This window comes from Heloderma suspectum, chromosome 2 (genome assembly GCF_057233095.1).
Source record: "Heloderma suspectum isolate Gila_16-S chromosome 2, 16-S_ref, whole genome shotgun sequence".
Classification (NCBI taxonomy): domain Eukaryota; kingdom Metazoa; phylum Chordata; class Lepidosauria; order Squamata; family Helodermatidae; genus Heloderma; species Heloderma suspectum.
The window spans coordinates 102,711,596-102,830,310 of NC_139459.1; the positions used below are offsets into that span (position 1 = coordinate 102,711,596).

The window sequence follows — 118,715 nt, forward strand, 5'->3', positions numbered from 1 at the left end:
AAGCATGGGGGACTGATGAAGTCTCTGAGGGGAAAGGGGGGACTATGATATAAAATGTGCACTCTCTAGGCCTCAGATGTTATTGCTGCTGCCGCTGTGGTTGTTCAAACACTCTACACCTTTCACCATGACAAATGAAGTGTGAATCAGTTATAAATCTGTTGACTTCCATTATGAACAAGTATATTAGTTTTAAGAAACTAGAAGAACAGTATTTAAACATTAACCTTCTCTGAGCTAATGTAAATACTAGTATATCAATATTAAACTTTAAGCAACAGTTTTGTGACTTTGGTAATTATATTGTGGGCAGATGGACCATACTTTGGTATTCTAGATATATTTCATAAAAAGTTTTGCTGATGGGTAGTAACTTTTCTTAACTTTAATATTCCTGTTCATTACCTTATATAATGCTTTACAAACAATCACTGTGATAACTAAAAAATATATGGGGCAGGTGTGTGTGTGGGGAGAGAATTTGCCACATGATCTGTTCACACAAAAATAAACTGCGGTTTTCAATGGGATTGTAGTCTTAATATTGGGAATTAAATAAAGGCTACAATTATTTATTAGGAGGTAATCCCATTTCTAGGATGTTATACTTACTTCTGAGTAGACATATGTTAGACTGGTTTGTATTATTTATTTGTGTGTGTGTGTAATATGGTGTTTGTATATGTGTGCACCTTTCCACAGAAAGGGCTTAAAAGGATAAAAGTCACAAACCAAGAGCTGAAAATAAAACTTGCTCAGTAGAAATCAATGCAAATTGTGCAAAAAGGGTACATTTGGGTAAAATAGTATTATCTAATGGTTAACACAAACAGCTCAATATTTATAAGGATGGTGGAATTTTCAGGGATCCTGTAGCTACAAAAGCATTATAATTGTATTAAGCAATATTAATAGCTAAAAACTATTTGACTATTCATGAACCCACTAGATGACAGTTCAGAGTGAATACGATTTTCTCCATTATGGATTATACCACTTTCTTATTTCGGGTTTTTAATTCCTCTTTCAGTCATCCTATGCATTTAAGATCAGGGTGTTTTAAGAATTCTTCATTGGAACCTATTTTAAAATGGGTCTATCCATCACTTTCTTGGTGGGTTTATTTTTACTGTATTTTACAGGTGGTTTATTTTTACTGTATTTTCCCAATAAAACAAATGCGCATCATTGTGATAATCATACAGATAGCTTTGGTCTAATTTATCTTAACCCATACACAGCATGACTACTCAGAAGTAAGCTCCACGGAGTTCAATGGGGCTTACTTCCAAGTAAGCAGGATATAGGATTACAGCTCCAGTATTTCATCTGTAGTTCAGAAGTGGCAAAAGATGAAAACTGTACTACTTGCTGTTTACATGTCTTATTTCACCATCAGAGTTGTTGTGCAAGGTAAGAACTCAGTGGATGGAAGCAAAACTTCACTACATCAAAGTCCTATCATAATCAGGGCAAAATGAAAGGTGCAGTGGAGCATAGGAGAATCAGCGTCAAGACAAAAGGATCAAGTGCAGACAGACAGCCCCAGCTGCTCATGCTGTTTTCAGTGAAATATTTTGCAGTGAAGCAAAAAAAATATACTAGTGTAGACATCATTCTGGGTCTGATTTTTCTCCATTCTTTCCTTCATGTTGTGTAAAGTGCAACATAATCACATTTCGTGGCTGTTCTTCGTAGTTCCTTCAATTAGCATGCTAGAGTGAGTGCATAATTTGCTCATAACATGCCCAGATTTGTTTTCATAAGCTGTGATTAATTTGTTTTAATTTGTCTGTTAAATCCCTCACCTCTGTTGCTGCTCCTTCTCCCCTGAGGCACAGATGCCAAAGCCTTTACAAGCCACGTGTGAGGTGTTGATCTGTGGTTTAAAGCATGGTGCAGCTGCCTCAAAATGTCCGACAATCCTTCTCAGACTGTATCCCGACCGGTCTCCACTCCAGTCAAGAGGTCAAATGATTTTTCTTGCCTTGAAACGGAGAGAGAATCTGGACACCCTTCTTGATCCGCCGTTGCCTCGCCGGTCTTCCCGCCCCAGGCACCAAGACTTGCCGGCGCTTGATCTAAGTGAAGCAAAAGTGACACCTACCGAATGCGCTTCACTCCTTAACTGAAGGGGCTTTGCAAAACAGCCGCTGCTTGTGCAAGAAGTTGGGCGGTTATCACGAATTTCCACACGGCTTGGAAACCGATGCCCGGGCATACAGCTTAGATTGCAAGAGCAGCTCTCTACCTTCATTATCGGTCTCTGCAAATTATGATGAGGAAGAGTCCAAAATTGAGATAATAAAATGTACTTAGGGTTTGTTTTTAAAGAGCTAAACAGTATGTGCACGAAGGCCTAGATCTCAGCGAAGCGTGTTTGGAACAGCGGGACCCTTGTGTGGGATTTGGCTGATAGCCGGGATCACAGGCGGCCGAGCAGAATGTGGACTACACGCCGCCCAAGGAGGTGGCACTCTACCACTTCAGACTCTAGGTGGGGCTACCATTTTTAAATGCGCCAATATTTTTTTAAAAGGGTCCTTGAAATATAGAAAGCTTGCCCTTCAGGGAAATCTGCTCTAGCCCACAATTTTCCTTGCTGTGCTATTTTTTTTTTAAAACGCGCATAGATTTGGGGGGGGGGTTGTTTTTACATAGTGGGCATTCAAAAAATAGGCTTGCCCCGCTTGCAGTCTGAGCGGTACAGCCCGTCCTACCACCTCAGGACTGTACCAGCTCATTCTGCTGCAGGTCTCGTCACAGAAGCCCTCGATCTTTTAGCCTCGTTCATGCAGTTATGAAGGAAAGAGCCTAGAGCATTCGTGATCTGTCTTCAGCTGGGAAGGCGGCCGCCAGTAATTTACCGTAGCTGCTGGTCCCTCCCCTTGACTGGTTTATTTCAACAAGGAAGGTTGAAATGCGGAAGTTTCTTCCCCGGAGTGACAGATCGCGCTCACTTAGCAGGATTTCATGCCACCCTTTGTGGAGATCCACCAGCTTTCCCCTCAGGATTTTGACGCGCGGGGGTCGTTGTCACACACACACCTGCATGGCCACTTTGCCCAGCTCCGACAGGAGGGCATTTGCTCTGAAAATTAACAGGTAAGGAGATTTTATTGAACTGCCAAGAACTTGTCTTCTTCCAAGTGCTTATTGGCAGCGGTGGTTGGGGCAGTTTCTGCGGTCGTGCCTGTGGGCGGCTAGTTGAGTGTCTGAGGATCTAAGTGGAGTTAGATCGACAGCTTACACACTGGGCCGGACAGACCGTTGATAACTAATAAACAGATCCACAGCCCCCTTTGAGGAGATGTTAACCACGATGGTGTGTGTGTGTGTGTGTGTGTATATGTATACCAGCCTCCCCCAACCTGGTGTCCTCCAGTTGTATTGGACTAGAACTCCCAGCATCCAGGTAGGGATGATGGGAGCTGTAGGACTTTTTTCTGTCTAAACATGTATAGGATTGCACCCGTAAGGAACTTATGGGAGGGGGTGGGAGGATAAATCTCCCCTATCTTAGCCTTACTTTTGTTACATTTATATCCCACCTTTTTTCCTCTTGCAAGGATCCCAAGGCAGCTTATATATGCCTCCTCCTCTCCATTTTATCCTCACAACAACCCAGTGGGGTAGGTTAGGATGAGAGTCAGTGACTGGCCCAAAGTCACCCAATGAACTTCATAGCTGAGTGGGGACTTGGAGCCCACTCTCTGATGTCCCAGTTCATGTTATCCCTCTGGCAGTGTGCTAGATTCTTGATACAACTTGTTCTTTTGTCTGCTTTGGAAACCTTGCGTCCTGGGGGAAAAAAGAATATATAGATGCCTTATTGCTGTGGGAAGGTATTCACTTTGCGGAAGGTTTTTATGGTTCTGACAAGTAGGAAATACCAAGTGCTTGGTCAGAACGTGTTCTGAGCGTGTTTATAGACTGTGGTGAACATTATGCTTTTATGATTAACAAGATTTTCCCTTTCCCTTCCAAGGGTTTGAGGGTGCAAATAACTTACTCTGGAGAAGTCCAAAAGATTTCATTGGGATTGTCCTGTGACTAGTCTATAGTATATTCTCAGTTGCAGCCAGACTGTGTAATCCACAAAACTGGTGTACTTCCACTTTGTCAAATCCTTGTGAAAATAATGAGATTAAGCCTATTAAGATGCAGGCAAGACAATGTAAATGACGTATGGTTTGAATGTGTCACCTTTTCCCCATGCCTTAAAAACTGCAGGATAGCCAGAGATCGCCAGGCATAGCTTTTCTAGGGATGCAGTTGCAGTGGTGGGTAGACTCCCCTGCTGAATATCTGGCTGGCTGGCATATAGTTAAGGCTCAGGAAATGGCTTGCAGCAAGAAAAGGTCCACAAAGTTCTGATCAGTTTAGCTCTTATTTGGTATCTACCATCACAATCCTAAGAAAGTTCAATTTTAAAAATTATTATTATTAATAATATTTTTATCCGGCCTTTTCCCCTCTTGTAAGGAACCCAAAGCAGTTTCCATGGTCCTCCTCCTCTCCATTTTTATTTCAGTTGATTTCAACAGAGCATACCCTCAAGGAAGATCATTTTTCTAAAGAGGGAAACAGTTTGGAGTTATTTATATTTTCCACTGTCCATATCAATCAACAATTTGTGGATGAACTAATTTAATATTTGAATACACCCCTTTTGTTGCTTTAACTATGTGCTTTATGTTCTTATGAGAGAAATGTTCTTATGACATTTTGCTTTACAATTATCGCTCAGAAATAGGTTGCATAAAACATGGGGAAATATTTGTTTAATACTATTGTTAGAAATCATGGCTCCAATTCACAAACCAGAGATTATGGAGTGAAGTCTCCTTCATATCTGTAGAATACCTCTCAACTATTCTTGTGTAACTGAGTTGAAACCTGAAGCTGATGTTTCCTTGTGGAATGATTAGTTCTACTTGAATTGGGCTTACATAAAGCTAGAGATGGAAGAAAATGCACTGAGAAGATTATACACCCAATCATGTTGATTGAAAATATGACTGTTCTCTCCATCCCTTTCAGTTAATGCAGGGGTGGGGAACTTGAAGACCTCCAGATGTTTTGGCCTACAACTTCCATCAGCCCTAGCTAGCATAGCCAATGGTGAAGGATGATGGGTACTGTAGGATAAAACATTTGGAGAGCCACAAGTTGCCCACCCCTGGCTTCATGTATGGTCATTCTGCTCCATGTAATAACACACTATAGAACCAGAGGATGTTAGTTATTATTGCAACTCAACAAAAGTTCTGTTGACGTAGTATATGCACCGTGAGGGCATGGACCTATTCATTGTTATGGGTTGAAAGGTTGGGTATACATTAATACAAACACCACACACACACACACACACACACACACTCACTCTAAGGAAAACATCCTACTGAATTCTAATCAGGCATGCTTAGGATTACACTGCAAGGAGGACAATACTGGGTAGTCAAAATAGTCTAAAGTTTAGAAATTCAAAGTGATCTTGATAGACTGGAGCGCTGGGCAGAAAACAACAGAAAGACATTTAATAGGGATAAATGCCAAGTCCTGCACCTAGGAAAAAGAAACCAAATGCACAGTTACAAGATGGGGGATATTTGGCTGCACAACACTACAAGAGAGAAGGATCTTGGAATTGTTGTCGATCACAAGCTGAATATGAGCCAACAATGTGATGTGGCTGCAAAAAAGGCAAATGCTCTTTTGGGCTGCATTAATAGAAGCATAGCCTCCAAATCCCAGGAAGTACTAGTTCCCCTCTACTCAGCACTGGTTAGTCCTCATCTGGAGTACTGTGTCCAGTTCTGGGCACCACACTTTAAGAAGGATGCAGACAAACTGGAGAGGATTCAGAGGAGGGCAACAAAGATGATCAGGGGACTGGAAACAAAGCCCTATGAAGAGAGACTGAAAGAACTGGGCATGTTTAGCTTTGAGAAGAGAAGACTGAGGGGAGATAGGATAGCGCTCTTCAAGTACTTGAAAGGTTGTCACAGAGAGGAAGGCCAGGATCTCTTCTTGATCATCCCAGAGTGCAGGACACGGAATAATGGGCTCAAGTTACAGGAAGCCAGATTCTGGATGAACATCAGGAGAGACTTCCTGACTGTTAGAGCAATACGACAATGGAACCAGTGACCTAGGGAGGTAGAGCGCTCTCCCACACTGGAGGCGTTCAAGATGAGGCTGGACAGCCGTCTGTCAGGGATGCTCTGACTTGGATTCCTGCATTGAGCAGGGGGTTGGACTCGATGGTCTTATAGGCCCCTTCCAACCCTACTATTCTATGAAATCTTGGAAAGGGTTTGACAGTGAGACGAAAGGCCAAGGGATGGGGAGATCGGGGTTCCAGTCCCACTCAGCCATGGAGACACTGCGTGACTTTGGGACAGTCACTGACTCTCAGCCTAACCTACTCACAGGGTTGTTGTGAGGATGAAATGGAAAGGAAGAGGAAGGTCATGTACACCTCCTTGGAGGAAAGGCAGGTTATAAATGTACTGTCCAGAGAGCTTCGGTTATTGAAATGTAATAAATAAACAAACAAATAAATAATAAGATGGAAGGTTTATATTTTTCAAAATGGAAGCACATAGAAAACTTTAAAAGTGTATTTCCCAATCTGAACATTTCTAACAGTTCCACATCTTTTGATGCCTTTCTTTAAAAAATCTGTAAGCAGAACCTTATTACAACACGTTTAGTTGAAGGATACAATGTCCAGGAGATTATGCAATTGCAAAAATGTCTTTAGAGTCTGGCATGTGGGTAAAGCCAGAGTTCCTGCCGAAAACGTGATTGCAGAAACTCAAAGTTCAGGACCTATCTGATGTTGCTGTGCTCCCTCCCAGCACTTTATTGTGGTGGATAGGTATATAATAGCTTAAAAATGGAAGCTCTAATTACCAGGTGCTGAGGACCAATGAAAGAGAAATGACTATCCAAGGGGCATCTAGCTGGTCACTGCTGGAGACTGAATGCTTCTAGAAGTACTTTTGGTCTAATACAGCAAGGCATTTCTTACGTTCGTATCCCAACCCTAATACTTCCTTTCTTCTGCTAAAGTATTTTTCTCTGATAATCACTGTCCCTCAGACCCCCGAAGAAACCCCTGATTGCATTACATGTACTGTCCAGAATCACACATATACTGTGCATGTTGTGTACAAGCAATATTATGCATGTTTATGGAGTGAGGGAATGGTGGGGTGTAGTACAGATAAATGTCTAAGAATGAGTGACATGTGCAGGTATAACCCATGAGTGACAAGATCACATCTCATAAATGGGAGTTCTTCAGTTTGATATGAAAATTCCCTGTCAAGATGAAGGAAAATGAATTTTGTTCAAGACACTGTTGATATACAAAAGGACCCCGTTTATTACATATCTAAATTCTCCATTTTGCAGTTGATATTTCTACCCACATCTTCTCATTAACCTTCCCTTACTTCCAAGGGCATCTTTTATGGATGGAAGGTTGTCCCTCCTCATTTCAGACTGCATGAGAATATAGAGTAAGGGTTCTGTTTGGGAATATCCAGATCTAGTATATACTCTAGAACAGGTATTTGAAACTTGTGTACATTGTGCCTACTGAAATCCTGAATTATATTTACCCTCCAAACTTCTTATTTTTTCCTTTTCCTTTTTTTAAAGAAACTCTATTTATTACACCTAGGATCTGAGTCTAAAGAGAAGAGAGAGATAACTCTCCAAGATCAGCTTGAGGATTGTGACAAGGATAAATAATACAACATATTCCACTGAATTTAGCATATCCACCTACAAACATACAATGCCCATTGTATTTCTATGTGTCTGTAGTTTGGGGACAAAATGAAAAAAGGGCGGCACCCCACGACAATACAAAAAAGAGGGGAAAGTATTTCAAAGGTGCATGACTATTATTATTTACTTATCATACATACTAAAAGCAAACTCATGTGGTCAAGTGTCTGTCAGTTTGGAAGCAAAACAGATCCACCCAAAAAATAAGTTAGTGGTTTCTACATACTTGGGGGATTCCCTGGGTATGCAGGGGAATATAGGCTGGTAAATGACAAGAAAAAAATGGGGAAAATCCACCAAGTCCCAGCATGTCTAGACAAAGACCTGTGAGCTTGCAGGACCTACAGAAAGTTAAGGTGTCAAGAAACTAGAGGTGGGTGGGGGAATAAGAGGAAATAAACTTGTTCAAGCCCCTAACAGCATCCTGGATGGGGGGGGGGGAGAGATGAGATTAAAAAACTCCCCTCCCTGCACTATACAGCGGTGACAATTTTTCCATTTCTCACTCTCCAAAATCACTGGATAGTGATTGTTATAAAATGCTCAGGCTTACGGCTGTTAGCCAGACCCAAACCTGAGACCTCTAAGAACTATGTAACACAGAGGAGGAAAACCTTATGGGTGGGAAAGAAAAAAGGTGCCCTTTTTCACTCCCCCCCCCCCCGCCCCTGAGGCCTGAACAAGACTACAAAGCTTCTGTTCCAGAGTACTTCTCCGGGGAGGATATGTGACATTTAGAATTTGTTTTGTATAGCATTTGTTGAGTCTACTGATAAATTTAGGGCCACCCTGCTTTTAAATTATACCATCACAGCTAAGTGACTTCTGGCTGCTCAATTTCATGACAATTAAACTACAATTTCTGGATAGGAAATCTTGAATAGTAAGGTTATGTGAGCAACTCTGTGGTCGCTAATAGTCTTTGCTGTTTCCTCACTTCCCTTTGTGTCTTGAGGGACACAGGGTGCACACATGACTTGTGTGCACCCTGATGGATTATGACACAATCACTTCCTATTACTTAGTGTCCAGTTTTGAGCAAAAGTTACATGGGTGGCAAAACATTTTACAAAATATCCATCCAGCCCTGAGAATTTAGTGAAGTTCCCTAATTAGTTTAGCCTGGTGTGTATTTTATATGCAGGGCAGAGTCTGACCCATGGCTTGTTCTAGGGTTGTGGGATGGTTTATAAATCACTCTTGTCACTCACCCTCCCTGGGTTCGGTTGTCACGACAAGCTGTGCCTGGTGCGAGTAATTATGGTAATTAGGCGGTGCGTGACCAGCACTTGCAGGGCTGGGAAAATAAGCACCCCAATCCTGTGCACCTGCCTGATCACTTAGCTGCCAGAGAGAGAGAGAGAGGGATGAAGAATATTTGCCAGAACTCCATTATGGAGTGGGCTGAGGCACTGATGGCAGCTTTCCCAGACTATATCATGAAGAGAGTAGTGTGATTAAGGTCTTACTCCAAATTTGTATGGGTTCCAGACAATTGCCAAAATCCTACATCCCACAGGACTTTACTATATTCTCAAGAGCATTTGTGTCAATAGGAATCCTGTGCCTTCTCAGCTGCTGTTTATGTGGCTTAATTGCTGCGCAAAGCTGTTACCTCATTCTGAGCCAGAAGTGCTGAGGAATCCCTTCCTCATAAGAGATCGGAGATAGGAGGCGGGATTCCCTTGCTAGGACTCGCACTAGCTATGGAAAGCCTGGGGTTTCTCTTGATGGTTCTAGCATTCCATCTCATCAGGGAGCAATGACAAGGGAAGGGATCGCCCGGCTAGTGCTAGCTATGGAAAGCCTATGGCTATGGAGTTTCTCTTGCTCTCACTAGGAAGGGAATCCCTTCAGTCTCTCATCAGGGATAAGGAAGGGATTGCCTTGCTGGCACTAGTGCAGGAACCCCCAGGCGGTGCCACTGTAATTTTTTGCAGCAGCAGCATTCACCATTGCTGTCTGTGTGAGTGTCTGGCAGTGGCAGGTTGCCAGAAATTGCTTGGCAGGCTACATCTGGCCTACAGGCCACACTTTATGCACCCTTGATGTAGGGGGTAATATTTTAGTCTGAATTTAATTTTAATTTTTCCAATGTTCTCTATGGGGAATAACTACAGCTGTTCAGGTTGGCTCTCCAGTGCTTTGTCAGCCCCACATGGTAGCTGCTAACTTTTCAGGGACTCTCACTCATTAGAGAAAGGACCGGCAGCAGGCAGACATAGCAAAAAATGACCTTCTCAGTAGCAGCCAGAAGAAGTTAGGAGGCAGTCATCCCATGCCCTAAAAAGAATTGGTGGGCAGCGTCGCCTGCTTGTCTACTTGAGAGATGAAACTTGCATTTGAGAGGGTGGGAATGTAAGGGGGAGAAAGGTTAAGAAACCTGTCTGATTGGGGATGAAAATGGCACCTTTCTCATGAAGGTGGTTGGCGACGTGGGACAAGGGGCTAGTGCTTCTCTCCGGTGGACAGCAGCGGTGGGAGGGCATGTTAACCAACCTTTCTTCTTGAGGGAGGAAGCAGCAGCATGTGGGTACAATGTCCTTCTCTCCCACACTGGAGCAGCGAGCAGGCAGAAGCAGAAGCATGGTGTCGCGGTCCCTTTCTCATTGAGGTGAGCAGCAACGGTGCATGGTCACAGTAGCCACCAATGTCTCTCTTGTGGAAATGGGCAGCAGTGTGCAGGCAGAGCAATGGCAGGCAGGCAGGCACCACAGCTATTTCAGGGCTTGTGTTTACAGTGCATGTCCGAGGATGGCCTCATACCCAAAGAGGTAGAGAGCATGGAGGTGGGCACAGGGATGTCGACAGATATAAGAGCGTGACAGCTTTCAGAGACTGCCAAAGCAGTCAGTGGGGGAAGGCATGGTGTATTGCCTCATCTGGAGTTTCGTTACCCTGCATCGGGTGGGGTGGGGTGTCACTGGGGCCCCCAACCATCCAGAAGACGTTCCCCACCCCATGTTATAGGACGCTTCCAGATAGAGGACTCCTTGCGTTACCAACCAAAAGGCATTGTGCAGCTATTCCATTTTTCTTCTTTAACAGATTTGTTCTGTAAGAAACAGGCTGAAGAATCAGTGGGAAAACATGCTACAAATTGAAGATGGCATTCCCCCCGCCTCAGTTCTGTGAATGAGGCAGTGTGATTGCATAATAAAAGCCAGAGGGCATCCAAACATGTCATTCCGCTAGCGCTAATAATGTTGCACTAGTGGACACGGTGAGATGGGACTTCCCTGTCCTCCCCTTTGCAGACCCTTGCACATGCTTCCAATCTGCTGTTGAGGGTCCTCCAACTCCCACAGCAGATTTGGGAGGAGTGGTCTGGTCCCTGTGTGAGCACAGCTTGCAGCCGCCTGGCTTTCACCAGCAGTTCTCTCCTGCTGATGGAATAACCCCTGATATGGAAGCACCTATAAGGCCAGGAAATCATGCTCCATGTAGTAGGTTACAATTAACAACCTGAGTACTGAATTCTAGACCATTTGAAATTTCTGAGTTCTCTTCAAAGTCAGCCCCATGTAAGTGTATTACAGTGATCCAACTGACATTGCAAAAATAAAATATTCTACAAATCAGTCTTTTTCACCTTGGATTTTTGTGGCAGTTCTAGAAACATTAATGTCAGGATCTTATGCATATTGAATTTGCAACTCTTTGCATATGCAAAATCTTCCAACAGGAGAACAAGGGATGAAAGTACAAATAATTATTTCCAGCTCCTTCGGGAGGTAGTGTAATAGCTCATTTGTTCTTGTGGGTCCTTCAGCATTTTTTAAAGAGATTCTGATGTAATTGCAGCCATTATGAACTATCCAGTTCACTGACATCAGTGGGAATATGTACTCCTCCAAAGTTGCCAGCTGTAAAAGAAATGTAATATAGGAGGGGAGGAAAGGCTCCTTTGCTCAGAGAACGAGTGACTGATCTACTTATAAATGAAAGAGAACTGGAGACAATTACTTATTTTCAGTTCAAGTCTCTCTGATTGAGTTCATTCCTTGGCAACGTCCTTTTTGTATAATGGAGTTGGGTAGGAAATTAGGTGATGGGAAGGGGAGGATCATTGTAACCCATTAAATTAAATGCTGATCATGCAAAGTGAGAAGTTGCTGGTAGTGCAATAATGTTTCCTTGGCTTGCATCACATTTGCTTCCAAGCTATGTCATCTTTTATGGCTGTTACCCAAAGGATGTGGGGGGGGGGGAACACATATGCCTCAATACAGCAAAGTTAGTTATAACTAAGTTCTGTTGAAGCTGATGGAATGTGGTAGTCATGCTTTCAATTGTATTTAGCTGGATCAGGGCCAAAAAGGATAACAACAAAATATAAAAAGTATGCATATGAGATACAGATATAAAATCTGTCAAAGGATCACAAAGTCAGTCTGGCAAACCAAAAAGATGATTATTGGATTTTAATACAATGTAAGAGTACACTTCATAAACTCAATAAGCCCTACTGGAAAATACAAATACAGGTTTTGCCATCAGATTTCAGTGAATAGAGCTATCACTGTGGGTTGCCTTAAGGCAATGCCTGACTAAAGTCTTGGATGCAACAGAGAAATATTAATAGCCCAGGATGTTCAGGTGATGTATCCCCATGGAAAATAATTGTTAGATTATTTCTTCTTGATGTAGGGCTACTCTGGGATGTTCCAAATAACAAAAAACTGATCAGAGAAAGGGGTAGGGGGCATACCTTCCCCCTCTTCCAGCTAAGGATGATGTGGGGTACTTCCAGACAAAGCAGTCCTTGCGTGACCACTCAGAAGGCATTGCGCAGCTATTCTGTCTTTTCTTACTTAATGGATTTTCTGTGGTAAGAAAAAAATGTAATGATGTAAACAATTTATTTCCACCATCATCTTAGCCTGCCTGCCTCTCCTAGCTCTGTGCCTTGGCTAGGGGTGATGGGAGTTGTAGTCCAACACATCTGAAGGATACCAGGCTGAGGAAGGCTTGTCTTAGGAATCTCATTAGGTTTAATTTGTCCTGTTTCTACCTTTGTTTGTTTGTTTATTTGATATGTACCCTGCCTTTCTACCAAGAAAATGGCACTCATGGTGGCTTACAATCAAGGATAAATAAAAACTTTATTAGAACAGTAGTAAAACAAATACATTAAAAGCCCAATTAAAAACACAACAATAATAGAGTAAAAAGGGCACCAGCCCAACAGGCCCGCTTACATGCCAAAGGCATGCTTGAATAAAAATGCCTTTGCCTGCTGATGGAAGGACAGCAGAGAAGAAGCCGACCTGGGCTCCCTCAACATGGAGTTCCACAGCCTGGGAGCAGCCATCAAGAAGGCCCTCTCTTGCATCAACACCAAATGTGCCCCTGAAGGTGGCATTACTGAAAGAAGGGTCCCTCCCAAAGATCTTAAAATCCAGGCAGGCTTGTATGGGAGAAAGTGGTCTTTCAAGTAGCCTGGTCCCAAGGCGTATAGGGCTTTATAGGTTATAACCAGCACTTTGAGTTGTGCCCACAAACAGACTGGTAGCCAGTGAAGCTGTTGTGCTGGTTACAAGGGAGCCATGTGCTTCCTGTAACCAGTCCTGGTCAACAGTCTGGCTACAGCATTCTGGATTAGCTGAAGTTTCCAGACAGTTTTCAAAGGCAGCCCCACACTAAGTGCATTACAGTAGTCCAAATGAGATGTAGCTACGGCATGAGTGAGCATGGCCAGATCAGACATCTCTAGCAACGGGCACAGTTGGCACACTAGCCTCAGCTGTGCAAACGCACTCCTGGCCACTGCAGTGACCACTTCCAGCAGAGGTTGAATCCTTGTTCCCTGATCTGCCTTCCAACTAAGCAAGAGCACCTCTGTCTAGTCTGGATTAAGATTCAATTTGTTCACCCTAATCTAGTCTATTACCAACATCAGACACCAAATTAGAACTAGAACAGCTTCACTGGATTTAAATGGAAAGGAGAGATAGAGTGGGCTGTTATCAGTGTACTGGTGGCACCAAACCCCAAAATTCTGGACAACCTCCCCCAGCAGTTTGATGTGTATGTTGAACAGCATGGGGGATAAGATAGAACCCTGAAGGTCACTGCAGGCCAGCACTGCAGGCCAGCAGCCTATGGCGTCTAGCAGGACGCTCCCAGCACCATGTTCTGAAATTGCCCCTCCAAGAAGGACCGGAGCCAGTGCCTCCCAGTCCCATGATTGATGGTATTGAAAGCTGCTGAGAGGTCCAGCAGAACCAAGAGGGACACACTCCCCCTCTCCAGTTCCCAGTGTAGATCATCCACTAAGGTGACCAAAGCAGTCTCTGTCCTATAATCAGGCCTGAGGCCAGGTTAAAATGGATCTAGATAATCTGCTTCATCCAGAAATCCCTAGAATTGAGAAGCTACCACATGCTCCACCATCTTGCCCAAGATGGAACATTGGAGACTGGCTGGAAATTATCCAATACAGTGGAGTTCAGGGAGATCTTTTTTAAAAACTTTTTTTTAACCACTGCCTCGTTTAGGCAAGACAGAATCATACCTTGCTGTGAAGAGGCATTCACCAGTGCTTTTACCCACTCAGCCAGTCCCCTCCTGCTTTCATAAGCCAGCAAGGGGAAGAGTGTGGCACACAGGTGGAAGGATCCTCTCCAAGGATCTTGTCCACATCCTCAGACTGTACAAATTGAAAAGTGCCCATTATAACTGGACACGCAGGGGCCAAAGTTACATCCACCGGTCCTGTATCAACTATGGCATCCAAGTCAGTACGGATATGATTGATTTTATCTGCGAAGTGTCACACAAATTGGCCACAACGGGCTGTTTGTTGTTGCTAACTAGTGCTTATAAATCCAAGGGACTGTTTTGCTTTGCAGTTACAAGTGCATTTCTTTTAGACTGCTACTTTTCTGCTAAATTTATTTATTTATTGTACTTTTAATGTGCCTTTTAATGTTTCTAATGTACTTTTTAGTGTACAATACAGTAAAAACAGTAAAACATTAAAATAAAAAATAAAAACAGTGCAGAATAAAACCAAGGGGGAATCTTCATGACAACGGAATGAGAAGTGTGTTGGAGTATTATCCAGAATTTTCATGGAATTGGCTTTGGTCCGTCAGAGGCACATGAAGCAAGAAAAGCTGAATGTACCATACCTTACAAATCTGCTTTTCACAGGTCACACAGCACTCGAAAGCAACATGCTTCTGGATTGGATGGGGGGAGTAGAACTGAATGTCATTAACCCAGCAGGTGCTGCTCAACCAATGAGAGAGGCTTGTTTCCAACCCCTGTCCAGGCTACTGCCCCGCCCCCAGCTACCATGTTATTATCCCCAACAGCATCTGAAAGCTCCCCATGAGAGCACCCCATCAGTGCAATTTTGCCCCATTCCAGCCAACAGTCAGAGCTCCCATCCTCTTTCTCCTTTTCTAGGGAGTAAATACAGGGATCTTGCCTCATTTGGCAGGGGCACTTGGAGGGTCCCTGCCAAATGTCTGGGTAGGTAAATGTGGTAGGAGACGTTTCTTCAGGTAAGTTGGCCCAAAGCTGTTTAAGACTTTAAAGGAGAAAACCAGCACTTTGAATTGGGCCCAGAAATACACTGGCAGCCAGTGCAGGTGGAGGCGTAAGATCACATTGGCCAGTCCCAGTTAGCAGTCTAGCTGCCCTATTTAGACCAACTGAAGTTTCCAGACCATTTTCAAAAGCAGCCCCACATATAATGTATTGCAGTAATCCAAACAAGAGTTTACTAGAGTGTGAATAACTGTCACAAAGCTATCTTTGTCTAGGTAGGGTTGTAGTTGGTATATCAGCCTAAGGTTTCAGTCCTATATATGTTTAGGCTGGAAACAGTCCTATAACTCCCAGTATTCCCTGGCCAGCCATGCTGGCTGGGGAATGCTGGAAGTTGGGGGACCCTTTTCTGTCTAAACCTGCATAGAATTGCGCCCTAAGCTGAAAAAAGGCCCTCTGACCCACCAAGGCCTCCTATGCCTCTAGTGACAGTAATGGATGTAAGAGCAACCCCAAAACATGCTCATTTAGGGGGAGTGCAACCCCCTCAGAACAGGTTGAATGCCACGTAACTTGACAGATGGACCACTCACAACAAGCATCTCCGTCTAAGAATATTTATGAGATTCTTTCCCAAGACTTAGAACATTAAACATATTGCTAATATGTGTCAAAATACTTAGGAAAATGTTATTTAAAACTAATTTGGGAATGACTAGTACTTTCCCTCTTTTTTATGTTTAAAGGCATTCTTCAGCAGATATAAGAAGGCAATTTGTGCAGCAACCAAACCTTGGACAGTTCCCTCAGCGAAGTATCAGTACCCCTGGTTTCTCATCTGTGCATCTCGTAAGTGCAGAGATTTGCTATGCATTCTGTGCATATCTGGGTTTCATGCAATATATGTTAACCTCAATGGGTTTATAGTAAACATATGTTACTGGGCAGAAGAATGTAGATTCATTCTGCAGCCTGCATTGAACAGAACTCTGAGAGTGCAATCCTTACCTGGGGGAAAGTCCCATTGAACTCAGTAGGGCTAACTTCTAAGTAGACATACATAGGATTGCAGTGTAAGGGTCAAATTATTCTTTGTACCCTACCACAAGTTCAGAAAAGTATTATTACCTAAAGATTACAATAATGACTCAAGGCTGAGAGCTGTTGGATAAATCTTATTGACCACTGCAGAACAAAGTCGTAGGAGAACTAGCACTGCAGTGATATTTATGCATCATAGGTGGATCCACCCTCCAATTATATAAGATCAGATGAAGAACATTTAGGATTTTAAAGTTGGATAGTGATTAAATTCACAATCCTGCTGGTGTATCCCTTTATTTTAAAACAATTGAGAAAGAATGAATACAGAAATTAACAAAAGGAAATACCCAGAGTAACCTTAGCTAGATCATATTTTCATTTGTTCTGTGGAGTCCTACAGAGCTATACTATTCTAAAATAACTTTACAGAGCTTCCCTTTCTCCAGACTGATTTGATAATGTTTTGGAATAAAGTATAATCTTTCAGAATAACTGTTCTATAAAAAAATAATAATCTCAGGACAACACAACAATTCTTATTTGTTCAGGGATCATTACCTCTTCTTGTTTTTAGTGCCTGGTAAAGGTAAGGCAAATTCTGTGGTTGAAAATTTTTGTCGAATATAACGAGATCTTCAGACCTTTAACAACATTTTTGTAAGAATCAGCAGGTACTTGGAGAGCTGCAGTTTTTGAAACTTAAGCACTGTAATAAATATATGCTTCCTGTCTGTCAAAGCTAACCACCATCTCTTTACTCACTTCCTTAATCTGAGAAGCTGTGGTGTTTAACTTGTTCTATCTGGGTTATTCATTGGAGGGTTGGGGGAGGGGTTTTTTTGCCCTCAAAACGCTTCTGCCAAGAATCTTGCATTTTGTTTCCTGTACCCGCCATTTTGATCGCCACCAAAATGTACCTTGCTGCTGATTGTACCGTGTCATAAAAAAGGTATGTTTGCTGTAAATGATTTGTAACTGTTTCTGTATGATGCTTAGCTTGCCTTTTACTGGATAAACCATACTGTCTAAATACGTACAGCAATTCTTCACCAGTTTCACTGATCTTCTTGTTAACAGTTTATCCCAAACACTCTCATAAATTTGTTCATTCTTGCCTAGGTGGTCTGTAAAACTGTAGAAGTGACAAACAACATTTTAGAGTGCTATATGCACAGTTCACTTGGATGGTCAAAATGCTTGATTCTCTATTATAGTGTTATTTTGGTAATGTTATTTTGTTTGCAAAGTATCTTACCATATTATATATTTAGAAAATAAACATGGCGTTTATCGAAATGCATGTTTAAATTACATTTATTCATTTTAAAACTTTGCGAACTCTTATGATAGGCCACACAATGTGGATATACATTCCAGAGGGGCTGAAAATAGTTGCAGTCCACAAAGGCTGATGCCACTGTTTATTTGTTAGTCTTTAGGGTGCCACAAGACTGTTCTTAATGCATGTCATATTAGAACATGGTGCTTCACTAATGAAAATGGGTGTATTCCTGTTTTCAGTTATGCATAGATAAGCCCCATTAACCAACTTAAATGGGACTTAAATCTGAGGAACCAAGTATAGGATTACAGCCAAACTTTTCAAGCAAAAGACTTCTTATAGTGTAATCCTATACATGATTAATCAGAAATAAGCCCCTCTGTGTTCAGTGGGACTTACTTCCAGGTAAGTGTGTATAGCAGCCCTAGATAGCTTCCTGTGATTATACTGAAAACAGTTAAAAGGGGTACATGTAATGGAAAATGTATGTCCTTGAGAGAATATCTGAAAAAAGTTATATAGCAGAATCACAATCTCTTAGGCTGCGGTCTGTCAAGTCGATGGGAATTAAGCAGCTTAACTCTTTGTAAGATTGCAACAATTAGTTTATCTGAAGCTGCTTAAAAACCTCAAGTGGCCTTACAGTTCGCAATGAAAAAGGGGGTTTGCGTTCACACCATTTTTGGCAAGAAGTGACAGAGAATTGAAATACTTTTTCCGCACACCCTTCCTCTTGTCACATCTCATGAAGCATGGTAAAGAAAATTAACTCGGTGAAATGTAAATATGCTCTACTTTCAGTTTTATATATGATTATTTGCAGTTAAGCAAAACTCCGGTGTGATGTTTGTGAAGCAACTTGAAAAGCAAGCCTTTCATCGTATGGACCACAGTATTCAGCCAACCCCCCCCCCCCCTTTAACTGACTGGTTTAAAAAATACAATCCACGAGATAGGAAGATGCCATATACTGAGTCAGACCATTGGTCTATCTAACCAAGTGTCAGGGATTGAATCTGGGGCCCTCTGCATGCAAAGCAGGTGCTCTTCCACTGAGCTACAGCCCCTCCGCAGGTGATCAGGGATGCTTGGAATAGGACTAGCATTTTAATTCAAAGATATCAAGGGACAAGGGATAGGAGATTCCAGCAGCAGAAGACTGATGCTGATTCCCAGGATTTCATTTGAGTCAGGAATCACCAGGATTTAGCCCTTAAACCTGTTTCAGCACCAGGGCATATTTAAAAAACATACAAAATAAGAGAGTTCCCTTGAACATGGGCAGAATGCTTTTCTGTCACTGCTAATTGTGACCAACCCCCACACATCAAGGGACCTTTCTAGTCCTTCCCTTTTTCCTGGAAATATTGTCCAGCCATCTCTAACATGTGTTAATCAGGGCACCCATGCAAGGATGTCTGTGGTATAATCCAACAACTGTTTTGTGAATGGCCACTGGAAACAAAGCAGTTATCACTATCTGTGCTTCCTTCATTTCAGCTCCCTTTGACCTCACTGATTACAATTTCATTGCCATCTGGAAAATAAGAACCTAACAATAAAATCCTATATATGGCTACATAGAAGTAAATCCCATTGAGTTCAATGGGATTTACCCCCAGATGTGTGTATATAGGTTTACAGGCTAAACACATGTTAAGAGCACAATCCTGTGCATGTTTAGATAGAAAAAAGTTCTATAGTTCCCAGCATGTCCCAGCCAGCCATCTGGCTGGGGGATGCTGGGAGTTGTAGGACCTTTTTCTGTCTAAATATGCATAGGATTGCGCCTTACGTGTATTTCAGATATCTGAACAAATATATTGTCCTCACCATTGTGGTTGAGTATTCAGATTAGCTTCTTGTCCTGTTATAGACAAACCTCTTATGGAGTTTTGATTTTTGTTTAGATAGCCCACTATTCGCAGTTTGTTTCCCTGTCATTCTCCTTAATTTCTCCCTTCTCCATCGCCTTCATCTGTTCCATCAAGTCTACATAACAGCACAGTTGACAGAAGCCACATACAGAACTGGGAGCTGACTCTATGGTTTATGAGATTGCCTGCATCTGAATGCAGGTTTGATTTATACCTGTGGTTCCTGACCTGTTAAGTGATTTCCTTAGCTCCGTTTGGGGTATTTGAGTTTAACACTGACTCACTGGGGACATGGTCATTGGATGCTCTGACAATATTCCTGTGAGGGAAAAATAGTTAAAAACTATTTGTTTTCTTTTTGTAACATTCAGCCTCAGTTCTATGATGCAGTAGAGCCGGTGGATTTTGAAGGTTTCCTAATGATGCAGCTGAATAACTTAGATTCAGAACTCCTGCAAGAATTGGGTGATTTTCCTGAAGATGATTTGGAGGTGGTCTTTACTCCAAAGGAGCACAGGACCTTGCAGCCATCATTACCAGAAGAAGGGTAAGGAAGCGGCAAACAGGTTGAAACCCACCAGACTGTACACTTTCTGAGCCTGAAGTATTTCCCCTTAACACCCAGATGTGTAGAGGTGGGCCATAACTATTCAGGGGGAGGGGAGAGTTGCCTAAAACTGGGCAGAGGAATCTTTTGCTGCTTGCACAAGTTTCTCAATTTCATTGATTTTATAAGAACATAAGAAGAGCCATGCTGGATAAGACCAAGGGTCCATCTTGTCTAGCATTTTGTTCACACAGTGGCCAACCAGGTACCCACAGGGAAACCGACAAATAGAACATGAGTACAATAGCACCCTCCCACCCATGTTCCCCAGCAACTGGTGTGTAGGCATACTGCCTCTGATACTGGAGGTAGCACATAGCCATCAGGACTAGTAGCCACTGACAGCCTTCTCCTCCAGGAATTTGTCTCCTTTTAAAAGCCATCCAGATTGGTAGCCATCACTACATCTTGTGGTAGTGAATGCCATAGTTTACTTATGCGCTGTGTGAAGAAGACCTTCCTTTTACCTGTCCTGAATCTCCCATCAATTAGCTTCATGTAATGATCCAGGGTTCTAGTATTGAGAGAGATTATTTCCCCTCCTCCAGTTGCAGACCTGTAAGACACAGTCCACAATGGTCTGTAGGTCCTCTTACTGGCACCTGGCAGATTTGGGGAAGGTACATGGGGTAGCAGCAGGGAGGAGGGGAAGGGAAAGATCCATTGCACAAGTTTGCCTGCCCCTCACACTATGTTGGATAACCCCCACTGGGGTTCAAAAAGGCAGACTTGATAATGCAGTAACAATACTGGAGATGCAGCTGGGCACGTTAAGGGTGGATTTTGCAGCCTTGGTGCCTTTTCTCTGATTAAGGCTGTCATCCTGTGCATACTTACTGAGGAGGAGAAAATCTTATTAAATTTAGTGGGATTTATTTTTGAATAAACACACACAGGATTGGGCTGCAAGTCATGTCCCTATAAATCCTTCAGTATGTAGTTTACTAGCGTTATAAATTGGGCTAGCAACTAAATGCAAGGATAAAAGTATGAGCCACCTTTATTGCAAGTGCACTTGCAATAGAGGAGCTGCTTTGCATGCAGAAGGTCCCCGATTCAGTCCCAGCATCTCCAGGTGGGGCTAGGAAAGGATCCTGCCTAAAACCTGAAGAGCCTCTACCAAGTCAGTGTTGACAGTACTAGGCTAGATGGAGCAATGGTCTGACTCTGTATAAGGCAGTTTTCTATCTTGCTATGTCATTCAGTTATTCAGAAGCAGGTGTGGCTGAGCTGAGTCATGCAAAAAATATTTCCTGTTTTATTTACATTAACTTTACTGACTAGCAGCATTTAGTGTCTATCCTGTTCTCTTTTCCCTCCCTCTCTCTCTTTTGAGATTCAGAGTGGAACTGCATGTGTGATGTGTAGTTACATGGATTCCACCCCCACCCCACCCTACCCCAAATACTTTCTTTTATCAGGCAAAACAGCTGCCACCTTAATGAAGGGGTTTGTTTAACCTTGTAGGGTGGAAACTGAGCCCATAGAACCCCGGAGCAGTTCTGATTCTGAGGAGGAACAGCAATCCGTGGGAGAGGAGCCCGCTCATCCCTCACAGGCACAGCAGCTGGCAGAGATTCCTCCTGCCAGCATTCCTGAGATAGATAGTGACCCTGGCAGTGAGAGAGTGTGGGAGGGGGGCTTGCTAGATGCTCAACGTAGACGCAGGGAGTGACGAGCGATGGAGGGCGCGGAAAGGAGACATAGCGCCTGTTTGGCACGCAAGCACCAGTCGCGTACCATGGACCCAAGGGAAAGAGGGAGGATCTCTCTCTAGCCCATAAGTTCAGGGTCTGCAAGTGATTCTCCTTCAAACGGGGACCAACTGCCTAACCTGGAGCATAGGCTACTCTGCTGTTCATTGCTTAGTCGCTGGTGATTAGCATATGAAAGAGTCATTAAGTTGTAAAAGGATTAAAGCCTTGAAAAGAATCCTTTTGTCTGTGTCTTGAGTTGGCTATTGGAGTAGACTGAAAGAGCCCGCTAGGGTGCTCCTGACAAACCTTTTCTTCTCTAGCCATTTGATAATGCAAAATTGTGCCCCCCCCCCAGCTCCATTTTTCTCCTGAGAGGTAAAAGATACAGGCCCCTGAATCATGGAACCATCTGTAATATGTAGATCTGCCCTCAGTTTTTATTGTTTGGGCTTTATTTTCTTTTGTTTTTCAGTTGTAGAAAGGGGTTATAGTGCTACAGCACATACAGCTTTACATGGAAGAGTACATTAAAAATGTTTTCTTGGGGGGGGGGAAGCAGTGACATCACCATCTAAGATGGGAATGTAGGGCTTGGGCTCCTCACCCCACCCCACCCACATCCAGCTATTACAGTGGCCACCCAGTAGCATGAATGCCAAGTTCAGGTTCCTGAAAGGTGAAAGCACAGATGAGGATGTTGGCCCCCTTGGGCCTAAAAGACAAGGAGCAGCAATCATATCGGCTGCCTCTTTCAACTCCAAGGCACCCTCATCAATGACAGAGGTTGTTGCCTTTTTTCCTTAAGGAAATGCACCATAACCACAACTTACACCCAAAGCACAGTTTTTCCAGTAAGTATTCCCCAAACTAGAAATATCTGAAGAGCAAGACATAATTATTTATGGAAATTAATGCAGTGTTGGAAAACACCAAATGCAGGTTGTCATAAGGTACTCAAATAGCACGTGTGGCTTTGATGGACCCTTAGCAATATTTATAATTGAACATAAGGGACTAGAAGTTTTATTCTAGTGGGCAGTATCCAAGCCTGCCTGTGTGCCAGTGGGATCCACCACTAGTGCAATGGGGAGCTAGCAGTTAAAAAAGCAACCAGAAATGAGCGGAAACGCTCGTTTCCAGAATGGGGCAGATCAACAGAGTTTGTAGAAGGAAGTTCCACTGACCTGTACCATTCCAGAAACAAGCATTCCCGCTTGTTTCCAGGGTTGCTTTCTGAACCGCTAGCTTTCTGTTGCATGAACAGTGGGTCACGCTTGCGCAACAGATTCGGAGGACGTGCAGTGGAAGTATCGGATACTGCCCAGTGTCTAGATATCTTGTCACTGAATCAATATGATAATCCTGTCTCACTAGTTAGCCTGACACATATCTCATGCTCAAGTATAATCACCTGGTCCAGTTGTGCCTAGATCTCAACATCTTTACCTGCCAAGGAACCATTAAACAAACTCATGACTGAAAACTGAACAAGCTGTTTCGTCAGAACTAACTTGTGCTGGAGCAGATGAACACAGGCATACCACGATAATTTAGTGAGAAGATTCAGCCCGACAAGTTCCTTCTGGTGGTGTGGGATGCTTTCAGAGCAGTAGCCAGAGGGTGGCTTCTTTCTGCTGTATCCAGGTTGGCGGAAAAAAGAGTGTTACTGCATTTTGAGCTCTCCTGTGGGTGGCAGAGGTTAGAATTGTAAAAAGACTGGCTCAAATAGGGTATATATACTAAGCAGAGGGTGACTGAAGCTGAAACTTTTATTGTGTAGTGGCTTAGCTTTGGTTCCTTGTGGGATGGTTACAGCCTTCTTTGGAACATCATTGGCTACAAATGGAATAACAGTTTAGCTCTTCTGGGGGCCAGTAGCTAGTTTCTGCAAGGGGACGACTTCATTCTAGGCCTAATGTCACTCCTAAAGCTATGCTGCTTAATCTCCTTGAACAAAATTATCTTGACTTTCACCACAAAGAGCTACTTGAACAATTGTATGCTGTGACAAAGCGAGAAAGCTAGATATTGGAAATCCCCTCTCTGCCTCCAGCCAGCCTACTGAATGATGATAACTAAACAAAGTGTGGGAGGACATTATAATGTATCCATTTATCCCAAGAGTGATTAGAGAGCAAACATTCCCAGAACAAGACTGAAATCCTAAGCAACACTGATGAGGCAGTGACACAGTGAACCGACTTCAACATAAGTGCTCATAGGATTGCACAATAAAGATGTGGCAAGATGTGGTAAAAGATGTGGTAAAAGAGTTTTCAAGGCCTTCTTAAAAGCCTGTAATGATGGAACATGGCAGATCCCTGATGGTAACTTTTTCCAGAGGCGTGGGGCCACTGCATATAGAAGGCCCTCCCACGGGTGGTTATCTACCTAACTGCTTTCACAGGGGGGCAAATGAGAAGGGGCTCTCTTGCTGCTTTTAAAGTACAGGTAGGCTGATATGGGTGAAGGTGGACCTTCAAGTAATTTGGTCCCAAACAGTTTTAAGGTTGTAAATGTTAAAACCAGCACTTTAAGTTGCACTTGGAAACACACTGGTTGTCAGGGATGAGTTCAATCGCCTTGAGATTTCTGACGGCTCTGACTCTGAATCAGAGTTGGAACAGCTAGATCAGAGGCTGGGCAAGGGAACCTCCCTAGTGAGCCAAGGCACTGGGAAAGTTTCCTCTGAAGACCTTGACAAACAGATGGGCCAGGTTGAGTTGCTGCCCCCTCCTTCCACTGTGAGAACTCAAGATTCCAAGGAGGAAGAGGGGCATGACTTGAGAGATGCTAGGGCACGTCACAAAGCCAGGTGGGAAAAGTTAGGGGCAGGGCTCAGACAGCCAGGATAGCCAGTCTTGGAAGCCATCATAGGAGGGAGCCACCTAAGGGAGGGGCGTCACTGTGAAGCAAGTCCGGCTGTGAGAGCTTCATGCCCAAACTGTTGGCAACTCTATTAGAGATCACAGATTAGTGATTTAGGGGCTTGAGACAGGCTGAGAGTGTTCCTAGAATCTGCCTTTGTGAAGAGACCAGTTCCTAGCAAAATAAATTAGTGACAGCCTGAAGCTTGTCTCCTTGTGGTGTTGATTGTGAAGGGGGAAGGACGATACACATCTGACACTGGTAACCAGTGCAGCTGGTGCAATATAGGCATATAATCAAATCGCCTCGCCCCCATCAACACTCAGGTTGCCACATTCTGCACCAGCTGAAGTTTCTGAACTGTCTTCAGAGGCAGCTCCACATACAGTGTATTACAGTAGTCCAGCCTGGACGACACTAGTGCATGGATAATGTGCATTCTTCCTCTACTCCCTGTCCTGATTCTTCCCTAGGCCAGTTCTTTGTTTCTTCTTACTCCTTCCTTTGCTTCTTACGTCATTGACTAGATATTGTATGAATTACTTTTGGGAATTTAATCGGTATACTTGATAGTATGATACTTTTTAAAATGTATTTTTTTATTTTCAGTTATTCTTATTGGCTTTGTATGATATTTTCTTGTTATAAATGGAACACATTTAAAAAAAAATATTGGAAAATAGATTTAGATAGAGAATACAAAAGAGACGTACAAACTGCAACCAAATATACAAGGGTGTTTTGAGAGGTAAACAGCAATTTTTGATATTCAGTGAGCTGCCTTGTTCCTGTTACTTTCCAGAATAGACTTGTATGCTGTAAACAATGATGCATATTCATATTTTTGTTCCCTCCCCAGAGCTGAGTTGGATCCGCATGTCCGGGATTGTGTTCAGACTTATATTCGTGACTGGCTGATCGTGAATCGAAAGTAAGTTCCATATTTGTTGTTGAAGAATTAACACATAGATGTCATATTTTTAGAGTGCAGCCCTACTTGTTTGCTGCCCACTAGATGGAAGCCTCCAATCTTGGAGGTTTCTGAGATTCCAGTGCTCTGCCAGGCTGCCGCCGGCAGGGTGGGAGGAGTGGTGGAGGCAATTTTCACTTCTCCATTCTCCTTTGAAAAATGTTTTCTCTGGACAGGCCTAGAGAGGTTGCGCTACCGGGGGCAGGACTGGGACTGAAGAGGTGAGAGGATATTGGGTATCCTGGCCTTGCCCCACCCAACCCACTGGAACACCCCCTTTTTTGCACTAAAGTTGCATTTGTGACCTCAGGAAGCAGCCGCCTTCCTTTCTTTCTGCAGTGGCTGCAAGGGGGAGGGATCGGAACACAGAGTCCCCCTCCCGAGTTTGTAACAGTGTCTATGGCCTCAGGAGGGGATTCCCAAAGATCCTGTGGGCCCTAGAATGCTTGCATAGGACCATAGGATTACACCCTTAATTATGTTTTAAATGTTTTTAACTATGATTTTATCTTGTTTTTATATTGTTATGTTGTATTTTAATGTGACCTGCTTAGGGATTTTAATATAGTAAGTGGTATAAAAGTATTATCAATAAATAACAATAATAAATATTTAGTTTTATTGATAGAAGAATATTAAAGTCTATTCTTTTGACTAACTGTGTAACTAGTCAAGAGGCAGGGTACTTATTCTCATGTTATTATTTCTTTATTTGTTACATTTATATCCCACCTTTTTTCCTCTAAGGAGCCCAATCCTCACAGTAACCCTGAGGTAGGTTAGGCTCAGAGTCAATAATTTGCCCAAAGTTACCCAGCTCCCTCACTGTCCATTTCATGCAAGTCAATAGGGAACCCTTATGGCAGGGATGGAGAACATGCCATTGGCTACTAGGCTTCTAGGGCTGATGGGAGTTGCAGTACAACAACATCTGGAGGGACACATGTTCTCCACCCTTGCCTTATAGCGTAGGAGTACCCCATGTGCCCTCTGTGACTGTAAGGAATAACCAAGTGTGTGTGTGTGTTACGTTTCTTTGGAAAAGCACAATAGCATTATAATTCTTGCATTGTTTTTAGGTTGTTTGAGAACTTTTTAGAGGAAAGGCCCTGAACTACTGGAAAGCGGAATTGTAGTATTGATCATTTTTTTCCAGATGCATCATAAGAGCCAGATTTTTGTATATTTTCCTCATATTTTTGAATAAAATGCAAATGTATAATTGCTGACCATGCATTTACTTATTTATTATTTCTAAAATTTATAAACTGCCCTACATCCACAAGGGATCCCAGGGCAGAGTACACAACATTAAAAATAAATAAGTCCAATATAAAAAACATACAATTCCACATTAAAAAAACAAATTAAAACAGCAGCTCTTCAACCAGCAAGCCAGACAAAAATACAGCAATTAGTTTGGCCCATTGTGGATGAGACTGCTCTTTGGCTAGCTGGTTGATCTCTTCTGAGTATGCCCTATATGCTTTTTTTAAATACACAAGGGTGCTTGTTTTCTCTTGCCTGTGGCCACAGCAGAAATGTCCTGGGCTTGCACAGGGCTGGCAGATTCATGTCAAAGGAGTGTTCATATGGAGGCCTGATTTGTGTTAAATGGTGTCTCCAAGTGGATGCGGTCAGTGGGTGGCTCCCATGATTTCTGTGGTGGCAAGAGTTCTCTTTCAAGCTGCTGCACAAAATTTATACTCCATGCAGACAACCCTGATGTGGAGCCGCCAGTTCACAGAAATGAACTCCAGGTGAATGCTCCCCACTAGTCATGGCCTTGCATGTTCTCGGTGGCCTCCTGTGAGGGCCACTGGCAAGTGTAAACTGGCTTTCAGTCAGTCAGCCTATCCTGGTATGTTTTGCAACCTGCAAGTAGCAAATCATTCACAGCTTGCAATGGCATTTCCTTTTTTACTCCAGCAACAGGCAAACAACTCTTGGACATTAGAGCTTCCTCATAAAACAGTCCAGAGCTCTTGTCATTCATCCAGTGTAATTAAGAGAGTTTCCAGGGCAAGATCATGCTCAAGGAGAGCAAGAATGTAAAGGAAGGTGATTTCTGCTTTATGGCTTCGTTTTTCATTCTCAGTGAACTGACAAACAATTAAAATTTAAACAATTAAAATACAAACACTGGTGCATATCATTCATCATTAGGACTTTATACCAACACCTCTTGAATAGGGGTGAGTCAGACACACTTACCTCATGCCACACGGAGGCCCCCCTGAGCTCTGCCTCCCCCACAACAGATTCACCCGTGCTGTGGATCAAATTTTGAGACCATTTCAAGGGCGGTTGTTGTGTCTCATCAGTTCACAGTGCTTACAGTGCATGCACCTGACCATTCTGAGATGCTTCCCAAAACGGAAACTCAAATTACCTGCGCTATCAGTTACATCGTTTATTTGAGTGAAGGTTTTTTTGGTGGGAGTAGATGTTCCTTTGTTAAAGAACATACATGAGGAATCCCTCAATATCAAGCTATAGTATATAATATAATATATAATATATCATAATTCAGTATATTACCGTAAATTTGTACTCCATTTAAGCACACGGTATGTTAATTTGTTAAGTTGGTGCCATTGTATGTATGCCATAAATTTCAGCCAAACTTTTTATTTAGCGGTGGTTGGTCTTTCATTTTCTCCTCACTAATTGTTACTGAAATCTAACTGGCTCTTTTTATTGAAGAAACCAAGGAAATAATGAGACATACACCTTAATGAAAAGGGGATCCAGAAGAGATTTTCACAAGACTCTTAAAAAGCAAACATTTGAATCTGAAATTTTGGATTACAGTGATTATCAGGTATTCTTTGGAGTAGCACTGATGTCTGTCTGTCTGTCTGTCTGTTGACGATGGCTGAGCTGAACAGGGGAGAGGGCTGGAACCAATTGTCTACCAATTGTCTATTCTTGCCTGCTGGCATGCGCGCTGCATACCAGATATTTAATGTATCATTTGCTCTTTCCTGAATAAGCCAGGACCGATGCGCATTCTCCTCTAAGGCACAATTAATTTGTCATCTTTAATATGAACCTGGAGGCCCAATTTATATATATGGTGGTCACCATGTATATAACTGTATAACGCAAGTGTATGGAGGCAATTCCACATGGCAAGGCCTTCATGGGAGTAGACCCTCAACAAGCCCCCGTGGTTTTTCAACACGCCAGTGTACTCTTCCTTTTTCCAGAATTTTGCATTGTGGTTGGTAAATACCATAGTACTGGGCCCTGCTTTCACTGGCACTTTCCGCGGGTGGGGGAAGCCAACTCCCCCCCGAAGTTTGGCCAGTGGGAGCAGCCCTCTTCCCCCACCCCACCCATCCTACCCAAGAATGCCCTGGAAACAATGCTGTATCATGACATAGTGCCATTCCCACCGGGGCTTCCTGTCCCAAATGAGAAGGAAGTGCTAGCCAGGCTGCTGAGGGCAGTCTAACTGCCCCTTGAAACAGTGGGGAAGCATTTGAATTTGGAGGGGGCTAGAGGAGAAACTCTTGATCACCTCATCTTTTATTGTAACCCTCCCACCCCCCACTCCTGAAAGTACTAGAATTTGCCCTCGAACATTGCCAATATTCTCCCCCATCACCACCTTTGCATGGGACAAATGGTCCCACAGAAGGGTGGGGATATTCAACACAGCCTTAATCTAGCATTTAACATCTATTGCTTAGTGTTGGAATTTTTTTCATAGACATTGTTGCTGTAGTGGGTTAAAAAAGAAATAAGGCAGAGAAGTACCAAGTACCTTTAACATCTGTAATCTGAAATGATTTGTTCAGTTTCCTACGTCATGACCTCTCCACCAGGCAGGTCCCAGGCATTTAAAGGTCCTCTGTGACGAATCTAGTAGAGCCACGCTGACCTCTGGGGACTTTGACCTGCGCAGCTTGCAACCTGACCGTCGTCTGACAAATCTGCTACAGCATGTGAGCGCAGAAGACTTTCGGAGGCAAAACGAGGAGGCACGACGGACCAACAGGCCTACAGAATTGTTTGCTCTGTATCCCAGTATAGATGAGGTGAGGCATACATCTCATGGCGCACAGAATCATAGAATAGTAGGGTTGGAAGGGGCCTACAAGGCCATCGAGTCCAACCCCCTGCTCAATGCAGGAATCCAAGTCAAAGCATCCCTGACAGATGGCTGTCCAGCCTCATCTTGAATGCCTCATGTGGGAGAGCCCACCACCTCCCTAGGTAATTGGTTCCATTGTCATATTGCTCTAACAGTCAGGAAGTTTCTGTGTCCTGCACTGTGGCATGATTGAGACAGATCCTGGCCTTTCTCTCTGTGACAACCTTTCAAGTTCTTGAAGAGCACTGTCATATCTCCCCTCAGTCTTCTCTTCTCAAGGCTAAACATGCCCAGTTCATTTGTGCTGCAATCTTGCATGCTTTAAAAAGAAAAATGTCACAAAGAATTCAGATACTAACAAGAGTTAGGTCTGGAAGAAAACTGCCTTTGTGAGCTTGCCTCTGAAGTATAGATCTGTCTCCTTGAAACTTCTTACCACTGTGCTCTGCTTGGCCTTTTTCTGTCTGTGTTAACCTCATTGTTCTAGGGCAAAGTGCTCTTTGAGTGGAAAACCCTCTGGGCCCATTATTGGGGTTCTTCATGGTGACATTCCTTTCATTTTGGAATGACCAGCAAGGCCTCCTGTGATGATCTTAAATGTCACTTGGGTATATAAAATGCATTATAGTTATTAGGATGTGGCCTGTAAGTTCATTAAATAATAATTAATAAAGATGCTCCCACTAGTTCAGGGCAGGCCCATTCAGGGAATTGCCTGAAGGACAGGCTTTGGGGGAGCTTTATGTGAATATCTTGCTATAATATTTTTTGTGTGCAACCTAGGTTTTGTTTCCTTGTGTTGTGCCTGATAGCACAGAGGCATCCTTAATGCTTCAACCAAAATAAATGACTGCTCCATACTGTGTTTAATAATAGGAGGATGCTGTGGAAATACGACCTGTGCCTGAGTGCCCCAAGGAATATCTGGGCAATAGGATACTGGTGAAAGTACAGATGCTAAAGTAAGTCTCTCTGCAACTTCTGGTTCCACCAGACACATTTACAGGGTTAGACATAGTTCCATCATGTGACCATTGGAGGCTGAGGCTAGATCTACACATGCAGCACAATTAGGTGGGAGATACTTGAGGAAGTAGACTGGACTGTACCACTTCATACTGCTGGTGCGGGATCAAATTTATGAAATCTTCCTTATTTTTTTTTTTAAATCCATACAAGAGAGGACAGATCTAGGGGGGATCTTCATGACAATGGAATGAGAAGTGCATTGGAGGATTACCTGGATTTTCATGGAATTGGCCTTCGTCCATCGGGGACACATAAAGCAAGAAAAGCCGAGTGTACAGTACTTTGAAAATCTAGTTTTCAGGGGTCACACAGCACTCGAAAGGAACGTAATTCCGGTGGGGTGGGGGGAGTAGAACTGAATGTCATCAGACTAACAGGGGATGCTCAACCAATGAGAGAGGTTTGTTGGGGCCCCCTCCAGGCTCCCCCCTGCTATTAAATTGTTATGAATGAAGAGCAACTAATTCACAATTCTGAAGGCTCCCTCCTGCTACTACATTATTGCCCCTCCTTTTCCCCACTGTACGCACTTTTGGCTTGAATAGCCCAAATCCCTGATCCTGGAGTGCAGAATCTGAATGCTTCCCATGGGAGAAGCCCAGCCCCCCAATTTCACCCCATTCCACCACTTTGATACAGAATTATTGCCTCCAACCCCCACTTTCTACCTCCCTATCTCCTTCTGCCTGCCTCCACGGAGATGAGAAGCTCCTGTGATCTCGAAGGATCAAGGATCGCTACTGTGACTTTACATAACAGAGGAACTATAGAACATCAAAGAAGCAAAGCATTGAGATAGCAATCTCACAGAGAAGCAAAAGAGTGCTTTAAGGCGAGTTACTAAAATTAGCCTTTAACCCTTTCAATGCTTTAATGCTTTAGTGATTTACCGTGGCTCCGTATACATTGAGATCTGTTAAAAATTCATTGCAGGGAGTGAAATTTCTTTCTTACTTATGAGTAAACATGCACAGAAGGGGGGATATGGGGAAAACTACTTTGATTGGGGAAACAAGAGGGAATGGGGCGTCCCACCCCCTTGACTATGTCACTGCCAGGTCACAGAGGCATGCCCAGGATTTAATGCGGGAAGGTCATTGCCCACTGTAGCAAAACCGCCAGGGAGTCACTTTCAGTTAAAAAAAAGTCAGAGTAAAAGGAATTTCAGACAATGTGGCTTTTCAAGAGCGAAGCGGCTGGCTGGCAGCAGATTGGTGACGACGTCATCTGTCGCAAGGTCCTTAGACTGCTGTAACTTCACACCACATCGCTCATGTAGACAGCTCCTAGGATTTTGCTCTCCAGTATGCTAGTTTTCTACTTGTAGGAAATATTTTACTTGGGGGGGAACATTAAAAATGCATTCTCATGTGCAGTCTGAATTGGTACAAACCACTTGACCACCTTTTGACCCTTCCACCTCATTTCCACCTCCTTCTAGTGCATGATCCAGCCTGATTCTCTTGCAGTCAGCAAACCCATGTAACATATTAACTTGCTGAAATTTGCTTCTTCCTTGCATTTTGCAAGGCTTGTCTGTGCATCAAGGTATTTTTAAAATTGTCTTCCAAGCATGATTTTGGGTACAGCCCATCCTCTGTCTGAGCTTGACTGAAGTTTTTGGGTCTGTGAAAGCCATGAAAAGAAGAGGGGGTGGCTCATCAATTACATTCATTTGTTCTTTGTTAGCATTGCTGGATGTTTTTAAAATGAGGAAACATTGCCAGATGTACTGATATTAATAACCCATTCTTTTCTAAAGAGGATAAATTAGTTAATTTTCCCTATTTTTGCCTTGACATTATCGACCATTATATTCATTTTTGACTATGTGCTCTTTCAAAAACAGACATATTCAAAACAAACATCAAAGGTGATCTCAAATGCTATTTTACCATGATAAAAGTAAAAAAAAAATATATAGGAGTAATCTTTCAAAGATCCATATATTGGGTTAAATCCTGAGTTGTGCTCAGTGGTGTTCCACTTGCCTTGGAGAAAGAGATTGGGAAGGCAATTTTCACTGAAAGAGCCTTTCTCTTCACAGAGGGACAAGTCTGGATCCAAACTGTCATTGTCATTATTATAGTATTCAGTACCATCGGTGTGGTCGTGAGGTCTTACAGAGTTAAATAGGCAAAAACAGTAAGGTCTTTGCCCCCAAAGAGCATGCGATCTAAAAGAGACACTGGGGAAAACAACGGAGGGAGGGAGGACAAAAGAAGGGTAGGAAGGGAAGAATGGGCAATACAGTTACATGTGTCTAAAGCTTGGGATGCTTCCAGATGAGGCTTTTATTGCACCATCACCTTGCCTCATTCACCCTTCTGTGTTTTCCCACTACTTCTTCTCTCTCTTTCTTTACCATGGAAAATCCATTAAGGAAAAAAAGATGGAATTGCTGCACAGTGCCTTCTCAATAATTAGGACGGAGGGAGCCCTCTGTCTGGAAGCACTGACTGTAAGCTTTTCTAGACAAGGCTTTTATTGTTCATTTGCCATTCCTCAATCATGGTTGTTTATGAGTGCTTTAGATGATGATGCCATCATCCAGTTTCACTTCTGTTTTTTAAAAGCAATTTCACCAGTTTTTTTTGGAGTGGGGAAAATTCAGTATTTTTTTGCCAAAGTGAAACAAAACCCAAGTCCCTGCCAGTTTAGTTGTGTTATTCCACCATACCACAGCGCCAACTAGAGGTTATGTAGCCGAAAGTACGGAAAAGCAGGAAAGGAAAATAACTTAATGTAGAGCTTCGAGTTTAATGCTGCAATGAAACCGGAAGTAGAAACAGCAGGTTCAACAGCCTTGCAGGTTTTTTTCCTCACAGCAGAAAATCCATTAAGGATAAAGATAGAATTGCAGCACAATGCCTTTTTATTGGTAGTGTCAGGAGCCCTCCATCTGGAAGCATTCTTGGTTACAGGTGGGAATGAGAATTAAGGCAATAGGCCAAAACTTACTTTTGAGTTAAACTAATTTTGCAAGTGCAAATATTTTGTAACTAACCATCCATTTCATTTTGTATATGTATGTCAAACAGTATTAAGTATTAATCAGTGTAAGTCAAACAGTGCTTAAGTATTAATCAGTGCCCTATCTTCCCCTTAACAGATTTGAGATAGAAATCGAGCCATTATTTGCAACCTTAGCCCTCTACGATATAAAAGAAAGGAAAAAGGTAAGAGTGCAGCTGAACAAAGCCAAGGGCCATAATAATAACACTATGTAAATAATGCGTTGGTTAACAACAGTGTTTTTCATTTCAAATTAATGTCATTCAAATTTTTACTGTTAGCGCTGTACCATGGGTGGCTACAGATAACTCTGGGAGATAGAAAGCCATGGTGAGAACTGGTCATCTTAGCACCTGGCCACATGATGAGGCAGACTTTACCAGAGCTTTGCAATCGGTTGAAAAAGTAAGGTAGCAGGGGCATGTCCCAATGCGTCTGACTACATGGCCAAATGCTACAGGTAACTATAGATTCCCATGGAGTTGAATGCCCTCTGCACTACATTTACAAATGGCCACCACAGGGTAAATCAGGGGCATCAAACCTCACACCTGTGGGCCAAATCTGGCCTGCCTGGCATCCCGGTCCAGCCCTCCAGAGTTCCCCAGATGGTCATGCCACTTGCCTGGCAGTTTCCCCCCTTTTCCGGGATTTTTGCCCCATTCTGAAAGGTTGAAATGCCTCTCTTAAAGCTTTATTACTGCCAGTAAGAGCTTTACGCTAAAATATCCTGGTATTTTTTGGTATTTTTGGCATCACCCTTTTTGCCCTCTGCCCCATCCACCACTGGTATGCGGCCGCCAAGAGCTTCTTCCAAATTAAATTCGGCCCTCAGGCTGAACGAGGTTCCCCACCCTTAAGGTAAATGATCATCTGTAACTATATTATCTTCAGTTCATGTGACTTGATATTTTCAAAACTATCTACAGTTTGTTAACTAAAATACAAATAAGCCAGCATGCAATTAGTAGAGCAACTTCTAAAATTTACCTTTTTATCATTAGCTGCTTATTTATCCGATGCCATAAATTAGACAAGAGGAGAGAGGGAGATACTTTTGGCTGACTTTTGAGATTCTATCAATGGATTTATATGGGGTTGACTCTTACAATAATTCTGTGAAGTTAGTTAGTGAAGTTAAAGCCCACTGAAATTTGAGCCTATGCTGTCTCAGCTACAAAGCATCTGGCTCAATATCTATGCTTGAATGGATGTATAAACTCAGCAAAATTAACACTTGTATAATTATCACAAATGTGACTATCAAGACATCATATAAATTGCATGCCAATTTCTACATGGAATGTGATTTTTTTTTTTTTTAAGATCTCAGAAAATTTTCATTGTGATTTGAACTCTGAACAGTTCAAAGGGTTCTTGCGACCGCATACACCGAATATTGACTCTTCTAGCCAGGCAAGGTCTGCAGTATTTTCTGTAACGTCCCCTTCTCCAGATATCTACCTAGTATTGAAGGTAAGTCATATTTGTATCCTATTGATGATTTCTTTCTTAGAGCAGCATCCTGCACTGCTGCTGTGCCCCCCACTAGTTCCATTGCTCCAGCGGAACGGAATGCACCCACAACAGGAGTAATGATTCCTGAAGCAACCCTGGGAATGAGCGGAGCCGCTAATTCCTGTTATGCCAGCAGGCCGTTTCGCTAGCTTGGGGGCAGCATAGGATGCTGCTCTCATTCATATTTTCTGTTTTTAACTGTGCTTACTGTAATGGAAGGTTAGTAAGGAAGTGCATATCAACTTTAGGGAACAACTGGAGTCCACAGCATTCTCTTGATTCCAGTGAGTATATTTAGAGCAGGTTAGGCAGTTTAGGGCCCATGGTTCATATCTGGCCTATCGAGGCTTTTGCCCCCCAAATATACTTTCCTCCCTAGAATGACAGGCTCCCAGAGAAGGTCCACTGGGTGACAATAGGATAATACGTTGAAAAGATTATGCAGTCCATGGGCATTGTGATGCCTGCCCCTGATCTAGAATACTGCTGAATTTGGGTTAGGGTGTATAAACTTTAGAAAAAGAGAACAAACTTTATTCAGGGGCAAATAAAAAACCTATACCTTATTTTACAACTCTATCAGTATATGATTATGATGATGATGATGATTAACATTTAATATATCATCTTCAGCAATGGTATATTGGTAAATTTCAAAGTGCAGCCACTCAGCGTAACAGCCTCCATAGCCACACTCCCAAGGAAAGTCCAAAAATGCAGGCAGCTGTGTTGATCCATGTCAAGAAACCATTTCTAGCAGTGTTGATCTCCACCAGGAGCAGGTCTTTGGTAAAGCTAATGCTCTTAGTTGTCCATTCAAGGCAAGCCTCCCCAAAATACTTTGCATTACAACAGGGATAGCTCCTCACAACAATAAACTGTTGCTTGGAAAATCCCCCCTCCGCCTTGTTATAGTGAGGATTGCAGCTAACCTCAGAGGCACAGGGAAGCCTGATGGGAGTGGCAGATCAACTCTGTGAGCCCTGGCTCCAGTGCACATTTCTTGGCACAGTATCTCAGTTTTCTTAAACAGTTCTTCCATTAAAACAGTTTCCAGATTTAAAGTATGCAGATTCTTACTCCCTTGCATTTTTGTTTGAACTTATCAGAGTGAATAAATTTTGACATAAAGTTGTATCTGCTTCAGAAGGCTGTCCAAACTGACTTTCATTAAATCAGGGCTGGGGAAACTGTTATTTGGCCCTCCAATTGTTGAACTCCAACTCCCATCAGCTCTAGCCAGCATGGCCAATGGCCAGGGATGATGGGAGTTGTAATTCAACACATCTGGAAGGTGGCAGGTTGTATGTGCTTGCATGCCCATGGAGCTCCTGTTTGTGCTGCCTGTCACTTCATCGGAACTGGTCAGCTTGGTATGTACAAAAGGATACCAATGGGAAAGCTTTGTGGGCTTAGCAGTGCCTTTATGTCTGCCACAGGTTGCTGGATCAGGCACATGTGTTTAAAATCACAGAACTGCACTGGGTATTTTATTGTTGAGATTTATTCCATCTGCTGTTTTAGTTTTCTTTTTAAACTCCCAATTTTTAGCATAAGCTTCTTTTCCCTGTTTAAACTAAGATTTTTACCAATTTGCAAATGTACAGTATTTTCTATCAAAGAAATACTATGGCTTTTATCCAACTGTGTCATTCCACCAGTGGGGGCCCTTTGGAGCAAATTTGGGGCCTGCATGCAGAACTGCAGTGGGGAGGAGAGGAGGGGGAAATCCTGAGATTTGAAGCTCTTAGATTTAAAGTTTTGACATATCACTTCTTTCTTCCATCTTCTGCCAATTTAAACTGCAAAGGTAACCTAAACAGTCATTTAGAGACCATCACAGCTGTTGTCTGGTTTTTCTCTGTACTGTATGTTAAATGTGAAAAGCACTTTGTAATTAGGTGACTATAGATTACATTCCAGATTTTACTATGTTGACATATAGTAGTCCTAGCAAAATAATGTATTAAATTCCATATTATTTTCTCTTCCTTGGATTTATTTATTCATTTTGGTAGATTGAAAAAGTCCTTCAGCAAGGAGAAATTGGGGATTGTGCAGAACCCTACATGGTTCTAAAAGAAAGTGAAAGTGGGAAGGTAGGTATGATATGATAAAGAATTTCAAATAAAAGACCATACACATCTGTCTAATATATCTGACAAAGATGGCTTACAAAAGCTTAGACCAAAGGAAGTCTTATTTAGGGCACAATTCTATGCATGCTTAGACAGAAGAGAGTCCTACATGCTAGCTGGGGAATGCTGGGAGCTGTAGGACTTTTTTCTGTCTAAACATGCATAGGATTGCACCGTTCAGTGTTCTTATTTCAGTCTAAATTCAGTGCCACAGGCATCTCTGGTTTTTATGAATAAAACACACTCTTCTGAGTAAACATGCTTAGGATATCGCTTTGTTTGTGTGTATGTTTCTGCCAAAAGGGTTTGCAGTAAGAATTGCTCAGGACCCCTCATATGGGCCATAATCTAAGGCAGAATTAAACATGTTTGAACTCCTGGCTTCAGTGGGCTTTATTACCCTTAACTCTGGGATTGTGGTAATACCCCATGGACTTGACAGATTTTGGGCCCTCCTTTCCTACAGGAGCGCAGTAGGTATTGAGTGCACCTGTCACACAACTATTAGCTGTGAGAGCAAGTCCTTCCAGGTTTCCAGCATAAATAGGCTCCTTATTTTTGCTTGCCTTTGCCCACTTGTCTTGTATGCTGTGGCATCACTTTGTGGTTCCAGCTGTACTGATTTGGTGTCCTTGTATGGGCTTGTACCTAGTAAGTTGTATCCGGTGTTAGTCTAACTTAAGTCCCATTCGTTTTGATGGGTCTGTTATGGGGTAGAGAACTTTTTTAGGCCCGAGGGCTAAATCAGTTCCAGACAAGTATGTCGGGATTACTGTCTCTCTCTCTCTCTCTCTCTCTCTCTCTCACACACACACACACGCATGCACGCGCGCGCACGCGCGCACACACACACACACTTCGCCCTCCCCCACTGCATCCAGGCTTTTTAAAAACCTCTATTGGTACCTGTGGGGACTTTAAAAAAACCTGATTGCAGTGCAGGAGGGATTATTTTTTGACTGGGGAGGGGGTGTCACAGTGTTGGGGAGGAGAGGGTTAGGCTTTCTCTCCAGCAACCACCATACCCTGAAAACGCCCCCCCCCCCCCCCGGAATTAGGCTCCCATTGGAACTAATGGAGGCTTAAAAGGCCTTAACGCAGCTGGGGAGGAGTAATGGGGGGTGGGGTCACAGTGTTGGGAAGGAGAGGGTTAGCCTTCCTCTCCCCAGCAGCCCCCTCCACACCACCCAGTCTTAATGTTGTGTGGGCAGCAGTGATCACAGAAAAGGCCAGAAAGCTGGTGGATTGGATGGGGGCTTCGCACAGGCTGTGCTAGGCCTACGGTCTGGTGGTTCCCCATCCCTGGTCTATTCCAAATAGGATTAATATCGGATACAACTCACGGTGCATGTTCATGTCATTTGTTGCTCACTACACTTTAACAAGGAGATCTAGAAACTGGACCAGTTTCAGAAGAGAACAGCAAAGCTGCAAAGAATCTGGCGCATAGGATGCTTGGAGTGGACAATGTTATAGCATGAGAATATAGACACTTAAAGGACTGCCATAAATAAGGAGTACTTCTCTTTACCAGGCATATTGAAGCACTAATTTCAAGGTCTATAATAGATAGGGGGAAATGCATAATTAAAACAATAGAATAAATGTGGAGTTTGTGGATTCTCCTTCCTAAAAGTGTACAAGAGAAGGGATTGGGCGATTATGTATTGAAGATGGTTTAATTTAGGAAAACCTGCTGATGCAGATGGCTAGACTAGATAAGCTAGAAAGTAACTTTCAGCTCTTTGATTAAGAAATTCATGATAAAATTCACTCTGTGCAGAAGGATAATGGGAAATGTGTGTTGTTGTTGTTGTTGTTGTTCAGTCATTAAGTCATGTCCGACTCTTCGTGACCCCACGGACCATAGCACGCCAGGCCTTCCTGTCCTCCGCTCTCTCCCAGAGCGTGCTCAAGTTCATATTCATTGCATCGGTGATGCTATCTAGCCATCTCATCCTGTGCTGTCCCCTTCTCCTTTTGCCTTCAATCTTTCCCAGCATCAGGGTCTTTTCCAGTGAGTTTTCTCTTCGCATTAGGTGGCCAGAATATTTGAGCTTCAGCTTCAGTATCTGTCCTTCCAATGAGCAGTCAGGGTTGACTTCCTTTAGGATGGACTGATTTGACTTCCTTGCAGTCCAAGGGACTCGTAAGAATCTTCTCCAGCACCACAGTTCAAAGGCATCAATTCTTCGGCGCTCAGCCTTCCTTATAGTCCAGCTCTCACAGCCATACATTACTACTGGGAGAACCATAGCTTTGATTATACGAACCTTTGTCGGCAAGGTGATGTCTCTGCTTCTTACTATGTTGTCTAGGCTTGCCATAGCTTTCCTCCCAAGGAGCAAGTGTCTTTTAATTTCATGGCTACAGTCACCGTCTGCGGTGATCTTGGAGCCCAAGAAAGTAAAATCTGTCACTGCTTCCATTTCTTCCCCTTCTATATGGCAGGAAGTGATGGGGCCAGATGCCATGATCTTAGTTTTTTTAATGTTGAGTTTCAAACCAGCTTTTGCACTCTCCTCTTTCACCCTCAACAAGAGGCTCTTTAGATCCTCTTCGCTTTCTGCCGTTAGGGTGGTATCGTCTGCGTATCTGAGGTTGTTGATAGTTCTCCCAGCAATCTTAATTCCGGCCTGTGATTCATCCAACCCAGCGTTTCTCATGATGTACTCTGCATATAAGTTAAATAAGCAGGGCGACAATATGCAGCCTTGTCGTACTCCTTTCCCAATTTTGAACCAATCGGTTGTTCCATGTCTGGTTCTTACTGTTGCTTCTTGACCCTCGTACAGGTTTCTCAGGAGACAGGTAAGGTGGTCTGGTACTCCCATCTCTTTAAGAATTTGCCACAGTTTGTTGTGATCCACACAATCAAAGGCTTTAGCGTAGTCAATGAAGCAGAAATAGACGTTTTTCTGGAATTCTCTTGCTTTCTCCATGATCCAGCGAATGTTGGCGATTTGATCTCTAGTTCCTCTTCCTCTTCGGAACCCAGCTTGTACTTCGGGTAGTTCTCGGTTCACATACTGCTGAAGCCTAGCTTGTAGGATTTTGAACATGTGACATTCTTGCTGGCATGTGAAATGAGCGCAATTGTACGGTAGTTTGAACACTCTTTGGCATTGCCCTTCTTTGGAACTGGAATGTAAACTGACCTTTTCCAGTCTTGTGGCCGCTGTTGAGTGTTCCAAATTTGTTGGCATATTGAGTGCAGCACTTTAACAGCATCATCTTTTAGGATTTTAAATAGCTCAGCTGGAAGACTTGTCATCTCCGCTAGCTTAGTTGTTACTAATGCTTCCTAAGGCCCACTTGACTTCACTCTCGAAGATGTCCGGCTGAAGTTCAGTGACCGCAATATCATGACTATCAGGGATATTAAGATCTTTCCTGTATAGTTCTTCTGTGTGTTCTTTCCACCTCTTCTTAATCTCATCTGCTTCTGTTAGGTCCCTGCCTTCTTTGTCCTTTATTATGCCCGTCTTTGTACAAAACGTTCCCTTGAGATCTCCGATTTTCTTGAAAAGTTCTGACATTCCAGGTTCCTAAACAATGTTGTTCTTTACAGCATCGGACTTTCTTTTCACCACCAGACACATCCACAGCTGACTGTCCTTTCAGCTTTGGCTCAGCCACTTCACTCTTTCTGGCGCTACTTGGAAATACCTTCTGCTCTTCCCCAGTAGTATATTGGACACCTTCCGACCTGAGGGGCTCATCTTCCGGCGTCATATCTTTTAGCCTTGTGAAACATTCCATGGGGTTTTCTTGTCAAGAATACTGGAGTGGGTTGCCATTTCCTTCTCCAGTGGACCACATTTTGTCAGAACTCTCTGCCATGACCTGTCCGTCTTGGGTGGCCCTGCATGGCATAGCTTATGGCTTCACTGAGTTACGCAAGCCCCTTCACCACAACAAGGCAGTGATCCATGAAAGGGAATGGGAAATGTTAGTGGTGCATAAATCACTTGTGCTGGATGTGTTCTCCAATATCAGTCTAATTCATTAGAAGATATTACAATGACATTAATTTGAGGCATCCATAGAATAATTAACAGAAGCTGCTAATATACATTGAAAATTAACTTAGAGTTTGTGTCTCTATTTGGATCCATGTCTTCTAGCATTCTAGTTAACCTCTTCTTTGCCTACTTTTTAGACCAAAGAAAAGGTTGAAAAATTAAAAGTACAAGCAGAGTCCTTTTGCCAACGTTTGGGAAAGTACCGCATGCCTTTTGCTTGGGTTCCAATAAGCTTAGCAAATTTCTTCAATATTTCAACACTTGAAAGAGATATTGCAGAGTTAGAAGTTTTAAATGGTAAGTTTAAAGATATGTGTATGTGTGCGTGTATTTATACACACGAGTTGATAAAATATGTTTTAATAACAATGTAATCAAGAAAGTGGCTTTGCTCCAGCTTCTAAATATAACGTAAAGTAATGTGTGCCCTGTCAATTTTGATCTCCCTATAATTTTATAACTGTATGGCTTAAATTAGTTACGCAGACATATATTGGAATAAAAATGGAGTTATGTCCTCTTGATTTTTACAGTGAGTAGGAGGTGCACACACAGTTGAAGAGTCACCAGTATTGCATATAAGCACCACAAGCAGGGCTGCCCAAGTCATTTTGCTGCCTGAAGCAAAGGACAAGATGGCGGCCCCTCCATTCCACCTACAGAAGCCAAGTGTACTAACAGTTGAATCTTACTTCATCACTGATGATGGGACTGCAACCTCCACTTGACCTGAGGGCAGCAGGATAGCTTAGGGGTGCAGGGCAGGGTGCCTGGAGCAGAAAACTCTGTCCTTCCATAGAGGGGAATGGGGGGGGGGTTGCCGCTGTAGCCACCTCCACACCACCCAGCATCTGCCACCTGAGGTGACTGCATCACTCTGCATAATGGTTGGGCCAGCTCTGACTACAAGAACCAGTGTGGTTGAATGAGTAGAGTGTTTGGACTTGGGGCCAATCTTCATGTTACATTTACCACCTGGAAATGACAAATGTTTTGTCTCCATTGTTACTGCAGTATGTAGCACTATTAACCCATAAGGTTGGATCCAAAGCTTCCCTTCCTCTGCTGGAAGGAATCCTTCAATCAGAGGAATACTCTCCTTGGAGGGAGGGAGCCTTTGAATCTAACCTTTACTATTTCCTTATCACATTTTGTGTCATAAGATCAGCTGCCTCCCAGAACAAACACACGTGAATAGGAAGTAGGTTGTGTTCGCTGGGGTTATACTTTGTAGCAGTGACAGGGCCAGGTCATCACAGGAGGGCTTTCCTAATAAGTAGACTGGCCTTTAGACCTGTGAGTCCATGGGCAAATCATAATCTCTCAGGGCTTCTCCACACCAGGCTTTTTATCCTGCAACTTTATTGGGGCTTCTGCTTCTGGATTCTTTGCAGGATTAAGATTGGCAACTTCGTATGCACTCCCTCTTTTTTTTCCTGGGGATTGCCTTTATCTACAAGTTCTGTATGTTTTATTATACACTAGATGGCGCTGCTGTTATCGTGCAACTCCCCCTTTACGCGGACAAATTCAAATTGGGTTTTTTTAATAGCTCATTATCTCCATTTCAAATAAAGCCATGGAAATGGTTGGAAAGCACGGGATTGGCACTGGAGGTTGACAAAGTCATGTAAAGGACCTGCAAACTTCCGCAATTGGCCAATCTTGATTGCAGGATAAAAGCCACATGTAGAGACGCCCTCAGTCTCTCTTACCCTTCTGTGTTATATATCCTTCAGGTTTGTTATGAAGATAAATGAGATATGGAGATGTTGACACCTTTCTTGAATAACAGTTATGATGTGGGTTATATATCTAAAAAATAAAGGTTTGCAATCTTAACCTAAACAAGGGATACCATTTTTTTATTCTGCATGAAATGTTCTCTCACAAGTTCAAGCTGAGGTAATGGAAAGCGTAAGCAAAAGGGGAAATATTTCAGTCATTCCTGTCCTAAAAGTGTATAACATAGCAATAGTCACATGTTTCATTTTTTGTTGAAACAAAGTAAGATGCATTTGAAATTTCACACCTGAAGGCAAAGGATCCACCGGTGATAGAAAAACGATGGCAATGCAAGCCAGGAGATTTTCTGAAAGAAGCCTTGGCTCGGAGGATGTTCCTGGCATGCCAAACTTCAAAACCACCACTCTGACCGTCAACACATTTTTTAAACAGGTACAGTATGTTATCCTAGACTGGTATCCACAGGATTCTTTGCGTTTGCCTCAGAAATATGCAGGCTTCTTTTTCCCCCCAGTTGTCTAGACCCAAGCCATCTATGGGTCACAAAATGGCACTAAAAATACTGATTACTTTTGCCACCATAATGTTGACCTATGATGTGAAGTATAGCAAACTAAAAATCTCAAGAGAAAATTTCGGAATAATGGCATACTTCCCTAATAAATACTGGAAAACAGTTCAGCAATCTTAATAGAGTTGCAGTGGCCTCTATTTTTATTCTTTAGTACTTGTATATCAAGATAGAGTTAAAATGACATGGTTGAGGCTGCAGTCCTATACTCGCCCTAGAGTAAGTTCTATTGAACTCAATGGGGCTTATTTCCGAGTAGACCTGTATAGGATTGCACTGCATGTTGATAATATAAAAAAACTAAGGCAGTCATGTTGGCCTTAAGAAAAATTCCAAAATCCATATAGTGTAATACCTTTATTAAGGCTAACCCAAAGCTTGCACATTTTTTTGATCATTGAGTTAGCCCATTGACCCAATAGAGTTTTGTTATCATTGAGTTAGCCTAATAAAGGTATTACACTACAGTATGGTTTTGATAATGTAAGAAATAGCTGAACTTGCTTTTGCCAATTCTGTAGCTTTTAAAATGATAAATAATTTGCCTTAATTCTATTTTATATTCCTTTTTGTCATTGTGTGTTTCTTTTTGTTAAATTTGTGGAGTACTATATTTTTGTCACTGAGCACAAGGCATAAACTGAGTTGCACTGATTATCAATAAGCATGATAAACATGAACACTGAACATTTATGCCCGGTAAACATGTCACCAGATTATTTCATATGTCTTTCAAATGTTACAAAAAAGATTATTAGTTATCATTGGAACATTATCGTTTTTTACTGTTTACAGGAAGGAGATAAACTTAGTGATGAAGACTTATTCAAATTTCTAGCCGATTGCAAGAGAACATCTTCCTTGCAGCGAAGAGTGAAGTCTGTACCAGGTATTACTAGGGGTGGACGAAAGTCACTTACCTTTTCTCGCAGCTTGTTCGCGGTGGGGGGGAGCGCTTTGCTGCTCCCCCCGCGAAGTTCAGGCCGGGGGGGGGAGGCTTCCCGCCTCGCCCGGCCGAAATTCAGGCCGGGGGGGGAGGCTTCCCGCCTCGCCCGGCCAAAATTCAGGCCGGGGGGGAGGCTTCCCGCCTCGCCCGGCCGCGAACACGAAAGTAAAAAAAAAACAACAACAACGTCCCCTGATAGGCTACGTGACGATTCACGTAGCCTATCTCGGCTAGATCTGGAAAGTCAGCCGTGATAGGCTACGTGAATCGTCACGTAGCCTATCACGGGTAACTTTAAAAAAAAAAAAAAAAAGCGTGTACGCGAATGGCGGCCCCCATAGGGAGCCGCCATTCGCGTTCCTTATTTAGTTGCTGTAGTCTACGTAAATGTTTACGTAGACTACGGCGAAAATAAGGGCAACGCTATTTGCGTTGCCCTTATTTTCGCCGTAGTCTACGTAAACATTGACATAGACTACAGCGACCAAATAAGGAAGGGGAATGGCGGCTCCCTATGGGGGCCGCCATTCGCGTACGCGCTTTTTTTTTTTTTTAAAGTCACCCGTGATAGGCTACGTGACGATTCACGTAGCCTATCACGGCTGACTTTGCAAATCTTGCCGTGATAGGCTACGTGAATCGTCACGTAGCCTATCAGGGGACTTTTTTTTTTTTCTTTCATTGCAATGGCGGGGGCGGCAGCCGGTTGAAAGACCGGCTGCCGCTCCCGCCCCTCTCGAACACCGGACGAACCGCCAGCCGGACCCGCTGCCGGGAGGGACATTCAGGGAAGGTAAGTCCCGTCCCGGGGGGGGTGCGGGGGGCGGGGGGGGTGCGGAGGATTTCTCCCCGAAACTTGTTCGGGGGGCCGAACACGTTGGCGCTCGGCCCCCCGAAGTTTCGGGGAGAAATTCTCCGCCATCCCTAGGTATTACTAATGTTAAGACTAGATCCAGCTACGCCCAGGTTTTTCCACAGGGGCTAGTTTTGGATGATCTTTCCAGCTTCCTAAACCATGGCTACTTATCCTGGTTTGTTAACTGACATTAAGCCAGAGTTCTTCAGTTCAGATGTAGTGGGACGTGTGGCTTAATGCAAGCCAGGAATGAAATGCCAAAGCTGAAGCACAAGGGGTGGGAGGAGGGGGAAGTGTTCTGTACCAATTGTTCCTTCCTGGGTTCAAAAACCATGGGTTGTTAATCCAAGAAGGAACAATTGGTGCAGAATATTTCTCCCGGCTTTGCTTTATGAACTCAGGAAAGACTGACTGAATTGGGACAGTGTGTTTCTGGGGGTCGGACAGCTGTTGGAGAAGGCAAACAATGTCCCTGTAGTTGTTGGGTGTTCATGCCAGAGTGTTCCCTTGAGGAGTCTTTTTCTAGGGCTTCTCTTAGCACTCCTGCTCATGGGCAAAGGCTGTCTTCCCTACCAAGATCATCTCATTCCCTCCCAGCTGTCATTTTTGCTGGTCAGCATTCTGCCTCTCCACCCCATCTCTATCACTTTTCCATTGAATCAAATGGACAGGGTCTACTGTCATACAGATCATAGAATCCTAGAATAGTAGGGTTGGAAGGGGCCTACAAGGCCATTGAGTCCAACCTCCTGCTCAATGCAGGAATCCAGGTCAGAGCATCCTTGACAGATGGCTCTCCAGCCTCATCTTGAATGCCTCCAGTGTGGGAGAGCCCACCACCTCTCTAGGTCATTGGTTCCATTGTCGTATTGCTGTAACAGTCAGGAAGTTTCTCCTGATGTTCAGCCGGAATCTGGCTTCCTGTAACTTGAGCCATTTATTCCATGTCCTGCACTCTGGGATGATCGAGAAGAGATGCTGGCCTTCCCCTCTGTGACAACCTTTCAAGTCCTTGAAGAGCAATATCACATCTCCCCTCAGTCTTCTCTTCTCAAGGCTAAACATGCCCAGTTCTTTCAGTCTCTATTCATCACAGTGCTTTGTTTCCAGTCCCCTAATCATCTTTGTTGCCCTCCTCTGAACCTTCTCCAGTTTGTCTGCATCCTTCTTAAAATGTGGTGCCCAGAACTGGACACAGTACTCCACATGAGGCCTAACCAGTGCTGAGTAGAGGGGAACTAGTACTTCCCAGGATTTGGAAGCCATGCTTCTATTAATGCAGCCCCAAATAGCATTTGCCTTTTTTGCAGCCACATCACATTGTTGACTCATATTCAGCTTGTGATCTACAACAATTCTAACATCCTTCTCGCTTGTAGTGTTGTTGAGCCACATATCCCCCATCTTGTAACTGTGCATGATGTGTATGAGACCATATATACTTGCCCAGACCCTGAAATCATCTTCACAGGCCCTCCTCCAGGTGCCTCTGCCAAGTGAGGTGAGGCGGGTGGCTACTAAGGAGAGGGGTGGCACCCCATTTGTGGAATGATCTCCCCAGAGAGGCTTGCCTGGCCCCTGCATTGTGCCAGGTGAAGGTTTATTTCCCCAGCCTTTTAATCCTTCAGTTTTGTTTTGAAATGTGGTATTGTGTTTTTAGAACTTTACAGTGCTCCTAGCTTCTGCTCTGGTTTTTACTTTGGTTTCATGCTAATTAAAACTTTTTAAAGTGTCATATTTTATGTTGTATTTTTGAGTTTCAACTTTTGTGATCCACCCAGAGAGCTTTGGCTATGGGTAGGGATGTACGCAAGTCACTTACCTTTTAACGAAATTGATTCGAGGTGGGGGGGAGGCGCTCCATCCCTCCCCCTGAAATTCTGGCTGGGGGGGAGGCACTCCGTCCCTCCCCCCCGAAATTCTGGCCGAGGGGGGAGGCGCTCCATCCCTCCCCCCCCGAATCCTGGCCGGCCGGGTCCGCAAATGGCGGTGGCTGTAGCCGCCGCTGTTTGCGTCCCTGCAGTCAGCCGTGATAGGCTACGTAAATGTTTACGTAGCCTATCACGGCTGAGTAAAAAAAACAACAACGCGCGTAACGTCTACGCTATTTGTGTTCCCCTTATTTTCGCCGTAGTCTACGTAAATGTTTACGTAGACTAAGACGTGCCAAAATAAGGAATGCAAGTGGCGGCGCCCATGGGCGCTGCCATTTGCGTACGCACGTTTTTGTTTTGTTTTTACTCAGCTGTGATAGGCTACGTAAACATTTACGTAGCCTATCAGTGTTTTTTAAAATTTAGCCGTGATAGGCTACGTAAATCTTTACGTAGCCTATCACGTTTTTTTGTTTTTTTAACTTGGAAATGGCGGCAGTGGCAGCCGGTCGGAAGACCAGCCGCCGCAGCCGCCTCCGCCGAACCGCCGCCGGAGCCACCGCCGGAGCCGCCACTGCCAGGAAGATTCACCGAAGGTAAGTCCCGTCCCGGGGGAAGGGGCAGGGGGGGCAGACCGTTTCGCCACTGATTTCGGGGGGCCGAATGCACTGGCATTTGGCCTCCCCGAGATTCGTGGCGAAATTCTCTGACATCCCTAGCTATGGGGTGATATAGAAATGTAGTAAATAAATAAGTAAATACATAAATAAGTCCTCGTGTGAGGATCAGCTCATGCTAACTATTCTGCAGAGGGCGGTATAATGGACTTTTTCTCCCTGAGCCATCTCAGGCTGTGTACATACTGGGGCTATTTGTGAACCATGTTTTATTCTCCTACCAATTTAGTTAGATCGGGGATCTTCATGTGGCTTGTTTATTTTTAATGTAACATTCCACTTTCATTTAATTTTATTTTTTAAGGATTGCTTAAATTGGAGATCTCCCCTGCTTCAGAAGGTCTCAGTTGTTGTCTCAACCCAGAATTATTACAGGTGAAGCCATTCCCTGAAAACCGCAGCCGTCCTCATAAAGAGATTCTAGAATTTCCAGTACGAGAAATCTATGTCCCACATACTGTGTATAGGTAAGAGGAAAAGACAGTGACCCGGTTTGCACATAACAACAAGCCATCAGTTAAAAAACTTTAGTGCACCGTCCACGATTATTTTTAGTGCACAACCCACAATCCGTTTTTCATATGTTGTGAAGCATGACACTTGGAGCGCTGAGCTGTTTAGGGGCTAAACAGCAGTTAAGCTGCCATTGCAATCACAGCAAATGGCAAAGAATATTCACTGATATCTGCAGACCCCTTTTGTGACTTCTTAACTTTTATGGAACGATGTATTTTGTAACATTTTCTTTTCTTTCTAAAAATGGGTTGCATTTATTTCCAAATAGAATTGGAAATAGAGTTGGATTACTGTGTTCCTGAACACTAGAGGATTGAAGGATGAGTAGAGAACTAATGTGCCTTGAACTTTCCCTTCCTTGGCATCAAAATTAGGACTGATGAGCGTGTGCTCTATTGTACCAGCAAATTCAAAGGCGACCATGGTCATGTTAGAGAAGTAATATCTTGTTGGAATAAAAAAGGAAGGAAGGAAGGAGGAAAGAAAGAGAGAGAGAGAGAGCAAGAGAGAGAGAGAAAGAGAAGAAAAGGAAACACTGCCTTCTGTTAATATAACAAAAAGCATTTTTGTGCAAACAGAAGATAAATTGTCATCCACAGCTACTGGTAGTGGAATTATACATTGGTTGAAGTTTTCTTTCAATGGTTGAAACTTTTCAACTGTCCTTCCATAGGGCTATCCCATGTATTGGGCAATTTGTCCAGGATGCAAGTCTCACAAGGTCTTACAGGCTACAGTCCCACTCCCTCAATGCCTCTTATCTTCCTGCCAGTCTGCTTCTACAATAAATAATTTGGGTGAAAGAACCTATTTTTCCACTTCCCAAATAATCCCCCAAAATACCAAGATTGTCTTCTTAGTACCATACCAAGCCAATTATTTTTATATATTGCAAAGAACTTATTTAATCCTTGTAGTTACATGTAATAGTTTAATTTTATCTGCCAAATAGGTCAGTGAAAAAGAAAAAGTGGGCATTTCTTTCCCTCAAAAACAATGAAATACAGTTCTGTTAGAAACAATCTTACACTGAAGGAGTCCTCTCATGGCAGTAATTATCTGGAGAAAATGAAACTATTGCTGATGAGGGAGAAGAGAGACTAAGGGCTTCTCTACATGAGGTTTTTATTGTGTGCTCGTGATTGGTCACTCAGGGAAGTTTGTGGGTCCTTTACACGACTTCGTCAACCTCCAGGGCCTCACTGTGCTTTCTAACCTTTATTGCAGCTTTTTTCTGAATGGGGAAAATGCAGCAATAAATTTTCATTGCGCTTTGAAGCACTCCAATGGCTGGTGAATTTCCGTAATCCCGCTATATAACAATATACCACACCACCATCTAGTGGCTATATAATGAAACATATAGAACTTGCAGACAAAGGAACTCCCTGGAAATAAGCAGGTGTCAGCATGTGTAAAGGAGCCAATCTTAGTCCTATAAAGAATCCGGAAGCAGAAGCCCCAGTAAAGGTGTGGGATAAAAGTGTGGTGTAGAGAAGCCCTAACTTAAGTAATTGTCTCAAAATTAGCATAAACTTGATTATTTGTGGGTCGTTATTTCATTTCCCCCAGAAATTTTCTCTATGTGTATCCACAACGGTTGAATTTTGCAAACCGCCTGGCTTCAGGACGAAACATTACCATTAAGATTCAGTTTATGTGTGGAGAAGACCCTTCCTGTGCAATGCCGGTAAGATAGTCCATTGTACCTTTGCATGTATCACTTCGTGTAGGTGCAGAACTTCAGGCCTGCTTGCCAAATCTGGCCCTCCAAGGGTTTCAATCAGTCCCTTCAGGGGTTCCGAGATGGCTATGCCCCTTCCCCTGGCTCCACCTCTTTCCCCCAGCCACTGATCACTTGGTAGTTTCCTAGCTTTTGTGCAGTTTTCCCCCCATTCTAAAAGATTGAAATGCTTCTTCTAAGGCTTAGGTGCTGGCAGGAAGAGCGTTAAGCTAAAATAATGCTGGTGTTTTGGCCTCACCCCTTTGCCTTTGGCCCCACCCACCACTGGACTCTGGCCCCTGAGATTTTCTCCGAAGTGGAATTCAGCCCTCAGGCTGAAAGAGGTTTAATGCCCCTTTGCTGAAACATACATTGCAAATCCACTTCCCATCTGAAATTAATGCCCCTTCCCCACACAAACCATAGGTTTTCCATCACAGTCTCTTTTTAATTTGTTTGTTTAATGTTGTTATGTTTTGTCTTGTAGGTCATCTTTGGAAAATCTACAGGTCCAGAATTTGTTTGCGAGGTTTACACACCTGTTACATATCATAACAAGTAAGTTTGTTATATTACCATCTGTGGCCTCAGCTGTGAAGACATTTCTATAATGTGGAATATTAGGAAATGCCGGTTAAAAAACAGAGATAGACCAATTCATGGATGATAGGGATATCAGTGGTGAAGATGATCATGTGTGCTTGTTATGATGAAACCTTAGGTCCTTAGATGATAGGAAGATGGAAGTAATTAGTGGGGAACTAATTGTTCAAGGAATATCCTGTATTTTTATCCACTTCTAGTCCAGCCACCCCCAACCTCGTGCCCTCCAGATGTTTTATAGTACAATTCTGATTAGCCCCATCCAGCACAACCAATGGGATTATGGGAATTGTAGTCAAAAACCTCTGGAGGACACCATTTTGGGAAAGTCTGTTCTAGCATATAAAGCAGGCTACCACTGGAATTCCAGTGCTGGGTTCAATAGACTTCTGTTTCAATCACAGCTTATGTGAGGGCAAGAGAGGCAGGAGTCTTAGGGCCAATAATCACACATAATGGAGTTATGCAGCTCCATTTTGGATTGGAACCATGGTGCTTTGGGAGAGGAGGGGTTACACTTCCCACCCAGGGCAGAGGTGGGCTTGCTGCACTTCGCTGCTTCTGCCAAAAGGCTGTGTGTAGCAGCAGAAGGTTGGAAAGCCCTCACTCGGGAAGGTTGTATCAAGGGATGGCACATCTGTATGAATGGAAATGAGTAGTGCTGTGGTGAGTAGCGTGTTGTCTTGATGATTTCTGCGGGGGCAGGGGGGGTGAAGTTGGTCCAGTAAAGCTATTCTTGTGATCCAGTAAATATTTTCTGCATGAAATGGTGGCACTGAAATCCCTAGATGAGGCTAGTGAAGATACAATGCTGCCAAAATGGCTTAACAGCGATTAAAAAATCAGGAGTATGAATTCCTCTGTTGCGCCTAACCATGATTAATTGTTATATTGGCAGTGATATTAACTGTGGTTAGTGCTAAAGAGGATTCCTACTTAGCCCTACTTAATCTGAAAACATGGCCCACTGTACCCACAGTTAAGATAATTGCTGATGAAATACTTAATTCCAAATACATCCTGGTGGGAGAAAATTGCACTCCAGACGAGAGAGAGAGTTACATAATCCTGCACTTGTTTCTGGTCTGCACAAATCCAAGAAACTGTCAAGATTTAATTTTAGGTATTTACATACAGTTGAGTTTTACCTTTTGAATTGATAGTTGTTGATTGCACACTTGGGGGTATCTAGATTACTACCCTTTTGGTTTTCCCCCATGGGCCTGATCCACAAAATGCTGAGCACTCCATTTTCTATCTAGAATCGATCAATTATGGATTCTATTAATTATGTATATTACATAATGATGACGCCAATAAACATCTAGGCATTTCTGTTTCATGTCTTAAGAAAGATGTATGTACATTTGTTTTATTTATTTTTTGAAAAACCACAGGTCTCCTGACTTCTATGAAGAAGTAAAAATTAAGCTCCCAGCCAAACTGACAGAAAAACACCACCTGCTGTTCACATTTTACCACATCAGTTGTCAGCCAAAACAAGGAGCATGTGTAGAAACTCTCCTGGGATATTCAGTAAGTCACATCCGGTTCCCATTAGCAACTTCTTAGGGAAATAAATAAATAATGTTTTCCACACACCTATCTCTGTCAACTATATCCCATTACAACAATTTTCCCCATAGAACTTGCAACAAATTGTAGTTAACAAATACAAACTTATGGATGCAAGATTTCAAAGGAGCATAAGTGAAATACAGTCTAACATATCATAATATCAGGCATGTTGTATGTATGACAGAAGCATGCGATGAGCATACAACACATGCAAAAGATGTGTATGACAGGCATGGCTCTTACACCTGTGATGTGCATGATACACTTGACTCATTCGTGCAACACAGGCAATGATGCCAATGACAGTAATGCAACACATACATACACGTGCAGCACACTTGCACATACATGACAGACATGTACAGCATAGTACACTTGACAGTTTCTTACACACACAAGACATAGATGTGACATGCACAGGACACATGTCATAGACATACTTCACAGGCACACACAACCTCTTAAAAATGAGACAAACACAGAAGGCACTCTCTTACATATGTGCTAGATATGCATAGCACAACCTGGGAAATACACACAACACATGGCTTGTGTTTGTAACAGATAGGTGCTAGTTGTGTGTAAGCATTGTGTGTTTTATGTACATTTTATTTGTTTTGTGTGTCTCACCCTATGTCATATGTCTTGCTTATGACTCTATAGCATGTGTGACGTATATGTTGCTTGTGTTTCTGCTGCATTTATTGTGTGTCGCTTGTCTTTCTCATGTGTTGCATATTTGTTACATAAGTCTGTCATGCATATGTCACTTGCATTTCAAAAGCTGCATGTCATGTGTGTAACATGCATTGGTCTTGTGCATATGCATGTGCATCATGTGTTTTGGTGTTACATAGTGTGTGTCTTCTGAATGTCTTGTGTGTGTGTCTCATTTTGTACATATTGTATGTGTCATATGTGTCTTATATGTAAGATAATATTGTGCATTGCATGTGGGGTATATCATGGGTATATTTCATGTGTGTGTAGCAAGCTTCACATGTGTGTTTCATGCGTCTGCCAAATGTCTGTTGCACGCATCTGTTACATCTTCAAGATAGTGTTTGGGCTTTGTATGTGTTGCAGGTCATGCATATGTCTCATGTTTATCACATCTGACATGTGCATGAGATGTGTGTCTGACTGACACATTTCTCATGAACATGTCATATGCATCTGTTAGCTGTGTGTCACATGTGTCTGTCTCCCAGGATAGGAATGATTCTGACCAGGGACATCGACATTTCGGAAGAAGAAACACATAGCCTGCCAAGAAGAGTCATCTGCATACATTTGGTTGGCCTCTCAGAACATTTTGTGATTTTTTAAAAATTCAGAATTAATTAGTAACTTTTATACAGGGCAGGATTTGGTGGCAATTATGCAGGTAACATCTACAAAGTAGCTAGTCTGCAAAGGTCTTTACAGTAATGGCTGTGGGAAAGAACATTCAGTATCTAATGCTTTTACTTTGCAATATAATTAAGCTAGATCAATATCCAGGTTCACATACAGTAATGATATAACACTCTGTTTTCCCATTCATCTGTTTCAGTGGCTGCCGATTCTGTTAAATGATCGTCTCCAAACAGGCCATTATTGCCTCCCTGTTGCCTTGGATAAACTGCCTTCCAACTATTCAATGTACTCAGCAGAGGTAATGGAGAAAAAAACACTAAAAGAAACAGCTTGCCCAGTTAAAGAGACCTGGTTGACTTCCCCCACCCCACCCTATATACTAATATTTGCCTTCCTTAAATAGAGGATCAGGTGTGCATGCATGTAGCACAAACATATACCCACATCTAATTAAATTTGGGCAATACCCTTTAGAACCGCTTCCTTGCTTCTCTTCCCATCCATGGAAGGACTGGGTGGGATCTTTTAATGCATGAATATACATCTTAGCAAAGTATGTGAAGAAACATGGAATTATTTTGGGGAGCATAATCTGATTCTCCAGCATGAAACAAGAACCGGTTTGTAAGGCCAGCTTGATTACAAAAATGAAGTGGGAGCTTATTTTGAATAAAATACGTACGTCTGAACTTGATCATTTTGATACCAGGGCTTGTTCATACTGCTCAGTTGGGTTCACGTTAGAAATCCAGGTTACGGAAATATTTAATTTGTTCCATTAGGCTACTGAGCAGACTTGAACTCTTCAAATCCAGAGAAATGTCGGAGAGAAATTGTGGGAGAAGGGGAGGACATTCCAAGAATACAGTGCTGGATGGATATAGTTTCCAATTACGCCACCGTAACTTGTTCCTGTGAAGGGCTGAACAACGTTCAGGCGTTGTTTTGTTTTGTTTCTCAGTGCGTGTGAGTGGCCCCATCTGTCCCCAGTGTTGTACTTATATGAATACATGTAATGCATTAATTAGGAGGCCATTGCTATTACCAGCCACAGGCAGTTTCCTAGCTGGTGTTTTAGTAAGTTTCTAACAATGAGCTGCAGTAAACTCTGACTGAAAAGAATTTATTGCACAGTAGGGTAGGCCAGGAAATCAACCCTGACTGCTCATTGGAAGGACAGATACTGGAGCTGAAGCTCAAATATTTTGGCCACCTAATGCGAAGAGAAAAGTCACTGGAAAAGACCCTGATGCTGGGAAAGATTGAAGGCAAAAGGAGAAGGGGACGGCAGAGGATGAGATGGCTAGATAGCATCACCGATGCAATGAATATGAACTTGAGCACGCTCCAGGAGAGAGCGGAGGACAGGAAGGCCTGGCGTGCTATGGTCCATGGGGTCACGAAGAGTCGGACACGACTGAACGACTGAACAGCAACAACAAGGTCACAGAAGGTGGCATGCCAAAATCCAGCCTTTTCCAGTCTGGTGCCCTCTGGATGAATCAGACTACAACTCTCATTATCCCCAATGAGCATGGCCATGCTGGCTGGGGATGATGGGAGTTGTAGCCCATCTGAGCACCTGGCTGGTGAAGGCTGCCATAACCGCAATGGAAATGGCTTGGTTGGACTGCAAATGTTCATGTGAAGTGTAAATGTTAAATGTTAATTTCAAAAAATGCCCAAATCATAGCAGATATATAGAGAAATATATTCACATTTTGAATACATCATGTGCGTGCTTATGGTTTGATCACTGTTTTATCTTCAATACAGAAAGTTCCTGCACAATCTCCCCCAATTAAATGGGTTGAAGGACACAAGGGGGTCTTTAATCTTGAAGTGCAAGGTGTATCATCAGTGCACACGCAGGTAAGGGATTTATTTTTTACTTGAGGCTTGGTAACCCCTTCCCGAGCATGTGAAGAGTTATTTCTCTTCCTCTTTCACTCATCCCTCGGCTGCAGTGGCTTACTTCCAAAACTTCCAGATTAGAAAAAACTGAGGTTATCTAACACCTGAAATGTTGGTAGAATTACCATCAGCTTCCTATTTAAATCAAGAAGCCTGACTTGAAGTATAATGCATCTCGGTTATACGTGTAGTTCTGTAATTCTATTTTTCAGAGTCTTTTAAACAAACGACAGTGCAGCACAGACACCGTGGCTGCAATTTGAAGGGGAAGACTGGTGTGCACTTCCACTGTCTTCCAAACAGAATTATGAGAGAAGCCAGCTAGGTGGAGATGAAATCATAAACCCCCACTTGACGTCACATACGTTGCCCTTACAAATACCTGTGGTAGGGACCAGGCAGAAGGTGCTAGCTCCAGTAGACCTGGCAGCCTGTCACCAAGTGTTCAGTGCAGACTAACACCGCTCTTTGGTAGACACACAATGCAGTGTGTCTGCATATTGGCTCTATTCCAGAGGACTTATTTATTTATAGCAATTTTATCCCACTCTTTAGTCAAAAAGGCTTGCAAGGAAGCTTACAAAGATAAGGAATAAGACAGTCCTTGCCCGCGGGCTTACCATCTCAAGGACATGACACAACAGGAAAGGGGATTGGGAGGGAGGAGGAAAAAAGCAAATTCAGGCACTAGATCCTTAGCTGCAAAGTTCAGCAGGTCATGAGTACAGTGCAAGGGTTGCTGTTCCATCTCCCTCTGACATCTTCAGCAGCAACACTTGGTAGCAGGAGGGAGGGGGCTCTCAGCTGGAGCTGTATCCAGGCACAATTTTTACTCTAGTAAAAAACCTCACCCAAAATGTGAGTGTGTGCCTATACCAAAGAAGATTCCGGTACAACTGAGGAAAAAGCAAGTGCTTCTTCACCCTTCCCCCTTTGGCCATTTTTATGCTGAAGACCATCAGCCCACCCCTGCTGGGGGGGAAATATGGGTACCCATTGAGTTCAGTGGGGCTTACTCACATGTATCTAAGAACAGGTTTGCAGTTCAAGTGGAAAGCCTCTCTGCAGGAGAAAAGGAACAATGCGATGGACTGCAGATGTCATTGTAGTTTCATGGTTTTGTTGCTTTGTTAATCTTAAGCTAGAGCATTTAAGTTTAGAATCTACAGTGTCATTTTTGAAACTATTATTATTATTGCTGTTATTATTGTTAGCGAGAAGTGACTAACCCTGGAGTAAATATATAAATAACAGTTTAGTGTGACTGCATTAAAACCTGATCTCTACAGTGCCGTACTAGGTTTGCATTTTTAAAATGATCTGAGCTTCACAGAACTGTGCAGGGGAACTTACAAACATTGTGAAACATTTGTCCTCTGTGTTTTCATTTTCTGCCATTTGGGAGCAGAAGCTCAGAATGTGTAAGAAATGGCCCACATCACATACATCTTTCTGGATTCTCTTTATAGGACAATCACCTCGAGAAGTTCTTCACCCTGTGCCATGCACTAGAAAGCCAAGTCGCCTTCCCTATTCGAGTGTTGAATGAGAAGATCACAGAAGCCACTCTTGAACATGAGCTGAAACTCAGCATTATCTGCTTGAATTCCTCCCGCCTTGAGCCCCTAGTATTGTTCTTACACTTGGTGTTGGATAAGCTATTTCAGCTGGCCATCCAACCCATGGTTATAGCTGGGCAGACAGGTACTTCCCATTACAGGGGTTGCACTAACTAACTATGCTGTTCACGTCAAACCCCATCAAACTATCTGAGAGATCCTGTGCTAATTGGAGTGGATGGGGGGCACTGACAAGAAAATATGTTATTGACCATGCCAAACAGTATTTCAAACTGCTTAACTTTCCTACAGAAAGTAGAATTCAAAATGTGCTTAACTTTATTCCTATGATAACTGTTCAGTTGGCCCATGTCTGCCATACTAACAGTGCAGTCCTCTATATGTTTAGTCAGAAGTAAGCCCCATTGAGTTCAGTGAGACTTACTCCCGGGTTAGTGTGTCTAGGACTGCAGTCTCAATATAGGGTGTGTGTTTTATAGTGGCTTTCTCATATAAAGTCATTGGGTTGGATCCAGGATCTGCCTTCTGTGGATGGAAGGCTTCCATTCACGGAAGGTTCTTGTACCTGGTTTTCAGGCATCCCCCCGCACTACTGCCCACCCTATTCAGCAGGGCCTCCTGATCCTCCGTGTAGCATTTTCAGGAGGCTGCTGTGGGGAGGAGGGGAAAGTCTGCTTCCAATAGCCCAGCTCCACGCACTTAGATCTGGATCCAACCCAATATGTCCTCTTTCTGTAGTCCACCAAAGTCATCTTGATCCATTTAAACCTGCTATTTCTCTCACCCTTTTCTCAAATGGAAGTAGGAAGTATTATGTTCGAGGCAGACTGAAAGCAAGTTTTACCACATAGGTAGAATTATTTTCATTTCTCACATTACTCACTGCCCTGGAAAGCTAGCAGGAGAAATATACCCTTATTATCTATTTATCTATTACAGCCTTCCCCAACCTGATGCCCTACAGATGTTTTGGACTACAACTCCCAAGTTTCCCGATCCTTTCCCTATGCTGGTTGGGGCTGATTCGAGTTGAAGTCCAAAATATCTGAAAGGCACCAGGTTAGGGAAGGCCAATCTATTATCATTACTTATATCCTGCCTTTAGGGATACAAATCGTTCTAAGGTTTCTTGGATTACATCGTTGTTGTTATACAGTCATTAGTCGTGTCCGACTCTTTGTGACCCCATGGACCATAGCACGCCAGGCCTTCCTGTCCTCCACTCTCTCCCAGAGTGTGCTCAAGTTCATATTCATTGCATCGGTGATGCTCTCTAGCCATCTCATCCTCTGCCGTCCCCTTCTCCTTTTGCCTTCAATCTTTCCCAGCATCAGGGTCTTTTCCAGGGAGTTTTCTCTTTGCATTAGGTGGCCAAAATATCTGAGCTTCAGCTTCAGTATCTGTCCTTCCAATGAGCAGTCAGGGTTGATTTCCTTTAGGATGGACTGATTTGACTTCCTTGCAGTCCAGGGGACTCGTAAGAGTCTTTTCCAGCACCACAGTTTGAAAGCATCAATTCTTCGGTGCTCAGCCTTCCTTATAATCCAGCTCTCACAGCCATACATTACTACTGGGAGAACCATAGCTTTGATTATATGAACCTTTGTCGGCAAGGTGATGTCTCTGCTTCTTACTATGCTGTCTAGGTTTGCCATAGCTTTCCTCCCAAGGAGCAAGCGTCTTTTAATTTCATGGCTACAGTCACCGTCTGCGGTGATCTTGGAGCCCAAGAAAATAAAATCTGCCACTGCTTCCATTTCTTCCCCTTCTATATGGCAGGAAGTGATGGGGCCAGATGCCATGATCTTAGTTTTTTTAATGTTGAGTTTCAAACCAGCTTTTGCACTCTTCTCTTTCACCTTCAACAAGAGGCTCTTTAGATCCTCTTCGCTTTCTGCCGTTAGGGTGGTATCGTCTGCGTATCTGAGGTTGTTGATAATTCTCCCAGCAATCTTAATTCCGACTTGTGATTCATCCAACCTGGCGTTTCTCATGATGTACTCTGCATATAAGTTAAATAAGCAGGGCGACAATATGCAGCCTTGTCGTACTCCTTTCCCAATTTTGAACCAATCGGTTGTTCCATGTCTGGTTCTTACTGTTGCTTCTTGTTCCTCATACAGGTTTCTCAGGAGACAGGTAAGGTGGTCTGGTACTCCCATCTCTTTAAGAATTTGCCACAGTTTGTTGTGATCCACACAATCAAAGGCTTTAGTGTAGTCAATGAAGCAGAAATAGACGTTTTTCTGGAATTCTCGTGCTTTCTCCATGATGCAGCGAATGTTGGCGATTTGATCTCTAGTTCCTCTGCCTCTTCGAAACCCCGCTTCCGGTACAACCCTGTGTACTTCCGGTAGTTCAGTCAACATACTGCTGAAGCCTAGCTTGTAGGATTTTGAGCATAACCTTGCTGGCATGTGAAATGAGCACAATTGTACAGTAGTTTGAACACTCTTTGGCATTGCCCTTCTTTGGAATTGGAATGTAAACTGACCTTTTCCAGTCTTGTGGCCACTGTTGACTGTTCCAAATTTGTTGGCATATTGAGTGCAGCACTTTAACAGCATCATCTTTTAGGATTTTAAATAGCTCAGCTGGAAGACTGTCATCTCCACCAGCTTTGTTGTTAGTAATGCTTCCTAAGGCCCACTTGACTTCACTCTCGAGGATGTCCGGCTCAAGTTCAGTGACCGCACTATCATGACTATCAGGGACATTAAGATCTTTCCTGTATAGTTCTTCTGTGTGTTCTTTCCACCTCTTCTTAATCTCATCTGCTTCTGTTAGGTCCCTGCTTTCTTTGTCCTTTATTATGCCCGTCTTTGTACAAAACGTTCCCTTGAGATCTCCGATTTTCTTGAAAAGATCTCTAGTCTTTCCCATTCTATTGTTTTCCTCGATTTCTTTGCATTGTTCGTTTAAGAAGGCCTTCTTGTCTCTCCTTGCTATTCACTGGAACTCTGCATTCATTTGGATATATGTTCCCCTTTCTCCCTTGCTTTTCGCTTCCCTTCTTTGCTCAGCTACTTGTAAAGCCTCCTCAGACAGCCACTTTGCTTTCTTGCATTTCTTTTTCTTTGGGATGGATTTCGTTGCTGCCTCCTGAACAATGTTACGGACCTCCGTCCATAGTTTCTCAGGCACTCTGTCTATCAGGTCTAATCCCTGAAATCTATTCCTCACCTCCACTGTATATTCATAAGGGATATGATTTAGGTCATACCTGAATGGTTTAGTGCTTTTCCCTACATTCTTCAATTTAAGCCGAAATTTTGAAACAAGAAGCTCATGATCTGAGCCACAGTCAGCTCCAGATCTTGTTTTTATTGACTGTATAGAGCTTCTCCATCTTTGGCTGCAAATACATAATCAATCTGATTTCGATATTGACCATGTGGTGATGTCCATGTGTAGAGTCGCCTCTTGTGCTGTTGGAAAAGAGTGTTTGCTATGATCAGCGTGTTCTCTTGGCAAAACTCTATTAGCCTTTGTCCTGCTTCATTTTGTACACCAAGGCCATGCTTGCCTGTTATCCCAGTTATTTCTTGACTTCCTACTTTGGCATTCCAGTCCCCTATGATGAAAAGGACATCTTTTTTTGGTGTTAATTCTAGAAGGTGTTGTAGGTCTTCATAGAACTGATCAACCTCAGCTTCTTCGGCCTCAGTGGTTGGGGCATAGACTTGAATTACTGTGATGTTGAATGGTTTGCCTTGGATTCGTACTGAGATCATTCTATCGTTTTTAAGATTGTACCCCAGTACTGCTTTCCTCACCCTGAAATTGACTATGAGTGCTTCCCCATTTCTTCTAAGGGATTCTTGCCCACAGTAGTTGATATAATGGTCACCTGAATTAAATTCGCCCATGCTTGTCCATTTTAGTTCGCTGATTCCCAAGATGTCGATGTTCAATCTTGCCATCTCATGTTTGACCACCTCCAGCTTACCTTGATTAATTGATTCATTACATTACAGGACATTAATAAATCACAGTAAAAAATATCAAAACATAACAAGCCATCAGGATCTGTTCCATAGGGCAGCTGGTGGTAGATAACCCTTGTTGGGGGTGTGAGTGCAATCCAGTTGGAGCAGGCGCTGAGGTCTTCTTCGTCTGCCTCCCTCTCTGCTGAGTTAGTGGGAAGCTTTTCCTCTCAATTCAAAATAGGAATTGGACACACTTTGTTGGGGAAAGAGAAGACCACTTTTCCAGGAGTGAAGTTTTGCTCTTGGGTTGGGGAGCTTTTTTCCAATAAATTTCAGAAGGAAGAAATGGAGAAATCCACTCTCCAGCCCATCCAGTCGTACAGTTCAAACTCTGTAAAAAGGTGCAACAATTAAAATATCTATTTTCAATGGCACAGAGTTACTAATTCAGTTCAAAAGAAAAGGGGACTTGGTCCTAAATCATTTTCAGACATTCAGAACTGAGTTGAAAGCTTTTCCCTCCCTGTTATCAGACTCTGCAGAGTAGCTAAGAACATTGTTAATATGGAGCAGTTTAAAATGCTAATCTGTTTAGGGCATTAGTCTTCAACTGATCGATTATGTCACTATTTCATATTTGTCCAGCAGTACCTATATCCCCTATCTCACTACCTCACTATGCCACTATTCGGGGGCATAGCTATTGCTGGACAAATGTGTGATAGCGACCTAGTGACATTGAAAACCCCTTTGTAGGTGTGATTTTTTAACTTCTTCCTTTCTGGACGGGTGATGTCTTCCATGTCTCTATGCCTCTATCACGCATTTGCTCTATCATGCAATAGAGCGACAGAGCACTTGCGCAATAGAGCGACAGAGCACTTGCATGACAGAGCAAATGCATGATAGAGGCATAGAGACAAGAAAGACATCACCCATCTGTAATGTTTGGTGTTCTTAAGCATAAATAGAACACTCCAATACAAGGTTGCAAAGACAGCTTTTACTGAGTGAGTCACAATACAAACTTACATTCCCCTTACAGTATTAGGTGAGTCCTTTTATACTAATCAGTGTAACACTCAAAGAAAGAGAACTTAGAAGAATGGAGCAAATGAGTCCCCCCCATACAACACAACCAAATACAAACACACATCATTACACCATCCAGAAAGCAAGGTTTAAAAAAATCACACCTACAAAGCGTTTTTTAATCTCACTAGGTCACTATCACACATTTGTCTAACAACAGCTATGGCCCCTATTTCTCACTATGTCACTATCGTACATTAGCACTATCATGCAATAGTGAAAACATGAGATAGTGGTTTTACAGGGGGAGAAATAAAAAACAATTGGACTTGGGCATATCTTGGGGAAGGGATCTCCTCAGAAGTAACTCCCATTGTGGTCAAAGAGGCTAAGCTTCCATCCATCACTTAGAATCATAGAATCATGGAATAGTAGGGTTGGAAGGGGCCTACAAGGCCATCGAGTCCAACCCCCTGCTGAATGCAGGAATCCAAGTCAGAACATCCCTGACAGATGGCTGTCCAGCCTCGTCTTGAAGGCCTCCAGTGTGGGAGAGCCCACCACCTCCCTAGGTAATTGGTTCCATTGTCATATTGCTCTAACAGTCAGGAAATTTCTCCTGATGTTCAGCTGGAATCTGGCTTCCTGTAACTTGAGCCCATTATTCCGTGTCCTGCACTCTGGGATGATCGAGAAGAGATGCTGGCCTTCCTCTCTGTGACAACCTTTCAAGTACTTCAAGAGTGCTATCATATCTCCCCTCAGTCTTCTCTTCTCAAGGCTAAACATGCCCAGTTCTTTCAGTCTCTCTTCATAGGGCTTTGTTTCCAGTCCTCTGATCATCTTTGTTGCCCTCCTCTGAACCCTTTCCAGTTTGTCTGCATCCTTCTTAATGTGTGGTGCCCAGAACTGGACACAGTACTCCAGATGAGGCCTAACCAGTGCTGAGTAGAGGGGAACTAGTACTTCCCTGGATTTGGAAGCTATGCTTCTATTAATGCAGCCCCAAATAGCATTTGCCTTTTTTGCAGCCACATCACATTGTTGGCTCATATTCAGCTTGTGATCAACAACAATTCCAAGATCCTACTCGCTTGTAGTGTTGTTGAGCCATGTATCCCCCATCTTGTAACTGTGCATTTGGTTTCTTTGTCCTAGGTGCAGAACTTGGCATTTATCCCTGTTAAATGTCATTCTGTTGTTTTCTGCCCAGCGCTCCAGTCTACCAAGATCACTTTGAATTTTGTTTCTGTCTTCCAAATTTGATCAGATGACACTCCAAATTTGATCAGATGACACTCCCATACTTTACGGGGAAAGAAAAGGAGAGCCTAGAGCGGGGGCAGGGGGGGCTTTCTTATTGGTTGAGCAGCCCCCTTCCCTTCTGCTTCCATTGTCATGGAGACAGGGTCTAAGTCTTTCCTTTTTGTTTCCAGCCAACTTCTCCCAATTTGCCTTTGAATCTGTGGCTACGATAGTGAACAGCCTCCACAACAGCAAAGACCTGAGCAAGGACCATCATGGGAGAAACTGTCTCCTAGCATCTTATGTCTACTATGTGTTCCATCTTCCTGAAGTTCAAAGAGACATTGTCAAACTAGGTATTGTCACTGAGCTTTCTGTAAAAAGTAGTTGGTTATGAACTGAATCTTCTGGTTTGGGGTAACAAATAGAACCTCCTTTCATCCTCCTAACTCAGTTATAGCCCAATCCTATGGATGTTTTCTCAGAAGCAAGCCCCAATGAATGTAAGGGGCCTTTTTCTAAGTAAGGATCGTAGGATTATAACCTCACAGAGGAAGAGCCAGATAGTGAGGAGGTGTCAGTGGTATAGTAGATGCTGTATGTACACCGAGTGATGCCCACAGCAAGCCAAACAGTGCCAGGAATACTTTAGGTGGCATCATGGCTGACAGATGTAACTCTAAGATCCTGTTGCTGCGGTGGGCAACTTGTGACCCAGATGTTTTGGCCTACAACTCCCATCAGCCTTAGCCATCATAGCCAATAGTAGGATTAATAAAGTTGTAGCCAAAACATCCGGAAGGCCACAAGTTGCCCAACCCTGGCCTATTGTTTACCCTTTTGCCAAGGAAGAGTGGCATATATTTCAATCTGCCATGAACTAGGTATGAAATCTAATACTTAAATTATAAGCACAGGAAAAAATGGCATAAAAGCAGTAACATGACTCTTCTGGAGGAGAATTCATTTGCGTTATCGGTTGACCTGTGACTGACAATCACCCTATAAAATTCTAGTTTACACTCAACCATCCACCCACCATCTGAATGTTATGGTTTGTTGATCACAGATGTTCTGAGTACAAATGGCACACAATTTGCCTCATTGATTTAGGCTAGAATCCAAAGAATCATACATGTGAACTGTGGGAAGCCAGAATCTGGTGGGGGCGGTTTCAAGATAGCTCTCACTGTCAAAGAGTCAAACTGATGTTCAGTTTAAAAAGCAGCTAATCTCCCCGACAGTGACAGCTGCTGCACCAAACATAACAAATGAACCAAAATTCCGGAAATGTGTGAGGTTCCTCCTGTCTGTCCATGTTACTCCTTTAAGAAGGCGTAATCCAATGCATGTTTAGGCAGAAAAACGTCCTGCAACTCCCAGCATTCCTATGCTGGCTGGAGCATGCTGGGAATTATAGGACTTTTTTCTGTCTAAACATGCATAGGATTTCACCCCTAGATCCCAACCTTAGTGTGCTAATAAGAAGGCCTCTCAGTACTCATAGGCATAGCAACTCACATGTTTTGGGATCAGCAAAAAGGTTGAATAGAGGTGATCTTCAGAGGCATCAAGCAATTATTACTCCGTTTCTACTGTAGATTCCCAAGGAGGGTGGCCTGCATTTTAGGAGAGGCCTGAAAGATTTGTGAACAAACTAGGGGAAACAGCATGGGTAACCTGTTCTCGGGCCTGGTTGCAATCATGGGTATAGGGTAGGCAAAGATGGGGCAGCAATTACTCATCTCAGATGGTGGATGGGTTAAATCTCATTGAGAATTATTGTCACTGGTGCTTGGCTAGGTAGGGCCATTGCTGAAGATTCATTCAGTTACATCAGAGCATTGCAATGGCCAGTTTCGACATAGGGCAAAATCAAGTGATAAAGAATTCCCTGGACTGTATCAATTCAAGCTACAGGTGTGGATCACATGACTGAATGTTCCATTGCGAAAAAGACTCCCTGCACATACTAAACTATTTTGCATAGCCATCTCCCTTGCTTGCCAGTTTTTTCTATGAGCAGGGAGGATTTAATGTTCATTTTATTGAAGGTATTGATATTGTGTCTTTTTAATTTTGAAAAATTCAGTGTTCAAGTTTTAGCTTTCAGGCCTCCAAAATCTCCCCTCCCTAGCCTGGAATGGCACTGTTCAGGAAAAGCTGTGCTTCTTGTTTCTGCTCAGTGTATAAACTGGCTCGACGCCTCGGACTAGGTCATCTTTTCTCATAGGTTTTATTTTATATTTATGCAGATGCCTATTTTTTTTACAGCTACATGACAGTGAAGAGAGTGCCTTGGGTTGGAGGGGGACATGTGAATGTGTAAAATGCTGTGGTGCAGTGTGGCAGATCTCGTCTGGAGCGGAAAGAAGAACCTGCCTGGGGGTCAAAGTATCAGTCTAAAGGGCAGGATAGAGCAAAAGGAGGAAAAGAATCACTTCAGTTAGGAACAGAGAATGAGAGACATTTCTTTTGTAGCACAACTGGGATGCAATAATGTTGTTGTTGTTTTCTTTGCAGGTACACCAGGAGGTGCTAATCTGCCTGAATCCCGTTATTACACATATGGCCGCACCACGGCTGTTTCCGTGGGCTCTCGACTCTTGCAGAGCAGGACAACAAGCTGCAGTAATCCAGATATTGCTGGGACACAGGCTGCTACTGATGAAGAAGTCAGGTGCATCATGGCCTCGAGGGTAAGAGGAGATAATAGAATCCTGGAGTACTGAATCCAGGATTGGGTTTCATTTGTAATGCTTATTGTTCCTGCACCCAGGGCTCCTTCACACTGAGCTTTTATCCTGCAATTGAGATTGCTCCTTCACGGAGGTTTGCGGGCTCTTTACATGACACTGTGATCATTCAAGGCATCTCCTGCACTAAATGCCCTTTGTTCCATTTTTAAACAGATTGCAGATAATGAGCTATCAAATTACCCCGTTGTGATCTGCTTCAGTTTCCTCCATGAAAAGAGTAAAAGCAGCAAGAAGAGGAGCGAGTTCAATGAAAGATAATGGAAGACTCAGATACAGGGAGAAGGAGGGGGAAGGGGGTAGGGGAAAAGGAAGCACGTGAAAAAGGGAGTTCTTGTGATCCTGCATTTAAAATGCAAGCAGAAAGCCCCATTTTAAATGCAGGATTTTAGGCTGGTGTAGAGATGCCCCCAGAAGCTTATGTGTTTGGATCATATATTGCAGAGGCTGGAGTCACATCATGAACTAAGCACATCACAGGAATCATCTAATAGCTCTAGCAACCATTAGCTTCTGTTTACAATTACTGGGTAATCAAAGGGCTAGGACAATTTACTGCTTTCATGTGAGACTCTGAGGCGGTGAATGCAAAGGATGCCACTGCTTTTAATAGTGCTGGTAATATCTAGACTCAAAATTACAGGATATGGGCTAAACGAAATTCAACTCCAAGTCAACTGCAAAAGCTTCATGTAATTTCAGAATTAAAAGGGGTTAACCAAGAAATATGTGGTTACCTCGATCTTACACATGCCAGCGGTGAAGTCCATAACTGACTTTCATATAATGTCCTTGCAGTATCTTTGATGACATTATTTATATAACAGAGCAATTGAATCAGATAAATAGTTCTCCAACTACTGCAGCATAAATCTTACTCTACGCCAGAGATGTGCCTTATCTACAGTATAGATAATGGACACAGCTACCCGAAAGGTCTATGGAGAAAATTTCACTCGGTACTGAACAGCTTCTAATTACTGTTTTACATGTTTCAGAGGGAGGAAAAACTCTTTCCCCCCTCAAACTAGAGGTGAGCTGGTTGTTTTCCTTTTTCCAGTTTTGTTCCACTGTAGGGAGAGTAGTAAAGCTGGACATGCAGTACTAATGTGGAACACATGGGGGCAGTCATGTATGTGCATTGTTGAATTTATTGAGAATATATTGAGAATATTTACTGAGAATATATTTATTGAGAATATATAATATATTGACACACTTGCCCTCCCAATAATTCTTTTTATGTATGGCTTCTGGCCATTTCCTCCAGGTTGCAGATCGGAGCTACAACCGGATGTCTTGCTATAGTGAGCCCAGCAGTGATATGTCAAGTTCCTGCACAAGCCCTCAGCCATCCAGTAAAAAGGTAGACTGCCACATAATGCAACACTAGTCACTGACAAACTGTACCAGTTTTCTGAAATGCTGTAAGCAGGCCACTTGTGACAACAAAGGGAAGATGCAATGGACTATTCCTCTTCAAAGGAAGAAGAATAGGACAGAAAAAGAATAACCTGTCAAAAGAGATTCAGATGATCATCAGTCATCTTTTCATAAATTGTTTTAAGAGCCCAATTGGACCAGAATAGTAGCACATGACATTCAAAAATAAACAAAGAAAGTAAGAAAGCATGTTTTTTTTTTTTTAAATCACTCTTAAGCTGCAATTGTAAGCACATAATGGGACTTACTTCTAAGAAAACATGCTCTGGATGGCACTGTCAAACTATTTCCAAGTGAGCTGCACAGTGGAACAGAGTGCTTTAATTAAAGGTATATGCCTCCCTGGAAATTCCTTCTAATGATCATAATCAAATGGCTTTCTCTAGTTCAGCAGAAAAAGGGTGAAAGGCAAATGATCCTAGGGCTTGGCTTCTCACCAGATAATCCTGGGTGGATACCCAGGAGAGCAGTTTTGATAGAGCAGAACTTTTGCCTGTTCTGCTGGGGCAGAGGAATGCCAGGAAGCCCTGAGTTTCAAGGAAGCATGGAATGGCCAGCTGTGGCAGTGGGAAAATGTAAAAAAGGGATGCCATTTTGGTGTTTAACCTTGAATGCCAGTGTGCAGAAGGCCAGCCAGAATTATGCATTCAATTCACTGTTTAAGCCATATTTGAAGTATCTTCTTCAAATATGATGCCTGCATAGGAGCTGAAGGCTCCTGTGTTGTTTTATGTGACATTCTCCTTTTGCACGTGTTTTCCCTTGTAGAATTAATGAGTTAAAAATGATGGCTGGGCTCCCTAGAACTCGTACGCCCTCAGCATGGTTGCAGATAAACCAGCTTGTCTGTACTAGGTCTTTGCCACGTGTTCATACCAGTTTAAGCAATGTGCATCTAAAATTAATTGTGCTTCCTATGAATTATTTCAGCTTTGAAAAAAAATGAGCTTTTACAATTGTTGGTAATTCTTTTTGTAAGTTTTGTTAATTCATTTTACCCATTGTCTGCCCAATGCATTTTGCTGCCTGAGGCAAAGTACAAAATGGTACCAGGCTCATAGCCAGCCTAAAAGTTTGGGGGTGGGGTGCCAAAAAAGTAGGGGGGCAGTTCATCTGATTTGCAGGCCTTTTAAAGCTAAAATTGTAAACTGTTTTTTTAATTATTTGTTTTTAAAAAGGGGGGGGCGAGAAAATTTACGGGCCAGAATGGCATCCTTTTCCAATTCTATGTATAACAGCCGACTGGGCTGACAGTTGAATCTTTCTTCAACAATGGCAATGGGACTTTGCCTTGGGACAAACACCTTGCTACCGCCTCCTACCATTTGCCACATGAAGCAACTACCTCACTTTGCCTAATGGTAGGGCCAGCCCTGATTTTAGTAGAGCATGACTGTGTAAGTATTGCCCCTGCCACTGGAAAATGCTTGGTGATGATATTTTCCTGCATGCTGTTACCACACTTGTTCTCAAATCTGCCAGTGGTGGCACCTTCTTCCTTTTGGCTCTACTAGTATGCAATGTTCGCTTGATGTTTGTCTGCATATGTGTGCCTGCTCTACCTCTAAAAGGAAAATCTATTTTAAATTTTCTCCTCTCAGAATTAAGTTTTGAGGTCTAACATTGAAAGCTAAATTGTATTCACATTTTGGTTTTTAATATGCTGTGTAGCATTTCCATGAAGAGTTAGCACTTCAGATGGTGGTCAGCACTGGCATGGTGAGAGAATCCGTCTTCAAGTATGCCTGGTTCTTCTTTGAACTGCTGGTAAGATGTTATAAATCTGTTTTGTTTTTTAGTAACAAGGGACTTAGGTGGAATTTCTGACTAATATTTTGATGAAGCTCAACTGAATCCCGGCACAGTTCTTTCCCTCTGGCAGGCATCAAGCCTTTCTATGTGATGCATCATATGAAAGTCTAAACTATACAAACTATAAATGATGATAGCTTAGTCAGGAAAGGCATTGTGGTGGGGCCAGAGGGGATGGCTTCCAAGGAACCAGGAGCATTTCTCCAATAAAGGGGAGTTAAGACCCTGCTTCAGTTCCATGACATTTGAGAGCTTTTCTACATGAGGCATTTGTTGTGCACTCATGATTCCTTACTCACAGTTGTTTACAGGTTCTTTAGATGATGTTGTGATCCTCCAGTTTTGCTTCTGTTTTTTAAGAGTACTTTCCCGGGTTTTCTTTAGAGTGGGGAAAATGGGGTATTATTTCTGAAAGTGAAAGAAAAGGTATTTTCCTACTTATATAATTGCAATATTCGACTATAGTACAGCGCAACCTAGAGGTTATGTAGTGGAAAAATAGGAAAGGAAAAGTACTTTGGGTAAAGCTGGAATCTCCATTACGCAACAAAACCAGAAGTACATACAGTGATTAACAGCCTCGTGTAGAAAAGCTCTGATAAGCCTGTAATGATTTGATTCCAATAGAAGGATACAGGAAGGAAAACTGACTCAACTGAGCTTGATCACTTGTTTAGTAAGACACAAAAGGACAGGAATTTGCCCTGAAAGAAATATATTCAGTTTAAACAGGTGTGTTTAAAACACCTGCCTCATTGGGGTTCCACATGCCAGGGTCACATTTAAACCAGGTCACCATTGATTATGTGCACAACATTAGCATACCAAGATTCTATGGCCCAGATATATGCCATTCTGGTGTGCTAATGCTGCACACAGAGGCAGTACCATAAACTCAGCCCAGTTTAAATATGGCTGGTTGAACCCTCACATTGTTGAGTTGTTGTTTTTAACCACCCAACATCATGTTTAAATCAAGCCAGCAAGCTTGTGTATTGTTATATTATATGCGGGAGAATCTCAAATTCAAAGTTGGAAATGAGAGCCAGCATGGTGTAGTGATTAGAGTGTTGGACTGAGACTTTGGAGATCCAGTTTCCAGTCCCCACTCGGCCATGAAGCTCACTAGGTGACTTTGGGCCAGTCACTGACTCTCATCCTAACCTGCTTCACAGGGTTGTTGTGAGGATAAAATGGAGAGGAGGAGGACCATGTGAGCTGCCTTGGGCTCCTTGCAAGAGGAAATAGAAATGTAATAAATATATTAATTGACTTTGCACACTCAATTTTAGCTGCAGAAATTCTAGAACACAGAGCTTTTTGTCTCTGGTTTCATGGAATGCAGAGACAATGTCAGGGGGAGTGGCTTCTTCAGATGCTCCCAGATATGTTAATTCTCTCAAGTCCCCTGTTTGGTCTGGATTTCTTAAAAGCCTCCCATTTAATAAAGAGTGCTTATTCTTTTGAAGGTCAAGAGCATGGCTCAGCATGTGGATAACATGGAGAAACAGGATGCTCCCCGCAGAACGCGGTTTTCTAATCGCTTCAAGGATGACATCACCACCATAGTTAATGTGGTCACCTCTGAGATTGCAGCACTTTTAGTCAAACCGCAGAAGGTACATTCCCAATCCAGATTAAATAAATATAACTGTCACTAGCCCATTGCACTGTGGTATAATTTTATTCAAGACTTATTGTCCCCATCACTGGGCAGTTCGTGAAAGTCTAGGTGATTGCGCCATTCCTATATAGCAAGAGAAAGAACTTATAAGAGGAGCGCTGCTGGCAGTGGAGGCTGGTGGTTCTGATGTCAGTGGGGTGGCGAATCTGCTCCGGGTTTCAGTCAGAACCAGTCAGATCTCTAAAGGAGCTATCCAAAGTGCGAAGTCACTGGTTCTGACTGAAACCTGGAGCGGATTCACCACCCCACTAACATCAGAGCCACCAGCCTCCACTGCCTGCTGGATCAGACCAAAGACCTATTTAGTCCAGCATCCATTTTCCTGCATGGCCAGCCAGATGCCTCTTGGGAAGCCCACAAGCAGGACATGAAGGCAATAGCCCTCTCCCACAGGTGTCCCCCAGTGACAGGTATTCAGTGGCATGCCAACAGCCCTTGTTCGCCTTATTTGTTTGTTTGTTTGTTTACTTATTTATCAAATTTATATACTGCTCCAATGGCAGATGCCCTTGGGGCAGTTCACAATCATTTTTTTAAACTACAACAACAATAAAATAATAACCATTTTTTTCCATGCTATGCATAAGACAGGCAGTGATTTTAAACGGGGGTGAAAATAAATGCACATCTGGTGCATTCTGAGGCACGTGTTTTCAGGCCAGAGAACGTATGTTCAAAGTATTTCCAGAACGCTTTTGAATGTGATACTTCCTAACTCCTCTACTCTATGTTCTGTTTCACCTTATTCCATGAACAGTCCAATGAGAGTATTTAAAAAAAACATAATCTTTATTTATCTAGGTGTACATATAAGACAGTGGCCAATTATTTCAGAAGCCTAGGTGAAATATTAAAATTGCATTAAGTGTTCCACACTGGTGAGAGCCAGTGTGGTATAGTGGTTAGAATGTTGGACTGGAACTTGGGAGAAATGGGTTCTAATCTCCACGTGGCCATGAAGCTCACTGGATGACCTTGGGCCAGCCACTGACTCAAAGGGCTTCATCACAGGGAGCTTTTATCCTGCAACTGAGATTGCTCCTTCATGGAAGTTTGTGGGCTCTTTACATGATGCCATGACCCTGCCGTGACCCTTCACTATATGCCCTTTGTTCCGTTTTTAAATAGATCACAGATAATGAGCTATCAAATTACCCCGTTGTGTTCCGCTTCAGTTTCCTCCGTGAAAAGAGTTAAAGCGGCAAGAAGAGACGAGAGATCAATGGAAGATAATGGAAGACTCAGATATGGGGAGAAGGGTGAGGGGGAAGGAAGTGCATGTAAAGGGAGTCACTTGTGATCCTGCATTTAAAAGGGAAGCAGAAAGCCTAATTTACTTCACTGTCAAGTGCCCAGCCTTAGGTCTCTCTTTGTGATGGATCAGAGAAGTCAAAGTGCAAAGCAACTGCTTTTATTATGCAAACGACAGTTATATCTGCAGTGCCTCAGGTTACAATCAGTCTCTAGACAGCTTTGCATAATACAGGACCACTTAGGCTACAAGCAATTCCCTTTGGTTAATGTGCTGTGTTAGATAGTTGCAACGAAAACTGATGCCAGCCATCTCTTCAACAACCTGAGTGGCTGGTTAAGCCTCTCCCTTCAAGTGGGTCTTACCAGAGGGACCTTCCCTGCGCAGCCCAATCCCTACACTTACATGGTTGTTGTGAGGATAAAATGGAGAGGAGGAGGACCATGTAAGTCGTCATGGGTTCTTTACAACAGGAAAAAAGGCAGGATATAAATGTAATACTTAAAAAAAAAAAAACACTTCACAGCTGGTGTCTGTAGGTGTGCCTGTAACAGTGGATTGGTGTGGAGGCATAATGTTTATCTGCATCTTGTGAGGTGCTTCACCTGCTCGTTACGCTAGAGCAGCCTTCCCCAATCTGGTGCCCTCCAGATGTGTTAGCCTCCAACTCCCAGCATCCCCAGCCAGCCTCACTGGCTGGAGATGCTGGGAGTTGTAGTCCATCATAATCAGGGGGCACCAGGTTGGGGAAGCTTGCTCCAAGTCCAGCTGCCATTCAAGGCACACAATCAGGCCGGGCCAGTTTTTAGAAAAAGTGATCAATTGCTATCCCTCATTGTTTCCTTCCCTCCTTGGATCTTGTAGCTGCTGGACCTGATGGGGCCTGTTCACCAATCTTGCCTGGCTGAGCTGTAGATATGTTTCCGTTTGTCAGTGGCATTACTCAGTTTCTGCAACTGCTCTTGATAAAATGCCTGGTCAGTCAGCAAGGGAGTGGAGCAGGCAGGAAGTGGTCACGAGGACCACGATCAGCAGCTGGGTCAGAGAATATATTACCTTGGCATATACATCCAATCCCATGTATAAAAACAAAGCTAATTTTGTGTGCTAGTATCGTCTTCTTTTATTTTGAAGGAAAGTGAACAAGCTGAAAAGATCAACATTAGCCTGGCTTTTTTCCTGTACGATCTTCTTTCTCTAATGGATCGTGGATTTGTGTTTAACCTCATCAAACATTACTGCAATCAGGTAGGCCTCACTAAAAAAAAAAAGTCACCTATAGAATCCCACCATATTTTGTGTGGGGGTTACTCCCACCAAAGTGTGCATCGACTACAGGCTTAGTTTCAATTCATTTCTTTGTATGATTAGCTTTTGCCTTCATTTATAGCTGGTATAGAAAAGGTAGACTCAAAGGAGACAAATGTGAGAAATAGAAATGGATGTGATTCAACCCCTCCAGCTTGGTGGCCACGCAGAATGGGTGGGACCAGTAACCATTCTAGGTAGCTTGGCTTACTAGAGCAGATTCACTAGCTGATTTACTAAGGAAGCAATCCTATGAACGTTTAGACTGAAAAAGTTCTAGAACGCCCAGCATTCCCCAGCCAGCATGACTGCCTGGGGAGTACTGGGAGTTGTAGGACTCCTTTTGGTCTAAACATGCATAGGATTGCACCCTAAGCCATTCTAGGTCATCTGGTCTACTAGCTAGTTAAAGCAGGAGAATCTCTTGTTGAAAAGCATCACAGTCCTCCTACATATGGGAAGCTAACTTGCCAGGGAGAAGGCTTCTTGTTAGGCCTTCTAGACTAGAAGCCATATGCAGGGAGAACATTGTTGTGTCTGAAGAAGTGATATTCCAGGTGCTTCGTGAAGTGGTACAGGCCCATGAGGACATGGCCTTGATGAATGTGTGAATCAGTGTTTGGTCCAGTAGGGTGCTGGCGTCATCATGGAGAGCAGCTCATGCAAGATTCTATTAAGGGCTGAGCCCAATTTTTGTCAGTTTCATGGACTAGGCTGTTATTGATGCTGCTGCTGTTGTTTTTCTCAAAGGCTAGGCAGCTTCTTCAGACATGTCCCTTTAGGGTTCTTAGGCAGCTGCACAGGTTTTGAGGCTGAGGCTGTGGAACTTTGCTTGTGCCTGTAGGGCTTGTGTGGAAAGCTGAAGAAAAAGACATTTTTGGTGTATGTTTGTGTGTTTTCCGGAGTAAATATCATCAGAAGTAATATTTGCCATACATAAAATTGAGACCCAAACTGTATGAGTGATCTTGGTTCAGCCATAATTCTGTGTCAAACCCCTTTATGTTCTGTTCCAGCCTTCCCAAACCTGGAGTTCTCCACATGGGTGGGACTACAAACCCCATAATCTCCAGCTAGCATGGCCAGTAGCCATATTGCTAGGGATGATGGGAGTTGTAGTTCAGCACATCTGCAGGGCATCAGGTTGGGGAATGCTGCTCTTTACCAAAATAGTGGGGTCCCAACTAAACAGTGATCCTGGCAGAGTTGCTTTCTTGAATCTGAAGCCATGAAGGAAAATAGCTGCCTTTTCTGCTGTCAGTTGTAGCCCTGACCTTCCCTTCCTTGTTCCATCGGAGCAGGATGCATAGACCTTTGACTTTGGTCCACGTAACAGGTTTTAAATATCTACCAAAAGAAAGCTAAAGCTTTTTCATCCATCTCCTGTGTCCAAAATCAAATTAATGGCAAGCAACTATCATACTTCGGTAGAGTTTACTGGTGGAATGCAATTGTGTGAAGGGAAGTTGCTACCAGTCACTGGCTGCTGTATATGTAGTACAGTATTAGAGTGTATCTGTTTACTTTGCCACAGATAACAGTTGCTGGAGTTATTTTTAATTTGACAAGCTAGGAAAATACACTACAAAATTACTTTCTGGACAAATTTGCTGAGGCATTGTATTAGTGGAAAGTCAGGTAAGTGATAAAACGTTACCATTAGCAGAGAGCATCTAATAGATGGAAACTTATAAGATGCGAGGATTAAAAGGAGCAATTTACAGTACTTGATGTTTCTTAGTTCTTTTTATTAAACAAAGTGATGCTATTTCTTGAGGCAAGGTATATCTCTGTATACAATTATACACACTTGTCATGCTGTCCTTTTTTAATGTTTATTTTTTAGTTGTCTAATAAACTGAATGCTCTTCCAACCCTGATTTCCATGAGGCTGGAGTTCCTGCGAATTCTCTGCAGTCATGAACATTACCTCAATTTGAACCTCTTCTTTCTGACTTCAGGATCTGCTCCAACGTCTCCCTCTCCTTCTCTGTCATCCCAGGTAGCTCCCCACCCCCCACCCTGCCCCTCATTTAGAAAAAAGAATGTAATTATATTGTGTATGGGGAAAGCTTAGATTGCATACAATGATTAACAGGTGATCAGCTTGTCATGTTGCCTCTCGTTGATTACTGCCAACCATAGCCCAGCAGCAGAGCACCTGCTTTGCATGCAGAATGTCCCGGGTTCAATCCCCGTCATCCTCAGGTAGGACTGGAAAACCTCCTGCCCGAAACCCTGGAGAGCTCCTGCTGCCAGTCAGTGTCAGCAGTATTGGGCTAGATGAATCAATGGTCTGATTCAGTATGAGGCAGTTTCCCATTTTCCTCTGCTCGTGTGACATCATAAGAAGGCTGTAGTCCTTCCACATACGCACAATGAGCGGGTTTGCACGTCATGCTCAGCCATCCTGCGAATACGCCACAGTGGGTTGGTTGTTTGCTACCCCTTTACATTTGCCACCTTTTTTTCTTCCTTTTTTGGTGCGTTGGGAATACACAAATGTGTTTGTAATTTCTTTAATTCTTGTTTTCCTTGTTCTTTCTCAAGTGCACAAGAGCCTACTCCACTTCTGTGCGCCCTTTGACAGCTGAAACATACAAAGAAATTGACCAGGCAAGACTACACATAGCGGATAGCTGAATCTGTGCTCTTCCACACTTGTGAAAGAACAGGATTTTTTTTAAATGAACATATTCGCATAGTCCAGAAGCACTGAAAAAGTAATTTTTAAAAGGTGGCAAACGAGTGATAGTCCTTCCAAAGTGCCCTTTGGGCATCAGTGGAGCGGCAGCCACTGGTGAGGGTAGCTGGCCGTGGCACTGGCAAGATTGTGAAGAGCAGCACGGGAGGTTTTTTTTGCTGGTCTTGCCAAGTGGCTCTGTAGCCAATCCTGGCAACCTACAATAAAATCGCTGTCCTAGATTCAGATGACACAACCAACCATTGGTATGAACCCTACATGGGTTCTTGGCATGTCTTCTTTGCGAAAATTAAGCCACCCTGCAGAGAACGTGCCTGGTTCAGATGACACAACAACCTTCCATGGCTGGCTGCCTGTGGTGGGTTGTCATGTCATGGGAACCCAGTCATTATGTGGAACATGCAAAAAATGAATGAGGCAGGGCAATGGCTCCATAAAACCTCATCTGGAAGCATCCTTGGTCATGAAAAAAGCATTGTTTGTTGTAACAGGCTGGGTAGAAATACCTCATACCAGACAAAATAAGGAACAGATTCTCTGAGCTCCTATTATATTTCATCTGGAATGTGCATGTCCAAAGGAGGCAGTGAAGATTAGGTCCCCACTGCTCCGAGACGAGACTAGGAGGAGGATGCCATGCGCACAGATAATCTGACCAGAGCCTTTGTATTTGATAGAGTGAGGGTGGGGCAGGATTTCTGCTGACAGAGAGGAATTCTGTGCAACAGGCCTCTTTCCCTTGGCAAGAGTACTATACAGTTTCTAAGCAGGATAACACAAGAAGTACTTTGTTTTGGCCACAGTTACTCCAAGGCCATGCCCTCTTTTTGAGAATGGCATTTAAATAGTTTTCTCTAGGGAAGATATCCTTTAGTTCCAAATACAGACTGCTTACCTTGTGGTAAGAGGAGGAGGCAGATGATTCTGGATGCCACTAAGTTAGGAGCGGACAGACCTGAGCTGTGGGGCTCAAGGAGAACTGACCCAAAGCAAATGTGCGCAGGAGAACATCCTGATGGACTGTGCTCTGTGTTAGTTCCTGGGAAACGAAGGCAATCTGGCTTGTAGAAACATAGGAAGCTGCCGAATACTTAGTCTTGGTCCATCTAGACCAGTATTGTTGATACTGACTAGAAGCAATGGCTGTCCAGAGATTCAGGCAGGAGTCTTTCCAAGCCCTACCTGCAGTTGTGTGGGATTGAACCTGGGATCTTCTGCTGTGCCACTGAGCCACAGCCCCTCTCAGGCTGACAACAAAATATTTTAGGCCAACTCTGCTCCCAGTGGATGGCTGGATTTTGGGGGCAGTGGATGGCTGGATTTAATGGCAGGTAGGATCTGTAGGTTGCTGGGGTCTAATGAATGCAGTAAGGCAATTATCCTCATTTCCTGCTCATGGGTATTCCAGAAGCTGGCGGGCCACTGTTGGAAGCAGGATGCTAGGCTAGGTGGGCCCTGGGTCTAGTCTGGCAGCAGGGCTCCTCTTCTGCTGTTAACAAGAATCCAGTGTCTCTCCTGCACCCACATGACTTCTGACATTTTGCCGTACCTGAGAAGTGAATCCTCAAAATTTGTGCAATTGATGCCTGTTCCATGTGGTGTCCTCCATTAACAACCCTCACACAAAGGACAACCAACATGAGAGAGGCTAAAAGGCTCATTTAAGCTGCCTTGCTTGAGAAAATTCCCTGAGAGAACCACAGAGGCTCTCCCTACCATCAACTTTATATGGAAGAGAAGAGAGACAGTCTAAGATGTTTTGCTGCCTGAGATCTAAAATCAGTTTGGTACCCGATGATGATGATGATGATTGTCAGTTCACTGCCATTTAACGAAATCCCCCCAAATCTGTCACCACACCCTACCTAGTTGTCATCAAGGGTTGCAAAAGTGGTTCCTTTTGATGACAGACCACTGTACCTTAAATATACAAAGACATTTTTAGAGGCTTTTCTTGTGACTGACCTCCTTTCTAGTACCTGTAAAATAGCTTGAGGCTTTTCTAAAAGTGCTTGCTTATTGCTGATTCTTGGCACCAGGAATTGAAAAAGGGATTCCAGCGTTAGAAAAACAATGTAGCATTTCTGTTGGAACACAACCCAGCAAGGTTAGAGCTGAGAAGGTAGCAGTTCAGGACAACTGTCCCTGCTAAGTAAGAACATCATCTCCTTTTACATTCAAGAAAGACCTGAAAAGTAAAACTTGCTGAGGTCAGTGCTGCCTTTTGTTTCTTTTGCATGATTTAATACTGCGGCTGGCTAGCAGCTGAGCAATTCTGTTCTCCTTGCAGCCCTTCTGCCAACTTGGACCATATCTGCACTGCAGCTAAAAGAAGTTCCTGCTTTGTGCAGTGTTGGCTATTGTGGATTGCTGTGGGATCATAGAATCATAGAATCATAGAATAGTAGGGTTGGAAGGGGCCTACAAGGCCATCGAGTCCAACCCCCTGCTCAATGCAGGAATCCAAGTCAGAGCATCCCTGACAAATGGCTGTCCAGCCTCGTCTTAAAGGCCTCCAGTGTGGGAGAGCCCACCACCTCCCCAGGTAATTGGTTCCATTGCCGTATTGCTCTGACACTCAGGAAGTTTTTCCTGATGTTCAGCCGGAATCTGGCTTCCTGTAACTTGAGCCCATTATTCCGTGTCCTGCACTCTGGGATGATCAAGAAGAGATCCTGGCCTTCTTCTCTGTGACAACCTTTCAAGTACTTGAAGAGTGCTATCATATCTCCCCTCAGTCTTCTCTTCTCAAGGCTAAACATGCCCAGTTCTTTCAGTCTCTCTTCATAGGGCTTTGTTTCCAGTCCCCTGATCATCTTTGTTGCCCTCCTTTGAACCCTCTCCAGCTTGTCTGCATCCTTCTTAAAGTGTGGTGCCCAGAACTGGACACAGTACTCCAGATGAGGCCTAACCAGTGCTGAGTAGAGGGGAACTAGTACTTCCCGGGATTTGGAAGCGATGCTTCTATTAATGCAGCCCAAAATAGCATTTGCCTTTTTTGCAGCCACATCACATTGTTGGCTCATATTCAGCTTGTGATCGACGACAATTCCAAGATCCTTCTCGCTCGTAGTGTGGTTGAGCCACGTATCCCCCATCTTGTAACTGTGCATTTGGTTTCTTTTTCCTAGGTGCAGAACTTGGCATTTGTCCCTATTAAATGCCATTCTGTTGTTTTCTGCCCAGCACTCCAGTCTATCCAGATCACTTTGAATTTTGTTTCTGTCTTCCAAAGTATTAGCTATCCCTCCCAATTTTGTGTCATCTGCAAATTTGATCAGCATTCCCTGCACCTCCTCCTCCAAGTCATTAATAAAAATGTTGAAGAGCACTGGGCCCAGGACTGAGCCCTGCGGTACCCCGCTCGTTACCTCTCCCCAGCTTGAGAAGGTCCCATTGATAAGCACTCTTTGAGTCCGATTCTGTAGCCAACTGTGGATCCACATGATCGTTGTTTCATCTAGCCCACTTCGAGCAAGTTTGCTCATCAGGATATCATGGGGCACAAATCAATGGATGATCCATTGATTTGTACAGCACTTGATTTGTACAGCACTTTATTTGAATCTCACTGGGGCTCAGCTAGGGATGCTGGAGAGATTCGAGATGAACTTAAATGAGCTTGGATTTCTAAGAATCCGACCTGCAGAATCTGCTCCAGAGCGACCCCCTCAGGCTGTGCAGAGGCTGTGGATTTTCGGATTTTAAAAAAAAAACTTTCCTGAAATTTATGCATATTTATTCATAGGAAAATATGCAAGTTTCTGCTGAGGAAAAGTTGAATGGAATGGGGGATAATACGCTAAATCTTACGTACTAAGATAAATTATGTAAATTCTTACAAAACCTCTTACGTATTTATTTGCGTATTTTTCCACATGGCGAAAAAATATATTCACATCCGTCTGTGAACAGACGACAGAACAAAAGGCGCTTGACAATCTGCGAAACACAGTCCGTACATCCCTAGGCTCAGCTCATATAGTTTGAATGGCAGGGAATGTGAAACTATCTAACGAGAAGAGTACCTCTGAACATATGCCAAGTGCTTTTCTTTATTGCTGAGTAACCACAGCTGCCACAGCCATCAGGTATCGGTGTAGGCCCCAGCACTGCTTTCTTTCTTTCTTTTGAATTTTGCTACTCACTGGTACAGTTGCAGTTGCGCATATACAAAACTATGGTTTGCTTTCCCCCTATAGGAATTCCGCTTTATTCCAAATTATTTTGTCCTTTCTTTAGTTTGCCATGCCAACACAACAACACTTGCCTTGGCTTCAGCCTAAGAGGGTTTGATCATTGCCAGACCATGTGGGGTCCAAATGATGGTTACTTTTCAGATTCAGTTTATCAGATTTACCTGCGGAAAACACAAAATGCCAATCATATGTCACTTCAGAGATAATCTGTAGAATTTCTTGAAATGATTTGTATTGGTGTAGAGCAGGAGTGCCAAACTTCTTTTAGTCCAAGGGCCAAATTCAGTTTCAGAAGCTCTCAGGGGCCACAGTCCAGTGGTGGTCGGGCCAAAGGCAAAAGGGGACAGGGCCAAAATACCAAAAATGCCTGCATATTTTAGCTTAGCACTCATATTGTCAGTAACTATGCCTTAGGAGAGGCACTTCAGCCTTTCAGAATATGGGGGCGGGGGATGCATACAAATGCTGGGAAACTACTAAGTGATCAGGCGGGTGGGAGAGTGGAAACTGCCTAGTGATATGGGAAAGGGGGCATGGCCTTCCGGGGAACACCAGAGGGCCAGATTTGGCCCCCAGGCCTAAGATTCAACATCCCCAGTATAGACAGATGGTGCCAAGCACTAGGCTGGGGTCTCCTGAGAAGCAGATCTAGTCAACAAGGAGATGGCCCAGAGGGGAGCACCTACGCCTGAAAGAATCTGCTTGTGGGGAGGGACCATCGCCTGCTGCAGAGCCTTCGTAGTGTCACGTGTCCCCTTGTGTTCCTGGACTCCTGTTGACACTTAGGCTGCAAACGTGCAAAGAACATGGGGTGGAGACTGACCTGAGAGATAACGAGTACCATATCAAGATAAAACAAAATGAAGACCAGGCGTAATGATGCTGACATTGCCTAAAGGGCCTTCATAGAGCTATTTACAATATAAAGGCAATTGTATGTTGATATTGTTTTTGGAAAAGATTTGAGGATGTTATGAAGAGCAATATTTTCGGCAATCATAATGCCTCATAATGTTTCTAAAGCTATGCATTTGGTTGGAATGTTAACACTGTTTCCCTCCTGTCCTTGTTAATACGTTTTCTGCAGAATTCGAGCTCCTGCTCAAGTTTCCAGGATCAAAAACTTGCCAGCATGTTTGACCTTACAGCAGATTATCGGCAGCAGCACTTCCTAACGGGGCTCCTCTTCACTGAATTGGCAGCTGCCCTGGACACAGAGGCAGAAGGGTAGGTTTCTGTTTTGTCTTTCTCAGAGACCTGGCTGTGCCAGCAATACTGTTGGATTGTGGGAGCTGATGGTGTTGGGTACAGCGGCCCCTAATGCATCAGCGATGAAAGAGGATGCAGATTTGCAGCTGCTAATTTATATGTAAAAATGCAAATTTAGAAACAGTTATTAACATTTAAACAGAAATTCCATACATCTTCCCATAGTGGGGAAGACAGTGACTAGGTGACCTGTGTGCCTGCTCAGTCTGCTCTCCAGGGGCTGTGTTGATGGGCACCTTCCGAGCTCCTGGATGCTCTGCTGTCTTATGGTTCTTTATCTTTAAACTGGACTGCCCTTCAGATAGAAGAGTGTCCTCTGTAAAGTAGGACACCTGGCCACCCTCATATTGGGTTTTCAGTCAAGCACCTTGACATATTCCCTGCACTCAATTCTTCCTCCTTGCAGTGTCCGGATCAAAACCATTGTCCATCACAACTGAATCCATGTCAGGATTCCCTCTTCCCCTGCTGAACTTCAAAAGCCAAATCAAAACACAGACAAGAGGCTTTTATCCACAGCTCTTTAATCCTTTACTTCAATGGGTCATACAGATGGAAATTGTCAGTAATTCACAATCTACAAAGGAAAAGTCTTCAGGGAGTTCAAGGGGAAGTTATGAAGGTTGAAAGTTGCCCACTGTTTGAGAGAAGGCGGGCACGCTGATCTAATTTAAGGGGGAGATCTCCCTCTATCTCTTGAGGTCTCTACACATTGCTGTTCCCGCCAGGCCAGTCGGGCAGATCGCCTAAGTTCCGCCCCTGCTATCTCTCTCTTGGCTCTGCCTCTGCGCCTGGCGTCTAAGAATTCAGGCTCTCCAAGCCCCACCTCTCCCTGTTCGCTATCTCTCACAGGGGTGTGTGAAGAGAGGCCCTCACTGTCCAGCTGGGCCTTTAAAGCCTGAGGAGTCTGTCTCTCCCTGTCTGGAAGAGTCTGGGAAAGTTTCTCCCCCACATTTTGCAGTTCCTCTTCGGAATCTGAGCTACTCTGCCACTCAGAGGCACCCGTGACAATCCAGACTTAGAGGGCTCACACAAGCACAGGGACCCCTAGCAGCCTAAGCCAGAAGCTAATGACTAGGGCAAGGCAGAAATCCAGTGTCCTAGCATTTCCTTCAGCCTAGCTAATCCAGAGGCTTCTTGCTGCTTGCCAGTCACAGCGACTGAGGTTAGGAATATAGGAAGCTGCCTTATACTGAGTCAGACCATTGGCCCATGTACTGTTGACAGTGACTGGCAGCAGCTCTCCAGGGTTTGAGGCAGGAATTTTTTCAACCCGACCTGGAGTTGCCGGGGGATCAAACCTGGGACCTTCTGCATGCAAAGCACGGTCCCTACTCCCTGGCACTGAGTTACAGTCCCTTCCCTGAAGCTGTGTTGTACTATATGTCCCTTTCTGCACCTTAGGCCTGAGCATTCAGAATCCATACAAACTTGCAAGAGTAGATTCTAAGCTTATAACCTGAAACTCCTGGTTTAAGTCCTAAAATCCCCAATACACAGCCCCAGTTTATTCACATACTGGGCAATGACCAACACTCCCAAAACGGTGCTGAAGAAGTGCTAGGTCTTCGAAGGCATGGTTCTGAGTTCCAGTCATGCCACTCTTGGCAAAAAGGAGCTTATGCCAGATTTTACTGGGCCGTGAAGTTCCCCTGTGCACAATATGGCTGGCAGTATAGTTTTCATTTTATTTTAATTCACAGATGTTATTTCAAGAGTAGTCCTTCTTACTAAAGTAAGATCATATGTGGGCTGTGGTTTGAACTCATTTCCTGACAGAAGCTGGTTCACTAAAAAATATTCTCTCGGTGCTATTGCTGTTTATCCTTTGTGCCTCTCAAGGAATGTCCCCACATTAATTGTTATCCTCGATTTCCCCTTGAAGCTCATTTGATCCATTTCTGTCAACACCTGACTTTGTCATACACATTCCTTTGTTTGTGCTGATAGAATAAGCAAAGTGCAGAGGAAAGCGGTCAGTGCTATCCACAGCCTGTTGAGTTCACATGACCTGGACAAATCCTGCTTGAAACCAGAAGTGAAAGTGAAGGTTGCTGCCCTTTACCTGCCTCTTGTTGGAATCATTTTGGAGGCATTTCCACAATTACATGATTTTACAGGCAAGAGTTGTGGTGGTGGTGGTGGTGGTTGTTGTTGTAGTAATATTAAAGTGCCTAAAGTCTTTGAGGCAGTGAACAAAGATTAAAAAAAACAAGAGAGTCCTTGCTCACAGGCTTAAAATCTAAAAGACATGGGCTGTATTGAACTCAGCTGGAATACTGGTTTTGGCCAAACTCAAGGGGAGGGGTTATTTTGCTGCCCCCTCCCAGGAAAGGGGGGTGCACTTTCAGCAGAGGGTTGGCCCCTGAACTGTTTCATGCCAGTTTGGGGGAAGTAGGGGGCTTACTGTGGCAGCAGTGACAATAGAAGCAGGTCTTCATTTTTTCCACCAGTAATCTAGTTACCAGCCCAACTGCAGGGGCTGCAGCAGCCAGAGCAAAGAGCTCCATCTACCATGTTCATCCTCCCCTCAAGGAGGCCTCTCTCTGGTGACTCTAGACCAGCTCTCCTCAACCTCTTGCTGATCTCCCATATGTGTGACTGCACAGAGGCCATGAGAGATTGGCTGCTTAACTGTAACTGATGTTCTTCAAGTGGTAATTTGTCTAGTGACACAATTCTCCCATATCCCCACTGTAGTATTGTATGTTGCTATGGCAGTCTTTGAACTGAGTGAGAAATTTTAGGGTCCACCCCTTTGGGCATTTGCACTAGATCTGAAGGCATGGACCCTGCCACCACAGACCTCTGTGCTCCAGCTCTAGAATGTTCTGAAGATGCACTGCACAGGTGCAGGTATTCCCATAGGTGTGGCGGCACAGATAGCCACCCAAAGACCTTCAGTTATAGCAGGGTGGAGAACCTCAGGCCCACAGGCCAAATCCAGCCCTCTTGGGGTGCCAGTCCAGCCCTCCATGGTTCCCTGGTCCCACCCCCTTTCCCCAACTGCTGGTTTGGTGGTTTCCCAGCTTTTGTCGTTATTTCCCATTCTAAACAGTTGAAACCTCACTCCCCAAACTTAGTTGCTAGCAGTAAGAGCTTTAAGGTAAAATATCCTGGTATTTCTGGACCCACCCCTTTTGCCTTTGGCCCCGCCCACCATTGGAATGTGCCCCCTAAGAGTGTCTCCAAAATTGAATTTGGCCCTCCGGGTGAAAGAGTTTCCCCACCCCTGAGTTATAGATAAGCAACCTGTTCTTTCCAATGCAGTTTCTGATGGCCGCAATGGGAAAGGCCGTGCTGGATCTCCAGATGAAGACCAAGAGGCTGGAAGCCAAATTAACCAGAATATTGCTCTAGCCATCGCTGGGAATCAGTTTAATCTCTTACGATCCTCTGCCTCATCTTTGTCCACAGTGGTAGGTTTACTTACAGTATGTATTTGTACATATTTCTCTTTGTTATGTTGCTCCGTCTTGCTCAGTGACCGGGTTCGTATGATCACTGCAGCTCATCATGGCTGATTTAAGCCATGATGAGCTGCTGTGCCTGCGGGCACCATCCTAAAACCAAGTCTCAACTGCGGCTTGTGTTGTCCAAATCTGTTGAGGGTAGGTTGTGCATGGGTTAAACAACCCTGGCATAACCCTAAAACAGCCCATGGGTTCTGAGAGAGTTGTTTGATCTTCGCACAACCCACCCCTGCTGGGTTCAGATGACATGACAACTCGCAGTTGCAGCTTGAATAGTCCAAATGGCCACCCCATGATTTCAATAGGCCATGGTGGGCTCTTTGTGTGAATACGGCAGCTTCCTATGTTCCTACGTAAGCAGGGAGCTGGTGCCCTCTCTGCTAGCATATGTATTCCTGAGCAAGCGCCATGTTTTTCCACTGGCCAGGAAGGCTCTAGCCCACCACTTGGTGGAGATACTTCTAGCTCAAAAATCTAAATGGCTGCAGCAGATTTGTCCGACGGAAAGCATGTTCCAGGTAGGCACCCTCCCAGCCAGCAGACGCAATGCTCCCATGATGTTCAGTGACATCAGTCATATTTACTGGGGTTATTAAATACACTTTCCATTATGTTTTTCTTCCTTGTGAATTTCTTATTTTATCTGTTCCTAGACCTACAAGCAATACAACATTTTAAGCCCTGAGACTACCCGTCACCTTTTGATCTGTTTCCTGTGGGTCATGAAAAATGCTGATCAGAATCTTATTCGGAAATGGATTGCAGATCTGCCATCTATGCAGCTGAACAGGATTTTAGATCTTCTTTTCATCTGTGTCTCAGGCTTTGAGTACAAGGTAAAATACAATGCCATCCAATCCAGGCCAGTTGCTCCTTGTTTTTATTGCATTTCAGTAGTCATCCCCAACCTCCACATGTGTTGAACTGCACCGCCCATCATTCCCAGCCAGCCCGGCCCTGTGACGGCATATTGAATTTCTTGCCCAGAAATGCATTTCTCAGAGTTCTTCACCTGTATCTTTGTACAAAATTATTGGAGAACTTTTCACGGGATTGAAAATAGCTGGTTTTTAGATTCTGTTTTTATTAGGCGCTAAATGGGTTAATGAAGATGCATAGATTGCAGTCCTGGTGGATTTGGGCTACTTACTTTAATTCCTTGTGTAATTCCAGGGCAAACAAAGCTCAGACAAAGTCAGCACTCAAGCACTGCAGAAATCCAGAGATGTAAAAGCCCGGCTAGAAGAGGCTTTACTAAGGGGAGAGGGGGCCAGGGGTGAAATGATGAGGCGTTGCAGGATGCCTACGGGTATGTTCTTTTTCCTCTTTGTCTCATTTCTTTTGGTCCGTAAAGCCACAAAGAAACGGTAGACATAGAACAACAGAATAGAGAAAGCCCTGATCTCCAAGTGGTGTGACCCCTCTTGCTGCTGCTGAGGAGACAAACTCTGGAAGGCAGCAGTTGAGTTCGACTTTCTCTGGGTGAATCAAAAAGCCTGTGGCCTCCTCTTACAGAGCAGTAAAGGCCCAGCTGCCTGATGCATCTTTGTGAGGAGAGGCAAGAGTTCTTCCCATTGAGTTTGGCTTCCTACAACTAGATAGAATAAACTGCATGTGTGTACTTGAAAGTACACAGGGAGAGAGTGTTAGCAGATGTTGCACAGATGTTTTTTCAAGACCAGGAATTGCTGCTTTAGGCAGAAGGCTATACTAGCTATGATCTAGATCATGTCCCTTGCTCAGGGCTGGCCCATTAGGTAGCGTGAGGTGGTTTGCTCAGGCAGCCGAGGCTGGGTGGTGTGGAGGGGGCAGCAGTGGCAGCTCCCTGATCTTCTCTCTGCTGGTGGACAGTGCTGTGTATACCATGCACCCCCTAAGCTAGCCGGCTGCCCTCAGATGAGGTGGAGGATGCTGTCCCATCATTCCACTTGGCTTCTGTAAAATGGGACAGGGAGGCACCATCTTGTCCTTTGCCTCAGGTGGCAAAATGTTTTGGGCCTGCCCTGCCCTCGCTCCTTATTTGTTGGTTTTGCTCACCCCCTTCTTTAAGTATAACAGCCTCTTGTTTCCTTCTAGAAAGTTCCCAGAAACTTTCTAGAAGGCTTGATCACTGTCTGTGCTTGTTCATGACTCTCAGTTCCGCAATTTGATCTTTGATGTGGGCCAATTCATGGTACCCGCTTAGTGAGAAAGTTCATGGAGCCAATCAGCTGCTGTTGCTTATGCTTGTCTGTAGCCTTCTTTTGGCAGTTGGGACTATTCCTTCTGGTAGCCAGGACAGGCAGCAACAATGCTCAGAACCACAACCCCTCCCTCTAAAGCAGGGATGTTGAACCTCTTTCAGCCTAAGGGCCAAATTCCATTTTGGAGAAGTTGTCAGGAGCCACAATCTAGTGGTGGGCGGGGCCAAAGGCAAAAGAGATGGGGCCAAAATACAGCCCCCGCAAAACATAGTTTAGCTTAAAGCTCTTACTGCCAGTATCTAAGAGCTTTTCTACACGAGGCTGTTAATCACTGTATCTACTTTCGGTTTTATCACAGAATTGAGATCTGAGCTCTACCCATAGGGCTTTTCCTTTCCTGCTTTTCCACTACATAACCTCTAGGTGGAGCTATAGCAGAACAGTGCAAATACACAAGTACAAACAGTGCTCTCAGAAATAATACCCCATTTTTGCCATTCTAAAAAAAAATTGGGAAAGTGCTCTGAAAAAGCAGAAAGAAAACTAGAGGATCATGATGTTGTCTAAAGAACCTGTAAACAACCATGAATAAAGAATCACAAACTCACAATAAATGCCTCGTGTAGAAAAGCTCTAAGTCTCAGGAGACGCATTTCAACCTTTTAGAACGGGGGCGTGGGGAACGGCACAAAAGCCAAGAAACCAGCAAACAATCAGTCATCAGGGGAAAGGAGGTGTGGCCACCTGGGAAACCTTGAAGTGCCAAATTGGGACCCTTGGTCTGAGGTTCTGCACCCCTGCTCTAATGAGTGAACTGAGTCCTGAGATGGATTGTTGGCTGCCCTCTTTCTGTTTGCTGAAAGAAGGCAACTTGCTAGCATAGATTCTACCCATTTTCTATTCAGAGGGTCATGTGTGAACAGATCCTATACCTCACCCAGGTCTAGGCTTCTGAGCCTCATTGCTCTGTCTGCATCTGGCCTGTCTTTTGCTCCTAGGTTGGCTTGACTCCCTGGCTCTAGCCCCATCTATGCATGCCTTGTTGTTCTAGGGGACACATTGTTCCCATCCGTTGTATTTCAGCGATTCCATATCAACTGAGTAGCTTTGCTCTGTGCGTAAGAAGGTACACTTTTCCTCTCTGCCATCTCAGTGGATGTAGCCTCTTGCAGAAATGCATATCGCCTGAGAAATGTTGATATTAAAGTTTCAATCTGACTTCTGTACATTGCCCTTGTAGGGAATGATAGGTTCCCAGGGTTGAATGAGAACCTACGATGGAGGAAAGAGCAGACACACTGGCGGCAAGCAAACGAGAGGCTAGATAAGTAAGTAATTTAATGAATTTCTATCACCTTTACCCAGAACTGCTTCTCTCAGGGGCCCTGTAGTTTCCCTCCCTGTATCAAGGCATGAAACTCTATCCTTAAAGCATCCTGGACAGATACATGCGTCGCTTTTATAGAAACCCCTATACTGTGGTTCTGAAATCCCTTTCTTCATTGTTCTCGTCACATTGGAGTTCTCATTACTTAGGGAAGGTTAGCTTTAAATATATGCAAACTTTTTTTAATGAAGTATGGCATAAAAATATAAATCATTCTTTTTCTTTACTAAAATATTATCTCTGTTCTTGTTTTCTTATCCTGGGGTTCTGTGAGAGCCAAGAACAAAATGGAATGGAACAATGTGGTGAGGTCCCTCCACATTTTCAGCACTGGCTTGGTTGGGGCTGGAGCTGGAATAAGGGGGGAACTGCCCTCTACAACACGCTTTTCCCAACCTCTTGCTGCTGGATAAAGGCAAGGATGCAGCTAGGGTTGTCCCTTGGGGCCAAAGTTCAAGGCCGTGCAGCTCAGGGCCCCCAAGATGACCACCCAGAGAGCGACAGAGGATGGGGACAGCAGCAAACAGGCCCAGCGTTAGTACCAGAGCCCTGCGCCCATCCCATGGGGGTGATTCTTGTTACTCTAGCATCCTTTCTTCTTTAAAAAGAAAAGCATTTTATAGTCCGGGTCAGCTGGACAGGCATATACATGGTTACAGATGCTCATTTTATTATTGTTTTGCTTTACGTATATATTTTTCTTTCCTACAACAAATGGTGCTTCTTTCCAAGTAAATCTCTTTAGCATCAGGGCAGCAGAAGCAAACTCCATTTTATTTCTGTAGGAATGATGGTACTACGATTTCAGTGAGTTTAATATGAGGAACTGCACATGTCTAGCATATTCCCTTCTTTTGTTTGTGGCTCTAGCGTATCAGGAATGTAGAAGCAGTTGTAAAACATGGAATGGTGGTGGCAGAGGAAAGAAGAGAAATCTTAGTTGTGTGCTTCACAACTGAATTAATACACAAGGCTGTCTAAAGCCCGCTCCCCACAAGAACATTAAGTCCAGGTTCTTAAAGGACCTAGTTGACCACTGAATAAAAGGAGGGGGGTTTCGTCCCACAGACCCCTGAAGCACAAGGCTGGTGACTTATGTCTCCTTATGTTGGAAAACTGCTCACCACTTCCTTCATTTTAGCAGCAAGAGCCTGCTGAATGAGATTGTTAAAGAACCAACAGCCATATGACTTGAGCAGGACACCAGAAGAAAGCATGAGACTAGTGCGTTACAACTGCCAAGTGGAGGTGGCTTTGAATCGTCCTCCCTGGCAAGTTGCTTGAATTCAGTGGCTCATCATGCAGATAAGGCAACTTAGGCCACTCCACACATGTTCAGTACTAGCTCCCTGAGGAACGTCTATCCAGTTCATGATTGTTGTGGTCACAGCAACAGGGTTGAGCTGATCTGGGCTGAGTTTTCCTCCTCATGACGTGGTTTCATGATACTATCGACTCTAAGATCAGTTCACATTTACGTAGCAAGTGTGTCTGCCAGGCATATATCTGCATTTGCAGCAGCGAACATCATAGTGTAAGGTGGGCATACATGTTCAGTGTATGCAGTGAAGCAAAAGCTGCACTAATATATGAGCTCCTTAGTGTGTGTCTGCTACAGGTTTGTGTCCACAAACATGTCTCAGATCACACTTTACGGGATTCACAAGTGTGAATTGTATGTATGTATGTATGTAATATCCTGCCTTTCTGCCAAAAATAAAGGTTTTAATTAACCACAACAATTTTATTGCTTGCTTGCACAATGCTAAACAGTGGGACAGTTTTGAAGAATGCATTTGGGTAAGTGGATCAACATATTAGAAAAGGTGTTAACCCTTGAGCCTATTGGATTGGCAATATCAAAATTTTCTTTTTTAGCAAGTAATAAGTCCTGATGGAAATCTGAGTGTGCTTCTCACTGGTTTTGTAATTACTGTACACATCATTTGCTGGGAAGCCATTTGCAGAACCAGCTCGTTTGCACTTAACAAGACGCTCCCAGTCTTCTGCATACCCTGTCTCACAAAGTTTAGATTGTAATTATTTGAAAAATGTAAGAAGATTCCTTCAATCATATGGCTAGTGTAGATGAAAATATTCTAGTAATTAGTAAACAAGTCTCAAAAGAACAAGTGGTAGTGGTGAATTACTTGGATCTGTGTATGTGAATGAACATTTACTAGCTGAGGCATGATCATTTGCCCACTAGAGCAAATGTTCAGTGACAGGATACAGCTTGTGTTTATGTAGGTATTCATTGAGAAACACTAAGGCAAAGTCAATTCCTGCTCTGTATGGTGATTTTTGAGTGGTGGGATGCATTTGGAACTGGATATGAGAAGAGATCCATCACCTGAGTGGATCCCTTCACATGGCTAGTGCTGCCTTTTTGGAGTCTTTCAAGGTTTGTTGCCAGCATGATGAGGACGAAGCTGTTGCAAGACAATGTCTGTGAATTAATGCAAGGACTCAATACAGTTGCCCATAGAAACGGTTTCAGTGAAACCGTTAGTGCATCCCGTCACTCTGATGTTTCTCTAATGCATCGTTCTTCAGTCAGTAGCTCATGACCAAAATTAGCTCATGCCCCAATGTAACTTGTGCCATGCCACTGCCATTTTCTCTGTCTGTCTGTCTGCATGTCTTTTCATTTCATTTAAAAACGTGTTAAGGGAAGTGAGCAAGGAGTGAGAAAGATAAAGTAGGAATAAGTCTCTGGCTGTGTTCAGATATGATGCCAAACCATGATTTATGCCAACTGCAGTATAGAACCCAAACCATGGTCATGTGCCATATACAGACCTCGTGCAGACCAAATATATCTGCAAACCAAATATATCTGCAAATGGTTAAGGCTGCAATCATATACACACTTACCTAGGAATAATCTCCATTGAAATCAATATTGACCATAATTTGTTTCCAGGGACAATTTAAAGTGCTGTTGATAAGCTATAAAGCCCTACATGGTTTGGGGCCAGACTATTGGAAGCACCGTCTTCTCCCCCATGAATCTGCCCACCTTTTGGATTGCCATCAGAGGCCTTGTTCCATGTCCCTTTGCATTCAGAGGTCTGGGTGACTGGGACAAGTGACAAGGACTCAGCTGTGGAATCCCCTTTCTCTGTTGGCTTCCTCTCTTTTAGCCTTCACATGCAAATGGTCAAGACATTCATTGACTTACCTCTGAATATTCTGAGGGCTGGGGGAATACTCTATCAGGACATTCCTATTTTATCAGGCTTTTGGATTGGCTTAATGTTGTATCTTGCTGCTCTGATTGATATATTGCTGCTCTGTTAACTTTCAGTTCTTTTATATCTTATTTTCATATTGTTACTGAGATTTTTTTATGGTACATGCTTTTAATCTATATTATAAGTTGTCTTGGAGGATTCTTATAGCCAAAAGGTGGGATATACATCTTCTCAACAAACAAACATATATAGGATTGCACTGTTAGCAAACCTTATTTTTATTATTTCTTTATTATGTTGTTTCTTTCTCCACAATTTGCTCAGTACTCCCATTTTTGTGGAAAAAATACCTCTGGAAATGGGTTGCCAGTGTTAGATATCATGCCAAACTATACTTAGCACATACCAAAGCTTGTAAACTTACTCTGAACCATGGCTTCTGATTTGTATACCATGGCCTGTCAGTTCCAACATCACACTAAATCACAGTTAAACACGCTTAACTACAGATCAGTATGATTTCTGAACTGAGTCAAAGAAAAAAGAAGATTATTTATGATAATAAACTGAAAGAAGGCCCCATGTTGCAGTTTTAGGAGTAATGGTAGGTCCCATTTCTGAAGACTACTATTCTAATGTAAGAAGTAGTTTTATTAACTACTTCATGATTTATTACTCTCACAGAACAAAAGCTGAGATTGATCAAGAAGCTCTGATTAGTGGGAATCTGGCTACAGAAGCTAATCTGATCATTCTAGATATGCAAGAGAACATCATCCAGGTGAGAAACTGCATAATTGGTTATGTGCCAGTTCCTCCACCCATGAAAGGTGAGGAAACACTGGATTAGTCTATTCCTCTGTTTTTGTTACATTACACAATGTTTAGATTGTTACATTTTTAGAAACGAGCTTCAGTTATTTTCCAAATGTTAAAAGTTGAAGGGTAAATTGTTTCCTTGCGGTTCAGCCCTAGTCGCTTAGAGATTATGAGTTTATGTCTTTTGCTGAATCCCAAAGTACTATATTAATACAAGTCTAATTTGGTTCACCTGAATATCGGTTCTCATCTTTGAAATCCAGATGGCACCTGTTATACAAGATGTTGTTGTTTTCAGTGTGGCTCTGTGAAGTGGGAAGAGAACAGGCATGACTGCATTGTAAATGAATTGGCTGAAATGGCTTGCTCCTGAGCTCTTGTTCTCATTTTGTGGAGTGCCTAGGGATATATAATAGAATTCTTGCCAGTCTCACAAAATTGCAATTCCCGGTACTTGTGGTAAGCCACATTGGTCAGGCCTGTTTAAAAATGGTGATAGTTTATAGTGTGTACGAAAGTCCATATATTGCTCTCATTAGTGATAGTAGCACCAAATGGAAAGAAGAATGAGAATATTTCCAAGAGTAAGATAGTGCCCTTTTTCAGATGTAACAATAAGCCAGGGTTCCAGGGGGGCCCTAGCTTATTGTTTATGAGCAGCACACTTGTGCACGGTGCCTGCTGGCTCCCACTGCAAGTTGTTTAGTGTTACTTGCAAAATGGGAACCCTGGCTTCCCTCTTGTTTGACAAACAAGCCAGAGTCAGAAGCTATGGTTTGGTGTTGGCTTATAACTCTGACTTGTTGGGGGAAAGACAAGCAAGAGTTCCCAGTTTGCATATAAGCTAAACAAACCATGGACTGAAGGGCCATAGTTTGTTTTGCTGCTCTCAGTTGCAACGGGCAGCATTTATGAACCTGCTATTCATAAACAACAAGCCAGGGTTCCCCCAATACATAGGATTCCACTGTTAATTGAGTAAGTTTTAGTCAGCTTTAAAAGTTTATCTGCTCTTTTTGTGGGTTTTGTATTTATTTTATGCAGTATACCATCCTGAAATCTGATATGATGTATGGCAATATAAAATGTTATAAACAAACAAACTGTCCCAGACATTTACCCATAAACAAAGTGTACATTTGCACATGATGTAAACATGGGGTGGCGGGGGGGAGTTTTGTCATGGTCAATAACGTTATCACCGATGAAGGTTGCAGCTACATTCCATCCATCCATCACAAGAGCAACAAATACAGTAACTGGGAGCTGCCTCACTATGCCTAATGGTAGGGCTGACCCTGTCACTTACTATGATAAGTATCGCATTGATTTCCCTATCGTAATATGTAGGGTTGTGATATTGTGTCAATGCTGGCACTGGTTTCTGCTTGTTTAAAGTCATCTTGAAAGGTCCTAAGAGCCTTCCTCTTCTCTGATGTAGGCAACCTCAGCTGTGGACTGCAGAGAGAACATTTTGGGAGGTGTGTTGAAGATCCTAGTAAATTCTCTGACCTGTGATCAGAGCACAACCTACTTGACTCATTGCTTTGCTACTGTCCGGGCACTCATTGTTAAGGTAAGCATTTGCCTGACTTTTGTCCTTAAGTTCCTTGTTAGGATACTGAAGATGTATTATTGGAGCTCCAACCCATTCCCATAACTTTGCACTGCCACCCATGTGCAACAGCCCTCAAAACAGCTTTTTTCACAGAATGGTTCATGTGTATGTGAGAACTAATTGATGGGGGCTCCCGATTCCAGAGTTTGAAAATGTTGCTGAAGATCCTTCCATTCCCCTTTTCTTGCCCTAGACGATGAAAAACATTTGCATTTTTTGGATCTTACAAGTGAAATAAGTCCTGCAAAAGAAGATTTATGCAAATATATTTATTTACACAATACATTTGAAGAATTTGGGGTGGGGTAGATAGGCCACATAGTACACTCTGCACCAATAGATCGTTGTTTTAAAAGATGAGGGATCTGCTATTTTGCCATGTTGCTTTTTTCTAGTGCAGAATTCTGGTTGTAATCTTGGTGTAAACACATCAACAACTCTTGGGCAGTTCTAATTCTGAGTGGAATCTGGAAGGAAGAGTGAGTTGAAATTAAAAAAGGGAGCATTTAGAAGGCAAGCAGAAAGCTCTGGTACCTGAGTCTGAGAATACCTCAGGGTTTGGAAGCTGGGGGTAGAGGCAACTTTTAATAACTTTTATGTCACTAGTGGTGCTTCCAGATCAGGCTTTTCTCATGCTATTGCCCTGCCTCATTCACAGAATTTTACAGGGTGTCCAGACAGTGGTGTCTCCCACTCATTAGCACCCTGTGTTTCCCCACTGCTTCCTCCATCCTTTTCCTTCCCTCAGAAAATCTGTTAAGGAGAGAAAGATGGAATAGGTACAGGACACCTTCTGAGTTTTTCAATAGGCTGGAAGCACCTTTGTTGGTCTTACCAAAACAGTCTGGTGTTCTTATGTTTGACACAAGGGATGCTTCCAGATGTGGTTTTTATTGTGCAATCGCCCTGCCTCCTTCACAAAATTTAACAGGGGAGCCACACATCGTTGTCCTTTGTCTTCCTATGTTTTCCCACTGCTTTTTCCCTCTTTTTCCTTACCACATAAAATTTTGTTGAGGGCAAGACAGAAAAGCTGCACAGTGAGCCTTTCTACACGAGGCTTTTATTGTGTGCTTGTGATTGCTCATTCACTATAGTTTAGGGGTACTTTACATGGTGTCATCCTCCTCCAGGGCCTCTCCTGTGCTTTGCAACCATTATCGCGGGGGTGGGGGTGGGGGGGTTCTAACAAGGAAAGTCTGGTATTATTTAGAAATGGTGGAATGAGAGTCTCGGGTAATTGTGCAATTCTGCTATACCACAACACCATCTAGTGGTTGTATAAAGAAACACAGAGAAAGACACCCCCCCCCCCCGCAAGCACGTGTAAAGGATCCAATCTTAATCCCACAAAGAATCCCACAAAGGAAGCAGAAGCCTCGGTAAAGGTGCAGGATAAAAGCTTCATGTAGAAATGCCCAGTGTCTTTTGACTGTTAGTGCTGGAAGCCCTCCATCTGGAAGCATCCCATGTTGCAGTCTTTTCTTCTGTTCCTCTAGTTTGGGGAGTTGCTGTTTGAAGAGGAAGTGGAGCAGTGTGCTGACCTCTGCCAGAGAGTCCTGCAGCACTGCAGTAGCAGCATGGATGACACCCGGATTCAAGCCTGTGCCACCCTTTACCTCCTCATGAGATACAGCTTCAGCTCCAGCAGCGTAAGATAGTAGACATTACCATTCGTACCACTCACCGCCTGAATCATGGAGTCTCTGTCTGCACTGACCTTGTTTTCCTGCAGAGTAGTTACATCAAATTCTACTTCATCGTCTTCTATATGCCTGATGTAATTTCTCCCTATTTGTAGACATTCTTTCCTCCTAGCTGGGAATGGTCTTCCCATACTCTCTTGCAATGTCTTATGGAGTTTGGGGCTTGCTTTCCATATCTGATAAGGATTCACTGGCCAATGATTTTTGCCTTGGATGTATAGAAATTGTAAATCTGAATCCCAGAATATAGAACAGTATGGTACAATTAAAACAGTTTGTATGCAAGCCACCTAGGGTTATTTAATTTTAAATTTATAATTGGAATAAAGTGGGGAGAGGAGAATAATAGCATAGTCTTTGGTTTGAGAAGATGTTACATGTATATGGTGTAACCTCATTTTAAAGTTTTATTACTCTTAATGTATCTTCGTTACTTTACGAAGCTCCGAATAAGCTTGAACGTCTCTCAGTCCCCATCAAACTGGAGGAGCCATTTTATTACACAAAATGAACAAGGAGTAACTTCGTAAAGCTCAATTTTACCCGTGCTTATTTGGAAGGAAGACCCACTGAATGGGACTTACTCCCAAGTAGGTGTACACAGGATTGCAGCTGCACCGTGTTAATTCCAAATGTGATTATAACAAATTCTAGCTAAGCCAGTTGGAAAGATGTGGGAGGTTTAAGCCTCATGAAAAAAGAAACCAACAGCCCACTGCTAGTGTAAGATTAGTACATGATTTGCATAATCTGATCCTCACTTTTTCTGTTTTATAAAAAGAACTTTGCACGAGTGAAAATGCAAGTGACAATGTCACTGGCTTCTCTGGTTGGTAAAGCATCAGATTTTAATGAGGAATATCTCAGAAAGTCTTTACGTACCATTTTGGCATATGCAGAGGAAGATGTAGAAATGCAGCCAACTCTGTTCCCAGTACAGGTAAAGCATTTTTCTACTCCTAATGCTTCAGGATTAATTCACACATTATATATTTAGGTAGCTTATTGTACAAAACCTAAGTATTTTATGATCATATGAAAAAAAACCCAGCTGCCACAGGTCATACCATGCAAGCTGCATGTGTTGGTATTCATGTGAGAAAGTAAGGCTATTCTCTCCCTCTACTATTGCAAGGAATTAGTCTTTCCCCTCTTCAGTGCAATAAAAAGAAACCTGGACAGAAGCAGATCACACACACAGCCTTGAGTGCCATTTTGGGGTAGAAAGCCAAATCAAATCAAAGTATAAATCAAATAAATAAATAAACAAACAAACCACCAGGACAGTCTGTGAAACCATTTTATCCCTTGCCCCCAGCCCAATGAAGAAGCAGAAGTAGGTCCGGGGTCAGGGGTCAGCATCCTCAAGCCCTTGACAAGGTCCCCACCCACCAGAAGGGGCCCACTGTCAATCCCTGGAGTTTCCTGGCCCTGCTCCTTACTATTACTGAGTGTTCACCTGCTCTCTCAAGGCAAGCAAGCATTGAGAAGAAGAGTGAAGAGGAGCACTAATTTCTGTGTGCCTTGCCTACTGTATATTGCCCCAGAGGGAGCAGCAGGTGAATGGGCAGTGGCAATGGTGGTGAGAAAAAGGAGGCAGATACATTCATGGAAGGGGGGGGCACTGACAGCATCTTGCCCAAGCCCCCCCCCCCCAATCCTGGAACCAGCACTAAATACAAGTGTGCTGTATTGTTCACCTTACCAAAGTCTAGTTGATTATATATTTATTACATTTATATCCCACCTTTCTTCCATCATGGAACTCAAGGTGGCTACATGTAGTTCTCCGGTGGTCTCCCCTCCAAGCGCTGACCAGTCTCAGACCTGCTTAGCTTCAGCAAGGTGGCTGCCTCATGTGCCTTCAGACCATGCTCTGGATGGTTGTGGAGTGGCTGGCATGAAGCTCTCGGAGATAATGGTGCTAAAGCCCAGCTTTCCTGAAGATTTGCTCCATAGCATATTTGACATAATGACTAATCCAGCTCTAGAACCTTGAAGGTGGTAATTATGTCCCCTTATAGTGTTTGTTTTCCTTTGCTCATCAGTGCTCCATTCATTTAAATGTGTGGGAGAACACCCGTGTGGGAGAACAAATGTTGGATTTTCTTCTTCTTTTTGTTTAGGTGGTAGAGCTACTGTACAATCTGAACAGCATATTGTCAGACACGGTGAAAATGCGAGAGTTTCAGGAAGACCCAGAAATGCTTATGGATCTTATGTACAGGTTGAAATCTCCAGTGTTTCTCTTGGACAATTTAAAATGAATGAACCAATTTAGAAGGAATGAACCTTTAAGGTTTAAATTTGTCGTAAACAATTTGTTTACCATGTAATTAACATCCCATTAAGTGCATATATCCAGGACAAATTTATATCTGCTCTGTACCAGTATTCAACACTATAGCATAACTTCCCACAAAGAATCTGTGGGGCTTAAATGTACAGGGGCTGAAAATTCTCGACTAGAGATCTCCAGTCCCATGTAGAGATCTGTGGCTTAGAGGATTCCACGGGGAAAACTCTGGAGGAATCCTGGAATTAATGTCTTGAAACTAGTTTATGTCTATGGTATAGCTATACTTTTTGACCTTGGTTAAGATGCTGAACTGCAGACCGGAAGGTCGGCAGGTCAGCAGTTCGAGACCCGAGTGCTGCGTGACGGAGTGAGCTCCCGTCTTCAGCCCCAGCTTCTGCCAACCTAGCAGTTCGAAAGCAAGAAATTGCAAGTAGATATATAGGTACCACTTCAGCAGGAAAGGTAACAGCGTTCCGTGCACCTCGGAGTTCAGTCATGCCGGCCACATGACCACAGAAGCGTCTTCGGACAGTGCTGGCTCTTCGGCTTAGAAATGGAGACGAGCACCACCCCCTAGAGTCAGACACGACTGGCTGGGGACACCTTTACCTTTTTACCTTTTTAGACATTATTTTACGAGGGAGTGTGTCTTGTGTGTGCCCCCTCCTGCCCCTTTACTTTGAATACAACGTAGTATTGGGGTCCCTTTAAATGTTACTCTGGCTATGTGGGGCCACTTTTCTGTGGGCAGTTCCTTTGCAGCAAGATCCCACTCGATTCTGCCAGGGCTGGCCCTCCTGATTTGGCAGAGTGAGGTGGCTGCCTCAAGCGGCAGATGCTGGGAAGAGGGGCGGTGGCAGTAGCCCCGCTGCTCCCCCTGAGCCTCTAAGCCAGCCTGTCCTGAGTGCCCCAAGGCTGGGATGGGAACCTCTTTCAGCCCAAGGGCCAAATTCAGTTTCAGAGAAGCTCTCAGGGACCACATTCCACTGGTGGGCAGGCCCGGAGAACACCAAATAAACCTGCACATTTTAGCTTAAAGCCCTTACTGCCAGTAACTAAGCCTTAGGAGAGGCATTTCAATTTTTAAAATGGGGGAAAAGGTGCACAATCGCTGGGAAACCACTAAACGATTGGTGGTTGAGGGGAAAGCGTTTGGGCCAGGGGAAGAAGTCGTGGCCATCTGGGAAACCCCAGAGGGCTGGATTGGGACTGCAGGAGGGCTGGATTGGGACCCAGAGCCTGAGGTTCCCCACCCCTGCCCCAAGGTAACCTGCTGCCCTCAGGTGTGGTGGAGGATGCTCTCCTCCTGCCAAGTATTAAAGTAAGACTCAGCCACAAATCCCATTAAATTCTGCAAGTGGAGTGTGAACTGCGGGATGCCACCTTGTCCTTCAGGTGAAGGCGGCCCTGCTGGACGTACCACATGTGTTTGTACGTGGGACCCCTTTGATGGTGATTTGCCTCCTGCCTCAATCTGAATATGGGATCATAGGGTTAAAAAAATCCTGTGAACAGAAGACTCAGCACAGCCTAGATCTAGCATCATGCTGTATCCACTGTAAAGGGACATGGGAGGTGAATGCCGGCCGACCTGAGATTCGCCCCCTCAGCTAATATGCTGATTGTCTCACTGGCCAATTAAAGTCTGAGTAGGCCCTTAGTTACCAGACAGTCATTCTCACATGTGAATGGTTGGTTAGTGGTGATACTCGTTGAATGTGACAATATATTTAGTAGAATAGCAAAGTATAACAGTTATCAGCATCTGTTGATTTGAATTAATTATTGTCTCTAAACGGTTTCTGTAGCTTCTCTAGCAGCACTGTCACCCCTCAGGTAAATTATCCCTAGGATTTATAACACATACAAAATAGACCAGGATTTTTAACTTCTCTGAAAAGGGTTTTAGACTTCTGTTTTACCCTTTATAATGGTAGCAAAGATGGGTTCTTATGAAAAGTGTTAGAGAGGAGTGGTCTGGAAAAGAGTCTTCTGGTATGATGGTAATATTTGTAGATAAAAGGACAGCCAGGGATTGGTGGAACTGTGAAAAATGCTATAGAGCAGCCGTCCCCAACCTGGCACCCTCCATATGTGTTGGACTGCATGTCCCATCATCCCCAGCCATGCTGTAGTGCTGGGAGTTGCAATCCAACACATCTGGAGGGCACCAGATTGGAGAAAGGTGCTATAGGATATATTTGTTTTGTTAGACTTCTGCCACCTTCAAATACACAATTCTGTAAGAATTCAACCTTCGCAGAGTGATATGGCATTCTCTACAGAAGAGAAGGAAGAGCTTTTTATTTAACCGTAAAGCAAATTAAATACACTTTGTCACGTTCTGTTATTAGAATTGCCAAAGGATATCAGACCTCCCCGGACTTGAGGCTTACCTGGCTCCAGAATATGGCAGAAAAGCATGCCAAGAAAAAATGCTACACAGAGGCTGCCATGTGTCTAGTTCATGCTGCTGCTCTAGTTGCAGAATACCTGAGCATGCTAGAGGATCACAGTTACCTGCCAGTTGGCAGTGTCAGCTTTCAGGTAAGAGCAGTGTACAATACTTAATGTAGGTCCTTCGCCAGTCATTGTGGAGAAATGTCTTCCTTAAGCTAGATGGGCCCTGTGTGTTCTGTCTGAGCGTGCTCACTGCCGCTTGGCTCGGCTGGGCTGATGGGAGGAGCAAGGAGCTGGCAGCTGGGAAGCAGGCTGCAGGGACAGTGCAGGACCACACACAGGTTAACTCTCACTAAAGGGATTCATCTCAGGCCACAGGTAACAACTCATATTTCTGAATGTTCCTCCACATACACGACAATCGCTACACACTGAAAAGCAGACATCAGGAACAACGGTGTGGTAGTCAGTTTCGAAATGCAGGAGCTCGTCATGATGCCCCCAAAGCCACACCCCCACTAAGACTATACATCAGGAGTGTTGAACCTCTTTCAGTCTGAGGATCAAATTCCATTAAGAAGAAGCTCTCGGGGGCTGCATTTCCCTGGTGGGCAGGGCCAGGGGCAAAAATGGTGGGGTCCCAGAAAATACCAATTTATTTTAGCTTGACGTTCTTACTGCTGGTAACTAAGCCTTAGAAGAAGCATTTCAGCCTTTTAGAATGTGGGGAAAAACTGCACAACCCCCACCCCCCAAAACACCAAACGTTCAGTGGTTGGGAGAAAGGGGGCATGGCCTTCTGGGGAATCCTGAAGGACTGGATTAGGACCCCAGAAGGCCAGATTTGGCCCCCAGGGCTGAGCCTCTGCACCGCTGCTATTCATGGTGGCACGCGCCTCTGGCTCTGAATAAGTCCAAACAAGACAGAGTGAAAGGGAAAAAAACACAAGCTGTATAAATTACCAAGAGGCAATGGACACAATGGAACCACATAGCTGTTCTAGAGTGGATTTCATCTTGTTTATCTGCACAATAACTCTGTCATTCGTTGTTATTTCCATTTTCCAGATGGAGATTTGGGACTGAGAAAGAGCCACTTCCTTACACCTGTGGGGTTTGAATGCAGACCTCCCAGGCTCACACACATCCCTAGGCCCTCCCATTGCTAATCCAGCTTTGCTCCGTATTGGTTGCTTCCCATCGTGTTTTCATGTGCAGTCTTCCTTCAAGCTATGAGAAGATTGCTGAGTTTCATATGAAATATGTAGAAAACAAGCTGTTCTTGAATATTTTGGCATTTGCAGAAGCTTGTCTTGTAAAAACAGTGTTGCCTGTACATGTTTTCAAACCAGACTCTGAAGCAATAACAGGCTTTATAGCAGATGAGTAACAGACACATCTTCACGTCTCTGCTCTTAAAAAAAAAAATCAGCATCACTTATTAAACTATTTATTTTAAGCAGAATTGAGCCCTCAGGTTTGTTCAGGAATAATTATGATAATGGTTCCCCTTTTGCAAAGCAATTCATCTGAGGACATCACCATTATTTACAAATATTCCCCCGAAGGTTACTGCTGTGTATCAGAAATCTATAGTTTTGCTGTTCTTGTAGGACAGGATATTCAGTTGCCTAGTTTTTTTCCTGAATATTTTTAAAAACAACTACAGGAAAATCTGGTCTGAAGACTTTTATTTGGGAAATAAGGTGTGGGAGGATAGTACAGCCCTGTACACTTGGCTAAAACCATACTCACCTTAAAGCAAAGGTTCCCTCCTTCCATTTTAAGATAGTTTGTAGCCCATACCTGAAGTTGAACCCCATATATTTAAGATGTCCTTGCTGTTCCTCAATCAACAGTTCTATGAAGTTCACTAAACTCCATAATCTCTGTGACTGCTGATGGAAAATTTGGTTTTGAAAGGATGAGACAATAGAAGAATCAGAATGGATGATGGTGATTTAATTATTTCTGTCATCAACCTCATTATCACTGTTATGTTAATCAGTACACATTGGAAAAAGAATAAATCACTACATATAAAATTCAGTTCTAATAACAGAACTTAATATAATGATGGAGAAATGGTGCCAAAGGATCTTTCCAAAAGAGCAAAATTTGGAAGGATGTATCTAGAGGTTGTCTGAACCACGCTGTTGTTCTCTTTTTCAGAATATTTCCCCCAATGTGCTAGAAGAGTCTGCTGTTTCAGATGATGTTCTGTCTCCAGATGAAGATGGAGTGTGCTCAGGAAGATACTTCTCAGAGAATGGGTTGGTCGGACTGCTGGAACAAGCTGCAGAGCTTTTTAGCACAGTGAGTAGTTGTAATATACTCCAAATTCATGCCTGTGTCAGAGTTGTAGAGTAACTGTATTTATTTATGTAGAACATTTTTATCCTACTTACCCAGCTATACTGTTTGAGGTAGCTTTTAGGATCATAAGTGGGTGGGTGGGGTTGTGGCAACTTAGGACTAGAGTGACCGTGTATCCTACTTAACAGAGGACAGCCCTCTGTTTCAAGGCATCTTCTATTTAAAGTGCTGTCCGGTCCAAGTCCAGTATGAAGATAAAGAATCTAAGAAGCCAGGAAGGCAGGGGCCTTGAAGTTGGCCATCAACACTTAGCTCCTAAACAGCAGACTGAGCAAGCAGGCACACAGGTCACCTGGTCACAGTCTTTTTGGTTATGGCGAAACAGATTGCATTTTTATTTAAGTTACAGTAATTCTTTGTAAATGTGCATCTATACATATAAATTAGCATATATGATTTTTTTGCAAATTGATGTCCTCTTTTGTCCTCTTTTTGATGATGCATGTCCTCTTTTTTGGAGAACCATACTACCTGTCACAAGGAAAAGCAGATGAGGAAAGGGCTAAGCACTCCTTCTTCCCAAACTTTTCATTTCAGAAGTCAAAACTTCCCCCTCTCATTGCTGCATGAAGATTTTCTTGCACACAGTTCTGAGCATTTCTACATGAGGCATTTATTATGCACTCATCATTCCCCCACTGTTATTTATGGGTTCTTAGATGACATCATACCCCAGCAATTTCTGTTCTGTTTGTAAACAGCACTTTCAGAGAGTTTTTTTAGAGCAGGGGAAATAAGGTATTATTTCTCATGGCAAAAGAAAATGCTGTTTCCACTTGTGTATTTGCACTATTCTGCTATACTGTAGTGCCACCTAGAGATTATGTAATGAAAAGCAGGAAAGGAAACACTCCTTGTGTGGTGCTCGGATCTCAATTTTGTGATGAAACCGAAAGTAGAAAAGCTCTGTGTGGAGCAGGTAGTTCAGACCTAACTAGACCATAATCCAGTGCAGAAAAGGTGATGTCAGGGTTGGATCAGAGCCCAGAGAGCCCCAAAGCAGTTCTAATTCTGGGGAAGAGCTAGAAACTGCAGGAGAGGAACCTGCGGGCATTTCAGAGGAGCAGCCAGGAGGAGAGCCCCTCCCGGTACACATTCCTGAGAGTGATAATGACCCTGGCAGGGAGAGGGCGGAGCAACAGCAGTTTCTGGACACTAGGCGCCGGCACACCCTCAAGCGCGAGATGGCGGGCACTGAGAGGCAGCACTCAGCCCGCTTGGTGCATCGGCAACAGCGACGCCCCGATGCCCCACAGGAAAGGGGTGGACTCTCTCCTCCTAGCTCATGAGTACAGCAGTTTCCCACTTTCCCCTTCAAACAGAGATCAACTGATTCCTAAGGTTAGACCCCCGAGTAGGCAGCCCTCTTAAGTCTTACTCGTAGGATCAAGCAATGAGTATCTGTAAGCATCATTAGGTTGAATGGGAATAAAGCCTTGGAAAAGAGCCCTATTGTCTGTGTGTTGATTCTGGCTACCTGAGGATTTCAGAAGGCAACAGGGAGCGACTTCCTGACAGGCAAATCTCTTGTGCAGTTTGGTGCAGCCCCCTCAAGACTTACCGCAGTAGTTAGTATTGTGCCATCAGATAAAGTAATGAAGCAGTTTTGAAAAGTGTTGAGTTCCTAAAGCTGTTTCGCCATGCATGATGAGCATCAAACATGTCCCAATAGGCCATGATGCTGCAAAAACTGGAACACTGTTGTCTATATGTCAGGTGGATGGTCAGAGAATTGGCACCACATTTGATGTTGTTTCTTCTTCATACAAGGGAGGATTGTGTGAAACTGTAAATGAGGTCTACAAGGTTGTCATCCCTATCTTAGAAGCACATCGAGATTTCAGGAAGCTTTCTTCTACACACAGTAAACTTCAGAAGGCCTTTGAGAGCATAATAAATAAGGTACCTTTCAGTTGCTTTTGTTGCTGAGCTGTGGTGTTTGTGTATGATTATAAAGATAAGACCATCTGCAGTATACAATTGCCCTGTTTCTTTTCACACTCTAAATTTCTGTTTGGCCTCTATGATGCAGTTTATTCATTTATTTATTTAGCAATATTTATTAATCATTTACATTTAAAAAATGTCTAAGCGATGTACAAAAATACAGTAGGAGATCATAATTAAACACTGTCTATTATTACTGCATACAGAAGACAATATTACCTTCCAGCAGGGATGTCTGTTGATAGGAAATTCTGGGGTTTTTTTTGTCTCTACAGAGTTCTGCAGCATGTACGACTCACTTTGCATGTGTGAGCCAAGCTGCGGGCTGTTCCCTGAGTTCTGGGAACCTTGTTGCTCATTTTGGTGAAGGTTCTCCAATTTGTGCAAATTTCTGAGCAACTTGCGCAAGTTACAGCCAAATTTGCACAACTTATGGCCAAATTTGCACAACTTATAACTAATTTTATGCAAATTGTGGCCAAATTTGCACAATTTATGAGTAATTTTATGCAAATTGTGGCCAAATTTGCACTAATTTGGCCACAATTTGTGCACATTCGGTTATAATCTGCACAAATTACAGAACATCCACCCCCGGTGCAAAATTCCCGGAAAATCCACAAACTGGCCCAATGCTGCGGAACAAGTTGGGTGCCACAGTGGGAACCTAAACAAAATCCAGGGGGCTGAGCCCAGGAAAACCCATTGAACTCCACCCCTCAGATGAATTTCTCCAACATCCTACCTTCCTGGCAATGCTTGTTAGAAGAAGAAAGTTTTTAGTGGGTGCTGAAAACCCAGTAGGGTGGTGCCTGTCTAATTTGTAGTGGTAGGGAGTTCCAGAGAGTGGGTGCTGCAATAATAAAGCCCCTATTCTAAGCCATTGCAGGCCAGACCTACGAAATCTTGGGCACCACCAGGACAGTATCTCTGGATGAACACAGCAACTGAACAGACAGTTAGGGGGCTCAGGAGATCTCTTAAGTATCCTGGTCCAGAGTTGTAATTTGGATACTGGCTGCAATGCAAAGTCCTGCAGCAGTATGCAGTTCCCATGTCCTAGACAGAGCTTCACTAGCGCATAGGGCATTTTCCTTGCTGGCAATGAAAGAGCTATATTTGCACACGGGGTAGGGTTGTAGCCATGTACTGGAACTATGTGTATGTTGAAGCTTCCCCATCCTCTTCTACAAGCAAGAGAATACTTCACAGATTCAGTAGGGAATCCTGAGCTGCTCCATGTGTAAATGATCACAAAAGTTAATTTTCTCACTGCACAACAATGGATCTATTATAAAGGAAAGAAAAAGCAGTAACTTCATATTTATCCATCAGGGTCAAAAGAGAATGTTTGGCACTTACTTCCGTGTTGGCTTCTATGGAGTCATATTTGGAGATTTAGATGAACAGGAATTTGTTTATAAAGAGCCTGCCATTACCAAACTTCCTGAGATTTCTCACAGACTGGAGGTAAGTGATTATTCCACTTCTACTATAAACATTCAGAAATCATTGAAATCATGATTCGCTTCTCTAATTAACCTCCAGAGCTTGAGAGTTTGTATAAAATAACTGAAGTACCAAATAGCCTTTTACAAATGGGAAATAATTAATTCCATTGCTCTCTAGTCACCTCCCCACAGCAATGTGACAATTAGTCCACACTTCTGATTGGGCAGCAGTGGGAAAAGGTTAGGATGAGATGAGAAGGATGTGTTGTTGGTGGCAAGGAAAAGAGAAAGGATGAAGCAGGGAACTCTTAACATGTAGACACCTCTGCCACCATCCGTGCCAGCTTCAGGTTTTTGAGGGCCCTTGGGCAAGACACACTCAATGGGCCTCCTCCCTCAGTGAGTCTACCTTCTCCCCACCATTGTCACCAGCTGCTGTTGCTTGTCATCCTCTTTCTCATCATTGCTACCACTTGCTTGCTTGGCAAGCAGGGAGCCATTAAGAAAGTGGGGAGTGACATCCAGTGCTCCTCCTTCTCACCACTGCCACTGTCTGGGCCAGAGCAAAACTCAAAGGCAGGTGAACAAGCAGCTTGTAATGGTGAAATAGAGGAGCAACTCCAGGGGGTTCTTGTCAGAGGGCCCATGCTGTGGTGTCGGCCCTTGGCAGGTGCCTGACCATGCCTACCCTTGACGCCAGCCCTGGATCACATCCCTCATTCCAGAATGAATGAGGCTTTCAGGAAAGCCATATACATTCACCCCTTTGTCAGGTCCACTAGTCTTCTCTCTTGTACTTCACGGCTGGCTGTGAAGGATCAGCTTTTACAAAAATTTTGCAGATTCTGTGAAGGCTTTCAGAATTTGAGATGCGGGGTGGGTTGAGAATTTGCAAGTAGTAAATGTCAGCAACACCTTTATGGGTTTGTGGATGCATGCGTGTCTGGCGAGTGCCTTCTATATAAACATGTGCAGGTCTATGTGTAATGATTGGCTGTGTGTGGGAAAATAAAAAGTCTATATGTGCAAAACATTGCCATTTTTCAGGATGATGTCCTGGCGTGGATTTCTCCTCCCACCTGCTCCAACGGGCAGGACTTGGGCAAATTAGCTTTGGAATCTTGGACCCTGCCCATTGGAGGCGTAACCCGCCCCCCTTGCAGTTTCTGATCTGCCTGCTCCATGGTGACGGGACTGCTGAGCAGCTCTGGCTCCATTTTCAGCTTCCCTTGACAGTCTTTTTGAGCAGCTGTAACAGAAGAATGAGTGACACTGCAAGAGACTGAAGGGGTATGCTGGATGGAGTCAGAATGGACAACAGTCAAAATGGGAGGGGGAAATACTGGTGGTAAAGATAGCTGCTGAAAAGGGGAGTCAGTTATTTCGGGTCACCTTATTAGATTAAACCATTATTTATTTTCTCTTTTGTTATGAATTGATTACTTGTTCTGGTTGTTATATTCCATAAATAAATATATTTACTATCCTAAATATTTGATTTGTTCTGGTCTGTGGGGGGAGGGTGTTCAAGGATTCTGCCTTCTGGCCTTGATCGGCACAGTCAAGCATCTTTAAGGGGAATCCTGCTGACCTATAATTTAGTAATGGTGGCAGCAAGTTATTTTGGATATGGTTATAAGGACTCTGGATTCAGTGACTTAGCTAGAGGACAGGGCATTCTGCAGTATCCCTGGGACATCACTGTAACAGACTGGGCGTTTTCCCACCCACCCTCCACGAACAGAGATTAGGTAGCCAGGGCAGGAAGGGAGCCCATCACTGTGAACTCTTCAGAGCAAAGAGCAACCTTCTACTGAAAGGGTTTCATCTTTTGCCTCAGGTTCTAAAGATGGACAAATAGCACACTATGTGTGGTACCTCTGCAGCTGATGTTATCTCAGTGGCCATGATAGTTATATACTCAGTGTGGCACCTCGGAGTTTTTTTGCTTGGCTGATGATAATAGCATTTATATAGCACTTTCTGAGCATTCAGCGTAGTTCATGTATATTATCTCAGTAATTCTTACAGCAACCTTGTAAGGTAGGTAAGCATTACCATCCCCCATATTACTGATGGAGGACTCGGGCTAAGAGACAGTAGCTTGTCTGATGCCAACTAGTGAGGTCATGGCTGAGGCAAGATTTGACCCAGGACTTCCTGGTACTAAACTAGTATAAATGTAATGACAGATTTACAGAGTTTATGTAAATATACAACACCCTTCAAATAGAAGCTGAATGGGTGGGGGCAGCCAGCAGAGCTCTGGCCACAGGACAGTGCTGGTTTTGGAAGGAGTAGCAAGCCACAAGTCATAATAAGAATCTCTAATAGTGAGCTGATGTCATGTTCAGTTTTCACTACAATTTTCTACAAAGAGGAAAACTGCAATTGTTTATATGTTTGCTTGGGAATAAGGCCTGTTAAACTCAGTGGGACTTCCTTCTGACTTGAACCTAAACAGAATTGGACTGGAAACCTGTAATGTTTCTATGTGACCTTTTACATGGTGAAAACTGGAATGTACTTGTAAAGCCATCTTTATCTCATAATCTCATAGCTGTGGAGCTGATTCACAATACATTAAAAAAAAGAAAAGGCTCGTAAAAAGAAAAGGCTCCTCAACATAATTTTTGTTTCCTTTTCAGGGATTTTATGGCCAGTGCTTTGGGGAGGATCGCACTGTAGTGATTAAAGACTCGACTCCAGTAGACAAGAGCAAACTAGATCCCAGTAAGGTATGGCAGGCATTTGCTTCTCAGAGTCTGGAATTCTGTATTGAGAAATGTTAGATTTTACTGCTGTAAAACTGAAGTCTGTAGCTGGAATTAATTGTGCACATTTGGCAAAACCATGTAATTCTGTCTGTGCAGATTTACTTCGGGTTGTTTTAAACAGAAGAGTTAGACAGCTATCATTTTCTCCTTTTGTGCTCTTTCACCTTGAATGAATTCAGTAGGATTACCCCCACCCCCCAGCTTTTAATTGGCACTTCCGCTCTCTCAGCCTCGCACAACCCGGTGCCCTCCGGATGTGTTAGCCAATGGCCATGCTGGCTGGGACATGATGGGAGCTGTAGCTCAACACATCTGGAGGGCACCAGGTTGGGCAAGGCTATGCCCACTGCATTTGAGTCAAATAAAGTCAACTCTTTCCCTGCTGAAGGCAAGGCAGTATTCTCAAGGCAGATCCTCACAACCGCTTCAACCCGGGCTGACTAGCTTCAGCCTGAGCCAGTCAATCAAGAGAGCTGCTGACACACACCGAGTTGACCTTCGGCACACTGCTGCTAAACCCATAGGTGTCATTGGGCTTCACGTGGCTGCCTCGCCTCAGGCTGCTGTGGTTGAAGCTTAGGCGAGCTCAGCAAACTGAAAACCAAGGCTGCTACAGGCTGGTGCAGCCTGTGCTGATCTTTCTTGGGCCAAGATAAAGCCCTGTACTTGTCTTTACTTAAGCAGTATTAATAAGATGAGACCTGGATAAATAACGCTGAGATAAGATTGTTCTTGAATCATATTCTCAAAACATATCACAACAGCCCTGATGAGATTTTGCTGTACCAGCCTAAACTTATAATAGAGTCACTATGTTTGGTTCTCTAGAGCAGGGGTGTTGAACCTCTTTCAGCCCGAGGGCTGAATTCCATTGCAGAGAAGCTCTTGGGGGCTGCATTCTAGTGGTGGGCGGGGCCTGAGGCAAAACAGGTTGGCCCCAAATACCAGCATATTTAGCTTAGAGTTTTTACTGCTAGGAACTATGCTTGAGGAGAATCATTTCAACCTTTGGGAATGGGGAAAAAACTGCACAAAACTCAGGAAACCACCCAACAATTGGTGGTCAGGAGAAAAGGAGTAAGGCCTGGAGAAGGGGGTCTGGCCATCTGGGAAATCCCCGAGAGCTGGATTGGAACCCCGGGGCTGAGTTTCTGTAGCCCTACTCTAGAGCCTAGCTTACAGATTTCCTTGGTCTCCTTGGAAGGGTTACTCCTCCCACTTGCTCCAATAAGCAGGGCTGATGCAAATTAGTGTTATAATCTTTGCTCCCAACAGTTGGAGCAGTAACTCTCCTCTTCAGCTTGTGGTCCTGTTTAGATTCTGAGGCAGCAACTTCCCTCTGGGAAGAAGCTCAACTGCTGTGAATTTGACACACTAGACACTAGGGACCAGTGGAGGCTGGTGGCCCCAACGTCAGGAGCGTGTGTGTGTGAATCTGCTCCAGGTTTCAGTCAGAACCAGTCAGAACACTAAAGGAGCTATCACCTTGGATATCGGAGCCACCAGCCTTCACTGCTAGGAAATACCTCCCTGCTAGAATAGCAGGGAAAAGAAAGGAACAAGCCATCACTTCAGGCTCTGTGCCTGTAGGGACAGTTTGTAGGAACACATTTTCAGTGTTCTGTACAAACAGACTCCTTCTGTTTGTCATGTGAGTAATGTAATGTGTCTCTCAGTTCCAAGTTCAATTTCATGCTTAATATTTTTCATTAACATATAGCTTAACTATGAGAGATTTCTCCATGTCCCCTTCTCCCCAGGCCTACATACAAATTACCTTTGTGGAACCCTTCTTTGATGACTATGAGATGAAAGACAGAATGACCCATTTTGAGAAAAACTTCAACCTTCGACGATTTATGTATACCACCCCTTTCACTCGGGATGGACGCCCACGAGGAGAACTGAGTGAGCAGTATAAGAGGAAGACCATTTTGACTACAGTGCATGCTTTCCCCTACATCAAAACTAGAATCAATGTTATTCAAAAGGAGGAGGTAATGCATGCTTCTAAAGGGATAGAAAGAAAACAAAATGTGCATTAGTCAATGCAATGGTAAGGGAAGTCAGATGGGAGAAAATTAATATTAATCTCCAAAACTAAGGTACCACATGTGGGGTGTGTAACTCTTAAAATTGGCTTAAATGGTCCCTAGTCCTATTAGTGGTGTTGGCATCCAGGACTCCTTGTTCCTCCTGGTAGGCACATTTCTCCATTCCACTTCCTTCCATCCAGTTTATTTTATGTTGCATGAGGAATGGGGGAGTGGATCCCTCCCTCTTGTTTAGCTGTTTTGCCAGTTCTTGATCAAGTGGCAGAGACTGGCAAGAATAAAGTCTACATCGCCCACTCTGGGTGCTAAGACCATGTGAAAACAGCTTGTCCGTCCTGTGTCCGTTGTTCTTTGCGTTTTCCTTGTGAAGTGGTCATAACGGACCTGTCCCTCTGTGGTTTCAGTTTGTTTTGACGCCAATTGAAGTAGCTATTGAAGACATGCAAAAGAAAACACTGGAATTGGCTGTTGCTACCAGCCAGGTGCCGCCTGATGCCAAAATGCTCCAGATGGTACTTCAAGGTTCTGTGGGAGCCACAGTAAACCAGGTACGTGGGGATAAGTGAAAGAATACTGTTTCTCCTTCAGGACACTTTATTTCTCCTCTCTGTTCAGCCATGTTGGCAACTTGGGCAAAACATTAAAATGACACGCATGGGGACACACCTGCACCCAGTAAAGGAAATCAGCCCAACCTCCCTTATCACTCATCTCTTCTCATCCCAGTGGCTTCTAAGGCCTTGACAAGACTACCACATAGTCTCTCCAGCCTAGTGTCCACTGACACTCAACGTTTCCTCTCACCTTTGGATCCATCGACTCCAACAGGCTGCTGTCCTTTTTACTGATTCTTCAGTAGCAGCCTCCTGAATTCTTCTCCTACTCCCTCCTGTTGTAGCTGTGATTCCCTGTCAGTTGTGCCCTTTTCCTGACACCTGACTAGAATAATTCAGTGTCATTTATTTGGTTTTACATTATATTTTTTCCTAAGTGGTAAGGCAGAGAGGATGCCTGATCATATACATCTTCCTTCCTTCAAGAAATGTGCTGTGTCTAATACAATGTAACGTTATTTCCATAAGGGACCACTAGAGGTAGCCCAAGTGTTCCTGGCTGATATTCCAGAAGATCCAAAACTTTATCGACATCACAACAAGCTGAGGTTATGCTTCAAAGAATTCATAATGAGGTAAGTAAAGAGGAAGCAGAGAGATCCGTTAGAACTGCGGCTATGCTCAGACCATGCCTGCGTTGGCAGTCTTAGGTGTGAGCTGGCCTCATATCAGATGTGGGAGCAAGCCATAGGATCCCTGCTGCCGCATAGCGCAATGACTGGTGAAATTCCACTATTTCCAGAGCAATGGCAACACTTGATTAGAGCACAGGAATATAGGAAGCTGCCTTGTACTGAGTCAGATCATTGGTACATCTAGCCCATTATTGTTGGCACTGACTGGCAGCGGCTCTCTGGGGTTTCTGGCAAAAGATTTTTCCAGCCCTACCTGGAGATGCTAGGGATATGGTTATGGTTGCAAAGTGCCTTGATGCCCATCCTTCCACTTCCTGCTTCTTCAGAAAGGGGCTATTAAGAGGCCAAGTACCAGCCTAGGATTGAATGTTATTACAAAATACATGTGGCTCAAGATAGTTTGGTGGAGTTAATCAACATGCCATTTTTTCTTCTTCGTAATTTTGGGAACAGGTGCGGTGAAGCAGTGGAGAAAAACAAGCGCCTGATTACAGCTGACCAAAGAGAATATCAGCTGGAACTGAAAAAGAACTATAACAAGTTGAAAGAGAACCTCAGACCAATGATTGAGAGAAAAATCCCAGAGTTGTATAAACCCATTGTGAAATTTAACATCATTTCAAGGTATAACAAAAGCCCCCTTTTGTACAACAGCAACAATACCAGAAACATGTTATAGGAGCAATCTACACGAGAAGGGAGAGCAGTATGAGGTCCTTTGCAACACATGACATCATGGCCAATCCGCAGCCAACCACCTCTTGAAAGGCCGCATTTTCTGAAAGTCTTTTTACTCTGTATTTTTTACTTAAAGCAGCTCCCAGGCAGTTCCCCTGTATGCATGCCCCGTCCCTCCACATTAAATCCTGGGCGTGCCTCTGTGACCTGGCTGTGACCTGGCAATGAGCTAGTCAAGTGGTGGGTCTGCCCCTTCCCTCCTCCCCATTCAATCTTTTTCCCCATTGGCACTACTGTCGCCATTCAGAGTATCTACCCTGCCTTTCCAATTCATGAAGCACTAGAGCACTGTTTCCCCCCTTCACTATCCTGCTATCTTTGCTTTTGCCAGTTTGAGTATCTACCCTGCCTTTCTCATTCATAAAAGCTTCTGGGCTGGCTAGGAGCCAGAAACCCTCCTGTTGTCTGGTTAGGAAAAGAAGAAAAAAGAGAGAGAGAAAGAGGCAGTGTGAGAGTGTGGTGGAGGAGAGACGTTGGTGCTTCCTTTAAAAGACATAGGAAGCGGGATTTTTTTTTTCAGAACTGGAGGTGAAGCATTAAGTAGCTCCCTGCCTATATCCACCTCCTTGGAATCAACTTAGGTAAGACCCTGGGGTGCCTGAGGGAACCACTTCCTCCAGATTCTTCTCCCCTCAGCCACTGCTGCTCTGCTTCTTCCATTCTTCCTGCTCCTGTCACACCAATGCCCACAGCTCTTCTTCCCTCCACCCCCCTCAAAGCAAGAACAAACACACCACAATACATGCACACTCCATCTCCTTTAAAAAAAAAATTCTTTTCCCTTGAAAATCTGTAGCATCTTTTTCCCAGTGAGAAAATCAGAGCTGCGTTGCTGTTTTCTCCCTTAAAGATGCAGTTTCAGTATTTCAATGGGTTAGGATAGCAGGGTATTCATAGAATACAGTTCTCTCCCTTCTGAAAGGCGCAGTCTCGCAATTCTAATGTGTCAGGCTAATGGCTTGACTCATTCATAGAATGCAGGCTGTTTTCTCCATTCATAAAAGAGCACTTTTAATCTTTAATCTTTCACATATCCCAATACTGGATGAGAGTCTCTGATTCTTCCATCCATAATTCAAAATCCCTTTTGTAACAGATCCCTTTTGTAACACATACCCAGTCATTTCCATCCTCATGCTGTTTTATTGTTGTTGTTTTTTCATTTCAGGGACTCTTTCCATAGCTCTAGTTTTAGGAGGGGTGAACATCTGCCTTCACAGAACACTTAAGAAGAGCAGCCTCATGAGAAGGGGATCGTACAAGGGATCAAATACAAGAAGATATGCAAATGGCTTTACCAAGTAGGAAACTTCTCACAAATCCTGATGGCCACATTTTGGCAAGATTGCCACCTGTACAAGACCGAAGAAGGAAACAGGAGTTATAACAAATGCATCTGCTAGTGGGAATTGACAGGTGTTGCTGGAAAACAGATCTTTGAAAAATTGACTTGGATATTTGCACGCAGAAAAAACATCCCCGTATTTTCTCCAAAATTCTAAAGGCCAGTTAATGATATTGCATTATCCACACAATATTCCCTCTATGTTGTACATGTATGTTTGAATATCTACCTCCTCTGTGGATCTTAGATCATAGAAATCCCATGGAAAGTTTCTGAATTAATCCAAGCACCCTTCTGCACAATGATGTATTTGCATCAATACAATGCAAGCGCATTCTCCAAGCAACGTATATGAACAGTTATGAGCCCTAAAAACAAAGAACAATATCCAGCTAAAGTTAAGCACATTTAAATCCCATTGATTTCAGTAGTAGGAGCATTATGAATATGTGTCATTCCACCCTATTTGAAGAGAAGAGTCTTATCACTTGATGCTTTGCAATGGATCTAGTAAGAGCTTTTCTCATCAAACCTGTTGAAATCATGCTTAAACAAGTAGGATCAACTTAAATATGGATGAAAAAGCAACATGTACTTAAATGTGCTTGGATAGACAGGGATCTAATCAAAATGGAGGACACAGAGGTGAGACCAACGTTTAGATTAAAACTATTACTGCTCAGGTTCTATTTACAAACTACAGGGATTCATTCTAGTTGGAATGTTTTATTGTAATTATTATTATTTAAAAAGTAGCACTATATTTCTTTTAATTTTTGAAATATGGGCTTACTTCCTGACAACTTGACTGATACTTTTGCTATGAGTTTTCTGAAACTTGTTTTATTCAGTCCAGTTTCTGTGATAGGCAGTGGTAAGGATATTAACTTTGCATACTTGTACATATATCTGTATATATTACTGTGACACGTCAGACTTTTGGTGGGTGGAGAAACCAATGGAAATTTCAGCACTTAACAGTTCTTTTATTCTGAAAGGCCTAAAATGAGTCCATGATTTTTTATTTTTAAAAAATCTATATAAAGTGCTATATGAATAGAAAACGCTCATTTTATTTCCAGTTAAAATAACACTGTGTCTTTCAGTTTTGTCTTATGAACTCCATACCTAAAAATGCAAAAAATGAAAATTAAACTACAAGTGATCATGACTCCAAAATGCACAGATTATTCTGGGTTAGTATGTTTATAAGTGTTGGGAAGCTGACAGTACAGACTTACCTTCATCTATATTGTAATGCTCATCTGTATTAGGTTCTCCATATCTCCTGGCCTACCATGTATACAAACATAATGCTGCTGCCATATTTCAGTATCCCTCTACAACAGATGCTCTGTCCTATAGTTGGTTGCACGTCTTCAGCACCAGGTGAGGGATGTCTATAAAAACCGCTTTCTCCTTGGATGGGACAACTCAGTTTTTATATCAAACAATGGATTTAATTAGGAGGTTCTTTAAAAATAATTATTTCCGTAGCTATAGTTTAAATCATTTGTGTTTTTACCTAAGCAGTTATTTCGTTTCATGTTTTGTGTAGAGATGCTGAACACTTAGCTATTCATAGGGCTTTTCCACACACTCATCTCCTGCTGATACACTGCAAAGGTGTCATTAATCTGCCCAGATGCATATATCTGATGTTCACCAGGTGATAAATATGCTGGATGAATTGTGGACTGGCCTTAAATTTAGGCTTTGGAGGGATCTACCACTCCAAAATGGTGGGACGTTCAAGGAAAGATTACGGTATCTTTTTCAGGTCAACAGTAGGCCTGTGTGAAACACCCCAACATTCTAACGGCATCTTCTGACAGAGCTCAAAACAATGGTAAAATTAGTTATTGTATCAGTCTGCTCTCTGGATTTTGTGGCATCATTTAGCTCAGATTGTATGTAACCAATATGCAGCTGTGTCTCCGTGGTGTGGTGGTGTACCTCAGAACAGTTGGTTGGTCATCAGTGTTCAGCCAACTCCTTCTAATCTTAGGATATGGGCGCAGTCGTGGCATTCATGAGTTTTGTTTCACTTGGGGCAAAAGCATCTGAATTGAACTAGAAAAGCAAATAACTGATTAAATTAAAAGCCGACAGAAGCCCCTTCAAAGTGGCATTCCTTTTAATGAAGTTACTCTGAGTTCTAGACAAACCAAACAGTTTGTCAATTGACAATTGACTCAATTGTCCTACAATTGAGCACTCTAATGGAGTCTTAGTATGCCTCAGCATTGTGCCTTTTTTATTTTAGTTCTCTCCCTTGAAAGATTATTGGAGTGTCTTCAAGAATATGAAAAGCAGAGTTGAATAGTGGAAGGAGGCATAACACATTCCATCTTGCCCTCTCCTCTGTTCAGCTTTGCTGTTTGTGCAATATTTGTTTTTTACATCTAGCTGTGGGAAAGCTCAGGTCAGTGAGAAAATAAAGCCAACTGCATACCTGGTCAAACAGCCTGTGCTGTGTCCAAATACACATGTTGTGTGACAAGCCAGTGGAAGAAATTCTCATATAATCTCTGACAATCAACTCATAATAATAAGCTGTTCAAAATTAAACCTTGTAATGGTGTCATTTCTACAAAAACAAAGCAAACGGCCCACCTAATGCCTCCAAGAAAGTTGGTCCGGAGGAATTGTGGCAGAGGACTAGAGAAGGGAGAAACAAGAATTTGAGCTTACTGCATTGCAAATGGAGTAGATAAGAAAGATGAGAAGCTTCAGTCAGCACTCTGCCTTTAGGTGTGAGATGGAGGGTCAAGAGAGTTGGAAATGCAGCTAAGGAAACAATTCAAGTTTTGACTATCAAATGTGAAGCATTCAGCTATTGTATGTCCAGAAGAAACATTATGAATGACATACATTTTTCACTAGAATTCAAAAATGAAGAAGACTGATATGTGACTAATTTAAAGCTGTTCACACAAATTTGTGAATTTGAGGAACGTGTGACATATTTATTTAGAATATCATAGCTTGTGGCGCAAGGACTGATTAAGAGCCAGATTTCCGAGGGAGAATGATTTAACCCTGGAGCATGCAATGGATATATGCAGGGCAGAGGACGTTGACTACAAAGCAGTTGAGAGCACTGGTGGGGAGTGGGAGGAGCACAAATGGATACTTTACAGTCTGTGTAAAAATATGTTTACGCCTTCCCAAAAACTACTTGGGAAGTTTTCTCTAATGCTGCTGTGGCTTAAAGTCACTAGGGACACAAGACTTTGTGGCCAGTCTGCAGCCACCCTGGAGTTTACCTGTGGGGAAGCTGCATTTTTGCAGCGTACTTTTACTCTGTTGTTTTTCTTTTATTTGGCTCCCGTGCTGTTCAGCTGCTGTGTGCCCATCCCTCCGCTTTAAATTCGGTATGATTGGGGTGTTCCTAGAGGTGTCTCTCTCACCTGGCCATGCCCTCAGTAACCTAGGTAACTAGAATAACTAGCCTGCCTTTCCAACACATCAAGAACGCTAGAGCATTCTTTCGAGCCTTCAGAATCACACTGCACTTCATTTTCGCCAGTGGGAGTAACTAGTCTCCATGATTATGCTCTTCTCTAACGTCTGCATTACCTAGCTTCTGTGATGTTGTGTGAAGTCACTTCTCTGATGTCTCGTAACTTTGCTTCTCTG

At 43.3% G+C, this 118,715-nt stretch overlaps 1 protein-coding gene across 3 annotated transcripts; it reads left to right on the forward strand.

The window, feature by feature from the left end:
* Positions 1 to 1,883: 1,883 nt before the first annotated feature.
* Positions 1,884 to 117,641, forward strand: DOCK8 (dedicator of cytokinesis 8). Of its 3 annotated transcripts, none has more exons than XM_084834381.1 (48): positions 1,884 to 2,497; positions 16,053 to 16,155; positions 19,881 to 20,056; positions 25,541 to 25,612; positions 28,358 to 28,475; positions 29,485 to 29,697; positions 30,630 to 30,715; positions 33,895 to 33,961; positions 35,124 to 35,273; positions 37,334 to 37,414; positions 41,616 to 41,775; positions 43,517 to 43,656; positions 44,591 to 44,684; positions 48,453 to 48,615; positions 50,237 to 50,354; positions 50,875 to 50,945; positions 52,388 to 52,526; positions 54,124 to 54,225; positions 55,704 to 55,799; positions 57,311 to 57,545; positions 63,819 to 63,983; positions 66,151 to 66,326; positions 67,654 to 67,749; positions 69,498 to 69,593; positions 71,108 to 71,257; positions 73,709 to 73,822; positions 75,729 to 75,884; positions 81,873 to 82,012; positions 84,005 to 84,174; positions 85,325 to 85,473; positions 86,181 to 86,363; positions 86,701 to 86,836; positions 88,951 to 89,038; positions 92,979 to 93,075; positions 94,555 to 94,689; positions 96,231 to 96,383; positions 97,219 to 97,377; positions 98,564 to 98,664; positions 101,091 to 101,283; positions 103,309 to 103,452; positions 105,283 to 105,414; positions 106,795 to 106,929; positions 109,559 to 109,648; positions 111,448 to 111,684; positions 112,146 to 112,289; positions 112,824 to 112,930; positions 113,444 to 113,614; positions 114,897 to 117,641. In XM_084834381.1, exons 1-48 carry the CDS (start codon positions 2,445 to 2,447, stop codon positions 114,955 to 114,957), a joined length of 6,315 nt encoding a protein of 2,104 aa, XP_084690507.1. In that variant the 5' UTR covers positions 1,884 to 2,444; the 3' UTR covers positions 114,958 to 117,641. The 3 variants fall into 3 exon arrangements, with proteins under 3 accessions (XP_084690507.1, XP_084690508.1, XP_084690506.1); XM_084834382.1 differs by lacking the exon at positions 1,884 to 2,497 and adding an exon at positions 2,940 to 3,105 and having other exon boundaries at positions 30,630 to 31,614; XM_084834380.1 differs by lacking the exon at positions 1,884 to 2,497 and adding an exon at positions 2,940 to 3,105.
* Positions 117,642 to 118,715: the final 1,074 nt, after the last annotated feature.

What these genes read in the sequence shown, in the direction of transcription:
- DOCK8 (XM_084834381.1), top strand. Translation starts at nt 2,445, where the DNA reads ATGTGGACTACACGCCGCCCAAGGAGGTGGCACTCTACCACTTCAGAC. An exon ending in TTTTAGTCAAACCGCAGAAG is followed by an intron (nt 71,258 to 73,708) that starts GTACATTCCCAA and finishes TTTATTTTGAAG; the next exon opens with GAAAGTGAACAAGCTGAAAA. An exon ending in TCAAACATTACTGCAATCAG is followed by an intron (nt 73,823 to 75,728) that starts GTAGGCCTCACT and finishes TTTATTTTTTAG; the next exon opens with TTGTCTAATAAACTGAATGC.